The 144,179-nt window shown below is 38.2% G+C and overlaps 1 protein-coding gene across 4 annotated transcripts; it reads right to left on the bottom strand.

The window, feature by feature from the left end:
- Positions 1–37,515: 37,515 nt before the first annotated feature.
- Positions 37,516–113,283, bottom strand: LOC110591933 (cytohesin 1 interacting protein). 4 transcript variants are annotated; one of them, XM_021702917.1, is made up of 8 exons: positions 113,157–113,283; positions 61,528–61,577; positions 61,262–61,316; positions 56,964–57,066; positions 56,652–56,745; positions 53,502–53,571; positions 43,315–43,381; positions 37,516–40,718 (listed from the first exon to the last, which is right to left on the bottom strand). In XM_021702917.1, exons 1-8 carry the CDS (start codon positions 113,157–113,159, stop codon positions 40,261–40,263), a joined length of 900 nt encoding a protein of 299 aa, XP_021558592.1. In that variant the 5' UTR covers positions 113,160–113,283; the 3' UTR covers positions 37,516–40,260. The 4 variants fall into 4 exon arrangements, with proteins under 4 accessions (XP_021558592.1, XP_021558593.1, XP_021558591.1 ...); XM_021702918.1 differs by lacking the exon at positions 113,157–113,283 and adding an exon at positions 103,962–104,002; XM_021702916.1 differs by lacking the exon at positions 113,157–113,283 and adding an exon at positions 68,528–68,742.
- Between the last annotated feature and the right edge of the window lie 30,896 nt (positions 113,284–144,179).

The following is a 144,179-nucleotide window of genomic DNA, read 5'->3' on the forward strand; positions in this document are numbered from 1 at the left end:
TGCTCTAAAGTGGGGGTCATTGCAGAGTCTAGTACACTTTCTATGCTGCCACCCACACCAAATATCTTCTTTCTCCATACATCTATTGCACTCTATACAAATGCAGATGAATAAAAAATTTACTTCCAATCTAGATCCCTCTTGAAATAAATCACTAGCAGAGGCTGACTACCTCTATCCTAATAAAATGCCTATCATCAAGATATTGAAATAAGGAAGCTCAGTTTCTTGTTTCTTGATAAAAAAAAAATTTGCTAATTTCTATTGTTACTTATTTGAGATATTTAATAATAAAAGAGCTCAGTGAAATAAGTCAGAGAAAGGCAAATACTGTATTATATCCCTTATACATGGGATCTTTAAAAAGCTGAACTCATAGAAACAGAGAGCAAAATGATGGTTACCAGGGGCTGTGGGGTGGGAAAAATGGGGTGATATTGGTGAAAAAGTTCAAACTTCCAGTTATAAGATGAATAAGTTCTGGAGAACTAATGTATAGCATGGTGATTATAGTTAATAATACTGTATTATATACTTGAAAGTTGCTAAGAGAATAAATCTTAAATGTTCCCACCACACACACAAAAAAGGTAATTATGTGACATGATGAAGGTGTTAGGTAATGCTAATGGTGGTAATCATTTTTCAATATATAAGTGTATCAAATCAACAGATTGTATACCTTAAGCTTGCACAATGTTATAAGTCAGTTATAGCTCAATAAAGCTGGGGGGGGGAAGAGCTGGAAATAATAGTTGTATAATATATAACATAATGAGATAATACAATGATCTTATAATGAAAAGGGCTTTGCTTTTCAAAAATCTGGGCTTGTCTGTTGTCTACCACTAAACAAAGAAGGGGTCTTTTAACCTTTTTGTGCCTTTGCTTCCACAACTCTAAAATTGTGTTAATAAATAAATATTCTGTTAGTGCAAATCTCATAAGGTTCTTGTATGGTTAAATAAAATAGTGTACATGAACTTGACCTTGGAGCCTCAAGACAGTGAATTCCAAAGTGTGAGACCTGATGCTTTAGATGGCTGTTGGACATGAGCTAAATAATATTACTAAGTCACATAGTAAGAATATTATTTCAATTCTCTTTAATCTTTCTAATTATATAAAGAAGAAAATCTCTTTTTGGTGCTAGTATGTTTTCACAGCTTTCTAGAACTTGTTAATCTCCCTTTTAAACAGAGAGAGAGACTAGGTCACAGGCCTCCTTTCAGCTGGCAACAGAATTTATCTACAATTTAATTACATTATTTTGTTTTAATTGTATTTATTTATTTATTTTTTTTTTTTTTTTAAAGATTTTATTTATTTATTTGAGAGAGAGAATGAGATAGAGCATGAGACGGGGGAGGGTCAGAGGGAGAAGCAGACTCCCTGCTGAGCAGGGAGCCCGATGTGGGACTCGATCCTGGGACTCCAGGATCATGACCTGAGCTGAAGGCAGTCGCTTAAGCAACTGAGCCACCCAGGCGCCCTAATTGTATTTATTTTTAACATTACCTTTTATTTATGGCAAGCAATATTTGTTTTCAATTTCCCATGTTTTTTTCAAATAAACTAATTTAAACATTTTTTTCATTGATTTGTTTTAAATAACAAGTAAAACCTGGTACAGATGTGTTGAGCTTTGGCAAAAGTCATGAACTCAGTGTATAAAAGACTGAGGAGAGGTGGAGCAAGATGGCAGAGGTGTAGGAGACCTAAATTTCATCTGGTCCCAGGAATTCAGCTAGAAAGTTATCAAACCATTCTGAACATCTACAAACTCAACAGGAGATCAAAGAAAAGAATAGCAGCAACTCTCTGAACAGAAAAGTGTCCACTTTCTGGAAGGTAGGGCATGCGGAGAAGTGAATCCGAGGTGATATTCGGGAAGATAGACCACGGGGGGAGGGAGCCTCTATCAGCTGACTACTGGCAAGTTATAGAGCAGCAGGGCAAAAAATTGGAACTTTTAGAAGTCTGCTCCACTGAGGAACTGTCCCTCTCTGGGACAGTGTGGTCTCAGGACCCTCAGGGTCACAGAAAGACAGGGGAGCCTGAGTGTGACAGAGCTCCCAGGTATCGAAGCAGGGAAGCTGGTTACAAAAACAGAACCAAGGAGTGGGCTCTCAGCTCGGGGTCGCCATAAACCGTGATCCACGGCACAGTCGGGCCACTGCTCCTCCAGCAGGGACCCAACAAGCGGCAGATCCAGGGAGACTCCCCTTCCTCCGCCAGGAATCTGCTGGGTTTGGAGACTCCAAATGTGGTCATGTGCCAGAGATAGAAACACTCGGTCATAGGCCGGGTGAGCACGGAGTTCGGCTGGAGACCAGGGAGACAGCAGTGATTGACTGCTTTTCTCTGAAGGCTCACTGAGAAATGACCTCCTCTGGGGCCAGAGATTGGGGGGCCCCCATTTTCACTCTCATCCTCCAAAGCTGTAAGGAAAGCTTGCAGGGAACAAAAGCTACCAAGAGCAAACCCAAGCAGATTACTTAGCTTGGCCCCTGGCAAGGGCGGGGCAATTCTGCCCCTGGCAAAGATATTTGAGAACCACGGCAACAAGCCCCTGCCCCAGAAGATCAGCAAGAACATCCAGCCAAGACAAAGTTTACCAATCCATGAGAACGGCAAAACTCCAGCGCTAGGGGAACACAGCACATAGAATCCATGACTTTTTTCCCATGATTCTTTAGTCTTTCAAAGCTAATTTTTTTAATTACTTTATTTTTTCTTTTTCTATTTCTTTTTTTTAAATTTTTCTTCTTTCCTTTTTCAACCAACATCTTATCAATTCCTTTTTAAAAATCTTTTTTTAATTTTAATTTTTACAGTTACATTCTATCCCTTCATTGTATTTAACCTTATTTTTTGTATATATATATATATTTTTCTTTCTTTAAAATTTTAGAAGGCACTTTCTTCTAACAGACCAAAATACACCCAAAATCTCGTGTGTGGTTCTGTTCTATTCACCAGCCTGATCATATACTTTTTTTTTTCTTTCTTCCTTTTCCCCCTGGCTTTGGGTCTCTTCTGATTTGTTTAGTGTATATTTTTCTGAGGTCGTTGTTACCCTTTTAGCATTTTATTCTCTCATTCATCTATTCTTCTCTGGACAAAATGACAAGATGGAAAAACTCACCTCAAAAAAAGAACAAGAGGCAATAATAAGATGTCAAAACTAGAGTTCAGAATGACAATTATAAAGATACTAGCTGGGCTTGAAAATAGCATAGAATGTACTAGAGAATCCCTTTCTGGAGAAATAAAACAACTAAAATCTAACCAAGCTAAAATCAAAAAGGCTATTAATGAGGTGAAATCATAAATGGAGGCTCTAACTCCTAGGATAAATAAGACAGAAAAATTAGTGATTTAGAAGACCAAATGATGGAGAATAAAGAAGCTAAGAAAAAGAGAGATAAACAACTACTGCACCATGAGGGGAGATTTTGAGAGATAAGTGATACCATAAGATGAAACAATATTAGAATAAGTGGGATCCCAGAAGAAGAAGAAAGAAAGAGAGGGCAGAAGGTATATTGGAGTAAATTATAGTGGAGAACTTCCCTAATTTGGGGAAGGAAACAGGCATCAAAATCCAGGAGGCACAGAGAACTCCCATCAAAATCAATAAAAATAGGTCAACACCCCGACATCTAATAGTAAAATTTACAAGTCTCAGAGACAAAGAGAAAATCCTGAAAGCAGCTCGGGACAAGAGATCTGTAACCTACAATGGTAGAAACATTAGATTGGCAGCAGACCTATCCACAGAGACCTGGCAGGCCAGAAAAGACTGGCATGATATATTCAGAGCACTAAACAAGAAAAATATGCAGCCAAGAATACTATATCCAGCTAGGCTGTCATTGAAAATAGAAGGAGAGATCAAAAGCTTCCAGGACAAATAAAAGCTAAGAGAATTTGCGAACACCAAACCAGCCCTACAAGAAATATTGAAAGGGGTCCTCTAAGCAAAGACAGAGCCTAAAAGTAACATAGACCAGAAAGAAACAGGGACAATATACAGTAACAGTCACCTTACAGGCAATACAGTGGCACTAAATTCATATCTTTCAATAGTTGCCTGGAATGTAAATGGGCTAAATGCCCCAATCAAAAGACACAGGCTATCAGATTGGATAAAAAAACAAGACCCAACAATATGCTATCTGCAAGAGACTCATTTTAGACACAAAGACACCTCCAGATTTAAAGTGAAGGGTGGAAAACCATTTACCATGCTAATGTACACCAAAAGAAAGCTGGGGTGGCAATCCTTATATCAGACAAATTAGATTTTAAACCAAAGACTATAATAAGAGATGAGGAAGGGCACTACATCGTACTTAAATGGTCTATCCAACAAGAAGATCTAACAATTGTAAATATCTATGCCCCTAACATGGGAGCAGCCAATTATATAAGCCAATTAATAACAAAATCAAAGAAACACATTGACAATAATACAATAATTGTAGGAGACTTTAACACCCCCCTCACCGAAATGGACAGATCATCTAAGCAAAAGATCAACAAGGAAATAAAGACTTTAAATGACACACTGGACCAGATGAACTTCATAGATATATTCAGAACATTCCATCCCAAAACAACAGAATACATTCTTCTCTAGTGCCCATGGAACATTCTCCAGAAGAGATTATATCCTAGGTCACAAATCAGGTCTCAACCGGTACCAAAAGTTTGGGAACATTCCCTGCATATTTTCAGACCACAATGCTTTGAAACTAGAACTCAATCACAAGAAGAAAGTCAGAAAGAACTCAAATACATGGAGGTTAAAGAGCATCTTACTAAAGAATGAATGGGTCAACCAGGAAATTAAAGAAGAATTTAAAAAATTCATGGACACAAATGAAAATAAAAACACAACTGTATAAAATCTTTGCGATACAGCAAAGGCAGTCCTAAGAGGAAAGTATATAGCAATACAAGCCTTTCTCAAGAAATAAGAAAGGTCTCAAATACACAACCTAATCTTACAGCTAAAAGAGCTGGAGAAAGAACAGCAAATAAAGCCTAAACCCAGCAGGAGAAGAGAAATAATAAAGATCAGAGCAGAAATCAATGAAATAGAAACCAAAAGAACAGTAGAACAGATCAATGAAACTAGGAGCTCGTTCTTTGAAAGAATTAATAAGATTGATAAACCCCTGGCCAGACTTATCCAAAAGAAAAGAGAAAGGACCCAAATAAATAAAATCATGAATGAAAGAGGAGAGACCACAACCAACACCAAAGAAATATAAATAATCATAAGAACATATTACGAGCAACTATATGCCAGCAAAGTAGACAATCTGGAAGAAATGGATGCATTCCTAGAGGTGTATCAACTACCAAAACTGACCAGGAAGAAATAAAAAACCTGAACAGATCCATAACCAGTAAGGAAATTGAAGCAGTAATCAAAAATTTTCCAACAAACAAGAGCCCAGGTCCAGATGGCTTCCCAGGAGAATTCTACCAAACATTTAAAGAAGAATTAATACCTCTTCTTCTGAAACTGTTCCAAGAAATAGAAATGGAAGGAAAACTTCCAAACTCATTTTTGAGTTTGGTGAGGCCACCATTACCTTGATTCCAAAACCAGACAAAGACCCCATCAAAAAGGAGACTTACAGACCAGTATCCCTGCTGAACACGGATGCAAAAATTCTCACCAAAATATCAGCCAATGGGATCCAACAGTACATTAAAAAGATTATTCACCATGAGAAAGCGGGATTTATTCTTGGGCTGCAAAGCTGGTTCAACATCTGCAAATAAAGCAATGTGATACAATACCTTAATAAAAGAAAGGACAAGAACCATATGATCCTCTCAATAGATGCAGAAAAAGCATTTGACAAAGTACAGCATCCTTTCTTGATTAAAACTCTTCAGAGTGTAAGGATAGAGGGTACATACCTCAATATCATAAAAGCCATCTATGAAAAACCAACAGCAAATATCATTCTCAATGGGGAAAAACTGAGAGCTTTCCCCCTAAGGTCAGGAACGCGGCAGGGATGTCCACTATCACCACTGCTATTCAACATAGTATTAGAAGTCCTAGCCACAGCAATCAGACAACAAAAAGAAATAAAAGGCATCCAAATTGGCAAAGAAGTCAAACTCTCATTCTTTGCAGATGATATGATACTTTATGTGGAAAACCCAAAAGACTCCACCCCAAAATTTCTAGAACTCATACAGGAATTCAGTAAACTGGCAGGATATAAAATCAATGCACAGAAATCAGTGGCATTCTTATACACAAACAACAAGACAGAAGAAAGAGAAATTAAGGAGTTGATCCCATTTACAATTGCACCCCAAACCATAAGATACCTAGGAATAAATCTAACCAAAGAGGCAAAGAATCTGTACTCAGAAAACTATCGAATGCTCATGAAAGAAAGAAATTGAGGAAGACACAAAGAAATGGAAAACCTTTCCATGCTTATAGATTAGAAGAACAAATATTGTGAAGATGTCAATGCTACCTAGAGCAATCTACACATTTAATGCAATCCCTATCAAAATACCATCCACTTTTTTCAAAGAAATGGAACAAATAATCCCAAAATTTGTATGGAACCAGAAAAGACCCCGAACAGCCAGAGGAATGTTGAAAAAGAAAAGCAAAGCTGGTGACATCACAATTCCGGATTTCAAGCTCTATTACAAAGCTGTAATCATCAAGACAGTGTGGTACTGGCACAAAAACAGACACATAGATCAATGGAACAGAATAGAGAGCCCAGAAATGGACCCTCAACCCAATGGTCAACTAATCTTCGACAAAGCAAGAAAGAATGTCTGATGGAAAAAAGACAGTCTCTTCAACAAATGGTATTGGGAAAATTGGACAGCCACATGCAGAAGAATGAAACTGGACCATTTCCTTACCCCACACACAAAAATATACTTAAAATGGATGAAAGACCTCAGTGTGAAACAGGAACCCATCAAAATCCTTGAGGAGAACACAGGCAGCAACCTCTTCAACCTCAGCCACAGCAATTTCTTCCTAGAAACATCGCCAAAGGCAACAGAAGCAAGGGCAAAAATGAACTATTGGGACTTCATCAAGATAAAAAGCTTTTGCACAGCAAAGGAAAAGGTCAACAAAACCAAAGACAACTGATAGAACGGGAGAAGATATTTGCAAATGACATATCAAGATAAAGGGCTTATATCCAAAATCTATAAAGAACTTATCAAACTCAACACCTAAAGAACAAATGATCCAATCAAGAAATGGGCAGAAGACATGAACAGATATTTCTGCAAAGAAGACACCCAAATGGCCAACAGACACATGAAAAAGTGCTCAACATCACTCGGCATCAGGGAAATCCAAATCAAAACCTCAATGAGATACCTACCACCTCACACCAGTCAGAATGGCTAAAATTAATAAATCAGGAAACAATAGATGTTGGCGAGGATACAGAGAAAGGGGAACCCTCCTACACTGTTGGTGGGAATGCAAGCTGGTTCAGCCACTCTAGAAAATAGTATGGAGGTTCCTCAAAAAGTTGAAGATAGAGCTACCCTATTACCCAGCATTTGCACTACTGGGTATTTACCCCCAAAGATACAAATGTAGTGATTGGAAGGGGCACATGCACCCCAGTGTTTATAGCAGCAATGTCCACAATAGCCAAACTATGGAAAGAGCCAAGATGTCCATCAATAGATGAATGGATAAAGAAGATATATATATATATATATATATATATAATGGAATATTATGCAGCCATCAGAAAAAATGAAATCTTGCCATTTGCAATGATGTGGATGGAACTAGAGGGTATTATGCTAAGCGAAATAAGTCAATCAGAGAAAGATAATTATCATATGATCTCACTGATATGAGGAATTTGAGAAACAAGACAGAGGATCATAGGGGAAGGGAGGGAGAAATGAAACAAGACAAAACCAGAGAGGGAGACAAACCATGAGAGACTCTTAATGTCGGGAAACAAATTGAGGGTTGCTGAAGTGGAGGGGGTAGGAGGGATCGAGTTGCTGGGTGATGGACATGGGGAGGGTATGTGCTATGGTGAGCAATACGAATTGTGTAAGACTGATGAATCACAGACCTGTACCCCTGAAACAAATAATACATGATATGTTAATTTTAAAAAGAGTAAAAAAAAGTGAGGAAATATTCTATAATTCAATTTTTAAATGTATTATACTAGTCTTATCAATGAAATTATATTTTATTTTGAAGTTATTTCCTATTACTAAGGAAAAATAGTTCTTTAGTGCTTGGTACAGTTTCTTAGGCTGATTCTCAAAACTTCTTACACAGAATTTTAAAAGGATTAATCAATAAATAATAAAAATACAACTTGCATTGATATCTGATTTTATCTCCTTTAAGTTAGGGGTGATATCCTGCCTCCTTCGCATGTCCTACAGTAACCATCAGAGTCTGAGTGCACAACTGTTGCTAAGTAAATTTTCAAATGTTTGAATTGACATGTAGGCATATAGGGAAAGTTTATGTTTAAGATATCAGTGCCTCTCGGCTCTCCTCAAAGTGCCTCCAGATGTTAAAAAGCAGGACAATTTCCACACCTAACTTCCACTCTCAAATTTGAAATTATAGCTCAGATAAAGTGGAGACGAAAGAAACCAGTTGGGATCACAGAATCTTCAGCTATATGTTGCCTCCCTAAAGCGTGCCAGTGACCCTGCAGGCAGTCTGCGTGATGTCTAAGACTAGATCAAGGAAGGATACTTTTCTCCATAGTTCATATATATGCTAATCCTTTTTACCATGCTATACTGTCTTCTCTAATTCCTTCCCAATTCAGTCCCTGCTCCCCATCACCATGACAACACGTATCTTATAAAGAGGGCCTTTATCAACAGTCAGAAGGTGAGACCTTTGATGTTACTCTTCAGGGATCTCATCCACATCTATATTCTCTGTGGGCTGCTGACATTTTAATGTCTGAAATACCTGAATCCTATATAACCAATAGGAAGGAGAAAGTAACCCCCTCTGCATTCTAATCACAAGGAAAGTTGCTCAAAGTCCTAAGCCAAAAAGAAATGCAAAATGTTTCCAAAACCTCATCGTGGAAGATATTTAAATATTCATGAGAAGCATTATTTGTCATTAGAAAATCTGAAAGGAAATCCAAAAGCTGCAGAGGAAGGCCAGCCAGAGGTAGATTTAAAATCCTCTGCCCTTGAAGCCAGGTTAGTAGGGTTCACACCAATTCCATTTGATTAGCTTCTTCTTTAAGCCTATATAATCCTCTCAACTAGTACTATGTTTTTCCTTTATTTTTGACTCTTGGTCTTAAGGCCCTTAATAAAAAAGTGACATGGATGACTGCCAAAATAACATAGTTGGCTAGAATCCAAAATTCTGACATTTGTCTGGCATGCTAGGTTGTTCATTGGAACCTAGATTTCTGAATCCTCTGAACATTAGGCTGGCTGACTGCTTGCTGATAACAAGCTTTCCACCAGTCTTCCATCTGCCCTCAAGTAGGAATCTGGTTTAACAACTTTGTGAAAGACCAAGCTCCATTTTGCCCTTAAGCAATTTCTCCCATCATCTTCCCAACAACCCAGTGAGGTAGTGTTGCTGGCTGCTTTATATGGAGTAAGAAACCTGAGCTTAGAAATTTAAGTAAGTTACTCAAGGTTATGGAACTTGTGAAGGGCAGAGCAAGGTTAAAATCCAGGTCTGTCTGAATACAAAATCCCTTCTCTTTCTATCACACCAGCCAGCTCCATAATAGTGTTATTCATAATGTCAATCTTAAGAATGTCTTAGAATATTAAAAGGAGTATTTCAAATGACTTGCATCCAATATTAGCTTATCATTTGCCTTAAGAAGCAACTATTCTTCCTCATCTGTCCAACCAGAAATTCAACTCGCAAAAGATATTTAGTATCCTCTCTGGCAACTTTTGATGGTGAAACAGTTCCTCTGTTAAAATGCTATTATTGTTAGTTCATATATATGTGGTTAAAATCAAATATGGCTACTATGCTCTTGTCCCTTCTGCAGAAAACAGAAAATAAATGGACTTCCACATCTTACTAATGCTTATAATTGGTCTGTCATTCAGATTCCCAAGCTGCTTCTGTTCAAGTCCTATTTTTTTACTTACCTTCTGTGTGTGTGTGTGTGTGTGTTTACCATGAATAACTTTTGATTGTTTCTTTTTTGTCAAGTTCAAGAAAGCCATACCTCTGGAGCTCATTAACAGCATTTCTAACAGAACAATAGCACTTGGAAATGGAATACTGCAAATAATACTCCTCCCATGAATGTGTACCAAGCCTTGGGAAAAATTCTGTACTCCCTTCAGCTTTCTCAAAGAAGACAAGATTTCTGCTAGAGAAAAACAAAGCTTGGGACAATTGGCTGCCTTCTGAAAGCGTCCATATGTAAGTCTGTGACTCCCAAATTTTCTGACCAGGAATGCATGTTAGCACCTGTTTATTGCATATAGAAGCAACCTGTAGTATATGAATTTTATATTTACATATATTTCTTCATGTTCCTAAATAGTGTTTTCTTCCTTCACCATATCCTTAGGTCAAAACTCTATTTACTCTCCAAAACATACCCTCCTTTTACATTTGTGCCACCCTTCCCTGAAGTCTTCTAATAAACCAATTGTTAGAAAAAACCCCAACAGGATCTCTTACACCAAAAATATTTTTATGAAGTTCAAGAAGTCCTTGGACCACAGTTTTATGAAAGCCCACTATTAGCATCATTTATTGGAACAGCTTATTACCACCACTCTTCAGTTTCCAGTAAGAAAAGACTTCCACATCTCTCTGAAGAGAAAGCAGTGTGACCTAAGTCATAAGCAGCCCGCTATGTCCCCCACAGAGGTTTCTATTGTCCTGGTTAAACCTTGACTGATATAGTGATGTAATTTAATAAGAAGTGAGATTGAGAACTTAGGCTATCTGACTCTGAGCCCCATGCTCTTTCTACCAAGAAATAAATAGCATACTTAGGAAGTTAAGAAAATTTCCATCTCCTTGGTTACTAACTAAAGTTTAGCTTAGAACTGGATAGCACCTAAGAGTCATTCTAATCCAGTGCCCTCATCTTACAGATGAAAAAACTGAGGCCCAGATTTATTAAGAGACTTGCCAGAATCAGCCAGATAGAAAGTGGCACAGTGATAACATGAACAGAAATCTTATAAGTGACAGAAAAAGAAACATATTGATTACCCCATTAACTTCCATGTCACCACACAGGAAGAAAGAGTCCTATGATTGGATACAAGGGGGGGGGATAGGTTGGGGTCTTGCTAAGAAAGTGAGGACAAATCAGGATGAGCCTTCACTTTATAAAGGAAATGGGGAGTAGAAAGGAGTGTTAAAAATTAGTGCTCTCTTCTCCAAATTTTGCCCACATATTTCACACACACACACACACACACACACACACACACACACACCAGTTATGTGTACTTATGGGAATGAAAGTATGGTTCAAACAGTTTCCTTTTGTAGGACTGAGGAAGAAAGTCTGCCCTGAAACAGTAAAGGAAACTGTGAGGCATGAAAGCACTTTTTCATGTGTCTGCTGGCCATTTGGATGTCTTCTTTGCAGAAATATCTGTTCATGTCTTTGACCCATTTCTTGATTGGATTATTGTTCTTTGGGTGTTGAGTCTGATAAGTTCTTTATAGATTTTGGATACTAGCTAAAAATCTTAACAAAAGAGAATAAAACAACAGGAAACCTTGAGCTCTCTCTATGGGTCAAATACATCACTTTCTTTATATTCATTCTAGAAGATTAATAACATGCCTGAGGTCACAAAGATACTTGTGTTCCTGCAAATGTTGGTAAGTAGTCTACAAAATGAGTTCCATGGTAAATAATTTTTTTTTTTCCTTACTCATAAGTTTAAGGCATTAAATAATTTTTTTTTAAAAAAAGATCCCACCGTTTCTCTCTTCTAGAGATTAAGCTCTAAGAAGTCATGCAGAGATCAGTCTTTTTAACCTTTTTAATATCTCTTTAATGCAGGACTTCTCAAACTTATGATGGGAAATGTATTTGTGTGTGTGTGTGTGTGTCTTTGTGTGTCTGTGTTCTTACTACCTTTGTGAGCACATGAATGTTCCACTGGAAGCATTTTGGAAAAGGCAGCCAAAGGCTATAATAGAACTAAACCAATAAGACTAAATTTAATACAGATAAATTTAAATCAGATATTAGGTATTTTAAAAGTCCAATGACAAAAGAACAAAATTCAGGCCAACGGTGCATTTTAAAATGCCCGAGAGAAGGGCTATTGCAAGTCTAAAGATGATGACAAAGCTAAAAACCAATGAAATCGTAGGCTACATTAATAGGAGTATGCTGTCTATATCAAGGGAGATTAGGTATATGTCTGGCCCTAAATGATACCTTAAAATAGAATGTTGACAATTTTTTTTTTTAAAGATTTTATTTATTCATTTGACAGAGAGAGAGACAGCGAGAGAGGGAACACAAGCAGGGGGAGTGGGAGAGGGAGAAGCAGGCTTCCCGCTGAGCAGGGAGTCCGATGCGAGGCTCAATCCCAGGACCCTGGGATCATGATCTGAGCCGAAGGCAGACTCTTAATGACTGAGCCACCCAGGCGCCCCAGAATGTTGACAATTTAAAAGAAAATCGGATATGGACAGTGAAGTTTAAAGTTCTGGGAACTGTATCACATGAATTTATTGGGGAAGCTGGGAATATTTTAATTGATGTAAATATTTTACTGGAGTTATGAGGTTGCTAAGATGTGGTAGTTAACATTCTTCCCATAGTTAAGACTGTGATAAGAATAATGGTATAGACTTACTTGGTGTTTTCTTAGAGTCCTGAACTAGGAGTAACAATTTATAGTTATAAGGGATTATGTTTAGATGTCAGATAACAAAATGATTCAATAAGCTGTCTCAGAAGAAAATAGACTGATGAAGGATTAGGCTTGTTAGACAGTCTCTTGAAAGTCACCAAAGATCAGAAGTATTTTTCCAGTTGCCTCATTTAATAAGGATGAGCTCTGAAAATTCAGTAGTAGTGAAAAAGGAAGTCTCAGAAATGCCATAACCATGTTTAAAAGAGAAATAAAAGTTTATTTACTGGTGGACAGAACTGAATAGCCCCTTTGTTTATCAAAGAACTGTTTCTGTTGACCCCATGACAACTTTAGTAATTGACTATGCTTGAGACCGTGCTTCTCCTCTTTGCTGCTCTAACTGCATTGACCTGCCCCACAACCCAAAACGTCTTTCCCTCTCATGGCTTCCCACACCTCAAGGCAGGAGGAACTGCCTCATGGCTTCTCCTCACTAGTTTCTCTGTTATTTGGCTTCTGACATCTGTGCTTTCTGATGATTTTCTCTCTGACTTAACCTGAAAACCTCCTAGAAGATCATCTTATTGGATTGGCCTGTTAACATCCAGTAGAGTGCAGCACTGTTAGAATTCTCTTACTGCGGTCTTCCAGATGGCATGCTCCAGTCAGCTGCCTTTGAAACTGCCACCCAGCCACGATCTACTGAACGTGCCCAGAGTGATGTGATCACAGGATAGCAAACACTCAACCCATATGTGAGACATTCTTAGGAGGGGATATAAATGGCAGACACTTTAGACGGCCCATCTAATACCACCATCTCATAGGAATGTTCTAGAAGGTACTTCTGTTTTGTATGAGGGATTAAGTAATATCTCTTGTATAGTCCCTTCTAATACCAATATTCTATTATATTAGGGCATAACTCTAACCCATTATTTTTCTTCATATTGATAAACTAAATCTTAAGTCTTATAGAAATAATAGATTACTGGTACCATATTTAATACAAAACATAACTTAACATAATATTACTTCTTTCAATAAAAGTCTCTAATCTAGACCATTTATTAATGAGGGACAAAAGAGAAATGAGAATAAGATGTGAATATACATGGACACAATTATCTATTTTCCATGTCCCACCCTGGCTCTTACTTGCTGATTTTAAGCAGATCTCAATATCTCCAACATGTGGTTTCCTTATCTGAAAAATAGAGAGACTATGACCTGACTTTCAGGTGTGAGAATCATATTTTATAACATGAGTATGACAATTCTGCATAAGTTGCAAAAATTTCTGTAATGCCTTAACAATAATCCAGAAATGATTCACATCACGGGATTTTGTTTCCCTCAATAAATTCTTTCAGGCAATTGTAGAGTGCCTGCTTGGTGCGCAGAAGAAAATTGGGCATTTGAGATTTTCAAAGGAACAAAAAAAACTTGAGGCATCCTTCTAGGTGATGAACTCACTACGCCAGCAGCTCTGCCTTGATTCTTACCTTTCTTTTCCTCGTGGTCTACCATTTGCTTTCCCTCAATGATTCTTAAGTATAGAACCACCAATTATTTTATATTTCATATTAATCTCTGCAAACCAAATCGAGTTCCAATTTAGACAATAAATCCTAGAGGAAATACCCAAGAGACTGTCATAACACATTTCTTGTTCTCGGCATAAGCAGAGATAATAATTAAGAATCACATGACATATCACTAAAAATAGATTTCCTGTGCCGTTTTTGTCATACATGCATCTAAGCCTTTTTTTTAAATGTTTATTTTAATATGCTATATACATTTAGCCTCTGGGAATCATTTCACTGAGTAGCTGGGAAGCTGCAGTTAATTTCTGGTTACTAAAAAGACAAGTGCATGGATTATTTAAACATCTTTATGTCCATGACAATAGGTTTGTTTGAGACCAATCTTCTTGTTGTGGCTAACTCTTAAGGAAGTCACATCAGAGTAGGAGATGCTTTGCTTTTTTTTTTTTTTCCTCAATACATGATCATCTTTAGATATTCACTCATTCAACAAACATTTATTGAGCATCTACACTGGGTTAAGGCATTTCTTCCAGGGCTGAGGATACTGTAGTCGACAAGACAGATGAGTGTTCTGCTCCCATACACACAAATCTGTTTTAGGAAGGCAGATTGTAAACAAGGAAATAAATTAATAGATAATTCCAGATGGAATCAAGTGTTAGAAAGAAAAGAAAATGGATAACAGAATAAGGAGAAGCAACAGAGATGGGGATGAGGAAGAACATCTTTAGATGGGGTGATTATGGTGGGCCCTCAGAGGTGAGGAGCCGAGTGATGAGAAGCCTGCCACTTGAACATCAGAGGACAAAATTGTCAGAGCACAGGGAACTACAGTGGCATGACATGTTTGGGGAAGACAGGCCAGAGTTGCTGGAGCACAGAAATCAGAATGTTGTCAGCGTGACAGACAACAGCCAGATTCTACATGGGTGTGTGCATGGTGATGAGGAGTTTGTACTGAATCTAAATTCAATGGGAAGCAATTAGAGTCTTAGTAATGAAGCAATGAGATCTAATTTACATTTTTAAGAGTTTACTCTGGTTATTTGGGGGATAGGAATGGAATTGGGGAAATCACTTCAGCTTTTGAAACATTTAGTAGCACAGACCAAAAACAAGCTCAGGGTTTGGACTACTGTTGACAGGCAGGTGGGAAGAAATGGTGATGGTGAGGAGTGGTCAGCTTCGGGACACGTTATGGAGACAAAGCCAATGGATGTTTTAATTGATGTGACATGTGAAGGAAAAAATGAAGGATGGAGGCAGAAATTTCTGAATCTTGCCACTCAGTTTATTTTATACTGGTTTCTGCATTGCATAGCCTGGTTGTATGATCACTGTAGGAAGACCAGAGATTCTGAATTTTCTACTTCCTTCCTATGTAATAACAGATGAGTCTACTTTGTCTTTGCATTTTCCACAAGACTATACCTTTTGCACAATGTTACATTAAGCACAAAACCCTACTACTTAATTTCAGTAAAATTTGGTCAGCAAAGGTGAAGACAATGAAAAGAGAAAACAAAATAACCGTGAAAAAACTATGTAAAGGCAAAGAGGATGAAAGAAATAGAGGGGAGAAGCCTGAAACATGCCTGGGGAATACAAAGAAAGTTCATTTCTGATCATCAGCTCCTGTGTACTTTTGAACTGAGGAAGTTTTGAACTGAGCGAGTTCAAAAGGTGGCCAAGACAGATAAAATGTCTTTGTTAATGGAAAAATTTAAAACTGAATCTACTCAAGAGAAGCAGATCACAAAGTCCTCTAATGAATTTCTCAGTGGCAAAAAAAAAAAAAAAAAAAATATATATATATATATATATATATATATGAACCTAATCCTTTAAGTTCAGTATGTTAGTTTTCTTAGTGAAAGAGGAGTCTAGTGAACCAACTTTCATGAAAAGCTGAAAGGGAAATGTTGCAGAGAATTAGGGCTACAAACCATTGCATTTTACGCCTTTCCCCTCTTTTTTTTTTTTTTTTTAATCCTCTTTGTTGGCTCATCTAGAAACCTTGCGTCAGGCTGCCAGGCAATGCAAAGGTCTGAACTCTTTGTGACAGGATTTGGAAATAATCACATTATGTCTGTCAAGGCTTTGTAAATAAGGAAACAGTAAAGATCAAGAGAAAAAGTCAGCAATCTGTATGGGTATTACAAGGATAATGACCAGGACCCATTGCACTTAGTGGAAGAATAATGTGGGATCACAAGCTAAGTCCTTGAAGTACAAATATGATTGCACAAGGCTTCCCATAGAAAGCTGCTTCTTTGAACTTCATGGTCCTTGGTATTTTGGTAAACCTAGTTTCATAGCCTTATAAATGATGCAAGGGAATTTCAATATGAATGTCACGAAGGTAGACCTGGGTTGTAGAAAATTTTATAAAGCTTTACTTCTGTAAGTCTCAAGGTAATTGTAAACATCCAACTTTTATCAGTTCATTACATCTGGGAAATAAGTCAGGTGCGTTTAGCCATGGAATAAAGAGAGGGGAAATTTAAAGGTTCAGAGCTCTAAACTCTTTTAACTCATTTTTTTTAAACAGTTACAGAAGATATTTTGTCAATATGAATAAATAAAACCAAGTGGTACTGGAGTTAAAATGGAGGTATTGCTTCACAAAATAAGCATATAGAACTATTAACAATAAAATGGCCAAGGTAAATTGGATAATGGGGCTGGAGGTACAGACAAATTATTTCTGGTGATATAAAAGTAGAGAACAAGTTTTCCTTTTTTTTTTTTTTAGTACCAGCGTGTTCCTCTAGAAGCAATATTTTCCATCAACAGAGGAAAAAGAACTAGCATATTGGAATGGTAAAAGAAAAATCTGGGGGAAAAAATGTCAAAAACAAAATACTTAAGTAAGATTATAGCTTAATGCATATATTTGGGCTACTTTATAGGAAGACCATATGGTATTGCAAAAAAAAGCACAGAATATCTAGTAAGAAAGAAATGTTTGCATCCATACTCCAACATTTACCAGCCAGGTGATCTAGGGCTAGTTACTTCACCTTTCTGAGCCTCAGTGTCCTTAACTGTAAAATTAAAATTCAAAAATTAATCTCATAGACCTGTTGGAAGACATAAATGAGACATCACCTTAAAAGGGCCTGACCCTTGGTATATAATACCTAAAACATATTCACATCTGAATTCACAGTTGTCTTCGCTGGTATAGGTAGCAAAACTATATCAATTTGTATTTAAAGGAAATCTGCATTATTCAAGAAATAAGAAAACTAAAAGAATTCCATATTTTCATTTTCCTTTAAAATACTGCATCTTCCCTCTGTAATGATACTGAGGGATTTTATTAGTGGCAATGAATTAACCACCTCTTTACATAAGTACACTTCTTCCTGTTATCTTGGAGTCTTAAGATAACAGATAATGGGAAACTTGCCTTTTTTTACAGGCTTAGGGATCAAAGGAATAAGTTAAAGTAAGTGGCTAACAAGATAGGCAATTTCTTCTCTCTCAATGGTATTTTTAGAAAGGGGATCAGAGCTTCTAGAGAAGAACACCAAATGTGGAATTATTTAAGGTGAATTTTATTAGTTGGAAAGTAATGATCTGAGTTATGGGAACTCAAGTAGGATTATCCATAAATAAAGAGAAATTCTAGAAGCAATGAAAAAATTTATCAACTTTCACCTTTTTAAAAGAATTGGGAAGACAGATACCAAAGTGTGGCAGTTTTTTAACATAATTAACATTTACTGAATCTTTTTTGTGGACCAGGCACTGTACTGAGAGCTTCTATTAACAATCTCATTTAATCACCCAACAATGTTGTGAGGTACGTAATATTTTGCCATCCATTTTAAAATTAACAAAAGAAGCCAAGATCATACAATTTTTAGACAGAGGATACCAGCATCTGATTCCAAAGTCCTAGCTCTCAACTACTCCACTGCACCATTTGGTAACACTGGTAAATGTCATGAGCCTCTGCTCAAACATCTCCATTTATACAGCCTCCTGGTATTTAGCCATACTTTATGGGATTGAATTCTTCAAAAGGAGCAGTATGATATGGTGTACAGTCTGACAATTTGTCATTGTCATTTTCTTTAAGAGCCTGTGAAAGTCTCCATATTGGGCTTCCTATTTTTAGTGAATTTATAAACACAACAATCCATTTTCTTTTCCTCTTCAAATTATCACTAGGTATGAATCTCTGTAAACTCCGATTCTCAGATTGATATACAGGAATTCCCTCCTGTGATGTAACCTCTTGCTTTCAATGGAGATAGGAGTTATTTATTGTTTCTGTAGCTGGCATTTATTGAGAGCTCAGTATGCGTCAGACATTGTGTTAAGGTCTCTGTATAACTTATCTCATTTAATTTTCACAGCCCTCTCCAGTTAGATGCCGCTATTGTCTCCGTGGTATGGCTGAGGAAACAGGCCCAGAAGGGATAAGTTGCTACCTTGCCCAATATTACAAAGCTAGCAAAAAGTAGCGGCAGGATTTGATTCCAGAGCTGACTACAAACCCAAACTCTTAATCATTATAAAATTCAATTAAAATCACATTTTACTAGGTGTACATACCTTGGGCAAGACATATAACCTCAATGAGCCACAATGTCCTTCTGTGAAAAATAATATAACTGGCTCTTGGAGTAAGATGAGCAGAGATGACACAATGTACAGGTAAGAGTTTGCAGAGTGCTAGAGCATATAGTAAGCATTAAATAAATGCCAACTAAAATTTTAATTCTACCCAACAATGTTCTCTGAATAGAAATGCTAAACTCCATACAAATATCTTTGGGCATTTCTTGAGATCCATGAAGCACATAGTTGCAATAATAAGAGTGAAAATTCCTAGAAAGACCTTGGCCTGATCACATGCTGTTCAAATGCTACAGTTGGGTGGTGGTGGTTAATCTTATTAGGACTTGTCCTTTGCCTCCAACCCCACTCTCCACGTCAACTAGTATCCAATTCCTATGGAGAGAGGAGGCTGTAAGTGAAAGCTTCCATACTATTTCTGTGATCCAAAATATTTATAAGACTCTGGTGTAGAAACAGGAATGCAAGGTGCCACTTCACTATAATCAAAGTAACATGGAGGAAAGAGACTCTCCTAAAAATGTTTTTCTGGAAAGAAGTTAATAGTGTATGCACTCTTTCTCTTGCTTTGCTGTTCAGGTTGAGCACCTTAGATGGCATTTCATAGCACACCACATGAAATGGCTATCCTGCAGGCTTACATTGAGAAAGAAATAGGTCTTATATTTATTCCTATCCTTCTAAAATTGTTTGATTAGGAGTTTCAAGGAAATAATGCAGATTAATGACATTTATTCTGTATTTTTCCTTGGAATCTATTAAAAGTACCAAAAACTTTTTAAATTGGGAAGAACGTTACAAGTTCAGAAAACAGCTATAAAACAAACAAACATAGAAAAAAAATAATGGGAGCATACTCACACAAAATCTACCAATTTCTGTAAAATGTGGGCCAAAATGAAGGAGAAAGCTATAAACTTAATACATCTTAAAGTAAGCCAGAGGATTGCTAAGGACTTTCCCCAGTGGCATTTTATATAAAAGAAGAAAAAACAAGGGAATGGCAGTCCACAGAAGACTTGGGAAATATCCCTAAGAAAGTCAAAGTCAACACTATGCAAATAGCATAGGAGAAATTGACACTAAGGCTGGGATATTTGACCTCAAAAAACCATCTGGAGGTAACATGAGGAGGAGAAGAATAAAAAGAGAACAAAGATCAGATTTGTAGTTAAAGATGAATGTAACTGAGCAGAAATAAATCCAGAATGACCACTTCTAAAACCACAGTAAGCCACGAGGCTCTGCTGAAACCCAAGATGACCTTGGACCAGTTCACATGCTCACCATGAAAAGAATCATGCTACAAGGTCAGTAAACAATGTTGAGTTGATGCGGATTAGTGAGGCAACACTCCTGATCTGAAGCTGTCCCTGGCTCCAGCTCAGGTCATTGGTGCTTTTCCACACTGCTCTGAATCTAAGTGCCAGTAACATTAATTTTTTCATTCAAGAACAGTAATAAACATAAAGATTCCAACATGAAACCCTCAACCAGAAGCTACAAAAAATTTTTAAAATGAACAAAAGAACAAGGACAAATAAAATCATACACTAAGAAATAGAAGACAATTAAGCTATCATGTTCTATGCTCTTACAAAATCAAAGGGATTATGAATTTTGAAAAGGGAGTCAATGAAGAGCTACAGTGATCAAGAACACACTGTAAAGACAAGTAACGCTCAGTAAGAGTCACAAGAAGCAACATATTGTATCATTAAGGTCTTCAGATATTGGAGGTATCAGATACAGAATATAAAATAGTGGTGTACTAGTTATTTTTACAAATAAAAGACTGACTTCTCTTTTAATGTACAAGGAAAAAAGAGTAATGAAAATTTAGAGAATAGAAGCATTGAACTTAAATATTTAGTGGATGAATTAAATAGTAGATAAGCACAGCTGAAAGGACCATCTGAAGAAATTATCAAGAATTGGTAACTTTGAAGAAAGCAAGATGAAAACAAAATGAAACTAGGAAATGGAATATGCAAAAGAGACATGCAAACACAAAACACAGAATGGGATTCTCTAGCACACATCTAATTCAATATACGGAGGGGGAAAATAGAGAGACTGAAGGAGAGGTGATATTCAAGAGATATGGCTGAAAAATCCCTGATCTGATGAGAGATAAGAAGCCTTAGATATGGAAAGTGAAATAAATGCCATTCAGGATAAACAAAAGAAATGAACACGTAGGCACATTTCAAAAAATATGAAATAAAGATTTTTTTATATTAAAAAATGAGAGTTTGTTATTAGACTTTCACTAAAATTCAATATTGGGAAGAAAGAAAATGATGTCAGAAGGACTGCCTGAGATATAAGAAGAAAAGGTAAGGAATTAATAAAGATGAGAGTAATAAATGTTCACAAAATGAACAAATGTTCATAAAAGAGTCATTGTTATTATTTATTTTGTATGGGTAGAAGAAAGAATTGAAATGGCTGGGAAACAATAACATACAAGTCAAGAGAAGGGTAATCACAGTTAATGGGTAATATCCTTGCTTTCTTCAAAAGACGAGGTTAACTGTGTGTGTTAATTTCAGACCTTGCTAGGTTATTAAGTGCACACGGTACAAGTTCAAGTGTGTCCATTAAAAGAACAAACTAGAAATGTATACCCTCAAATCCAGCCTAATAGAGTGAAAAGCAAAAACAAAACCCGTTCATTTAAAAAAGAGAATTTTTATTTATTTTATTTATTTTTATGTATTTTTTTTAAAGATTTTATTTATTTATTTGAGAGAGAAAGAGCATGAGCAGGGAGAATGGCAGAGGGACAGGGAGAAGCAGACTCCCTGCTGAGCAGGAAGCTCCATGCAGGGCTTAATTCCCAGACCCTGGAATCATGACCTGAGCAGAAGGCAGACGCTTAACTGATTGAGCCACCCAGGCGCCCCTGAATTTATTTTTTTTAAAGGAGAATTTATAAAAGCATAGAGAAAGCAAATCAATAGTACAATATAAGGTAGTAGGACACATACTAATAAAATGAATAATCAAAACAAAATAAAACTAAGTATTCCAAATAAAAGATAGACTTTTTAAGGATGGACTTTTAAAAATCCAGCTATGTTCTGTTTACAAGAGACACATCAGAAAAATAAAGATCCACATATGTTGAAAGTGTGGGAAGGATGTGCCAAATAAATAACCACCATAAAAGAATTCCATAATAGCTATTCTATATTAGAAATATGGACTTTATTCCAAAAAGCATTAGAGAAAAAGACATCTCTACATAGTGATAGAAGTTTCCAGTAATCAGAAAATATAATAATTCTACACTTATAGGTCTACAAAATAACTTCAAAATATGTAAAGCAAATTTTTTAAACACAAGAAATTGACAAATCTAATCCAAAGTGATAAACTTCTAAGTATTTGCCTCCATTTAACAGCCAAGCATAAAAAATTAAATTATATATAATTCTGCATCCAAAAATTAGAGATTACACATCTGCTCAAATGCACATGGAGCAACAACAAAAAAGGCAACCATGTAACAAGCTAAAAACAAATCCCAGCTATTCCTAAACAGTAAGTATCATGCAAACTGTATTATCTGAATTGTAATTAATTAAAGGATTAAATAACACAAAAGTTAAATGAAGTATCCCATGCATTTGGAAATATAAAACACAATTCTGTATAGCTCATTTGCAAAATAACTAATCATAATGCAAATTTAAGATATTTAGAACCAAACAATAATAAGAATAATACATATCCAATATTTGTCAAAACCTATGGGATGCATCCAAACTAGGAATTAGAAAGACATCTGTAGCCTTAAATGATTACTTTAAAAAACACAAATCCATCCTAACAAATTAGAAATATAAGAGTAGACCAGAAGAAAGTAGCAGAAAGGAGAAAATTTTTAAAAAGCAAAAATCAAGGTGTGCTTGGGCGGCTCAGTCGGTTAAGCGTCTGCATTCAGCTCAGGTCATGATCCCGGGGTCCTGGGATCAAGTCCCACATTGGGCTCCTTGCTCAGCGGGGAGCCTGCTTCTCTCTCTCCCTCTGCCCCTCCCCCTACTTGTGCTTGTGCTCTCTCTCTCTGTCAAATAAATAAAAATAAAACCTTTTAAAAAAAGCAAAAATAATCAAATAAAAGACAAAATACAATAAGTACAACAAAGATAAAATGTATACTTTAAAGACTACTGAAGTAGGTAAGCCTTATCCAAGATTGAAAGGGGAAAATGTGAAGAGACAAACAAATATTAGGATTTTTAAAGATAACATAACTCAATATTTAACAGATTAAAAAGAAAATAAAGTGATACTATGAAAATTATTATACTAAAAGATTTGGAAATTTACATGACATGAGCAGAGTCCCAGAAGTATGTAAATTATTAAAAATCTCTCAAGATGAAACAGAATTCTTTTTTTAAGATTTTATTTTTTCAAGTAATCTCCCCCCAATTCAGGGTTCAAACCCACAACCCTGAGATCAAGGGTCACATGCTCTACCAACTGAGCCAGGCAGGTGGTCCAAGAAGAAACAGAATTCTTGAATAATCCTATAATTAGTGAAGAAAGTCAAATAAAAATTTAAAGGTGTTTCAGAGAAGTAAATAGCAGACCCAGATGACTTTATAGTTGAGTACTACCAAGCTTTCAAGGAACAGATCGAATATCTGCAGCATAGACAAGGAATAAGAAAATCAGGAATCATTAGCATGTGCGGGGATGATCACAGTGAACAAAGGACTTATTAAGGTTGAGTTAATGTACTAATTAGAAGAGAATTTTTAGAAAGGTAATTAGTAATTTCAAGGTGAAGTAATTCAATTTTAAAGGGTTCTAGAAATTAAGAACTTGATTTTGAGTTTTACAAAAATAAGTCGATGTACCAAAAGGGAAAATAGACCTTGATTTTGAAGGAACACCATCACGAATAAAGAAAAAAGAAGAAAAACAATGGCAATACAGAGGGAAAAAAAGAGAAAAGACTTGGAGAACAGAATATTTGGATTTTTAAACTATACAAAGTGGGAATTCGAGAAAATAAAGAGACTAAAGCCAATAGTCAAAGAACAAAAATAGGAGTAAACTATCAGTGAGATGAAAGAAAAAGATAATTTTTCAAGTCAAAAGATCAATCTAAACAAGTTTAATACACACACACACACACACACACACACACACACACACCACTCATACTCCTTAGTCTGATTTATAGGTAAAATATTTCCAAGAATGTTTTCCAAGAATAAGTATCCAAGAATCCAAGAATAAGTATTGCAGAATATACTTTGTAAAAGAAAAAAAAAACAGATTTTGGATTGTTTACATGCAAAATGAGAAGACAAAGATCAACAATATTACCATCTTGAGAAAGGGCTGCCATCCTAAAGCACTATCCCACTAGTAGAGCATTCACCTGAGAAAGCAAAGCAGAAATGTTTTGATATATCAAAGGTTCAAAAAATATGCATCTGATGAAGTTTAAAGATAAAGCTGTGGAACATTATAGATAGTAAAATTCAGTTCATGTAGATACATTTAAATGTTTTATGGTTTTTAGATATTAAAAACTACCATTTAATATATAAATTATAAATATTTTTAGGTACAATTTAACTTAAAAATGCCCAAAGGCCTGTAGGAAAACTCATGAGTTGGAGCTAACTGGAAACATTTTTAATTTGATTTAATAAAAGCATAAAAATTATTTTGTCACTGCTAAGCAACTATGCTCGTGGACATTCTCATTTGAGGATAGTCTGGTATTCCATGCTTGACTTCTGGTAAGTAATCCATGCTTGTTCCTTTTTCTGGCACCTCACAGGGGATTTTGCTCTTATAAACCTGACATTTTTGAATTCTTTTTTGTTTCCAAAATAAGCCCAAAGCGCACACGTTTCTATTGCTTTCTAAAATGACTGCCAAATTTTCATGTGTCCCGTACTTAGTGATGCATACACAACATTTTAAAATTTTTTTGCTTATAAGGCAAAAAATGTCAATAAATATCTTTTGGATATTTGGATATTATATTAAAATTTCCCTCTAAAATAGTAACAATCAAAACACTCCAATTACACAAAGGTAAAGCACATGGATTCTTTTATAATCCCTCAAAGTGTAAAATCAACATATATACTGCAAACATGATCAACCACACACTAAAATCCAAAGATTTTGCTAAAAGCAATGAACTCAGCATTGGTCTGGCAACATACCATTTCTAATTTCAGTGTATCTTTTTACCAGGGGCTGGTTTATCTGTCAATGACAGAGAAAGGGGAGACACTCATTTGTTATAACTGGCCTGCAAGTTCTGAGACAGATTCTAAGTTTCTTGAGTATTCAAATACAATCCATTCACAACCCTCTGATTAACAGTAGGTTTGAGCACCCATCTAAGGCCCAGATGAGCCTGCCAGTCAGCATTATATGATCCCAAGTAAGAAAGAGAAGAGTTTTGAAGCACAAGAAACCAAGCCAGTCTCAATACTTCCCATTTGCATAGACAATGCTAGGTACTATGAGAAACATGAAAATGAATAAGTAAACAAATTTACCTTTAAAGAAGGTAGCATTTTTAGGAGCATAAGAACATGAATCACTATATATTGTACACTGTTATATACAGTATAACAAAGAATATAATTAGTTATTAGGAAAAGGAAGCGTAAAGCCAAAGAAAGCTAAAGGATGGAGAGCTCACATCAAGGAGGACAAATCAAGGGGAAAATTGTGGGTGTATGTATGGGTGTGTGTGCATGTGTGTATTTGCACATCTGTGGGGTGATGGGAAGGGTGGCAACTGAATCAATTTGTAAACAATTCACTGAATTTGAGAAACTTAGAAATGAAGAGAGGGGGACCTATAGACTATGGGAACAGCATCAACAAGACAACAATATCAAGAAAGCTTGGGGTGAAAGGAGGGTGCAAAATACCAGATTTAACCTAAGATAATTTGACATCCATTTGATCAATCTACAAAGTTTGCTAAAGCAGGTGATCATAAAAACCTGAAGATTTCACCTAAAATATACAGGTGTAGATTCATTCACCCACATTTTGACCTAAAACCAAGTCCTCTCCTTTGAGTATGGACTCGCTAATTGGAATGCCAACAGTATCATTTCGTATAAAGCATTATCCAGAATATCCAGCCCTCATTTCTTTAAAGTGAGAGGAGAATTAAAAGACCCTCATGAAGCAATCTAAGTGCCGAATTTGGGGTTTTTACTGTTTTCTTCCATTTCATCAACAATTTTTGGGAACACAACGAAACCTTGGACAGCGTACACCACCTTAACAAGAGAATACAGAATTCACCGAGGGTGAATTAACACGGGCATGGAGAGCTTGTGTTGGTCTGATGAGGCACGTATGCAGAGGTATGTTTAAAAAGCCTCTACTTCACTCCAGAGGCATGAGATGCATGTATGGAAGCAGGGGAAAATAAAATCATGACTATGTTGAAGGGGGCATTTAGAGCTCTGCTAAGGTTTTGTGGTTAATTTGATGGACAGTGCAATATTTTACTTGGGAAATGACATGCTCTGCAGTTCACTTTAGCCTTGGAAAGATTAATCTAGCAATTGAGTAGGGCGAGCAGGAGTAGGCAGAGAGTGGAGGAAGAGTGTGGATTGTGTAAGAAGTTTCTTCAACAATCTAGATTTAGGTCAGAAATTGCAAACTGGTTTCCAGGAGGCTGAATATGGCTGACAAATGTATTTTCTTTGGCTTGCACTGCACTGTGTTTTCTAAAATTCAAAATTTAGTGGTCAGTGTTTAGAAACCGGGAGAACATGTATGGCTCAATTAAATACAGAAAACCTGGAAAACAGTTCACTGGAGCTGAGTACCAGCTGGCCATCTAGCCAGAAGCCCTGCGGTCCCCATCTCTTTCTGTTGTCCTGACACTGAGGCTGATTTGTCTTTTCCTTGCTCACATCACTCACTCATGTATTGTATGCTCCCTAATCTTTGTAGTAATAGAAAAGTTTGTCTATTTGATACAATTGAAAAGATCTTTACGGGAGACAGGGAGTGATGGGGTCAGATGGTTAGATTAGAAGCAAGGAATTTGGGGTGCCTGGGTGGCTCAGTCGGTTAAGCATCTGCCTTTGGCTCAGGTCATGATCCCAGGGTCCTGGGATCGAGCCCTGCATCAGGCTCCCTTCTCCACGGGAAGCCTGCTTCTCCCTCTCCCACTCCCCCTGTTTGTGTTCCCTCTCTCGCTGTGTCTCTCTCTGTCAAATAAATAAATAAAATCTTAAAAAACAAAAAATAGAAGCAAGGAGTTCTGGCCTGGGAAAATGGCTGAGGAACCCAAGTGATATTTCACAGGGAACCCCAGGGAAAAGAGCAGAGAGAGGGAAAAGCAGAGGATAAAACTCAAGGAATGACTCCATTTAGGTCTCTGAAAGAGGAATTAGAAAAGGAATAATCAAGAAGGCAGGTGTAGAGTATTTCATAATGGAGAGAGTCTGATTGCAGACAGCAAATGTTACAAAGAGTTTGAGAAAGACCTAGATTAATAAAAAGCCTTAACATTGTTCTTTAGAAGGTGATCAATGACAAGAATGAATGATGACATTAAGCTAGACAGAAACTAGATCACAGAGGATGAGCCTCTGTAATTGCGTTGGAAAGCTGTGAAGACAGTGAATGGGTGCTACACTTTTCTGAGAAGATGAGTTATGTTAAGAGAAGGAAGATACAGTAACAGATTCAAGGGGAAATCAGCCAAGAGGAGATTCATATATACAGATATATACATATACATGCATTTACGTTTCTGTGTATATACGTACAGCTCTAGATATACACACGTATTTAAAACATATAAAATTATGACAGAATTCCCTAAATCTAGGAGTGGAGACAAGTTATCTTGGAGTATGGTTTTGTTATTAAGGGAAGCCACTATAGTGGCTCTTTAGTTACTAAATGTAACCTACTGTCCTAGATGTAAAGAAATAATAGAAACTTTTATCAGCTAACAACAGCTGTCTCTGGTATGCAAAGTTGGATGCTGTTGCAGGTGAGTCAAGAAACCAGGAAAGAAATGCTGATCCCTCTCTTTAGACTCTAAAATTAGTGATTTAAGACCTCTGATGCATTGAGATTGTCCTTAATGAGATCCACTCACAGGAAAAGTATGCAAAGGAGATTTCACACAAGGGAAGGAGTAGTCTCAACAGATGGTCTTTGCTCAATACCAGAACCCTGCTAGACATGCAAAGAGGGTTGCTCTGGTGTGAAAATTAGACCATAACTCCTTCCAATTTAGCCAACCCAATATGAAAGGGGTCTTGAAGACAAAGACTAAGGATGCAAATTAAAGCTTAAAAGAACTGTCGGGCGCCTGGGTGGCTCAGTTGGTTGGGCAACTGCCTTCGGCTCCGGTCATGATCCTGGAGTCCCTGGATGGAGTCCCGCATCGGGCTCCCTGCTCTGCAGGGAGTCTGCTTCTCCCTCTGACCCTCCTCCCTCTCATGCTCTCTGTCTCTCATTCTCTCTCTCGCAAATAAATAAATAAAATCTTTAAAAAAAAAAAACTGTCATCTTGGGAGCTCACATTCTCCTGGCTGAATTAAACACCAGATGACCTAGACTGGCCTCTTTCAAAAAAATCCCAAGATATTGAAGCCTTGGGACCAGGAACAATATCAGTGCCTTGAACTCTGGAAGGCAGGATGTCAGAAATGACATTTTGTGACACCAACAGAAGCAACAGTAATGGAACCTGGGCTGCCTACTAACTTTTCACATTCTCCATTTCTCTTTTCAGGAAGTTTGGAAGCACAACCAACTAAGACCCCAACATTCTCATGGAATTTGGGAAGGAAGATGGAATAGGATCCATGAATGATAGTTTCCTCATGCTAAGTTGAGCAAATCAGAGGCTCACAAAATTAATTTCAATGTTGAAGACATATGACCTTCTTTTTATTCTATGCTGATAAAGCAGGCCCAAATGGTTAAATTCAAACAAAGAAAAATGGCAAACATTTATAGGCCTGATGGAAGGAATCTGTGGATAAGTAAAAAAGATGTGAGATGTGGGGAAAACATGGATTCACATCAGTCAGTATCTTTTTTCAGAAACAGGGGCAGAGGGAAAAGGAGACAGAAATCATTGGGGATAAAAGAATTGAGGGCATTCCTTTCAGATACCTTCCATTTCAGTGAAGTAGGAGTCAAAATCACTCCTTGTTGAAAATTGAGGGAGAAATTGAGGTTAGAAGGAGTAAAGATTTCACACAACCATGATGGGAAATCTAATAGGAAACTACTAGGGAGTAGCTTTCTTCTAAAGACACTTAATTTTTGACATTTTTCATAATTTTTCCTATACTTTTTTTTTCCTTTTTCACTCAGAGTCCAACCCTTTACCAATAACAGAGCTGGCAGAGAATAATGAGTTTCTAGAGCAGTGTTTCTCAAAGCATGGTTCCTTGGCCATCTGTGTAAGAATCTTTTAGGGAGCTTGTTTAAAAAGAAGATTCCTGGATGCCACCCAGGCCAATTCGATGGAATTTCTGGGATCGGATGCCTGGGAATCTGCATTTTACAAGTTTCCCAGGTGGTTCTTTTGCAATAAGCCAGCACTTGTCTGAAGACTGTTGTTTTAGAACCACTGTCTTAGCTCATGTCTAGTCCAACAAGTCTTATGCATGACTACTCACCCACATCCTGTTTTTAATCAGTGGCTCTGTCTATAGTTTTAAAACTAAAATAAAAGAGTCACACACTGTGGTGAGGAAATGACAACTGTGTCTTCAAGCTAGTTAGGAGCAGACTCCTACCCATTATCCTCTTCTGTGTTTTACCGATTTATTTAATAAAAACACTTTAAAAATTTGCCTAGACATCATTTATTGATGGTCAAGAATGATAGTTACCATAATTAAGCATAATTATGTAATTTTATAGTATTAAACTGCATTGTCTAGTCAATTAGTTTATCTTTCTGCACTCTTTAGTTGAGGTAGTGATGAGGTTGAAAGATACTGTTACTCGATTATGGACATTTGAGGAAAAAGCAATTAGAAAATTTCTACTCTCCAGTGTAAATACTGTTCCTCTCATTTCCTTGCTGGCACTATGGGTTCATTAGCATTTGGAGATCCAGGTTATAAACAGTTGTGGCAAGAATGGAAGACACTGTCTTCAAACATCTGTGGAGAAGGGAAGTGGGTACCAGGCGGTATTTTGTACATTCATCATTTTGAGCATGGACATCAGTAATGAATTTGTAATCTGCCCAGAATGCTCTCAGGTTATAATCACTAAATTGACACTATTGTAAAGTAAAGGGAAAGCTTACCTCAAATCCAGATTATTTGCTTGGATGAACAATTTTGTAATTTCCCTTATCATACATCTGACTTGATGTCGTAGCTTAAGTGAAGTTCTTTGCACTCCTTCCCTGAAGGGTTTATGTACAAAAATGATCACATTTCTAACTTCAAACTGAATTAGGTGGCCCTTGAATAGGCTCTTAAAATATATTAGGTATCTTCTTTATTTTAGAATTTATCATACTCTAATATGTGTCTTCTGACACAACTCTAAGTATTGAAGTGAGGGACTTTTATTTGTTTTGAGTTTCTAACACAGTTCCCACTAATTAAAATTGGGCAATTGTTCATTGACTTCTTGAGTGATTGAAGAAACAAATGAAAATTGAACATAAGCACTTTTTTTAATCAAAATTCTTGTCCCTTTAATAAATAGCTTCTTCAGCTAGTGGCTATAGAATTGTAAGAAGGAAAATTGCACATGTCACCAAAGGTAAATTAAGTTGTGTACCTACAAAAGGCTAGCAGCAGACAGTCTGACAAAAGATATCACAAAGTGGCATTCTTTATCATGGAGGATTCAGTTAGTGGTGGGTGTCCTCACTGGTGTGTATTTAGAAACTTGATTCTGCCAGCATCATTATTGTTCCTTGTAATCTATCTTTTCTCTTTAGTTGCTTTTAAGATTTTCTCATTGACTTAGGTGCTCAATGGTTCCACCATAATGTGTGAGTGTGGGTTAATTTTATTTACCCTGTTCATCATAATGTAGTCTTTCTCACTCTCATAATTCAAAGTTTGGGGTTTTTTTTATGGATTCTGTTAAATTCTCATTCATCAGCATTTCAAATATAGCATCTCTCTCATTTTCTGTTTCATTCGATGTATAATGGATGTTTTCATTATCTCCCCCCTATCTGTAACCTGTTTTTAAGGTTTGCTCTTTTTTTCTTTCTCTCTCTACATCAAGGTAATTTTCTAGATCTTTTAGTTCACAGATTCTCTGTATCCATGTTGGATGTGCTGCCCCTCCCATCTAGAGGACTTAATTTCAATGACAATGTTTTCAGAATAAAAATGTGTTTGTATTTATTTAAATCTTCCCAGTTAATCTTGATATTTTAAAAATTCCACTATGGTTTCTATTCCTTCTTTTTATTCTCTTTAATCAGTGTCCATGTACTTTTTTTTAAAGATTTATTTATTTATTTTAGAGAGAAAAGAGCAGGTGCATGCGGGTGAGCAGGGGGAGGGGCAGAGAGATCTTGAGCAGACTCCCCACTCAGCATCAAGCCTGAGGCAGGGCTCATTCCCACAACCCTGAGATCAAAGCCTGAGCTGAAACCAAAGAGTCAGAAGCTCAACTACTTGAGCCACCCAGGTGCCACCCCCCCCATGTACTTATTTTTAATAAACTTCATTTTTTGAACAACTTTTGATTTATAGAGAAATTCTGGAGATACTTCAGAGTTCCCATATACCTGCATCCAGTTTCCCCCATTACTGTCATCACCATACATTTGCTACAATTAATGAATCAATATGGATACATTCTTACTAACTACTCTATTCAGAATTTCTTTTTACTTAGTGTCCTTTTCTTGTTCCAGGGTGCCATCCAAGATACCACATTACATTTAGTCATCATGTCCTCTTTGGCTTCTCTTGGCTATGACAGCTTCTCAGACTTTAGTTGTTTTTAAGGACCTTGACCATATTGAGAAGTACCAGTTGGTATTTTGTAAAATGTCTCTTAACTAGGATTTGTCTGTTTTTCTCATTATAAGCTATGGGTTTGAGGAGGAAGACCACAAATATGTAGCCCTTCTCACTACATCATATAAGCATACATAAAATCAACATGACCTGACAGTATTGATATTGATCTTGATCACCTGACTGAATAGTGCTTGTCAGGGTATCCCTGCTATAGAGTTACTTTTTTTCTCCCCTTTCTATGCAGTACTCTTTGCAAGGAAGTAACCATGTTTAAGGCGTGAGATATTATGCTCCATCTCCTTGAGAGTGGAATATCTTACATAAGTTACTTGGAATTCTTCTGCACAGATTTGTCTCCTCACTCCATTTATTATTTATTTTATAATAAGTATTATAGAATAAACAAATATAATAAATATTCATCTTTTTATATCACTGTGGAACCATTCATGGTTATTTATTTTATATCTTTGGCTACAGTCTAATACTCTTTTACTTAATTTTTTGCTCAAACTTCCATATTTGGCCATTGATTGGAGTCTCATTCAATTGACTTCTGTCTCCCTTTGATATATCCCCTTATTGTGAGGTTTTGTTTTCTATTTTAAATACTTCTTTAAATTCTGGCGCTGCAAAATAACCCAGGTTCTTATACATTTCCTGCCATAGTCCTGGAATCAATCATTTACCCAAGGAATCTTGGTTTCTTTTACTGGAAATGGTATTAGAAACCAAGATTTTGGTATTAAGTTTGCTCATTCCTTCTATATCTTTTCTGCTGTCAACAAATTAATATGTGTATGTATATTAAGCCTTGTATATATCTATAAATATTTTTCTATGTAACCATCTGTATCTATATTAAGCTAGTATTGAGTGCATATTGATGTCTCTCTCTCTAACCCATTTCCACATGGATCATCCTAGCCTGTTCCCTTAATTACCTGTAAACTACCACTCCAACAGAAAAAAACCTTGTCTCCCATCATTAGTCAGTCATTTATTAATAGTTCAATTCCAGTATATATGTACAGCAGTATCAGAATGATTAACAGCTACCCCTGTGGGAAGCAATTTTCTCAAATGGACGACAATGTTTATGTATGGTTTCTTTTGCCTTTAAGTTACAGACTCTAATCATTTCCAAAGTCCTTCTATTTTTCTTAAGTAGGCTGTTTCATATATTAGTAATACATTGAGAATGTCTTGTCCCATTCTGCGTTCAATCCTGGCTTAAACAATAGTTTTCTAACAGTTCCGGATGATGATTCCAGATCCAGTCCAAGATTAAGGTTCCACAGGGTTTGGTTTCTGGAGAGAGTTCTCTTCCTGGCTTGCAGATGGCTGTTTTGTCCTTGAATGGCCATTCCGCCCCCACCCCCACCCCAGCTCTGCTGCTGAGCAGTCGGCCTCCAAAACTGTGAGAAAATAAATTTCTATTGTTTAAGCCACTCAGTCTGCAGTATTTTATATCAGTAGACCAACTAAACTTAGACAACTCTATAAAACTCACCAGGGCTCCATCTCTTCAACTTTCTCCAAACACACATCATTCCATCCTACCCCCAGACCCCCAGAAACCACTGGTTTATTTACTATTGCTATAGTATTGCCTCTTTCAGAATGTCATGTAAATGGAATCATATAATAATAACTCTTTCCAAATAGCTTTTTTAACTTAGCAACATGCATTTAAGATTCATCATGTCTTTTCCTGTCTTGATAGCTCATTTTTTTGGACCTGGATCATATTCCATTATAAGGATATACCACAGTTTATCCATTAACCTATTGAAGGACATGTCAGTTGCTTCCAATTTTTGGTGATTATGAATAAAGCTGCTACAAACATCTGTGTGGGGATTTTTGTGTGAACATATGTTTTCGGTCAGTTGGGTTAATACCTAGGAGCACAATTGCTGAACCGTATGGTAAAGCTATCTTTAACTTTGTAAAAAAAAAAGATGCCAAACTCTCTTCCAAAGTGGCTGTACTATTTTTCATTCCCACCAGCAATGCAAGAGCATTTCTGTTGCTCCACATCCTTGCTATGAATTGTCATTGTCAGTGTTTGGGATTTCAGTCATCCTAACAGCCATATAGTGGTATCTCGTTGTTTTAATTTGAAAATCCCAAATGATAAATGATACTGCATTCTTTCAATGCACTTATTTGCCATCTATGTATTATCTTTGGAGATGTGTCTGTTCAGATGTTTTGAACATCTTTTACTTACATTGCTTGTGTTCTTATTTTTGAATTTTGAAAGTTCTTTTTATATTTTGCACACAAGCCCTTTTTCAAATATGCTTTTTGCAAATATTTTCTCTCAATCTATGCCTTTTTATTTTCTTTACAGTATCTTTCCCAAAGCAGATTTTTTAAAAATTTTAATAAAGTACAATATATCAACCTTTTCTTTCATAAATCATCCTTTTATTGTACCTAAAAATTCATCACCAAACCCAATATTCAATAACCAAACTGATTTTGATTCCTCTTATGTTATCTTCCAGAAGTTTTATACTTTTATGTTTTATAGATAGGTCTATAATTTGTGAAATGTGTAAGGTCTTGCATATGGATGTCCCATTGTTCAAGAACCATTTGTTGAAAACTCTGTCCTTTCTCCATTTAACTTCCTTTACTCCTTTGTCAAAGGTCAGTGGCTGTATTTGTATGGGTTGATTTCTGGGCACTCTATTCTGTTCTGTTGATCTATATGCTGTATTTTGCCAATACCATGCTGTCTTAATGATTGTAGATTTATAGAAAGTCTAGAAATTGAATATTGTGATTCCTCCAACTTTCTCCTCCTCTTTTTCCTCCTCCTCCTCCTTCTCCTTCTTCTTCCTCACTTTAGCTATTCTAGGTCTTTTGCTTTTCCATATAAACTTTAGAATCAGTTTGTCAAGGTCTATGAAATAGTTTACTGGAATCTTGATTGGGATTCGCTAAATCTATAGATTAAGTTAAGAAGTCACACCTTAACACTCTTAAGTCCTCCAATCCATGAACACAGAATGTCTCTCGATTTATTTAGATTTTCTTGGACAAAGTTTTGGGGTTTTTCACATATAGATACTGTACATATTTTGTCAGGTTTATATTTAAGCATTTCATTTTGGGGGTACTATTATAAAGTTACTGTTTGTTTAATTTCAAATCCCAGTTGTTCATTGCTTGTATAGTAATTTATATTGTGACCTTGTTGGACTCACTTATTACTTTCAGGGTCTTTTTTGTTGTTGATTCTTCATGATTTTCCAGATGGATAATAGTGTCATCAGCAAACAAAAACAGTTTCATTTCTTCCTTCTCACTTTGTATAACTTTTGTTTCCTCTCCTTATCTTAGTACACTGGCTAAAACTTTCAGCACAATGGTAAATAAAAGTAGTGAGAGGATATCCTGGGTTTGTACTTGATCTTGGGGAGAAAGGAGCCTGTTTCTCACCATTATGATATTTGCATATGTTCTTTATTGGGTTGCACATGTTCTTTGCGTATGTTCTTTATTTATCCTCTATCCTAAGAAATACATATCTATATTCTTTCAAACTGCTTTATTTTCTCTGGTTCTGATAATTCTGATATTTGTGCTACCTCCTGATTTTTCCTCATGGTTGATCATTTCCTTTTGTGCACTGTAGTTTTGATTATGAGAATTTTATTTTGTTTTTCTGTGGAATTCCTGTCCTGTGCTCATAAAGATGTACCCATATAGAAGTGATAAATTTCATCATGCCAATAACTAATTCACTTAAATACACTCAAATTCCCTGAGAAGAATTTTAAGGCAAGTAACTAGCTCACACTTTAATATTCTTTTAAAATTTCCTATCATTTCATGCACTTGAGGGACAAAGTCAGGAGACCTGGATTCAGTTTCCTACTCCGCATTTTGGCTAGTTATACAATCTTGGCCAGGTTCTTTAATATCAGAGATCTTACTACTTCTCTATTAAAAATTATAACATCCATCATTTATATTTGTTCAAAGGAGTTTAGAAAAGACTCAATATATTATCAAGTTTGTGAACTCCTTGAATGATGTTGTGAACAGATCCTAAGGTACCTCCTTGATCCCTGCCTCTTCATGTTCATGAACTTACATAATCCCTGCTCCTTGAGTGTGGATGGATCTTATGATTTGTGTCTAACAAACGGAATATGGCATAGTTGGTAGGCTCTTACTTGTGTCATTATGCTCTGCTATGTGGCAAAGTTGAGAAGATGTCACTCTTGTGGTTACATTGCATTATTTTTTTTTGCTCTTTTCTTTTTCTTTTTATTATTATTTTTATTGTTATGTTAATCCCCATACATTACATCATTAGGTTTAGATGTAGTGTTCCATGATTCATTGTTTGTGCCTAACACCCAGTGCTCCATGCAGAACGTGCCCTCCTCAATACCCATCACCAGGCTAACCCATCCTCCCACCCCCCTCCCCTCTAGAACCCTCAGTTTGTTTTTCAGAGTCCATCATCTCTCATGGTTCGTCTACCCCTCCGATTTCCCCCTTCATCCTTCCCCTCCTGCTATCTTCTTCTTCTTTTTTTTTTTTTTCTTAACATATATTGCATTATTTGTTTCAGAGGTACAGATCTGAGATTCAACAGTCTTGCACAATTCACAGCGCTTACTAGAGCACACACCCACCCCAGTGTCTATCACCCAGTCACCCCATCCCTCCCACCCCACCCCCACTCCAGCAACCCTCAGTTTGTTTACATTGCATTATTTAAGACTGTCTTGCTTGCAGTCTCTCTCTCTCCATTACTGGCTTTTACTAAGCAAGCTGCCACGAATCCTATGGCACAAGGAAATGATTCTGATCACAACCTGAGGGAGCTTGGTAGCATATCGTTCCCCAGGCAAGCCTCCAGGGGAGAGTTCAACGCTGGGTGATGCCTTGACTGCAGCCTCATGAGTCCCTGAGCAGACCCAGCTAAGATTTGCCCAGACACCTCACCCACAGAAACTTTGAGGTAATAAATGTGTTTTAAACCTCTAAGTATGTAGTAATTTGTTAAGCATCAGAAAACTAATACAAGTGCAAACCCTCAATTAAATAGGCCATGCCTTTTTGACTAACATAATAAAATTAAATTAAATTTTAAAAATAAATAAATAAATAAAAACCTCAAAGAGGAGGTATCAAGATATCACCCCAGATTTTTAAAAAAATCTGCCTTGAAAATTATCATTTCATTTAAGGTAAGTAGGTAAAGAGATAGAGACTGAGAGAGAGATGGGGCAGAGGGAGAGAAAGGGAGAGAAGAGAGATCTGACACTGAAAAATAGCATTCTTTATTTCAGAAAGGTACCAACTTTTTTTATTGCCCATATTTCTGTAAAGAAATGGATATAAAGTACCAATGATCTTGTGATCTGAAGGGTTCAATATAGTTGTTACGTATTATTTACTATACTTAGATTATATACATCCATAAATACTTATATTATATGATCAGTACACACAAACTGTACCCAAGTTTGATTTTTTCAGTTCAAACTAGGATTTTTAATACTGTTCGTACATGCAACTAAGATATAAAAGTACTGCAAAGTAGAAAGTGACGAATAAAAGATCATTTCAAAAAGTAGAGCACCAACCTGTTGGACATGGTGGGTGGTGTTCCTTCAGCCACAGGACAGAGTAATTCTCAATACGCTTGATTCGAATTTGGTTTATCAATGCCATGCTACAAAAGTGCATTTTCATAGCCAATTGTCAATTAATGAAATCCACCAATATCACACATTTGACAATTTGGGCGTAAGCAAAACACTTCACTTTTCAATTCATTTCCCAGTAAGTTACATCAAAGTGAGTCATTGTGCCCCAGAAGATTAGAGAAATAAAATCTTCTCAACTCCCACTGAGGTCAGATAGTCTGAAAAGCTGTGCTGTGAGAAATTTACCCACATTTCCACTAAACAATAACTAGTTTTCTTACAACTTGTGAACACACAAAACATGACATACCCTTCCTTCCTGTACTTTGGTTAAAAACTGCTTTTCTTTTTTTCCAGAACATCTCAAACTCTTGACTCTAATGCTTCTTACCTCAGACTACAGTGAAACTTGCTCTGTCCCTTCCCTGCACCTTTTTGGGTTTGATATTTACTGTAAGGAGGAAGAATTACACTATATTTAACACTTCAAGCCATGAGAAAAGCAAATGACCTATAATCTGCTTTACCAGATGACTTGTGGAAGTTTTCGAAACCCTGATCATGTTGTAGAAGAATTTAAAGTCATCTTTCCTCAAATAAATGTGATTCTTTCTTTCCCCTGGATTTGGCAAGATGGGATTAACAAGATATGTTGCGTTCACGGAAGCAGATTTTTAACATGATAATTCTAGTCTAAGATGGGAAATAAGCAGTGTCAGTCCAATCACAACTTGGACTTGCAAGGCTTTGTTGAAAATAAATGTATTGTTAATCATGCAGTTATTAATGTGCCTATATTTGAAAACTTGCTTGTGGGGGCCAAGAGAAAGAGTCATTCTAAATGTCTGTTTGTTCCCTTATTAACCAAAGACATTTTTTATCCATGCAGTATCTACAATTGTGTGTTTTAAGTATTCCATGAGGGGTGGGGGGGTGGGGGGTGGGAGGAAGTCCTGTAGGGATGACCACACAGAACCCGCGAAAGAGTAAACAGTATCTAGAGAGACTGAGACTAGGCCAGAGTCGGAAAGAACTGGTTTCCAATTTCAGCCATGCCACTGGCCGTGGGAACTTCTCCAAACTCCTGCTCCTTACGTATGGCTAACACCCACCTAACAGGGTTGTTTCAGGATCAACGGGAAGCATCTTTAACCTGCTAGGTATTCAGTAAATGGTAGACAGAATTGTTATTGTTCCTTCAAAACACCTCACCCTGCTTTTCATATGAATGATGCCAAAGCTGAGCGCACTGGATAATTTGGAGTTGAAATAATTAAAAGAAAGCAGGTAGCAATTAGCAATCTTTTTATATTTTATTTTAATATTCATTTCTTACCCTACAAGCTTCCTTACTCTCCCCTTTTTTTTTCTCAAAATGACTCATTCTTTACTCAATTTATTTAAATGTGGTTACACTCAAAGTCACCTATCAAATGTCTGTATTTCTCCCAAACACACACACACACACACACAGCTTTAAATCAGTAAGGACTATTTATTACATTGTCTGCATTATCTACTCTAGAATATAGGTCATGAGCAGCTGTATCACCAGAACAGAGAAATCATGGGCTGGAATGGGTACTGAATAAAAATGTGATTGAAAGGCTAGAAGTAATGTGGTACCAACATAACCAACAGGCAAAAGAGTGCTGAGGCAATAACTGTTGGGAATATATAACATAAAGTGAGGAGTAATGTGAAAAAATCTACAGGAGGAAAATCCTTTCCCTGGCTCTAATTTTTCAAATTTCAGACATCTGCTCCAAAAAAAAATTTACAAAGCTGTATGCAGGATCTTGAGAATTCTAGACTTGCCATCAATGTTTAGGCAGAACAAAAATTGAATTGAGTAAGAATGACATTCTCACCCACTTTGTTTAGGCTGTCTATTAAAAAGCCCTTATCATAATCTTGCTCAGCACCCATCTTAGACAACATGTTCCCATGGATCCCAAACCCTCATATTGAATCTTATACTTCCTGCTTTATTGTATCTCATACTTCCTGCTTTATTGTTGCTGTGGATGTGAAAAATAGCTGATGATCCTCTTTGTTTATAATCCTTCACAGATGGAAACAGAAACATTCAAAATGACCTATTATTAAGCCTCCCTGGAGGCTACTGACCTTAAGCAAAGTTTTATGACCTACCAATGAACCTACGGAAGGTATCCCAAATAATTATATTCCATCACTCTTTTATTTAAACTTGACTGAAAAGTTCTCAATTTTCACACAATCTAGAAAATAAATATTACCCTGGTCTTCACAGGCAGCATTAGGATAAGCAGGGATGTGCTTAATTTGTCATCTTATCCAACTTATTACCTAGTTCCCCTACTTTCTGTTTATCACCTGCACTTTTCTGGTTACAAAAAATGACTTAAGAAGCAAACCTTATGATACAAAAATTTAAATAAAGGTCACTATCGTCATGGTATGGGGTTTCAGTTTTGCAATCCAACTGCAATTTCCCACCAGGCTGGGTGGAGTTAGTCTAAACAAGTTTAGAGATATTTACGAAATAAGAAAGGTCAGGACAACCCATCAAAAGCGACTCTCTTCCTCTTCCACTGCACGGTGAAGGCCAGGGATGAATTTTAAGAGCTGTTTCCGGACACTTCCCCTTCTGCTTTTCCGGGGCAGGGTCCCAAACATGTTTGAGAAGTTGCCCTCCCACAAGGGGGACATGGACCCACTGCTGGCCGTACTAACACTCCGGTTCCTCCTCGAAGAAGACCTCTTCAGGAAATCGTCCCCATCCTTGGGGACAAAGCACTCATCATCTGTGCTCGTCTGTCGACTGAAGCCTCCCCTGCTGGAGTCCTCAGACACACATGTGTGGTAGCCATCCTCGCTGTCCATCGTCATGGAGCTCAGACAGCTGCTCTCACTGGATAGGCGATTCCGGTCCAGGAGGGCTGGGCCTGGCCCCCGCAGAGTTCCAAACAAAACCGACTCATCTATGTCCATGTTTTCCAAACTTGGGCAGTTACCTATGTCACCTGGAAGGCAGAAAACAAAGTCCACTGTGGAATGGATATGAGCATCACTCCCTACAAGCAAACACACCAAAATTTCTCTTTAAACGGTGCAGGAAAGAAAGAGTAAAGGTGAAGAATATTTTTCACTGAGCTTCGCCCGTATGAATAAGTGACTCTTTATGAGGTCATTTGATAAAACCTTAGAGTGGTGTTTCCCAAACCATTGTTCATGGGCTGGCTTCCATGTAAAACTGTTCCACGGTCACAAATAGTCATGCTAAATCAAATAAATGTAAATAGATTCTTCACATAAGAACAGTCAACTCCTCTGAGAGTATGCCAGTGTGACTTGTCAATCTCCAAACGTATCATTTCTTAAACGGAAGTGACCCTGCAACCTTTTATTAATGTGCTCACAGAAATTGCATTCTAAACTACATACTTGGGAAAAAAAATAAAGAATATACTTGAGAAAATGCCGTCTTACTCCATTAAGTTCCTCTGATTTTCAGTTACTGTATTTTTTAAATAATTATAAAATTATTATAACATCACTCGAAGTGTATGGGAAACACAGTTATATAACTTGCACCCGTAGGCTGATTATAGAGAATTCAAAGGTGTTTAAAACAGAGAGGATATCTTCCAGCCTCAAAATTCCATGCTTCTTCCTAGAATACTTTAATACTCAAATGTTCTGGAATGGTACCATACCCAGAAAACAGCCCTATCCTCAAATAAATAACAATTCATTTGTGGAAGTTGAGTTTTATCTGCTTAGCTGAATTTTTTCATCAACCTTTCATAACCTATATCTGGGCTCCCCAAACTCAAATTTTAATCGCACACCAACATCCTGTCCCTACCCCACGTGCTTGTGTACTATCTGAGCTGGCTGGTATGCTACTAAAAGGAAGGGAATTATTTGTTATACCAGTCTGAGAACGACAGTTTAGAAGGTGACTCTGCTTCAGGAAAAGTAATAGAACATTGCACACTCAGAAATGGTTTTACTTTGTGCTGATTATTTCTCTACTGTTGCTCTCCTTTGTCCTTGAATAGCAATACAAAAAGAGACAGATTTTTCACTTAATCTGCAAGGTTAAATTCGGCCAGCTCTGCACTGACTAGTCAGAATGCTTTCCTTTTTACTAATAAAACCTACTTATTTCGTCTGGCAACGACTTGATGAATTCCTTTGATTGGAAAGCAATTAAGAATCTCATGCCCTGTATATTTATTCTGCGTCTAGGAAAAGTAAACTACAGAACTCCTTCAATCTCTCAAAAAAAATGGGTACAACAATGGCTTTAATGAAGAGTCATTCCCCTTAATCTTGAACTAAAGACCTTGTCTATACAAGCTATTCCTATAGAACCCCAGGACTGCCTATATATATTAGGCCAAACCCCATCTCCACTCCAGAATGTTCCAGAAATGGGGGAAAAGTTTTCCCAAACACCCTCAAGTCTACAGAAATCCAGGAGTGGCTGGATTTTATACCTTTGTCTGGCTAGGAAACTTCAGACCCCTCAAAAATCTACTAAGAATTTTTTAGCATATTAATTTAAAAATATACAAAAGAGAAGTAACTTATATAGAAGTTTCATTTAAAAAAAAACAGAATTTAAACACAAACCTCTAAGCCATACATTAGTGCTTAATTATGAATTAAATGTATCTTTTTTTCCTGTAAATAATTACTTGAAACAAACATTCTAGGTTATAAATAGAGACTTTAGCTCAGTGTTAAGAAGGTATAACCTACATTTCACACCCACATAGCTAGTGGTTTCAGTGAATTATTTGTACAAACAAGTTCATTCCTCAGGCTACACCAGACACCTAGCAAATGTCAGATCAACAAATTTTTTTTTTTAAGCAGGCTCTGTACCCAGCATGGAGCTTGACATGGGGCTCGAACTCATGACGTGAGACCTGAGATCAAGACCTGAGCCAAGATCAAGAGTTGGACACTCAACTGACTGATCGACCCAGGTGACCCCAAATCAACAAATTTTAAACTCAACCATTCCCTTCAGAATTCACACAACAGCAAGAGCCATGCATTTACTGTTAGAATGATCATTGGTATTTCTGTCTTAGGTTTGCAGGCCATGAAGAGGCATTTCTCTGCATTCATGTAACTTGTATAATATGAACAAATGATAGGATCTCTACCCAAGAAACATGCTCCCATTCCAGCCTCAATAATTTCTGAGAACTACACAACCCTTGAGCCACAAACGTTCTCAGAAATTGAATTCATCTACTGTAGTGGTAGGAAAATCAAGCTATCTATCATTCTTACTGTTCTCCTAAAATCTCCAGGTGCCTCTTGTAAGTGTGTGCACACATACGAGTGTGTGCACACATGGGAGTGTGTGCATGTTTTCATGTGTATATGTGGTATATATATGGAGGGGATATGACTTGACCTACTCACCCTCCGAAAACAAAGGTCACTCCAAAGGTCATGCCAAAAACACAGACTAGTATTCTTGATCCATGCTAGACAATTTTTTTTTATAATGATGATAATCTTACAACAACTTAGAGGCAGAAATACCAAAAAGATGAATGTTACTGCAGTTTCTGAACAGGAAATCACATTTACCATGAAGCAGACGCTGTTCCTGTAACTGCAGCGATCTGAACTCCACCCATTTTTTCTTCAAGGTTTGCTGATAAAAAAGAAAAAAAAAAGTGTTGATAATTGGGAATCCCCAGTGAAGATAGCAATTTACTTCTAGGTGATGAGATTTGTCATTAATTTCTTTTTTTCCTTTCTTTCTAGCAGTAGCAACCCCTCCCATTCATTGGAAAGATGATTTTTTACACAAAAGGGAGATACTGGGAATACTACTTTCTCAAGAAATAATCTAGTAGCGCCAAAAAGTTGAAACAATGACTTCGTTTCAATAGAAACAACAGACAATAGAAACCATGACATTTATTTATTTATTTATTTATTAAAATAGTAGAGAACCCAATTGTTCGGGTTTGTGTCCATTTACTAGCTGTTGAGGGAAGGAGTTACACTCCAGGCTTCTCCCCCCTACCCCACCCATGTGTAAGATGAAGGCAATAACAGAATCGAAACCCTGGGATTTTCCTCAGAATTAGGAGAGTTAGTAGATGTAAAATGTTCAGAACAGTGACTAGAGCTTAGTCAATGTTCAGCAAATAGCATCATTCTGTAAGCCTGGGGCATTAAAGCTGTGTTTATTGCTGTACACCTATGTATTTTTCACAGCAAAAAGGGGAAGCCAGACTGTCTGAAAGGCTTCCTTGGAGGGCTAAACTTAGAACACTGCTAAGCACCCTGACTTCTTAACTGCTTCCTTCCTCTGCTGCGCAGCACATGCAAGCAGTGGCCCAGGGTGGCAACGAAGTGGTTGCTGTCACGGTCAAGACTGCTCATGAGGCCTGACCCAACCCTTCAAAGGGGCTGAGGTGATGAGAAACAAAGCAACCAGGCTGAGGCCATCTGTCAAGGACAGGTAGAGGCTCACTCTCCCTCCTGCCCTCTGGCCTTTGCCCTGCCCCTTTCCCTGCCCACTCAGATCCCCATGGCGGCCCAGCAGGCAGGCACGGCTCAGCTTTGCCTATGGACACTTAATCCCAAGGAAAGGCAGCCTCGTTGGAAACAAGCACTCCTTTGCAAGAAGCAGTCTGGGAAAGGTAGATGCAGGCTAAAAAGGAAAAGGGGGAAAAAGTACATTTGGAAGGAGAAGGCTTAAGGAAAAGAAAATCATAAAATTACAAGAACGTCATCAACTGCTTAAGGGAAGAATGGTTAGTTCCTCATTTCGGGGGCTGAACAATCACTGGGCGGGATTTTCCAAGCCTTGATCACAGTAACATTTAGCATCAACCCTTACGGTTACCTATATAATATGCAAGCACTAAATCAAAGCCATAAGATGCCTGGCTCAGTTAATTTCTCGTTCCTTCTGCACTATAGGATAGTCAGTATGGCTGCAAGATTGCTTGGCTATCTGGGCCACAGCTCCTTTCATCTGTGTCAACTGTGGTCCTATGAAGGTCAGAGTTAAGGACCCACAGAGCACAGAACTAACAAGGATCTAACCCCTTCCTTCTCTCTGAAAGGGGTCTATCTCCTGCAAGAGAATAGAATCCAGGAGAGGAGCGTAAGTATAGGTTGACAGTCAAAATTAAATACAGAGAGAAGAGGAGATTATATTGTTGCACTCACTATACAGAAATACAAAGTCATGCTGTGCCAGATAGCTAATTTTTGTGAAAATAAAGGTTTTAAAATATCTAATCTGTTGACTTGGCCCAGTCATTTAAGTACGTCATCACTTAAACCAAGAAAACACCAGTGTAAAGAGCAGATGTGCCAAAGTGACTAAGAGTTTTTAGTCTCTATCTCAGCTTCCCCATTTTCCTCACAATCTGTTTCTGTCTGTTATTAACAATACACTTGTATATTTAGACAAATGAGATGTCTCCCCATTAGAAGAAAATTAAAACATGTGGGAGATCTAACCATACCGGACCCTATCACCTAATTGTACCTAGCTCAGAGCCTGGTACATAGCAGCTGCTCAGTAAATATTGGTTGAATGAATATATCAAAGAATGGCTTCCTGAAATAAAACTCAACTACACAGATGGATATTTTGAGTTGGATATATTTCCAATGTTTTCAATATACACGAGACATATAGCTACACATTTCCATCTTTAATACTTTTACAGTGCTTTCATGGATAACATGCTGTTTAATTTTCCTAACATTCCTACAAAGTTCCAGATTAGAAAATAAAGGTGAAATGTAGCAAAATACTTCCCAAGGACTACCAACCCAGTAAAAAGCAGAGCTAGATTGAAAAGTAGCTCCTCCAGCTAGCACAGTGGATGAGCTGTTTTCATGTTAAACATCTGAATCATAGGTTATGAGAAAGGAAATCCTTGAAAACATGACTCAGAAAAGACCACCATTTCTAAAGAAGAGCTTGTGGCCTCATGGAGTCTTTGAAATATGAATGCATAATTACATAGGACACACAAACTAAATGTCATTATGTGAAGGGGGAGCCAACTTGACCCTGGTTATAGGTCAGATCCAGACATTTCTGGTTCAAGAGGTGAACTGGAAATCACATAATTTCAAGATTAGAAAAGGAAAAGAAATGCAAGAAGATAAGCAAGAATGAACCCAAAGATCTGTCGGACCTGGAGAAGCAGAAACAGGTAGCTAGGAATTTGGATCCTGTGGCAATATATAGTTCAAATGCACTTATTTATCTGAGACAGAGGTCAGAGACAAGTTTCTTGCTTGAACCTTGGCTAAGCTCTACTACCATGAAAAGCAGGGTGAGAAAAGCTGCTGCTGATATCTATGGCTCATGTGGGGCTCATGCCTGGAGAGTCAGGAGTACATAAATACAGCCTATGACCTGAGCCAAACAGCACACGAATCCTCGAGGAAGGACCTGGCTCTGGTTTGGGATCGAGCCCTACATCGGGCTCCCTGCTCTGCGGGAGGCCTGCTTCTCCCTCTCCCATTCCCCCTGCTTGTGTTCCCTCTCTTGCTGTGTCTCTCTCTGTCAAATAAATAAATAAAATCTTTTAAAAAGAAAAAAAAATGCAGGGTGGAGGCAACCCAAGTACAATACTGAGTGGAAGGGAAAGACCACCATGCATGGGAAGTGAGCAATATAAACTCAAAAAAGGTATGAAAGACAACAAAATTGATGGTCAGTACATGGATTCTCTCAAAAAAAAAAAAAATGAAAACAGAACAGTGTCCAAAGAAGACTTTAAAACAAAAATATTTATAATCTTCAGAGGAAGAAATGAGATCAATGTCGATCAGAACAAGAAATCTGAAACAAAGAAATAAGACAAGAACAGATAGACATGAAAAAGAATGATCTGAATTCACTCTTTTTTTTTTAATTTATTTATTTATTTTTTAAGATTTTATTTATTTGCGAGAGAGACAATGAGAGACAGAGAGCATGAGAGGGAGGAGGGTCAGAGGGAGAAGCAGACTCCCTGCCGAGCAGGGAGCCCGATGCGGGACTCGATCCCGGGACTCCAGGATCATGACCTGAGCCGAAGGCAGTCGCTTAACCAACTGAGCCACCCAGGCGCCCAATCTGAATTCACTCTTAAAACTCAATGGAAACAACTCATTCTATACAGAATAAAGACATTACTGAAGAACTCAACAGGAACATAACAAAAAAGATAAAGTGATACAAAATATGAAAGAATGGTTAGGAAGCAAGGAAAATAAATCAAAAGACTCTAAAAATATGTCTAACAGGAATTCCAGAAGATAATTCAAGGAATGGTGAAGAAGGTATATTCAAAGAGCTCAAGCTGTTAGTTTTCCAAAACTGAAGAAATTCACAAGTCCTTGGATTGAAAAGGTACTGCAATTTCTAAGCAGTATAAGTTTAGAAGTGAATCTAGACCTAATCACATTTCAGTGTAGCTTTAGATCAGTAAGACAAAAGAACATCTTAAAAGTAACCAGAAACAGAAAAAATATTGCCACAAATTGAAATACTGGTTTTTGAAAAGACTCAAAAATAGAAAATCCTCTAGATAGAATTACCAAGAAAAAGAGAGAGAGAGAGAAGGCATAAAAAGTAATACAAATAAAAATGGGGACATAATCTTTGTGAAGAAAAGAAAAATATGGGAACAGAATTTTCATTATCAACACATACAATAAATTTGAAAATCTTAAAAATTTATTAACAAAAACATTAATTCAATAAAACTGGCTGAAGCAAAACAAACAAAACAGAAAGCCTGAGATATCTTATAATTAATAAAGAAACTGAAACAGAGTTTAGAAGTATTCCCACCAAAAAGAACCCTAAGCCCAGATGATTCAGATAGCTACAAAAATTCTACCAGAGAAGAAAAAGGGGAAGATTCTCCCCAGATCATGCTAAGAGTCCAGTAAACATGATACCAAAAACTAAAGAAAGATAGTTTGAGAAAAGAAAATTGCAGGCCATTCTACCTATAAAATGAAGTTACTTTCAAATATCCTACAGAAAATTTTAGCAAATCAAATCTATATTTATATAAAAATGATTATAAATTATGACCAGGTTGGATTATTCTAGAAATGCAAGGGTGGTTCTACATTAGAAAATCTTTAAATGTCATTCACCATATTGACAGATATTTTTAAAATAAAAAAGTGAGAATAGCGCATACAGAAAAAAGTGATAAAATTTAATACACAAGCACTATAAAAACTACTAGAAAATTTAGTATGGAAGGGAGTATTCCAAATCTGAAAAGTATATTCATAGAGAGAGTTCATTCCTGATGGGAAAAAGTGGAAATTCCCTTTAAAATCAAGAGCAAAACAAGGATACTTATTATTATAGTTTCTATTCATCACTGTATAGTAAGCCCTACCCAGTGTAGTGAAGAAAGAGAACTTTATGTCATCTTCACAGAAAACCCAAAATAATCTACAGATAACTTGTTAGAAATTATATAGTTTAGAAATAGTTTGAATTATATAGTTTGAAGGACAGCATAAAATTGGTTTTACAAATCTATCCATCAACCTCAATCAAAACACTGTTTTCATAAAGAAACTATAATATGAACAAAAATCGTAAGTAGAAAGGAATACATCTAGTGAAAAATGTATAGGATCTATCTGCATAAAAGTATAACACTTTATTGAAAGACATAAAAAACAATTAAAAATGGTTAAGATTATGAAAACTTTTCCTCTAAGATCAGGAAGAAGACAAGGATGTCCACTTTCACCACTTTTACTCCGCATAGTACTAGACGTCCTAGCCACAGCAGTCAACCAAGAAAAAGAAATAAAAGGAATCCAGATAGGTTAAGGAAAAAGTAAAACTGTCGATTTTTGTAGATGATGTGATACTATGCATAGAAAACCCTAAAGAGTCCACCAAAAAACTATTAGAACGAATAAATAAACTTAATAAATTTGCAGGATACAAAATTAAGATACAGAAATCTATTGCATTTCTACACACTAATAATGAAGTAGCAGAAAGAGAAATTAAGAAGACAATCACATTTATAATTGCATCAAAAAATATAAAATATCTAGGAATAACTTTACCCAAGGAGGTGAAAGACCTATACTCGGAGAAATAGAAGACACTGATGAAAGAAACTGAAGACAACACAAACAAATGGAAAGATATACCCATGTCCATGGTTTGGAAGGATTAATATCATTAAAAAGTCCATACTACCCAAAGCAATCTACAGAGTCAATGTAATCTCTATCAAAATCCAAATAGTACTTTTTACAGAACTAGAACAAATAATCTTAAAATTTGTATGAAACCACAAAAGACCCCAAATGGCCAAAACAATCTTGAGAAAGAACAACAAAACTGGAAGTATCACAATCTCAGATTTCAAGATCTACTCAAAGCCAAAGTAATCAAAAGAGTATGGTACTGGCACAAAAATAGATACATAGATCAATGAATAGGATAGAGAGCTCAGAAACAAACCCACACTTACATGGATCATCAATCTATGACAAAGGAGTTAATAACATACAATGAGGGAAAAACAGTCTTTTCATTCATTGGGAATACTGGACAGCTACATGCAAAAGTATGAAACTGGACTACTTTCCTACACCATACACAAAAATAAATTCAAAATGGATTAAAGACCTAAGTGTGAGACATGAAACCATAAAACTCCTAAAAGAAAACATAGGCAGCAATCTCTTAGACACTGGACGTATTTTTGGATATGTCTCCTCAGGCAAGGGAAACAAATGCAAAAATAAACTATGGGACTACAACAAAATTAAAAGCTTTTGCACATCCCTGAAGCAAAAAGGAACCTATTGAACGGGAGGAGATACCCAATAAAGGGTTAATATCCAAAATATATAAAGAACTTACACCACTCAACATCAAAACACCCCACATAATCTCATTAAAAATGGGCAGAGGACCTAAATAGGCGTTTTTCAAAGAAGACATCCAGATGGCCAACAGACACATGAAAAGACATTCATTATCACTAATCATCGGGGAAATGTAAAGCACAACCACAATGAGATATCACCTTATACCTGTCAGAATGGCTAATATCAAAAACAAGAAATAACAAGTGTTGGCAAGAATGTGGAGAAAAAGAACCCTCATGCACTGTTGGTGGGAATGCAAATTGAAGCAGCACTGTGGAAAACAGTATGGAGTTTCCTCAAAAAATTAAAAGTAGAAACACCATATGATCTAGTAATTCCACTACTGAGTATTTATCCAAAGAAAACAGAAACACTAACTTAAAAAGATATATGCACTCCTAGTTTATTGTAGCATTTAAAAAAATAGCCAAGATATATAAGCAACCTAAGTGTCCATCAATAGAGGAAGGGATAAAGATGTGGTATACATACACAATGGAATATTATTCAACCATAAAAAGGAATAAAATCTTGCCATTTGTGACCACAGGAATGGGCCTAGACGGTATTATGCTAAATGAAATAAGTCAGAGAGAAAGACAAATACCATATGATTTCACTTATATGTGGAATGCAAAAACACCCACAATCAAACAAACAAAAAAGCAGAAACAGATTCATAAATAGAAGGAACTGGTGGTTGCAGGAGGGGAAGGGAGTGGGGGAATGGGCAAAAAAAAAAAAAGATGGTGAGATCATCTATCACTAAGAAAACTCAAAACTATGGAGATGTTAAGTCTTTTCAAATTGAGCTATCTACATAAAATTTAACACCAATCAAAAGTCCAAAGTTTATTTATAGAACTTGATAATCTGATTCTAAAATTTATATAGATGATGAGAAGAACCAAGAATAACCTGGAAGGTTTGTTCAACCAGATATCAATATTTATTACAAAGGTATAATAACTGAGTTTGAGAGAAACAATGGATCAGAACACGGAGCCTATAACAAAATCCAGGCATATATGAAACTTGCTTAAAAATAAAGGCTTCACTGCAGGTCATTTCAGGGGGGGGAAAGAAGGACTAAAAGAAATGGTACTGGGAGAACGGGGTATTCATATGGAAATTAAAGAAAATTAGAATCCTATCTCATACCACATATACAAATTAATTCTGGGTGAATTCAGACTTAAGTGTAAAAAGGAAAAACTTTAAAACTTTTGGAAGAAAATATAGAAAATGCAGATTACCGACAAAGGATAAACAATAAGAGCTCTTACATAAGCAAAAATATCAAAGACACAATACATTTAAACTACTAAGGAGACAAAACATCAACTGAGAATAATTTAATCACCTAACAAAACTCTCCTTCAACATTAGCAGTGAAAGATTTGTTTGGACAATGAAAGCCCTACTTACCCTTGCTAAAGGAAGTACTACAGCAAGAAAGAAAGTAAACCCAGAGGGAAGGAAGAGAAAACAGCAAGCACATCAATTCAACACATTAGCCTATGTGTTACCTCAGAACAACAATTTTTATTCCAAAAATTGATAGAATTCTCCAAAGTAAAGCAATAATAAGAAAGATGGTTCCTTGAGATGAACATTTAAATATGTTAAGGTCCTCATGGTGTTCTAGGAGAGGATGGGTATATTGAAAAATGTATACTTCATTTGAAAAAAGTGGTAGGTGTGAATATTAAAACTTCAAGAGAAAACACTGAAGGAGCAGAAATTGCTTAGAAACATGAAACGTGCTTTTTGCTGGAGAAGGCTTTATTCCATGAAATATAGACCTATTTGTTCGGTTATGTTTTAATTAACACCACCAGTTTATTTTGTACATTTTTTTCCTTTTTCTACAAAAAGATAAAAAAGCCATGTTTACTTTAAAAAATGATCCTCACTAATACTCTCTTTTTTATAAAAACAAATTAAGTTTTGACAGTTTTAAAACCTAACTGTACTATGAATCACTGTTTATTCCATACAAGAACTTAATGATAAAATGTTAGAGGTATTCCCTTTAAAAGATTATCACTATTTACAAGAGTCCTAGCCAATGTTGTAAAAGAAGAAAAATAAATTATGTAGTTGACCCTTGAATAATACAGGGGTTGGGGTGCTGACCCCTGCACAGTCAAAAATCCACATATAACTTTGCCTCCCTAAAAACTCAACTACTAATACAGCCTAGGGTTGACTGGAAGCCTTAACATCAATAGTTGACTAACACAGATTTTGTGTATTATACACTGTATTCCTACAATAAAGTAAGCTAGAGAAAGGAAAATGTTTTTAAGCAAATCACAAGGAAGAGAAAATACATTTACAATATTGTATCTTACTTATAAAAAAACAAAAAACAAAAAACCCTGCATGTAAGTGGATCCATGCAGTTCAAACCTGCATTGTTCAAGGTTATTCAACTGTAGTTGAATAACCAGGACAAAGGGGCAAAACTTTCAGTATCTGCAGATGATATTATGCCTATATAAAAAATCTACAAACGTTGGAATAAAGAGAGTTCAGCAAGACTATCGGAGTTGAAAATTTACACAAAAATCAATAGCAACAAATTAAAAGATCTTTTAAAATTAAAAAATCATGTTTATTATAACAAGAAAACTTAGAAGGCACCTAAGAATAAATATAATAAAAGCTATATAAAAGTGTATGAAGAAATGAGAAAATGTTTTTGAAGTACATAAAAGACCTGAATTAAAAGGTCAAGAGCCTGTGTTTGAAGTAGGAAAGGTGAAAACCATAAAGATGTCAATTGATATTTATTCTATAAATGTCAATTCCTATCATAATCTGAACAGAGGAATTTTTCAGGGAATTTTACAAATTAATTCAAAATATCATAACGACAAGTAAAATGACAAGAGTATAAAACCAGTGTGAACACAGAAGGAAACAGGGTTCATTGATGAATTAGATATGGGGGGGAGAGAATACAAGATAAAAGATAAACATAGTAACTCCTCTACAGTCATGGGCTCAGTAATTAAGAAGTACATACTTCATAAACAAAATTCATAAAAGCCAGCTATTGCCAAACACAGTGCAAGTGAGCAACCTGCCTGTAAGCCATGTGGTCTCTGCTCAGACCCGCCACCTCACTGCCACGCAGGGGAGATCTCTGAGAGAAAGAGGTCAGTGCGGTCTGCAGGACCATGACTCAAATGCACACGGATGAGGGTCTGCACTTCATGGCCTGGCAGAGCCTCACCAGTCTAGCAAACTGAGATTTTCAAGACCCTCAAAGAGCCATCCCAGGGAATTTTCTCTGAACTCTGCATTGTGTACTATCTCCTGGAAACTTTTATTTTTTTTTTCCCACTTAAAAGCTGATTGTGTGTTTGCCAATGAAAGTAGATTCAAGGACAGCCACAGGAGCAGAGGGAGATGATTTTTGTAGGAAGAATGAAGCAGAACAGAAGGACACAGAAGAGGACAATGGAAAAGCAAAGCTTCCAGGCCCTCCTGCACACATGCAGCACTTGGAAAAATGAGGAAAAGACCAGCAACTCCTCCTTTGTTTCCCCCATCCCCTGAACAAAATGTAAATCAAGAGAGATCACAGGTGCATTAGTGAAAAGTTCTTCAAGTGATGTGCCTTCCTGTTGCCTTCCTGAGCCTCATAGAAACACAGAAGGAGGAAGGAAGAAAGTGATTTGCACTGGTTTGTGGAGTTTAATATTCCTGTAAAGGTAATTGTGTGGCTCTTGATAATTCAGCAGTTTAGACTCATCACGACATTTCATCTTCAAGGGCTATTTCAATCCCTCAAATAGATTTTTATTCTACCACTCACACATTCAAGGATGAAAAATGTGCCTCACTGTATTAAATTAAATTACCTTTAAAACTTGCAGCTTTGCTTCAAGCTCTGCTCTTTTGAGAATCATTGTTCCATTAAGAGTCTCTATCCTGTTTTAAGAAAGAAAGGGAGGGGGGAGGAGAACAGCATGAGTGATCCTTTCAAACAAGTACCATCCTTATGGAGTACTACACTTTGAGCACAGACTATACTTAAAAAAGCAATATAAATGTTATTATGATTCTCATGGCACTTCAAGTATCTGGACCTAGGCTGAATCTTCTGACACTATTCAGGGAAAGGAAGTGGGAAAAAAAAACAAAAACAAGAACAAAAATCCCCTCGAGAGGGTGGTTGAAAGAAAAGATATTGGTTCACTTGTAAGCTGTAGCTTATTTTATAGACACCACTATATGACAATGACTATCGTTCTCTACTGGAATTCATTCTTATGGGCTCTGGCTGAATCACCTATTTTATTTGGTCAATGCTTATTGGGCATTTACCACGTGCCAGACTTTAGACACCATGCTAAGCATGAGGGGTCCAGCAATAAAACATGCAATAGGGATCTTCAAACAGTGGAATAGACATGCCATTTCTTGGAAAAGGGAAAAGTCCTTTCTTTCCCAGGATTCTAGGAAACTGTACCTCTGTAAATTGCCTTAATTTTTCAGCTAGAAAAAACAGAGCCAGAACCACTATGAGATAATAGCCTTCATATGACTCTCACATCTCAGAACCTTTTAAGTTTATAAACTTCAGTCCTAGAATTATCAGTTTAATGGTGTTCCATTTCTCCCTATACCAAATGCCTTTCTAAAAATAAAAAGACTTGTTCTATCCTGACTCATTTGATTTGTTTTGTGGGCTCATGTTGACACCTGTATTTTGACTACTAAGTCAGCAATCTGAATAAGATAACAAATTTCATGTGTGAGTCACACACCTAAGTATTTAAAATATTGGTTCAAATTCCTTCTGATAAGTAAGCTGTAACTATTGTATTCAGATGCAGAAATTTTTCAAGTCATAGTAAAACAATAGCATTAAATATGAAGACCTATTTTTCTCTATTTCTAATAGCATCATTCCCAAGATAATGAGATGGTAATGCAAGCCAGGATGTTGTCTGCTTTCTCATTAGGATGGCCTCGTCTCTGGGCATTAGTGAGGATCCTATGAATCTGTTTCAACAGAACTCTTAATGCCCATCTGACCTGCCCAAGCAATAGGTGTCTATGTGCAAAACCACAGGCATACATTGGTTGTTCTCTTCAGTGTTTAGACAGATGTCTCTCATTTTCCTGATTTCTGGATCTCCATTTGTCTCCACCCATTACTTCTTTTTTTTTTTTTTTAAGATTTTATTTATTTATTTGAGACAGAGAGAATGAGAGAGACAGAGAGCACATGAGAGGGGGGAGGGTCAGAAGGAGAAGCAGGCTCCCTGCCGAGCAGGGAGCCCGATGCGGGACTCGATCCCGGGACTTCAGGATCATGACCTGAGCCGAAGGCAGTCGCTTAACCAACTGAGCCACCCAGGCGCCCCCACCCATTACTTCTTAATTATATCCCTGCATTCTGCCCACTTCACCCATTCGGAACGTAGCTTTCTGATTCTCACTGCCACCTTTCCCCCTTGGATTCTATATGGCTCCAACCTTATAGATTCAAGTTTCTCTGGAGTAAAGAGCACCCTGATCCTCTACCCTGAACTCACAAGATCCACAGAGTTGGACTAAGTCCTCTACCATCGGGAGTCGTCTTTTAAAACTACTCTCGCACACATCCAGAACATCTTTGAAGTTTTAGACTAGAATCACTGAAGAGCATCCCGTGGATTTTCTACTGGCAACTTGCAATGAGCAGCTGTGGGGTAGCTGAAAAGAATGGATCCTGGCATCCAGAGCAGATGGTCAAATCCTAGCCCAGTCACTTACTAGATCATTGATCTTCACTCCACCTAATTTAAGCTTCAGTCACTTTATCTATAAATAGAAATAAAACTAACCTCACAAGGTAGCTGTGAAGAATGAAGGAGGTAATGTAAGACCCAACTTGGTCGGAATAAATCCTAAACTACTTAGCCTGATAAGACCCATGCTCTGCCCCCTGGCAAACTCCCTGCCTTTACTTCTTATACTCTCCCTAATCTACCAACCACCCATCACACTGGTTGTCTCTCTATCTCTTGGACATGCCAAGTCCATTTTGAGAATTCAGACACCTCTCTCTTTGCATGAAATGCTTTCACCAGGAGTTCATATGACCATCCCTTCTCTTTCTTTAAGTCTCAGCTCAGATTTCCCCTCCTCAGAGATCTCTTTCAACACCTAAGCTACAGAGCAGTCCTCTTACTCAGTATTCTATCCCATTCCTTATTTTATTTTCTTAACAGCAGTTATCAATAATTGAAATATCAAAATTACTTCTTTTGGAGGCTCTCCTTGTCCATCTCCTCCCACAATCAATAAAGCACTATAAGAGTCTTTGTCTATGTCTCTCCTAAGCCTATTGCAAAGCTGGAAACATATTTGCTCAATAAATATCATTTAAATGACTGAGCAAATTCCATCTTTCAACTAATTACTGAAGTCTTACTAGGTTCTAAGGATGGTATGGTGGAAAGGTCAGTCAAATCTCTGGTTGAGGAGGCCACTCTCCCATTAGTAAGTCTGGAATATTAGTAAGTGTGAGTGTGTGTGTTGCAGGGCAGAGAGGATTGAACAGACTTTTTTCTTCCTTCCAAATAGGACACTAGAAAAGAAAAACAATTGGCTTGTGGTATAAGAGAAAAACTTCAGCCCTTCTGACCTTTCATTTGTTCTAACCACAAGATTATATCAACCATGGAAATGGGACCAGTTCCTCTCTGACCAAAGAGAATATGTGCCAGTTTCATTGAATTTGACATAAAAAAAATAAATTTTCTAAATGCTATCCCTCCCACACAGACATTTGAGTTATTGATGTCCTCTGACTTCAGATGTTGACAGTATGTTCAAATTTGAGGAAACCTTGAGAAACAAAAGGAACTGATAAACAATGTCTGTACCCAATCCCAAAGCTATGGTGCACTGCCTTCCTTCTTGTGATCCTGAACAAAAAGCCTATTCATTCACTCAACAGGCATTATGAAAGACGGTAACATTTTTGAAGCCCCTACGGGAAGCAGATGGATAGTTACGTTAACAGGTTTCCTGAAGATCTGATCAGGTCAACAACTTGTTTGTGGGTAAAGCCTTCCGTGTTCACGCCATTGATATTTGCAAGGACATCACCTGGGAGATGCCAAGAAAAGTGAGTTGTTAAGATAGTTGCTTAAATAATCCCTCCTGACATGCAAAAAAAAAAAAAAAAAAAAACAAGCCCCAAACCTTAGCAACATAAAGGAGCTAAGAAAATTCACAGCAGCAATCATATCTCAACCTTTGACATCATAAAGTTTTCTTTTCTTGCTATTTAAGTAATTCCTAACACAAGCAAAGTTACAAATTACCAGTTTGCAGGCCAGCATAGTGTGCTGGGCTGTCCTCCTGGATTTTGCAAATCAGAGTGCACATCTCTGAGGAGCACAGGTTCTGGTTCTGCAGCCTGTAAGTCTGTAAAAATTAAAGTGATACATAATTACTATTCAAAAGCCTCAAAATCCATGTGTCAAAGAATAAAATGGTGTTGATTACCTTAAGCAGTATAGTAGGTAAGTACAAAGAACAATTTGGAAAGGCTTTCTTGAATATGAACTGAATCAAAGATACCAGTCGGGAAATTCTATGATGCAATCTGTAGCCAACCCCAACCATTAAAAAAGAGGGGGGCGGGAGGGTGCACCGGAGTGGTTCAGTCGGTTAAGCATCTGCCTTCGGCTTTGGTCCTGATCCCAGAGTCCTGGGATCCAACCTCGTGGGTTCCCTGCTCAGCAGGGAGCCTGCTTCTCCCTCTCCCTCTGCCTGCAGCTCCCTCCGCCCCCACTCGTGCTCTCTCCCTCTCTCTCTCTCAAATAAGTAAGTAAAATCTTTAAAATAAAAAAAAAATCCCAGCTTGAGGGAGAAAGTAGGAATAAGACTGCTTTAAGATTTTGTATGTTCAAGCCTAAGAGACCACCTGATGCTCTCATTATTACATATCTATTAAGAAAAATCAGGTCTCTTATTTCCCAATGGGATAAAACAATAGTAGCCAAAAGCAAAGAGAAAAATCTCTGTGTAGTTCTCCCAAGCTAAAGCACTCATTACAGCAGCATACGGAACAGTACACATCCAGGAAGGGAGATATGCCAACAATAATTATTTTAAATCAGAGCTCTGCAAATAATGACAATCTGCCCTGCATTTTTTCAAAAGTACTATAATCGACGCGATCACCTTCTTGTCTAAGTGCTCTCTGCTGTGCCTGCCCTGAATACGCATCGGTTCATTAGTCACCCAACCAAATTAGAAAAACTTATGCTTCATCTCTCGCCTCAGTTTGGCAAAAGCAGCTTGGTTTTGTTTTTGTTTTTATTTTTGTGTCAAATTGTACCAAGAATACTGCATAAATATTGCTAGAGAGAGTGGCCCAATGACCTATAACAAACAGATTTGTATTTTTCACACATCTAAGTTATGAAGCCTAGTTCCATTTAGAATCAAAATCAGCACCTGAGTTAAGTAATCTGATTCCTAAAATTAAACCACATTATAGCATGGCTTCCTTGTGGAGAAGTTAATGTCTGATGTTCATTCTTTCTTACTTTACGGACACACAGGCTCCAGAACCCAGAAGTCAGTCACATGCAAGCAACTCCTAGAAACTTGACTTTGTTAATATCTAAGGAATTTCTACTCTCTCTGTGAGGCATTTGGAATCCCCGTATGGTAAATAATGACAATTAATGTAAATGTAGAAGGGACATTTTAAAGATCATTTAACATCCTTCCCATCTATGGCAGAGACCTCTTTAACAACTTTTCTGCCGGGAAGTCTTCTTGCTAGAGCCTGGACCCTTCCAGGAATGGAAAGGTGATCCGGTTCATGTGGTACATGGGCCAAAGCTCTAACAGTCATTCCTCTGGGAAACCACTGTTATAACAATTTTTATTATCAGTGAGCATCTACTCTCCAGGTACAGTGACCAAAGTGAGTCCAGTGAGGGGGAAATGTGTTGATTTACACAGCCGGGATATATGTTTGCAACCAGTGTAAAACATGTGGGTTGGGGATAGAGAAGAAAAGGCAGAGGCCCCAACATTATGGATGGAAATAGTCAAATATTTCTCTCTCTCACCCGGTCTTCCAGGTCCCATTTTTAGAAGCCAATGACAAAATAATCCCCTGCATTTCTGAGAGATACAAAAGTCACACTATGCTCTCTCAGGCCCAGTGACTTTAATGCTAACGCCTTCCATTGGCTGATCTACTGATACCGGGCACGTTACTAAGTACTTTATAAGATGTGTTATTTCATTTGAAACTCCTAAAAACCCCACAAGGCAGCACTGAGAGAGCATGACCTTAGTATGTATGAATCTAACATTTGTCTTGCTCCCATACAGCATGATTCTCACTAGCAGTATAAAATTAGCACCCGTGGAAATCCAAAAAGGAGGTGGACTTGTTTCTTTTCCAACATGCCCTTCACTCGGGAGACCAGGCCCCAAATACACGTTAACAATGGGCACACAGTAGGGGGACCTGAGGCTCTATCTGGTCTTCAAAAAGTTCCCAAGGCATTTCCCCTATTTGGTGACTACTGCTAAAGGATAGATTAGGGGGTGGAGGTGGCAATGGAAAGCATACACTAAATGGGAATCGGCAGAAGAATGGGTTCCTACTTCCCTGGAACAGGCTGCAGTTCAGAAGGGAAATCCTTGGCTTGTGTTGATCTACAAAGGTTCAAGGTGCTATAGCCTGCTGTCCAGTACTGATAGTTTTGACCCTTGCTTCACGTAGAGTTGGCATTCATGGTATGGGGGAGAAACACGGGGGAAACAGTGACCTATATCATAGAAGAGCCAGAAAAAAGATCCCCATTTGTTGCACTAAATAGGGTAAGTGAGTAGTCATTGATCCTGTTTCCAGTAGCAACTGCTACACCTCCTGTGGGTAATTCTCATTTAAAAAGAAGCAGTCACAAAAAGCACCATGTCTCCACAACAGAAAGGGAGTGTTTCGTGTGAATGGGGAAGAAGTGAGAGTACTATGCTTCTAAAGCCTGATAGAAAAATTATAGATTTCACCAAATTTAAAAGTAGAATAATTCAGAAAGTAGAAAGAATCTTTCTTCCTCCTATAGCCTTCTCCCTAGTCATTATAGCTAGAGTTCCATTTTGTTTTGTTTCTTTATTCAGAAAGCATGTTTTACTTGGCAGTTTCCTGTTCCTCATCTTCAAATACACACTGACTTTCCACTATGGGGGTTGATATTCGGTCACCAAACTTTTCTAAAAGCAGCACCAAAGCTAAGACCTAAAAGCTGATGTGCAGTGTAAAAGTATGATTATGCAAAGACATAAAAAAGAAATGCAAAAGTGTGATGGAAGAAAAAAAAAACAATAATACTTAAGCTATTACTGTTGGACTTAATTGGATTAGACTTCATTTGGCCTAACTCACCATCTTTACAAATATGGCCATGGAAGAGCAGACAGCAAATGAGAAATGAAATTCTTAGGTTATTAGAAATAGAAACCTATGGGAGGGGGGGAGTCGGAGGGGGAGAAGAACCATGAGAGACGATGGACTCTAAAAAACAAACTGAGGATTCTAGAGCGGAGGGGGGTGGGAGGTTGGGTTAGACTGGTGATGGGTATTAAAGAGGGCACGTTCTGCATGGAGCACTGGGTGTCATACACAAACAATGACTCATGGAACACTACATCAAAAACTAATGATGTAATGTATGGTGATTAACATAACAATAAAAAATTTTAAAAAAAGAAAGAAATAGAAACCTATAAAGACTCTTAGAAATTTCCTAGAGCATGAGATAATATGCAAGTAGATCCAACTTTTCTAAAATGTTTCAAATAATAATTATAAGATGTTGTCATTAAGAAAAAAGTCCAGGGGCGCCTGGGGAGCTCAGTCCATTAAGCCTCTGACTCTTGGTTTCAGCTCAGGTCATGATCTTAGGGTTGTGAGATCGAGCTCCACGTGGGGCTCCATGCTCAGGATGGTCTGCTTGGGATTCTCTCTCCCTCTCCCTCTGCCCTTTCCCCTGCTCATGCACACACATGCTCTCTGTCTATCTCTCAAAATAAATAAACCTTAAAAAAAAGATAAAAGTCCTAATTTCTTCTTTATATCTGAGATGAAATCTTTAGTATTTCAAAATGTAACAGGAGTTATATATGAATACATGCAGTCCCATACACACAAATCTACATGTTTTCAAGTATTTCTTGAATACCAAAGTATAGATTTAAAATCTGATATACAGTATAAAAATGATTATGCAAAACACATCTGAAATGCAAATATATAAAAATGCACATCTGTAAAGAGTATTTCACTTTCTTATTTGAGACCTGGCTGATATCAAGTATTTCTGGTCAGTCTCAGACTTACAGGAAAACTAAAGCAACTAAGAGCAAGTTGCTGAGCATGTCTCAGGGGTTTTATTTTAACTGCTTCAATGTTTTCTTTCCTTGATGGTACCTAGCCTACTGAAACACTACCCCAAACAAACCACTGCACATTGAATAAAAGTCACAGTGTTCATCACTCTCTAATCCTGACTTCACCCTTGCCTTGCAAATATCACACTACCAGCACCACTTTCTTCATTAAAAGTCTGGAAAATTGAAAACTGCCCACCTGAATTTCAAATCCAAACATTCCATTATCTTGCTTTTCCACGGTAATGAGCTTTCTGTAATAAAACATTAAAAATATGCATGAAGATCAAAGCATCACATTTGGCACATTCTTATCATGAAATAACTATCACAATTACAGATGACTGACATTCAGGTAAACTGTAATTTGTAAGACTGTGTGTTTGTGTGTGTGTGTGCACGTGTGTGTGTGTGTGTGTTAGTGCATGCTGCTAGGAGACCAAAAAAATTCATGAATCTCTTTACCTTTGAGACCAGGAAAAGTCACCTAAAGAACTTGATCTTGTCAAAGCAAGCTGAAAAATATAACAAGCACACAGTTATCAAAAGGTCCTAAGACACATTTATAAAATGTTCTAAATCACAAAGGACTTTGTTCTTTATCACCTTCATTGGCCCAGCTCTGGGAAATCGTTACGTAAAGGTGGTAATTTCCATTCTCTATTGGTAGCAAAGGAGAGCCCGGAAAGGGAACATTCGAGCATTAAAAAGCTAAAAAGAGGCTCAGATAATAATACACCGTGGCAAAAGAGTTCGTGTAATGTGGCAAAACTCCAAAGCTTCCAAAAAGAATGTCATATCTAATCTGTATTGAAAAGAGCCCCTGAAAGATTAACCAGAGCAATTTATAATCACACGGAAATCCAAAGAAAACAACACCCATAGAATGGCATATAAAATACTTGATAGTTTTTTGAGATACTGATGAAAGGACTGTATTTACTATAATAGTTCAATGTGTTGCTGTTTTTAGGAGGATATAATAATCTGTAAAGAACCAACACATACACAGAAATACAACTGAGGTGAAACCAGGGACTCAAAACCTCAATTCTGTTTTATGATTTATCTTTGCAATAGTTTTGGAAAAGTGCAATGAGATTTCCAGCCAAGAAAGGAAAGGAACCTCAAAATGGTATAAACCGTATGAATACTATCACCTTCACTCTCCTGCATGCTTTGGAAAAAGATCATATAGACATAAACTCCCAGGATATATTCTACCCCTGTAAGTAGGAAAAATAAGCAAAAGGAAGCATCTTGTTTTTCAGGTGATTGCTGTGAGTGTGTGTGTTTTTATTTTATTCCTTTAGGAATTAACACAAGTTAATTAACCCTTTCTCAAGTCTTGGTCCAGGGACCCAAAATGTCAGCTTACAGTACTAGCTAAACCATGGTGTTTCACTGTCACTCCGATATGCTTGTCATCGATCAGTGAGTACATTAAAAAATGTCAGGAGATGAACACATAGTCCAAACACATACAAATATATACTCTCAATACATAGTCCAAACAAATACAAATAAGACAAATAGAGCATGAAAAACAGGATAAAAACGCATAAAAGAAATTACTGCACACAAAAAAATCCTTATTAAGGCATTTGTTTGGAGAGAAGCCTATATCACTGTTAATGAATTTGAGTTACCAAGTAGCAAATGCCAGCATTCTCACAAACTTTCTGGAATGGCTCAGAGTTCAGAATTCGCCTATTGATCAATAAAGCTACTGTAAAGAGGAGCTGATCTTCTCTCATTGATTTGATGTAAATTAATTACATTTTGTAATTCCTTGTCTTTTCAGTTCTGGACCTCAGACCATTTATATCATCCTGAAGACTGCACTAGGAAGGCTCAGCCCCAAAAAGAGTCTCTAGTTTTGCTAAAAAGTATTATTTATTTTCAACTTGTAAGGACTAACTGTAGAAGGCCTCCAACAATTTGTATGGTTTGTTTCAGCCTGATTTGTCTTACCTACCACAGACATGGGTGGGGACCACTCAGCTATGCAATGGGGCCACCTTCGTATGGAGGAGAGTGAAAAACTTGACATTCCCAAGCATTCTCATCTCTCCAGTATACTGTACTCACATTGTCTTAATCTGTTTTCATTATTTGTATCTGCCTGGCTTTTACTCTTATTTCCAATTTTAAGGTACTTAGGTAGGTCATATCTACTTATGTTATCTGTTATCGTAACTAGGGTTTCTATTTAAAAAATACTACTCTTGACTTTCAATATTCATCATATCATTCAGATATTCATATATGAGGAGACATGTATGTGTGTTTATATACAGGGTATGCTGGATCAAATACCTCAGTTCTGAACATAATTATCCGTATCCTTTGGGCCTCTTGGGGAATGTACTTGTTATTCCCCTGTGCCTAGTGCAGGGCCTGGAATAGAGAGGAAACTTAAAAATAGCTAAATAGACAAACAGAAGTAAACTACTAAACACCAGTATAAGTAACTAAGTAGTGGTGAAAGATCAAATGCAGGAGGAATGTGTTAAAATACTTTTCAACTTTGTCCTTCAGCAAATTTTACATATTCACGGGAAAATCTCAAGGGTAATCATTAAAAATACAGAATTAAATTTAAAAAATCCAAAACATGTGGCAACATTAAAAATGAAAATCAAGTCAAAAAATAAGATCCAAAAAAAAAAAATCTCAATCCAAAAACAATAAGAACCATAGAGAAAGGACTAATAGAAAGCAAAGGAAGTTAGTAATGCTTTAATACATAACCACCAAATGAATAAATGGTAGCAAGGATTAATGAGTTATTAAAATTTCCAACCTTTCCTCAGCAATTTTAAATGCCCTTTTGCCAGGCAAATAATCACAATATTGATGGGAACCTCAGGATTCCATCTGGCCCACCTGCAATCTGCCTTCTAAATAACAATAATAAAAAAAAATTATATTTAAATTCAAATCTAAAATCTTTTAAGTCCACAAGACAAATCCAAGACCTCCACACAGAAGGAAACTGCCCCACCTTTCTCCTGCTAACCTTTCTATCTAGCTAATTGACTAGTTGAAAATATTTGCCTAGCACAACGCAAGATGCATGGCAGAGACTCAATTCCTGTGGACTGACTGATTTGGGTTATCAGTGACACACACAAAAATCAGACTAAGTCAAAGTATAAATTAGTTTCTACTCTGGATGAGCGATGAACCTCTCTTCGGCACCTAATATTTAAATAAAAAAGAATTTAAATAAATTAGGTACCATCAAATTCTCTGACACGTGCCACATCTTGACACAAAGCCTACTCGTCTTTGATCCGGGCTGTCAGACTCAGGCGAAGTGGAAAGGAAGGTTCTCAGGGTTCCACCTTGCTCACACACCAAACTATCTGCCGAAGTGGGAGGAAGTATGCCTAAGGCCTTATGGAAGGACTCACGCTTTGGAAAATGTATTGCCCACAGCCCTTCTCCTAGAGTGAGCTGTCCTGTTCTCAGATCCAACCAGTGGAGGCCGCGCTCCCGAGTGCCCTCCCAGCCAGAGCGTCTTCTCAGGGTGGCAGTGCGAGACGCACGAATGAAGGAGCTGGTGTGTGACGAACGGTATATGCTGGCAACAGCTGTCTTTTATCACACATTATCTAATATGAGAAATCTAGGTTTGGCGATTTGGCAGGCCTGCAAACTACACATTCAATTACCACCGCTGATTAAGACAAAGCTCCTTAACCCCTTGCTGCCACTAATAGAAAGATGCCTGGGGGTGAGCTTACGATTCCTCTTCTTTTTGTTTTTAGTCAGATGACTTAAAAGATCAGGCATTAATATTCAAAATGTAATTTTTGCTGCTATGCAGTGATTCACAGTGCCCCTCTTTAGTAGGATGCGAAGACCAAATATTTCAGCTGTCAGTTTGCAAAAGATATGGGTCATCTGTAGCTCAGAGAGCTAGCAGGCCGGGAGGAGCTCCAAGTTCAGTATTGTAGCCACTTCAGCTGCTAAGTAACAGATTGTTACTTCCTGGTCCCCACTCAGTGAACTCACTTCCTGAAAGTATCGGGGGTGCGGAGGGGATACTTACTAACAGGGAAGGTGTTTCTTTTGCTTTTATTGTGTCAAGCCTCCACAAATTATGTGCCCTGCTCACTTTCCAGTCCCTGCCTCCCTCTCCCTGATTCTTCCATGAATATGGCTTTTTTTGTCCCTGTTACCCTTTTAAGCCAGGAGCCTTGGGATAGCAGGGCTCTGCAGACTATTCTAAGATACTTGCTTAATGGAGCTGACTTCAGTTTCCTAACTTGTAAGTGCCCTTAAGGAACCCAAATAAAAGTCCCAGCTTCCCGAGAAAGTCTCATTGTGGACTCATGAGCTCCTTTTCCAAGAAAAACTGTGGGCTATTGATCCCAAGCATGTCACAATACAGATTAGAGGACACTTTTCGAATTCTTTAGTAGTGAAATTAATAGTTTTCTACCTGAAGTATTCATTAGATGATCCAAATACCTTGTTGTAGTTAGGAACACTTGGGAGCTTTGGTAACAGATGGGCGTGCGGCCAGAAATCAGGTGAAAGCCCCCGAAGGGCAGAATCCACCCCAGAAATACACGCTTTGCAAAATTCTGTATCTGAGCTTTTAAGTGGAATCGCCCTTTCAGGAGGTGCCTATTGAGCAATAATTCGATAACGGGAAGACTGTCAGGCAAAGGCAGCCTGTGCTACCACTGAGGCACAGTCCAGCTTCCTGCCTGGTCCGCAGGTCCCTGGCTCTCGTCGCAGCTTTTGGTGAACTCTGCCTTCCAAATGCAACTTACTACCCTCGGGGCTCATCAGGCACAAGCACTACTCCTTTGCCCTCACCACATTTATAAAGCCTCTCCTTATTTCCTCTGGTCTCCTTTCCACCGTGTTTTCCATTGCAGGGATTTTTTTTTCCCCTAAAATTATGTTCAGAGGTAGAAGCTGTACTGCAGTGTCTGTCACCTCCTGCAAATACAGGTATAGAGGTAATATGCACACACAGAAGTCTATTTTTAAGCAATTCTGAGTGTAAACACCCAAATGCTTCTGAAAATTAATCTGAAACTACAGGCTCGCCAGATACAGCTTTGCAGAAACCAAAGCCAGCAATAACGAGAAGTATGAATTGTTGACGTCAGCCCTGAAAGTGTTGAAAATAACAGTGGGCAGAGAGACACCTGCTCGTGGGATTGCCTCACAGGGATCTTGTTGCCTGCAATTCGGTCAGTGCAAAATGGGTGATTATTCTCTAAAAACCACTTAAAAGAAATGAACATCCATTTGGAAAATTCTGAAATGTTGGGATAAACTTACATCAAGTCTCACTGATGAGAATTGTACAGAACCCTAAGTATCATGTAGAAGAGGTTTTGTTTTTGGTTTGTTTTTTTTTTTTTTTTCCTTACAGTAATTCTCACAACAGGAAGAAAAAGCTCTTCGAATAGGAGTTTACTATGGGAAAGAACATGAGAAAAGGGAGAAGAGAGGACCTAAAAAGAGAACATCAGATAAATTCATTGGTGTGGGAATGTGTGCATGTGCATGTTCACGAGTATATGTTATCTACATATGCACGATGAGTGTGTTCCATCTCCCTCCATCCCTCTCACAGTCTCCTTCCAATAACCTCCTACTGACTGCCTTCTCTTAGTCCACGCTGTCTTAACCCATGCTTAAAACCAGATGTGACTCCTCCATCTTCACTGCCTTTCACAAGTCTCTGGGTCTCCTCTCCATTCCGTCCATTTCCTCTTTCTCCAACTACTGCAAAAGTTGCTCCCTCGTCACTCATCCCTACCCACTTACCGACACACCACATTTCTAGAGTGAGGTTCCTAAAACCCTCTCCTGCTCAAACACACCCTGTGGATTCCTGTGCTGGTCAAATGACTGCATCCTCGGGGGAAGTGCTCAAGTGTTTCATAAAGCAGCCCAGCTCCAAGGTCTCCCCTCCCCTCCCACAGACACTTACTGGGTCCTCTGGACACAATAATGTGCTGTTATCTCAACGTGCCCCAAAGGTCCCCAAATCTGTGCCTCAGCATTAATTATTGCCTTGCTCTAGAATACCCCTCAATCACTGGAATATCTGTCCTTCAAGGTTATATTAAAAGGCATGTCCCTGGATTAGAGCATTTATGTTGTATAATGCCTATTCATTTGTTCTGCCTACTGAATTGTTAACCCTACAAGGCCAGGAAACGTGTTCTTCTCATGTCTGTACCTCCTGCACTGCTCTATATCTGAAACCTGAATAAAGATCTTGGTGCTTCCCACAGCTGCTTTATTTTCAGGCAAGTAGTAAATTGATAGAAGTGTTCATCATTTGATTAAGCTTAATGTCATAAAAGCATTTGGGATTAAAAAGATCAAAAATCCGAACCATGGCAAATTATGCCCTTATCTTCATTGTGAAAAATAATGAGGAATCAGCTATATACATCACTGAGAAAAGATCACGACTCTCCCTCTATGCTTTAACTCTCTAATCCTGAAGTTAGAAGGTTTAAGAGGAGCCCGTGATGTGCAGTAGGATTTAAGGGCAAAACCTCATGCTTTAAAGCAATTCTAATTCTAAATTCAGATATGTACTTGGAGCATGATAGCAAGTTATATAACCAAAACCTGAAGAGGTTAAAAAATTGTTTTAAACATTGGAAATCATAGAATGAAAGAAACTAACTCAACTGGACATGGATTTTTCTAAATAAGTTTTCATCTCTAGGGAAATACCTTGCAGTACAAATAAAAATGATAACATAATTTTTGAGCACGTACTACATGTCAGTCATTGTGTTAAGCACTGCCCACTTCTTCACTTAAGCCACAGAAGAGTTCCTTAGGGTGGGTCTGTTGTTATCTCCATTATAGAAAAAAGAAAACTAAATCTTAGAGGGGCAAATGAATTGTCCAAGGTCCCACAGCTAAGAAGTGACTGCGCTGGTATTCCATCAGCCATTCACTTATCTAATAAAAGCCTTAATTCCTAATAGCATTAGGAATGTGCCTGTACCCCAGCCCTGAAAATAATTTAGTCAACAAAATCTGTCCTGAAGAAAAAGTGCTCTCCTTGGATTGGAAATGACTATCAAGGAGTGAAGCCAGGAGGAAGGAATCAATGAGACACGTGGGGGTGGGGGGGGAAGAATCAATAATTCTCAAACTGGCCATGTCTATATGAACTAAGTTCGATGCACTTAATGATTTTCATTTTACTTCAACACCTCTTCAAATGAGAAAAACAATCTTCTTTTAAGTTTTGCCTTGAAATTTTTTTTTTTATTATGGTCTTAAATCTTTTGGACTAGTCCACAAGCTCTCTGGGCTCCCTGTCTCCTTCCTCACCCATACTCTTAGTGACTAATTCCAAAGCCTCTAAAATACAATTTCGGTGTGAAGTCAGACAAACACATCAACTCTGCTCTCAAGAGAACATGAACACTCTGAAAGTACAAAACAGTAATCATACCTGCTTTCTTCCCCGAGGCAAAGTAGCCACAGTGTCTGCCAGCATTTGAATCCTTCTATTATCATCCATTCGGAAGCTTCCCGTGATTGGGGAGTAAGAGTTATATGCTGGACCAGCACAGTAGTCCACCAAATTGCCATTGCAGCTCTGTTGCATGAGTCTTTGTAAAGACATTGTGAATAAAGATTACTCCAGCTCACACATGGTTGAGTGGCCTTGCAGGATGGGGGAAGCTAAAAACTCTCTGACGAGTAATCAAGAGTAGCAAAGCAGAAAAAGCCCATGTGACTTCTGTGGTTTTAGGTACTTGTTACACAAACCCTATCTTGCAGTTCACTCCCATTTCTCAATGCTTTTTTCTTTAAGCCCCTGGAAGAAACTAGTTTTACCATTTAAAAAAAAAAAAAATCAACTCATTTTTTTTCTCTTTCAAACAGCCAGAACTCTCATGCTTTTATGTTCTTCAGCAAGTTTTGTTCAAAACACCATCTGCCTTTTTTTTTTTTAAAGGAAGAAAGAAAAATTTCCCCAAGTTCTGCCATGTGTTACCCACCCATTCTCCTACTCACCATGGGCAGTGCAATGTCAAAGTCAGGATATGCAGACATTGAGTTCTTGTGGATATAAGCAAGAATTACAGGGTCCAGTCATGTCTCACAAAGTCCTTTTAATGTACTTTCCCTGAAGTATACCCTAGCTCATTAATGTTCATCAAAAAGACATTGTATCTGCCACTTGGTCTGTAACCATTCAGCATTCTTCTGCTTGCCCTTCTACTACTCTGTCCTGACTAAAATGATCCATCATCTTTACAAGGAACAACGGGAAGAGAAGACCAGCACACTCAGAGCTCAAAGTTGGCCCTATCTTAGACTGCACCTTATTGCAGCATCAGCGTGTGGTCCTGGGGGAGGAATGGAAAGGACAGGAAGGTATCAGGCAAACCAAGGTGGCATAAGAATGTTACCTGTTGGTCCCTGCATGCTCAGATGGGCCAAGGGCACCATCATGAAGTACACAAGATCACATACACTTTTTTTAGTGGGGGATTGGCACATGTAGTTTCAAGAGAACTGGTTTCAGAGGAGGATCAGGGGATGTAAGTAGAGGAAAGATTCAAAACAAAAATCAAAAAGAGAAGTTTTACATACTACAAAAAGCCAACTGTGACTTTCAAAATAATTTTGAAGGTCAAGAGTAGAATATAAAGGAGTAGAAAGTTGTGAACTAAAATGGAAGTCAGGGTGAATTCAGCTCAAGCAGAACCTGACAAATATAAATGGTAAAATCTTCTGAGTTAACAGTGCTTCAAGAGATAGAACTACTTCAGGAATTTTTAAAACCTGATCACAGCATAATTCACTACAACTGGAATTGGATTATGACATGAACAAAATGATGTCTCTAAAAACATTAAAATAGGGGAGTCTGCCTTCAGCTCAGCTCATGATCCCAGAGTGCTGGGATCGAGCCCCGCATCAGGCTCCCTGCCCAGCAGGAAGCCTGCCTCTCCCTCTCCCCCTGCTTGTGTTCCCTCTCTCGCTGTGTCTCTCTCTGTCAAGTAAATAAATAAAATCTTTAACAAAAAATAAAAATAAAAACATAAAAATATCTAAATCAGGGATTATAAATGCATTTGCCTTCAGGGGCCAGGTGGGTAAAATAATATAACATAAATGTGTAAGACAAAAGAGAGGGGTAGAGACTTTGGCAACTAAATAATATGTCAATTATGAAAATATTTATGTAGTGTGTGTGTGTGTGTGTGTGTGTGTGTGTGAGATACATTTTAAAACATCTCTAGGCTGTGAGGTACATGATTTAAATCAACACTATTAATTGAGGACAGCAGTCCACCTGTCCCCTAGGAATTTTATGAGTTAGGTAATTATTTTTATATTTCAAAATGCCAAGTGGAAATTACACATTTGCCTGATATAAGGCCATATAGGCCAGGTGACAACCAAGTGTTACAGACGAATGCTAAAGTTGTATCAGTTTTGTATGTTATACTGATATTAAACTAATATAAATTACAGAAGTCTGTTATTAAATTAAGAAATCGGAAAATAAATTTTTTTACTTAATTTATGAAATGTGTTTAAGGAGTAGAATCTTTCAAATCATGAGATCCCTGGCTGTACCACCAGAGACAAAGGCAGATCTGACATTCAGCCAGTTCATAACAGTATGGTCACATCTGTTAATTATATATTTAGGACCTGGTCTATTTTGATTGGCCAGTTCCCTGTTCTGATTGTTAAAGTCTTATGTCATACTGGTTATTAAATATTTTGAATAACATCCCTGATCAAACATCCTTTGTGATAAAAATGTGGGAAAACACTAATCTTTTCATACAAATATGACTTCAAGCCTCAAACCCTTGATTCACAAAGGTGTTCTACTATTTACAACTTCTTTTTTTTTTATAGAATTTACCTCAGGGCAATTACACTATTCTGAACTCTCTTCCTCTTCATCCTCCCCTTTATTTTATTAAGGAGATTCTAAAAGTGAGTCAGATCAAGCTATCTACCTACTCAAAAGATTTCAGAAATGCCTCATTGTTCATAAAATAAAATAAAATAAAACTTCTAAAAATTGCAGTTCTTAGCTAACTTTATTCTCTGAAATGTCATATCATCTTTTTTTCTCAGATATTTCTTTTGACATTTAACATATTATACTTAAATTATACCTAGAAAGCAAGGGCCATTTTGTATCTTTAAATTTACATTCATGTTCTATGTGTAGACAGTGTTCGAGAAATGTTTGGGTTTTTGTGTTGTTGTTGTTGTTCTTAAAGATTTTATTTATTTATTTGAGAGAGAAAGTGAGAGAGAGAAAGAGAGCGAGGAGGGACAGAGGAAGAGGGAAAAGCAGACTCCCCTGCTGAGAAGGGAGCCCGATGCAGGGCTAGAAATATTTGTTAATAAAAAGAAAAGGGCAGGGAAGTAGATATTTAACAAAATGAATTAAACAATATTCTTCTAAAGCATCAAAGCATATTTCTAAACTAGTAGAAAATGTTTGTATTACGCACCCATATGCCAAAGTACAACAGTCTTCTGTAAGGAGTAATCTGAGAGATGAGGAAAGAATCTCTTTTAAAATATGTCTGTTATGTATTCAGAAAGCTAACATCCCATTATTGGGGGGGGGTTATTCTTATATGAGGCATTTTGTTCATAAATATGCAAATACTCTTGGAATGAATCAACCTTTAGTACAAATTAGATGAATCCTGAGGAGCTGGAATGTGGGGATGATGTGCTGGAGCAGGTGAGAAGGGTATGACAAAAGTACAGAACACAGAAAGGCCGAAGGGTCTAGAAGACAAGCTTGGCCAACTCTGGGACCTCCATGAGACTCATAGACAGCTATAGGAAGCTACAGGGGCTTCAGTGCCTAACTCCTCAAATCCTGGCTCTACTGTTCAACAGTACTGTGACCTTGTAAAAGTCACTTAATCTTTCTGCTTTGGCCTGAGTTGTGTCCCTCTACACTCGTATGTTGAAGCTCCAAACCCCAAGGTGACTGTATTTGGACACAGGACCTGTAATTAAGGAAGTAATTAAAATTAAATAAAGTCATAGGGTGGACTCATGATCCCAAAGGATTAATGTCTTTCTAGAAGAGACATCAGAGAGCTAGTGCTTGCTAGCCTGCTCTCTGTTTCTCTGCCACGTGAGGACATAGAGAGGGGGTAGCTGTCTGTAAGCCAGAAAGAGAGCTCTCACAAGGAACCCAATTACTGGCACCTTGATCTTTGACTTCCCAGCTGTAATAAACTATAGTAACTATAATAAATTTCTGTTGTTTAAGCCACCCAGTCTGTGGCATCAGTCCAAGCTGACTAATATGCTCTCTAAACCTCAGTTTTTACATATCTAAACTAAAAATTTTAGGGAGAAACAGATCAAATAGTCCAAGCATAGCACTTGGTACAAAGTAAAGTATTACAATTGAGTTTTAAGTAATAAGAATTCAAAGGAAAAACTTCAAAGGACATTACTTGAATTCTCTACGAACTGCCTTATTTACTACCAAACGCTCATATATGTAGCCAGAATGGCCTCATCCATCCAAGAGCAGTCTAGAGGCTAGACTACATGTGAAGATCCTCACTGTCGTATACCAGGCAGGTTATGCCTCTGAAGCATTGGCAGAGCCAATGTCTGAAATTTCTGGATTACCATTAGCCCAACTACTCTATTCATTAGTGTGGATATGGGAGAGGAGTAAGTGGTTCTTAAAAAAAAAAAAAAAAAGAATTCCTCTGTGTCCTTCAGATTTTAAGACAGCTGTTGAGTTTTTTGCTTTATTTTGGCCCTTTGCCTTTATTTGCACAGGAAGCCTTTATTTGCTTCCTGGAACCATAGGGTTTTGTTTTGTTTGGGTTTTTCATTTTGCTTATTTGTTTTATTTCAGCATTTTGTCTTTATCTGTACAGGGAGCCCATATTTGGCTACATGGACTGACATAAGAGACAGGATAAAGTCATCCAGACAATATTTGATTCTTTTATGTTTGAATTTATATAAAGTAGATTTAGTTTGGTAAGGTTACTCTCATATCTGAGAGCCAACCAACAGTGACAACTGTTTTGTCCTATTTCTCACCTTATTTGAGTGACTGAACTGGGTGGATGGGTGTCTCTATCTTCCCCAAACACTCAGTGTGGGTCACTGGGATTCTGAGAGCATTCCCAAAAGAGGAGGAGCCTTTTTCAGAAAAGGGTAAATTACAGTCAGGCCTGGTTCTGAAAAATAGCAAGCTCAGAAAAGGGAAATAAGAGAAAAAGAGGTCATGAAGTCCCTATATTGAAAATCTTAATGTGGGTACAAACCAAATATTAGCTTAGAGTTGTGACGTATGTATTTAAAACCACACATACACATGCACACAACATTAAATCTAATATAAATAATAGCTAACTATAGAGCATATCCATTATGCTTTACTAGAAGTTCAAGGAAACAATTTGCTGACCTATTAAAGCTTAATCCAATCAAATCATGAAGCTATGGGTAGATTATAGTATCAGCCAAGAGATTTAGCCACTGAATTCCTCTGGGGCCTTAACCAGGTTATCTAGATCAGTGTTTCATGAATCCACTAAGTAAGATAATTTCCAGCCTTCTTTTAAATGTAAAAGTACATGATCTTGATGCATTCATTTTGTGTATTTATCACAGAAAAATCATTAACTGCATTTTTTTTTCATTTTTTTTTTTAATCCTCTTCAGGTTTAGGGAGAGTCCTCTGAGCATGGTGAAACATGCCAAAGATGTATCTCTGGGAGGGTCCATGTTAAAGATATAAAGTTATATGTGGGCCACTTAGAGATGATAGGTATGTGTGTAGGGTTTTTACGGGATCTTTGTGGACGTGTCAATGTTATCTATACAAAATGCTCTGTAGATACAGAAGAGTTAAGTCTTCAGGAGACAGTCTCTATGATCATTTTAAGGCTGTACTCCTCCAAATGTAAGCAGATCCTTTGCGTTACCTGGAGAAGAAAGTAAAGGTGACAGCTTCTGAGATTTCCAGCCCTGACTTTAACCACAGTAGTTCTGCTGTTACTTGCTTTAGACAGTGTTCCTCCTTATACCACATGGTTTCCTTGGGTTAAAAGATAAAAATTGAGTGAAAACAACAGGCTTATAGAAGAGAGAAAAGAATCAACACATACTGTGCAAAGAACAGTAGCCTTTGAAGTACACTCGATAAGAAAGTGTCAGTCCACAAATGAGTTTCCCAAAATCCAAGACATGGCTCCCTTTTGGAGGGAAAAGCCCTAATTGTGAGACAGGGTCCATATGAATGAGCTCCAGATGAAAAACATTGGGCACCTAGGCGCTTTCTGTTGTCTGCTGTTGTTTAACTGCTTCTGTTACAGAACAGAACAAGGACGTGGCCGGGAGGCAGCCTCATATGCAAGCCAGACTTAAAAACAGAGGACCCTGGCTCCAAAAAGCACCAATGAGCTTCCTGGGTCTCCTGCCAATATTGACCAATCAGGACAAGGCTCTTCCAACCAATCAGAACTAGGTCCTTTCAACCAATCAGGACGAGGCTCTTCCAGCTGGTTAGGAAGAAGGCATTTTCTCCACCTAAGCCGGGCCAGCTCTGGGTTTGGGGATCCCTGCCTAGCAACTGCGGGTGGGTGCTGTTGCTGCTGTAACAATAGTAAAAACTCTCTTTAAGCATAAACACAATGAAGGGGGGTAATCGGAGGGGGAGCCGAACCATGAGAGACTATGGACTCTGAGAAACAAACTGAGGGTTCTAGAGGGGAGGGGGTGGGGGGATGGGTTAGCCCGGTGATGGGTATTAAGGAGGGCACATATTGCATGGAGCACTGGGTGTTACACGCAAACAATGAATCATGGAACACTACATCAAAAACTAATGATGTTCTGTATGGTGACTAACATAACGTAATAAAATTTTTAAAAAAGCATAAACACAAAGTAACAGCATAATCAGTAGTCAAAAGATTCCTACTTTTTTTGGTTGAAAACAGTTTTTAAACAATTTTTCTTCATGAATTAAGACAACGGTGGAGAAGGTTTAACCAAACTGAGGTACGTTTGCATCCCCCAAAAAATCATTCTACGAAATGAAGATGACTTTCTGAGAAATATTAAGTCTCTAAGAGAAATAGAGTGGCCACCTATTATAAGAGTGTTTTCTTTGCTTGAGGGCTATTATCTTACCCAAAACAAAAACAAGCAAAAACAGGTTGCTATTTTTCTTTTAAAGTTACTTGGTAACTCGTAAAGTAGGCATACAGCCAACCAAGTTTAAAGATCAAGATATAGATATCTTCATACATACATATGTATGTATATATCACGAAATATATATAATTGCTCTAATAACCATGAAATAAATGAATAATATCAGCTACACCTAGCAAAAAATTACATCAATAAAGTGGGTGGTTTCCATTTGAATATAGGAGTAATTCATTGAAATGAGTTTATTCAAATCCATTTCAGTCAAAGAGCAGGACCTTAAGCATTTGGGCAAGAAGATAAAATATTTATAAATAGATAATATATACATATGTGTATATACATATACATATGTGTGTGTGTGTGTGTGTGTGAAGGAGAGGAAGAGAGAGAGATGAAGTAGAAATCATAAATAGACCAAAAATCATAGAGAAATTGGAAAAGTAGTCAGAGGTCTGTCCTTTAAAAAATATTGAGATCCAGGTGATTATCAGTACGATGCAAAATTTTCAAGATAAGGATAATTTTTTTTTTATTTTATTTCATTATGTTAGTCACCATACATTGCATCATTAGTTTTTGATGTAGTGTTCCATGATTCATTGTTTGCATATAACACCCGGTGCTAAATTCAATACATGCCCTCCTTAATACCCATCACTGTGCTAACCCATCCCCCCACCCCCTCCCCTCTAAAACCCTCAGTTTGTTTCTCAGAGTCCATAGTCTCTCATGGTTCATCTCCCCCTCCGATTCCGCCCCCCCCTTCATTTTTCCCTTCCTACTATCTTGTTTCAGAGGTACAGGTCTGTGATTCAACAGTCTTACACAATTCACAGCACTCACCATACCATATACCCTCCCCAGTGTCCATCACCCAGCCTCCCCATTCCTCCCACCCCCCACCCTCCAGCAACCCTCAGTTTGTTCCCTGAGATTAAGAATTCCTCATATCAGTGAGATCATATGATACTTGTCTTTCTCTGATTGACTTATTTTGCTTAGCATAATACCCTCTAGTTCCATCCACGTCATTGCAAATGGCAAGATTTCGTGTTTTTTTAGGGCTGCATAATATTCCATTGTGTATGTGTACCACCTCTTCTTTATCCATTCATCTGTTGATGGACATTTTGGCTCATTCCATAGTTTGGCTATTGTGCACATTGCTGCTATAAACATTGCGGTGCACATACCCCTTCCGATCACTACATTTGTATCTTTGGGGTAAATTCCCAGTAGTGCAATTGCTGGGTCATAAGGTAGCTCTATTTTCAACTTTTTGAGGAACCTCCATACTGTTTTCCAGAGTGGATGCACCAGCTTGCATTCCCACCCACAGTGGAGGAGGGTTCCCCTTTCTCTGCATCCTCGCCAATACCTGTCATTTCCTGACTTGTTAATTTTAGCCTTTCTGACTGGTGTGAGGTGGTATCTCATTGAGGTTTTGATTTGGATTTCCCTGATGCCGAGTGATGTTGAGCACTTTTTCATGTGTCTGTTGGCTATTTGTGTGTCTTCTTTACAGAAATATCTGTTCATGTCTTCTGCCCATTTCTTGACTGGATTAGTTGTTCTTTGGGTGTTGAGTTTGATAAGTTCTTTATAGGTTTTGGATACTAGCCCTTTATCTGATAGGTCATTTGCAAATATCTTCTCCCACTTTGTCAGTTGTTTTTGGTTTTGTTGACTATTTCCTTTGCCCTGCAAAAGTTTTTTATCTTGATGAAGTCCCAATAGTTCATTTTTGCCCTTGCTTCCCTTGTCTTTGGCAATGTTTCTAGGAAGAAGTTCCTGCAGCTGAGGTCAAAGAGGTTGCTGTCTGTTTTCTCCTCTAGGATTTTGATGGATTCCTGGCTCACATTTAGGTCTTTCATCCATTTTAAGTCTATTTTTGTGTGTGATGTGAGGAAATGGTCCAGTTTCATTCTTCTGCATGTAGCTGTCCAATTTTCCCAATGCCATTTGTTGAAGAGACTGTCTTTTTTCCATTGGACATTCTTTCCTGCTTTGTCAAAGATTAGTTGACCACAGAGTTGAGGGTCCATTTCTGGGCTCTCTATTCTGTTCCACTGATCTATGTGTCTGTTTTTGTGCCAGTACCATATTGTCTTGATGATGACAGCTTTGTAATAGAGCTTGAAATCTGGAATTGTGATGCCACCAGCTTTGCTTTTCTTTTTCAACATCCCTCTGGCTATTCAGGGTCTTTTCTGGTTCCATACAAATTTTAGGATTATTTGTTCCATTTCTTTGAAAAAAGTGGATGGTATTTTGATAGGGATTGCATTAAATGTGTAGATTGCTCTAGATAGCATTGACATCTTCACAATATTTGTTCTTCCAATCTATAAACATGGAAAGTTTTTCCATTTCTTTGTGTTTTCCTCAATTTCTTTCATGAGTATTCTATAGTTTTCTGAGTGCAGATTCTTTGCCTCTTTGGTTAGATTTATTCCTATGTATCTTATGGTTTGGGGTGCAATTGTAAATGGGATTGACTCCTTAATTTCTCTTTCTTCTATCTTGTTGTTGGTGTATAAAAATGCAACTCATTTCTGTGCATTGATTTTATATCCTGCCACTTTACTGAATTCCTGTATGAGTTCTAGCAGTTTTGGGGTGGAGTCTTTTGGGTTTTCCACATAAAGTATCATATCATCTGCAAAGAGTGAGAGTTTGACTTCTTCTTTGCTGATTTAGATGCCTTTTATTTCTTTTTGTTGTCTGATTGCTGTGGCTAGGATTTCTAGTATATGTTGAATAGCAGTGGTGATAGTGGACATCCTGCCATGTTCCTGACCTTAGGGGAAAAGCTCTCAGTTTTTCCCCATTGAGAATGATATTTGCTGTGGGTTTCTCATAGATGGCTTTTATGATATTGAGATATGTACCCTCTATCTCTACACTGTAAAGAGTTTTAATCAAGAACTGATGCTGTACTTTGTCAGATGCTTTTTCTGCATCTATTGAGAGGATCATATGGTTCTTGTCCTTTCTTTTATTAAGGTATTGTATCACATTGATTGATTTGCAGATGTTGAACCGACTTTGCCACCCAGTGATAAATCCCACTTGGTCGTGGTGAATAATCCTTTTAATGTACTGTTGGGTCCTATTGGCTAGTATTTTGGTGAGAATTTTTGTATCCATGTTCATCAGGGATATTGGTCTGTAAGTCTCCTTTTTGATGGGGTCTTTGTCTGGTTTTGGGATGAAGGTAATGATGGCCTCATAAAATGAGTTTGGAAATTTTCCTTCCATTTCTATTTCTTGGAACAGTTTCAGAAGAAGAGGTATTAATTCTTCTTGAAATGTTTGATAAAATTCCCCTGGGAAGCCATCTGGCCCTGGGCTCTTGTTTGTTGGGAGAGTTTTGATTACTGCTTAAATTTCCTTACTGGTTATGTGTCTGTTCAGGATTTTTATTTCTTTCTGGTTCAGTTTTGGTTGTTTATAGATCTCTAGAAATGCATCCATTTCTTCCAGATTATCTAATTTGCTGGCATAGAGTTGCTCATAATACGTTGGTTGTGATCCCTCCTCTTTCATTCATGATTTTATTTATTGGGTCCTTTCTCTTTTCTTTTGGATAAGTCTGGCCAGGGGTTTATCAATCTTATTAATTCTTTCAAAGAAACAGCTCCTAGTTTTGTTGATCTGTTCTACTGTTCTTTTGGTTTCTATTTCATTGATTTCTGCTCTGATCTTTATTATTTCTCTTCTCCTACTGGGTCTAGGCTTTATTTGCTGTTCTTTCTCCAGCTCCTTTAGGTGTAGGGTTGGGTTGGGTTGTGTATTTGAGACCTTTCTTGTTTCTTGAGAAAGACTTGTATTGCTATATACTTTCTTCTTAGGACTACCTTTGCTGTATCCCAAAGATTTTGAACAGTTGTGTTTTCATTTTCATTGGTTTCCATGAATTTTTTTAATTCTTCTTTAATTTCCTGGTTGACCCATTCATTCTTTAGTAGGATGCTCTTCAACCTCCATTTATTTGAGTTCTTTCCGACTTTCTTCCTGTGATTGAGTTCTAGTTTCAAAGCATTGTGGTCCAAAAGATGCAGGGAATGATCCCAATCTTTTGGTACCAGTTGAGACCTGATTTGTGACCTAGGATGTGATCTATTCTGGAGAATGTTCCATGGGCACTAGTGTATCTTTTGCTTTGGGATGGAATGTTCTGAATATAACTGTGAAGTCCATACGGTCCAGTCTGTCACTTAAAGCCTTTATTTCCTTGTTGATCTTTTGCTTAGATGATCTGTCCATATCAGTGAGGGGGGTGTTAAAGTCCCCTAATATTATAGTATCGTTGTCGATGTGTTTCTTTGATTTTGTTATTAATTGGCTTATATAACTGGCTGCTCCCATGTTAGGGGCATAGATATTCAAAATTGTTAGATCTAACAATATCTATGCCCCTAACATGGGAGCAGCCAATTATATAAGCCAATTAATAACATAATGGGAGAAGCCAATTAATAACATAGACCCTTTAAACATAGCCAATTAATAACATAAACCCTTTAAACATAGACCCTTCAAATATGATATAGTGTCCTTCCTCAACTCTTATTATAGTCTTTGGTTTAAAATCTAATTTGTCTGACATAAGGATTGCCACCCCAGCTTTCTTTTGATGTCCGTTAGCATGGTAAATTGTTTTCTACCCTCTCACTTTCAATCTGGAGGTGTCTTTGGGCCTAAAATGAGTCTCTTGCAGGCAGCATATCGATGAATCTTGGTTTTTTTAATCCAATCTGATACCCTGTGTCATTTGATTGGAGCATTTAACCCATTTACATTCAGGTTAACTATTGAAAGATACAAATTTAGTGCCATTGTATTGCCTGCAGGGTGACTGTTACTGTATATTGTCTCTATTCCTTTCTGGTCTATGCTACTTTTAGGCTCTCTCTTTGCTTAGAGGACCCCTTTCAATATTTCTTGAAGGGCTGGTTTGGTGTTTGCAAATTCTTTTAGTTTTTGTTTGTCCTGGAAGCTTTTGATCTCTCCTTCTGTTTTCAATGACAGTCTAGCTGGATATAGTAGTCTTGGCTGCATAGTTTTCTCATTTAGTGCTCTGAATATATCATGCCAGTCCTTTCTGGCCTGCCAGGTCTCTGTGAATAGGTCCTCTGCCAATTTAATGTTTCTACCATTGTAGGTTACCGATCTCTTACCAAGATAAGGATAAGCTTTATTTTAATTGTCACAGAGCATAAAAGAAGATGCTATAGAATGCATCTAAACTAGATATAGTTTAAACTAGATATAGAGGGTGAAAAGTAAGGAAGAATGGAAGGAGGAAAGGACAGACAAGAGGGAAAGAAGGGGAAAAAACAGAAGGGATGAAGGGGAGGGAGGAAATTAAGTCAAATTGAGTCCACTAGTGAATGAAAAATAATGCCTCTCAACCAAGTGGGCTGTATCCCAGGAAAACGAGGATTGTTCAACCTTAGGACATAAAATTTTAACAGAAATCACTAAGTTTCTGGATGAAAGAAGATTTCAATGTAATAGATGCCAAAGCTATCAAGATTAATCTTTGCTTTGAAAAATCCCAAGTAGGGATTTGAAAAATCCAAGTAGGAATAGGAGGAAAACTTTTTTTTAACATAATGAAGAGTATCTGCCAGAAACAGCCACCAAATATCATCCTCAATGTTGACCTGTATTTTCACTGGAGTGAGAAAGAAGACAGTGATGACAATAGCCTTCATGCCTGTCCCTGTTGTGCCCTCCTTCACAGATAGGAGGTAGAAAATGTTTAAAAAGACATAACTGTAAGCTTTATTGATGATATGGTTGCATAACTAGAATATCCAAGACAATCCACAATCCATTGAAGAACAGACTTAGGAAGTGATTTTCTTAAGTGTAGGTTTCAAAGGACAACATATAAAGAGAAATGAATTTATCATACTGCAGCAATGGATGAAAAGAACTGTATTAATGGGGGAAAGAAACATAATCAAAATAGCCAAAAGCCATAAAATAGGAATGAACCTAACATGTTTAAGATTTGATGAAGAGCATTATAAACTCCAAACTAAGGAAAAGAAATACCATATTCCTATATGAGAAGAGTCCTTCTTGTAAAGCTATTATCCCCAAATTTCCTAAGGTATCCAATGTACTGCAAATCAAAATCCCCACAGGTTTGGTTAGCTTCTTTATCACATTTGACTTACATTCTTACACTCATCTGAACAAGAAAGTGCACAAGACTAGCCAAGAAGAATTTGAAAATAATAGTGGTGGGTGAGTATGGGCATTGAGAAAACTGCCCTACTTGGGTATCAAAAGATATTATAAGAGTTAAAACTGTCGAATAGAAAAGGTCAATAAAAAGAATATTAACAAATACAATATTGTCAAATGAATAGAGATTCCCAAAACTTATCCATGTATATTCAGAAATGTATCATATCATCCAGGTAATTTATTTCATTAGGAAAAAATAGACCTTTCAATAAATGGGGATGGTACCCACCTGGAAAAAATTAAGTCATAGTCTTTTATTACAATACAATAATAAATTCCAGATGTCTTAAACAGTTAAGTGTAAAAGTAATTTTACATAGATGAAATAATAGCAGAAAATATAGAATATTTTAGTAAGATTAGGTTGGGAATGGTTTTTCTAACAATACAAAAGTCCAGACAGCATTAGCAACATAAAGATTAAAAATTTGTGTTCAATGAAAGCTATAATGTACATAAGTTAAAGCTAAGTGGCAGATAACAAGAAATTTCTTGTGATGTATAATTGATTAAGGCCATAATATATAAAGAGTGCTTACAGTTACACTTTACAAAAAAGTACTTTTAAATGAGCAAAGGCTGTGAACAGATAATTTGTAAAAGAAATACAAAGCATCGACACATTTATTAAAGGGTATTCAAACATATTAGCAAGCAGGAAAGTAAAACTTGAAATAAGAGATACAAATTTTTGCCCACCAGATGAACAAAAAATAAAAATGGGTCACAGGTAAAGTTACAATTAAGTGGGCTTTTCACACTTTGTAGGAATATAAATCAATAAAGCTTTATTAGTAATTTGACAGTTTTGAAATTAAAATATACATACTAGGAATTCTACTTCTAAGAATTCACCCTACAGAAGTACTCTTACACGTGCAGAAAACAGTGCAAGAATGGTTCTTGTGGCATTGTTTGTAATTGTGAAAAACTGGAGTTTTAAATGTATTATCAATTGAGAAGTGTCTAAGTAACTGATGGTAATTCGATGGAATATTCTGCACCCGTTAGAAAATATGAAAGAGACATCTATATGCATAAAGATCTTTAAGGCAAATAAAGCAAGAGAAAGAACAATGTGCATAATAGAATCCCATGCTTTTTCCTTAAAGAAAGATCATGTATGTATATGTACTCTAACATGTATAAACCTAAAAAACTGCACAGATATATATCAACCTGTGAGTAGTAGTTACCTCTGGAGAAGGAGTAGTGGGGACAGGTGGGGAGGGGTGCGAAGCAGGACTGACAAAATTTAGTCTATGTATGGTATGAACCTTTTATAATAAGTATGTATTCATATATTAGTCAGTCAGCTTTAAAAATACCAATAATTCACAGAGAATTTTAAGAAGCCAATCACATTTTGTTGATAATAATATCTTTGCATTTTCTAGGTCCTTGTACTTGTTTATGCTTATCAATGAGAATTATTGGATGTTTGCTGTTTGTTCATAGGCTAACATTTAAAAGAAGCTAACATTTTGCTTAATGGGTTTTTTTTTTACCCAGTTAGGAAATTCTTTCATATTTCTTTATCATTTTGTTTCAACCAAGTAGACTTCCCCCTCAGAAAGGACTGCCAAAGTCCCCACAACAGTGTGGCAAAGGAGAGGAACACAATCACAGGCCACTAATTGTTATGCAGGTAAAGGGCGTTGGTTTGTCCTTTGGAAACGCATGCTGAAGCTGCAGTTCTCAGCTGCCTAGTTCAGTTCTCATTAGTCATTTATGACCCCTCCCCTCCCCCCCCCACACAAGCAGAGTTCCATTTCAAAATCCAAATCTTTCATCAAAATTCAAGGTAAACAAGTGACAGTGTTCCTTCCTCTTTCCTTAGCTAACACCCTGCGTCACCCTCGGTGCTCAGCTTCTTTTCTTGCCCAGGGCCTGCGGGCAGTGCCACCCCCGCAGAGTTGGGAGGGGTTGGGGGGTTTTAGAAAGGAGCTTCTTAGGAAACCAGAAACCTGTTTGGGACTGGAATTTTGTGTACTACTTAGAACAATAAAATACCTACCTGACAGGTAGGTAATTTCCTCCTGGCCTTTGAATAAAATCCAAACTCCTTAGCCTGTCCTTTGAGGTCGTGTACGTTCTAGTAGGTCCTATGACCTCATATCATACCACATCCTGGTTACAGGGGCCTTTCCTCTGACCCTCTAACAGAAAGCAGTTTCTCCTCAGGGCTTTTTGCACTCACTCTTCCCTCTGCCTGAAACAGTGCTCTCCCCACCAAACTTCAAGTGTCTTGTCCTTCTCTCTCTCTCTCTCTCTCTCTCTCTCTCTCTCTCTCTCTCTCTCCAAATGTCAGCTCAAATATCACCTACTGGAGAGGGCCCAACTATTCCCAACCGAATGGATAAAGGAGTTAAATAAGTCACATCCAAATGGAATAACTCTGGGGACAGTGTTCACCTTGGAGTTCCCTAAGTAGACACCTCTCCAATCTACTGAACACCCAGAGCCATCTGGATTCACCCTGCCACCTGTAAGGGACTTGCCTTTGACAAGAGGAAGAGAGTCAGCAGAGAAAAGCTAGAAGGAAGCAACTTAACAGAATGTTCCTCACCTTCTCCATTTTTGTCTTTAGAACCTTGAGAGGTGGGGTGTACGTGTGTGTATGTGAGCAGAAGAAGGAACCACAGAAGAGAGATAAGGTAGCCTCTTGGAATATCAGAACCCTCTATCTTACTTCTATCCCTGTCTACTTACAATAAGAGGAAAAGACATGAAATCTTAATTTCTCTGAGATTCAAATGTGATATAGGGAAGAACAATATATTAGTCATTTCTTTCTATGTGCCCATAATCTAGCACAAAGCCTAACAATGGGCACTGATACATTTTTCCTAGCTTTATTTAATTAAAACAATAAAGTCAAATAGATACTACAAGGTAGTGAGCATAGGAGACAAACCAATAACAATGCATCTCTCTTTGGTGAATCCATAGTATTTGTTAGAATCTTCAATATACAATCAACTAAATACAGAAGTGAAAAATACATACCCTTGAAGTCATAGGAAGAACCTCAGAGCCATCTCATCTAACTCCCTCAGTTTTCAGGTAAAAAAACAAAAACAATCAACCAACAAAACAAACAAAACCCCATGAAGGCCTAGAACATATGTGTAAGCCTCACTGAAGAGACAGAGTAATTTCCATAGAAGAACTATGACTAGACTACTTGCTCTCCTTCAATTCTTCAAGCATTTACTGAGTATATAATCATAGTAACAGCTAAGTGATGTCCTAAAGTAGTCACTCTCATAAAACCATAAGAATAGTATTATATTTGTCATCCTCTTTCAGATGAAGATATTGAAGCTAACATACTTGTGTAATGTTACTCAGTTAATACCTAGGACAGCCAGGATTAAAATCCACATCATGCATTTCCAATGACAACAGTGTTAACCACTGTGCAGTATTGCTTCTGCAAAATTGCTCTAACACTGTGAGGACATAAAGATGAGCTAGATATGACCTCTGCCCTCGTGGAGATCAGAATCCAGGTAGCTAAGAGAAAAAAGTCTCAGTATAATAGAAATTAAGACAATAATTCTAAAAAATACTATGGATTTACCAAAGAGGGGCCAAGTATTTCCTCTACTATAGCTCAGCTCATTCCCCCAAGAAATTTACAATCAGATAAAATGATATGACTTGTATATATTAACCATAATAAAAGGAAGAGTGCCGATTGTTGGTTATGGGTTGAATTGTGTCTCCCAAAAAGATATGTTGAAGTCCTAACCTTTGGTACCTGTGACCTTATTTAAAAATAGGGTCTTTGCACCTCACTGATATGAGGAATTCTTAATCTCAGGAAACAAACTGAGGGTTGCTGGAGTGGGGGGTGGGGTGGGAGGGATGGGGTGACTGGGTGATAGACACTGGGGAGGGTATGTGCTCTGGTAAGTGCTGTGAATTATGCAAGACTGTTGAATCTCAGATCTGTACCTGTGAAACAAATAATACAATATACGTTAAGAAAAAAAAAAAGAAGAAGATAGCAGGAGGGGAAGAATGAAGGGGGGGAAATCAGAGGGGTAGACGAACCATGAGAGACGATGGACTCTGAAAAACAAACTGAGGGTTCTAGAGGGGAGGGGGGTGGGAGGATGGGTTAGCCTGGTGGTGGGTATTAAAGAGGGCACGTTCTGCATGGAGCACTGGGTGTTATGCACAAACAATGAATCATGGAACACTACATCTAAACCTAATGATGTAATGTATGGGGATTAACATAACAATTAAAAATTTTTTTAAAAATAGGGTCTTTGCAGATATAATCAAGATAAGATAAGGATTTAGGGTGGTGCCTAATCCCATGTTATGACTGGTGTCCTTATAGGAAGAAAACATCATGTTGAAGGGAGACACACAGGAATCAAACAATGTGACAAAGGCAGATTTCAGACGGTAAGCTTTGTAGTTGCAAGTCAATGAATACAGGGATGAATGGCCACAGCAGAAGCTGGGAAGAGGCAAGGAAGGATTCTACCCAGAGTCTCAGAGGGTGCATGGCCCTGATGACACCTTGACTTCAGACTTCTAGTTTCTAGAAATACGAAAGAAAAAAAATTCTGAGCTAAGCCACTAAGTTTGTGGTAATTTGTCATGGCAGCCCTAGGAAATTCCTACACATCCATTCTTCCTTATATTTAGAGATCGTATAACAATATCAAAGGTGAAATTGCTGTCAATCTCAAGAAAAGGTGATCATTCAGCACCTCTTTGGTCTGGATATTGACTCAGAACACAGTGAAAGGTCTTTGAAGTCACAAGTATTGAAATTTTATACACAAATTCATGACAAAGAATTATGCAGAACTTGGAAACAATGATACTTACTCTTTAGCCAAGCACTGAACATTCTTTTTTACTAATGACCTGGGTGGGGCCAGCAGGAAGGTTGTGGAAATGAATGATTTAACCTAAGATAGGTAGACAGCTGGCCTAGTTCCCAAAACAAAAGCCTTGGGAAATTGCCATGAAGTCTGGACACTAAGTCTCCTGAGGCATCCAGCTAGGGCTTTTCCCTCCTCACCAGTGGAAAAATACAGAAGCTCCTGCTTCTCTGGACGAGCACATGATCATGTGGTCATGCTAGTGGCAGCCAAAAAGGGGCCCACTTCTCTTGTTGGGCAAGGATACAATCTACTTAAAACAGTACTGATTTCCAGTGTTGAGCAAGCCCATCAATTACTATATGTATGCCCATTTGCATCTCTGATTGTAAAGAGGAATTGTTAAGATAAAAGTAAGCAAGGACTGAGTAAGGACAATAGCAATGATCTAGGCTCCAGAAGATCTTGTTTCCTTCCCCAGCTCTACCACTTACCAGTTTTAGGGCTTTGGCAAAGCCAGTGCCAATTTGGGGTATGTTTCTCCATGGACCCAACGCAGGGAGAAAGGCCACATCATTATGAGGTTTGAAATAAATGACATAGGAAATGGAAAAGATCTGTGAGATTATAGTCTTGTAAAAATTTAAGAATCTTAAAGTTCCCTGGAGGGTGCTGGCTTTTGACACACATCCTACACTCTTCTGGTACCATATTTCTAAAAACCATTTTGGTCCAATCCCATCACACACACCATTGCAGTGGAGATGTTGTATGAATTCCATCACATCAGCCACAGAGTAAACTTCAGAGTCCTTCACGTAGTTTGTAGCACCTTCCTTGGCCTGTGTCCAGCACCCTTTCCCAGCTGTGTATCCCTGTGTGTGACCCTACAGGTATACTGCTATGAAAGGAGTAAGGCCAGCCTGTTCAGCTTGAGCTCTTGGCCCCTAGGCAAGTTACTGAACTGATCTGTGCTTTATTGTCCTCATCCATAAAACAGGACCAAGTATACCACATATCACCAAGTAAAACATAAGAGTACCCAGCACATAGTATTGCCCAATAAATGCTTCTTGCAATCGTTATTATTGTTACTCATATTTGCCCTCCAGCAACCCTGTGCTGCTGTGTTCCTTTTATACAAATAGTTTTTTTCCACCTTCTTACCTTTGTTCACAACGCATTGTTCACCTGAATTTATCTATTCTAGCTCTATCTGGAGGATAGACTCCTACCCATTTTCCCAGGTCTGACTTAAATGCCATATCCTTTATGAAGCCTTGCCTGATAGCCCCAAGCATATATGAGCATCACCTCCCTAGGGCATCCAAAACACAACTTGGGGATCTCTCTTATGATGAATCACATTTTCTCTTCTCCCTTAGTAAGTTGTGAGCTCACCTCCCCACCCGCAACCCCAAGACAGAGTTCTTTCCTCATTCATCTTTGTAACCTCCTAGCACTTGGAAGAGTGACTTTCTCATAAGAGCTTCTCAGTAAGCATTTGATGAATACATTCATAACCTGCCCAAAGCTCTGGCAGTTGATTTATTCTCCTGGTGATTCTTTACTTTGGGCAATGTAGGTATTTGATGAATAATATTTACTGTGTTTTTATTATTCAAATGTAATTTAGGTTTTCTGAATTGTTTGGCTTAATTGTAATGAGTATGAAATAATTCGGTAGTTTGAAGGGGAAACTTAATACAGCAATAATATACATATTATACCTTATTTCTATGATGATAAGGTGCCATCAACCACAGTATGTACCATTGATTTACTATACTTTTCAAGGAAAACTTCCACCTTAAATGTACCCATAGATGGTAAGCAGCATCCTAATATCAGAATTGTAAACTATGGAAAAGATATGCATTAGAACTGAAGAAGTGCAGCTAGGGCTCTTTTCTCCCAACATAGCCCCCTCAGTGCTCCATGCTGGACACATGTTAAACTAGACTCACCTAGCCTAGAGGCTGCAGAACAGAACCTCTCATTTCATTTGTCTCGGACTTCTCTTTTTCTACTTGCTTAAACCTTGTATTTTGTCATTTCTGCCTCTAGAATGTCTAACATCTGACTCCCTATCTGCCTCTTCCAAGCCAGGCCCTGGGTTCAACCCTCAACACAACAAAAGGCAGGCAACTGGTCTCCCTATATACAGTCTTCCCAACCTAACCATTCCTATCCAATTGTGTCATAGCACAGTCCTACTGAACTTGAGTTTAGACTTCTTAGTCTTGCATTAAAATCACTCACAATCTAATTCTTACCTAATTTTCCAGTCTTAACTTTTAATCTAAATAAATTTAGAGGCCCCAAGACATAAAAGCCTTCCTCCTGAGAATACACCTAGCACTGTCATACCTCTGCATCTTTGTTCAAAGTGTCCTCTCTTCCTAAACCCAATCCCCATTTCTATTCATTGAAATTTCCCCCACTGCCACGTCCTCTGTGACATATTCCCTGATAAGGGCAGCCAGCATACCTCACTGCTACTACTGAACTCCTCGAAAATTTAGTGTCTGCCCCATTCGCACAGCCCTTGACACATCACCATATATTCTAGGTGTTTATTTGAGTAGTCATCCTCCTATTAGGATGAGAACCCCGTTTTATATATGTCACCTTCATAGGCTTAAACAACATGTTAGTTTAGTAAAAATTGAATGAATACATGTCAAATGAGATAATAAGATTTTTAGAACAGATAATTCAGTTGATTGGATGTCACATGGAGGTTTCTGAGGTGACATGGAGGGAGTCAGAGCAGATAAAAATGACTCAAAATAAGAATTTTATTTCAAGCTATCTCATATGTGTTCATTTGGTGGGGCACTCAGAAGTGTGGTTGAAGAAGAGTTGACATGCTTAAGGATGCACTACATGGTAAAATAGCCATAGTTCCTGACCAATTTCTTTTGTTCAGACTAAGTTGAAAAAATGTAAAGTAGAAGAGATAAAATATTAAAAATTCTTGGATCATGGAGGGGGAACACTAAAGTGTATGTAATCACCAAAATACCTGCTTTAGTTTAGCCATGTCAGAAAAAAGATGTCACTATTTTACAGAAAAGAGAAAAGGAAGAAAAAATATGCCATTTAATGGGAAAAGCAAAGGAAGCATTTTTCTGTCTTCCCTGCTAGTGGTTCAACTTCAGCCGACAAGCTCTATAACATGGAGAATTTCAGCACCACCCTCCTCTGTAACACTGGAGAAGAATAAAAATGAAGTTTGTATTTGAGATGCATCTGGAGAGAGACAGTAATTACTGGCCAGGACTGATTAAAATTCTCACTAGGACCTCAGAGAAGCACTGATCATGGCTCAGCAAAGAAAGGAAAGAAAGCATCGCTACTGCTTCCCAGAGCACGTGTGGAGTGAGGAACAAAGACAGCAAAATATATCACTGGCTTCTAGCCACAAGCTAAGAAAGTGAATGAAGGAAGAGCCAGATTGTATCGATCTGTCGCTCCTATCTCTGATACGATATTCAACTCCATAATCAGTGTGTAGGACAGCACTTTCCCTGCCTGTAAGTAGATTGTTAATATTCCCTAGGTCTTTCTCATGCTGCTGCATTTCATCTTCCTAAATAATAGCAATCACAGGGGTAAACTTGGTTTGCGTTACATATTTGTCTCATTCATACACCTGGCAAAAAAATTCTGTACATATTCCACAGTGATACGTAGTCAAAAATGGAATGTTTTCCTTCCCTCTTCACTCTAGAAAACAGACTCAAGGTTTTACTCCCAGAACCAGGGATTACAAGGTGGGTTTTTTTGGCCAGGCTGTTCACTCCCACCTTCCCCTGGCCTAGAGAGTTGGTTTACTAGTTGACTTCTCTAAGAGATTTTTTAGAATAAATGCTTTTGAAATATTCTTTCCAAAATGAAGGGATCACATGAGCAATGGTATTCACTCCAATTAACTTTGATTTGTTTTCCAGTAATTGCTAACTGATGACTTTATTAAACATATGTCTCTGAATTTTTCTAAGGGTAAAAATTCCCTTCAGGAGTAAATGATTCACTTGGGGCGCCTGGGCGGCTCAGTCGTTAAGCATCTGCCTTCGGCTCAGGTCATGATCCCAGGGTCCTGGGATCAAGCCCCACAGCTCCCTGCTCAGCAGGAAGCCTGCTTCTCCTTCTCCCACTCCCCCTGCTTGTGTTCCTGTTCTCGCTATATCTCTCTCTGTCAAATAAATAAATAAAATCTTAAAAAAAAAAAAAAGAGTAAATGGTTCACAAGTGCACACCATTATAGATTTGTCACTCTCTACTGTATCCCTTGTTTGCTGTTTGCTCTCCTTTGCTTAATGGTTTAGCTTTCGGAACATGGTTCACTCTCCCAAGGAACAAATGGAAAATCAAACTGCCTAAATCGGTGAACTGCCCAGGAAAAACAATGTACTTGAAAATTCTGGGAGTGTTTGGGGACATACTGGGAGGTAATATGGCTTTAGTCCTTTTCAAGTGAACCACCTGGCTTAGTGTAAATTTCCCTTTTCCACCACTTTTGAAATGTGATTTCCCTGTGGGCAAGAATCATGTCGTGGAAACTATGAACTAAATGGGATTTTGAAGATCATCTAGTCCTTGCTTACCAAACTCTGAGGTCCTCTTTGTCAGTCCCCAAATAAGCAGAAGTTAATTATTTACTCAATTGCATGGGCGCCTGACAGATTTAGGTACAGAGAGGAATGTAATTCTGTGTTATTTTGCTTTTAAGTACTGGTAGTCTGCTAGTTTTATTTAATTTTGTAATTGTCTGTCTTTTCCTTTTGCCTCCACTTTTTTGCAAAAACTCTAACAAGGTTTACAAAGAAACACAAAATTGGCATGCAAACAAGTTTTGAGAAAAAGTAGGGCAGGCTGAGAGGAAACCAGTGGACTCCCCAGAAGAAATTGTACTTGGCATTAATTTTTCTATTTACATTCTTTTTTTATCTTTTTTTTTTTTACAGCTGGTATTTGAAAACTGCTAAGAATAAGCAAGACACAATGGGCTTTGCAAAGGGAAGGAAAAGAAGATAAGCATTGCACCCAAATGCTGACATCATAGATTGAATAAAATTTTCCCCAATTTTATGACTATTTCATCCCTAGCTTTAAAAATGTTGTACATTTTTTGTTACCAAGGCTAACTTCATACACTCTGCACATTTCTTCTGTATTCCTGGTAGATGAAAAGCCATTAGAAAATTTGAGCTGGGGGTACCTTCAAAGTAACTCAGTAAAATGCCCTCGTTTTACTGCTATGGACAATTTGACCAAAGAGTTGAAGCCACTTGCCTAGAGACACGTGGACCCCTGGGAGTAGCTACAGAGTAAGGCACAGGCCTTCCACTTCTCAGACCAGTGTTCTTTCTGCCAAACTGCACCACCTTTTACTGGAAGATCATCATTAGAACCTACTTTACCTTCTTCTCTTCTTTCCCCATAAGTCTAGCATTCTAAACCTTCCACCATTTTTGTGGTCTTTCAACTAATCTCTAAGACTCTGACATGGCATAAGATAGCAGGTAACTTTTCAATAAACTATAAAACAATCAGCTCATTTGCTCATAATGGTATCTAATGTTCCAGCTCTCTAACCTTACTATTTTTCTGTTCCTCTTAATAAAAATAGTTCTTCACTGCTATTTTCTGACTTTAAACTCTCATATGTATTTCTGTTTTTGCTCTTTTCCTACTCCTTCTCATGTGCTACCGATCAGACTGCTACGATTTCTGAAGCCTGACACAAGAGTCGTTCAGTACTCAATCCTGCTGCCTACGGCCTGTCAGCCGTCCATCAATTCAAAAATGAATATGTAGGAATGTATTTCACAGTCTTGGCAGGACAAATTTTTTAAAGACTCTGACTGATTTACAACATTTAACCAAATTGTTAGAAATATACTCTGACAAAAAATAACCCTCAATACTAAAACATAATTATAGGAAAGCAAAAAAAAAAAATAAAAATTCACTCCTCTGGTACCTGGAAAAAGTCTGAGATAAGACAACACTAAATAAAATGTTGATTTTCTTTTTGCCTGTTCTTTTAAGTTAAATAAACTAAAATACTTTTTGTACTTGATTATTTGACGTGGGGTAGGAAAAGAGAATATAGATTCAACCACGGTAACTGGAATTTCATTAGAAAATAAGATGAACATATTAAAGCAATAAAAATCCATTGAACTAAATGTGCACACTGAATTAGCATGCCGTATCTTCATGAGAAGGAAAAAGGCCATGCCTACGGAAGGCATCTCGTGCTCTAATAAATATTCTCTCTCCAAAGCCTTTCTTGTCTCAGGTGGAAAACTAGGGAAATGCAAACTCAATTTAATATACTAGTAGTAAAGTGTAAAACTACACATGGACACTGCCACAATCTTTTTGTTCAACATGAGTCTACACAAGAATAAGAACTTGGGGTGGTCATTCCCAAAACGTTCCAAGTGTGCTGCTTAGAAAATTATGCCTTTTTACCTCTGGAAGAATAAAATGAAAAGAAAGAAAGAGAAAGTAGAACATAATGGGAAAGAGAAGGAAAATAGGAAACAAAGAAGAATAAGAAAGAAAGCAGCAGGAAGAGGAGAAGTCACAGACTCTTCCTGAGTTATGGGAAGACTCTCGCAGAGGGAGGGAGATGGTTCTGCCTGACATCCAAATCTTTTTTAACTTTAGAATTCTTCTCTTTCTATCCCGCCATCCTTTCCTATCACCTTTTTATCCACACTAAACTTCACCTAAAGTCACAAAATTTAAAAAATGTTATTAGAGCAAAAATGTCCTCAGGACATCCCCTTCCTCTGCTACATTTTACAGACAAGGAAATTTGTCTGTAAAAGAGATGAGGAAAATAAAGGCATAAGATATGTATATATACCAAAATATTTAAGGACTGCCCATGTCAGCATATCCGGTATTAGATTTGCCCAAGAACACAGAATATTATTCTCAATAAATTAGAAGAAACAAATTAATTCCAAAACAAAATTACTCAGGGTAAGAGAGTGGTGGCACTGGGCTTTAAAATCAGTTTAACAGTAATTTACAGCTGAATATTTAGAAAAGATATATGGCCTGCCCTCAAGTGTTTAATCCCATGCATATGAAAACACTTAAATTGTAGGACTAAGGATGTCCTTTATTAAAACTTGTCACAGGAGTAATTCTTCTTGGGCCTTGAGTTCCTTATCCAGAAGAGCCAGAGTTGAACTGGTTGGTGAAAAGCAAACTTCCCCCACTTGGTTTATTTCATAAAGAAGATACTTAAATATGGAGACTAACTTTAGAGTAAAGAAAGCCCCAGGTTTAGCCTGTCCTAAGTTGTGGATATTTGGAAGAAGAAGCAGAGAAGAAGTCAGGAAGAAGCGAAGACTTGAATGACACCGTTTGGATAAAGCACAAGAGCTGACCTGATATTAGCCTTTCAATTGACTAAAAGAGGACTAGACTTGACATCCTCAGATGTCCAGACAAGAGCAATCTGGTTATTATTACTCTTCAAGTGACTACTTGAGGTGACATTTTCCAGAAAGGAAAGAGCACTCAACATTAGCATGTACCGTCAAGGAATCTGTGAAGTCTCTTTTTCTGAAGCTTTACAAAATTAGGCAAGACATCTAAGGAAGGCGGTTGGATGAAATACAGTGATTACACATAAGAACTGAGTATCATCAAGTACCTTTCTTGCCCTAACAAGTCAAGCAAAGGATCAAGAATGCAAAATAAAGAAAATATATTCTATTCTCTTCAAAAAAAAATTTTTTTAAGTGGTAAAAAAGGAAATTGCCTTAGTCTGTCTCTTTGCAGAAGAGAGCACATTATTTGCATCTATAAGGACTGGAGGATACTGTCAAAAATTATCAGTTTGTGGCATGACAGTTCCTGCTAGAGTAACCTAATTGTCTTTGACTCACTTTTAATCTGGGTGGGTGTGGTGAGAATGGCTGATGCTGCTTAACAGCATTTAGTGTTGGTGTTAAATATAGAAAATTCACAAAAAGATTCTTATCTACAGAGGAGTGGAAAACATTGTTACACATGATGAAAGAGTCAGAGAGAGAGAGGAAGGTGGGAAATGTCCCCCTTCCTGCCACATATTTCATCTGTGAACAAAGTTCCCACTGGCTTCAAAAAAAAGATCTGTGCCCAAGAGAAATAGTTAAATGTGTGGTGGGGACTGAAAAAGCAAGTCCATTATGAATAACATTACCCCCAAGAAAGTATACATTACCTGGAGGTAGTGATGGAAAAATGATGCACTATTCAAAACTGAAAAGAGGATAACTAAATATTATTACAAGGTGCAAAGAGAATCAGTTCTGAAAGTGATCATTTTTTTAATGCAAGGGAAGAAAGATTCGGAACAACAAATCACAAAAACAGCTTTTCTTTAAAAATAGCAGTTTTATGCAATTTTACTATGCAATTTTCTGTGACCCTAATTCTCAGGCTAGCTCACACATCAGTTGGATCTTGATAGTGTAGTTGAAGATGGAAAGACACATTGGTGGTCTCATGTCTCATAAGCACACCACACAATAGAATCGCCTCTAAAAAGAGATGAGGAAAATAAAGGCATAAGATATGCATATATACCAAGATATTTAAGGACTTCCCATATCAGCATGTCCGGTGAGCAACTATTGGTATTACTATATATTGGGAGTTTGTATCTACAAGAGTTGATCAATTCTAACACGCAAGTGCAGTCACTGTACATCCAGGGTTTGAGGAAACAGTCCTATTGTCCTTCAACAATTATATCCCTTAAGCATTCTTTACTCAACCATATTTAAAATTTTTAACTTGGAACATATAATCATAGTAATAAGAAAACAAACCAATCGTACATTTTCATCACACTTGCTTTACACACTTTGTATAGAGAAAAACTTGAGTTGATAGTCTGGATTAAATTTAACTTTTATCCCCAGAGAGAATCTGTGAAAATTCAATTTAAAACAACAACCTTTAGGAAAGGCCTACTATATATCTGGCTCTAAGCTAAGGAAAAGTGATGCTGAAGTTCTTAAAGCATCATCTCTGCCCAGAATGAGCCTATAATCTAGTGAGAGATCAACATACTCACTTCCACAGAATAAAAGACAGAGAATGGCACAAAGAATTTCAAGAAGACAAAGCCAAGGGATTAATTTCTCCTTGGGATGGGGCAGGAGTTGTCTTTGAAGGAGGAAGACAAGTTTAGACATATTAGTATAATTTCAACAGTTAGATATGGTGGTCATGGGAGAATCAACATTCTGCTTATGGATGAGAGTACAAAGAGAGTCGTCAGGAGGAGAGAACACAGAGAATTGATCAGAGACTGGTAACAAGGCTGGTGTTTCAGAAGTGTGGGCTGCTGGGTAAGAGATAGCTACCAAACACCTTACCGAGACTGGATGGGTGAGGGCTCTATTAACTATGCTAAATACTTCGGACTTGACTCAATAATCAAAGGGGAATCACTAATTTTTTGAGTGGAGGCATACATCAACTAAATGGAAATTTTAGGAAAATTGACTTGATTATAAGATAATTGGAAGGGAGAAAGCTGAAGTCCAGTTTGACTATTGCCATAATCTTAGAAATAGGCAATAAAGTCTTGAACTAGAGCAGTGCCCATAGAGAAAAGGGGGAAAGAGTAGAAGCCAGAAGCACAGGAGAAGGATAGGAATAGGACTTACATAGTGACTCTTAGATGTAAGGCGCAATGGGAGTGAGAGTTGAATTCTGAGACATACTGGGTGATAGGAAGGATGATGATACCATGGACAGTGATGGTAGGAGCCTAATGATTTTGCTCCACTGTCTGACTCCAATTTCACTGCCACCGCTGCAGCCAAACTCCAGTAAACAGTAAATTCCAGCTCAAACTCTGAGGTCCAAAAATTAAATCACATTGGGAAATCTAATTCTCTCTTTATCCCACACTACAGAAGCCATTTCTGGAGGTCAACAAGTATTAAGATTCTGTAGTTTTCTAAAAACAATAGTTCTGAAAACTACCCTAAATATATGTCTTGAACTCCACTAGATAATTCTAGTTATTATCTAGTATAATAACTATACTAGATAATATATCTAGTATATAACTATACTAATAACTGACACCAAGAGATAGTATAATAACTATACTAGATAATAGTATATCCCTTCAGACTACTGTCCAACCAGAGAATCTGACCTGAGCATCCAAAGACTGTCATTGAATTTGTTTCAGTTGCTTCCTCTTTCTATGTGAGACAACTCCCAGTGCTTACCAAGAAGTCATACTCTACTAGTGAATCTTATCAGTAGAGGAAGAATGTGGACAGTGATTGGTAGGCAACTGAAGGTTGGCCTTTAATGACCTATTCAAAAGTAATGTTTTATTAAAGTAGTTTAAATGTTAAAAATAATAATAAACTAAAGGGGAAATGGAGTCAAACAATACAATGGGTACCCGTATGGATGGGAACTCAGCATAGGCAATATGACAGAAAGCTCCTACAGGTAGCCAGAAACATTTGGCCAAAGATATTGCCCTTGTCTCTCTGATAGATTTTTTCTAAATGCACTTAAATATGAGCACAAACTCTTTTAAAGTTATATCTCTGGGTCTAAGTTCTTGTAAGCACATCATCACAGAACCTTAATGATTCTATGCTCTCACTCTACCAAGTTCAAACTAGGAAGAAGAGCAGAACACTTGGAGCTTGAGTGCCCTAATTAGACCCCTATGAGAGAGACTACAAGTATGTGTATTGCAGGTGTACGTGTGAACATGGCGGGAGGTGGGAGAAAGATTAGTCCCCGGGGTCACGCTAGTCTCATTTGGGGGTTTTGGTTTGAGTGATGTGACACCAAGAGACAATAAACATGTCAATGTCTAGTGAGCAGATGAGGTAGAGAGCTGAATGAGGAAGCCATGTGTGAGAGGATGAAGGGCGGGACAGAGGAGAAGATAAAGAAACAAAAAAGACAAAATAAGACATAATAGGAATGGGTTTTGAAACAAATTATGTGAATAGGGACATCCCTCTTGTGTCCACACCTCTCTATGCATAGCTTACTCTGCTTTGCTTGGTCAAGAGATGTGTTCTCTGATGCCAGACCTCAGTGGGTGTTATAGACCTAGTGTTGGTACCAGAAGGCCAACAGAGATACCATCGTGTCCAGGCTTTTCTCTCATGGGCACCTATAATAACTCTTTTCACGGAGTCTAAGAGCCAGTAGGACATAGCCGGGACCTTGGGCCTCATCTTTTCTACCCAGACTTTCACTTTCATCCTCATTTAACCACTGCCAAACCATTGCTCAGGCTTTTGAGCAATTCAGGTGAGCTTCACTAGGAAGGGGCAGGGCTTTATGCACTGCCAGTAGTCCCTAGAGGATGCAGGTCCAGTGCACCTGCTCACATGAAACTCAGCACAACACTAGTCCCATTTTCTCCTGCACAGTCAAATGACACTTTTCACACGCCTTTTGGACAAAGAAGACAGCTCAAAGGCATCTGCCGGTTACCACAGGGGAGTCATTTTATAAACACTTTTTCAGCAACCCCTAACAATTGTGTCCAGTGAGATTTTGTACCTGAATCTTCCTTTTGAGGTAATGGGGAAGTATCTTTACGAGGACCAGCCACCACCTCTCCACCCTTGTTAGCCCAGCTCAGTGCAGAAAACTTCTTCCTCTTCCTCTTCCTAACTGGGATTCAACAATTCAATTTCATGGACATTAACTGAGCATCTACTATATACAAAGCTATGAGATAAATCAGGACAGTAGAGGGATGAGCAGAGCATGGAAAGCTACTTGAGGCAAGTTGTATTTTTTAAAGATGGCCTCATCGATACAGTCTATCCCACACGCTTCCTTACAATGTGATTTTTGAGAGGCAGGCTATACATTCTATCCCCTTGAGTCTGGGTAAGGCTGTGGCTACTGCAGAAATGAGGCTCTGTGACATCCAAGGGTACATTATAAAAAAATATATAGTTTCTGCCCTGTTCTCTTGGGATGTATGCAACCCAGCCACCATATTCTGAGGATGCCAAGCAGCTCCACGGAAAGACCATGTGTGGGTGTCCTGGCCACCATCTCACTTGAGGTCCCAGCTGGAAGCCAGCACAAACACCCACAAATGAGCAAGTGAGCCTTCACATTCCAGCCTTAGCCTCTGAGCCATCCCCACCGATGCTGAGTGGAGCAAAGATGATGCCCCCTCCCAGCCTTGCTCAAATTGCAGATCCATGAGCAAAAAGAAAAAAAAAAAAATGTTGTCATTAGTTTTAACCTCTAAGTCTTGGGATCACTTGTTACTTCATAATAGATAACCAGAACAGCAGGCATAGCATGACCTCAGAGCGCTCACAGTCAATTTAGGGAAATAAACATGTTCACAAATGACCATAATATGTCAAGGTATAGCACAAGGACCTTAAGAGAGCCACAAATGAAAATGAATGTGCACGCCTATGTGTGTACATCCTGGTTTATGCAGAGGCAATTTCTGAATACATTAAAATTAATAGTAGTTACCTCTGTGGAGTAGCCCTTAGGTGTAAGGGAGGGAAGACTCCTTTTTGTCTATCTCCGCGTATGCTTTACGCCTTGCCTTATTTATACACATACTTCTGTAACTTCAAAAACAGTTTAAGTGTCTAAAATAATGATAAAGTTGGGGGGGGGGAAGATAAATGAGTGCTACATGCACTTTATGGGGTCCGAATGCAATGAAGCAATGAAAGCTATCAGGAAGAACTTCATCTTCTCTCTCTTCCTCAGTGTTCACCTCTGTAGGACATAGTACCAGCCTTGTAGGATTCTGTGGATAGTCAAGCGCTGCACAAGTCCTTGCCACGAGGAAGCCCTAAACAAACATGAATACAAAGATCCGAGCATTCCTGAGCTGCTGAGCGTTGCCGTGGCGTGTGGACAGAATAATCAGACTGTTGCTTTAGGAAGAGAGACCTTCTCTCTCGTATGAAGATTAAAGGGTAAAAAGGAACCAGCATTCTTAGGTACATTACAAGAGAGAGCATATGACAGCAGTGATTACAGTGTGACTTCTGCCAATGCCACACTGACTTACTCCTTTTCCAAAATGTGAAGAGACCACTAACTTAAAACCTCCCATCCCACTTCCCCATTTGGCTTCCCCTTCACGGTTTTCATCGGGTGTAACAAGTTGTCTGCGTCTTACAGATGACTGCCGTCCGCAGGAGGCCAAGATTAGTGTTTACAGCACTTTTGCATCTAACGTTCATTTTTAGCCTGTATTTTGAGAAGCTGGGCATCATCTCAGTTATGCCAGAGGAATACTGATCTTTCCATTTGTTCTGTGTAGTTTCCCCATTCGAGTTACACAGGATGAGGTAGGTCACCCCAAAGACAGAGAGGGTTAAGTTAACTCCTTCTTCCTCAGAGTGCCCCATGTTCTAAAACGTTTGTGAAAACACAGTCTAGTTCTCAAGGTATGAAGGGTTGGCGGACTCAAAAAGAAATGGAGAAGGCGAAGTTGCCCATGAGATGACATGATGCGAGAGTATCACCATAGTATTTTCATAATCGACAGTGAGTTATCTTAAGTGCTGTGTGTTTCAGGGCAATGGCATCATCATTATGCTTGCGGAGTCAAATGAGTAACGAGCAGTTCCTCTCTGACTCAGAAACTTCTGTTGTTTCCTGTTTGATTTAACTTCCCCCAGTATCTTAGAAACAGATGAACTATTATTTCAGCTCCTTAAAGGTGGCGGGGCTTGATGTCTTTTCTTATGAATCTGGTGTTTCGTCTCTTCCAAATTTCTGGCATTTCAGGCACAGTTTTAAAACTCCATTTTCCTTTCCTTACTTAGGGATGATACCAGCTTCTCAAATGCAGAGAACTCTCTATGCTCACAATGAATTAAGCAACAACAAAAATAGTAAAAGAAAAGAGAAATCACGCTAAATGTGGTCAAGAGCCAGCTTATTCAATTTTACTAAAATGTAGCCACTTTAAATCCCTTTTGGTATAAACAGGGATAAAATTAAATAAGCCAAGAGAATGACTATGTAACAAACAAATCTTGCTGATTCCATCACTGGGTAGCGAATATGAACAAATGTCCGCGTGAATTGTAATGAATATACAGACTGTACAAACTGCATACTCGGAATGCTCCCTAGCACATAGGGCGGGATTGGATAGGGACACGAAGCATCCCTAATTAGCTCTATCTGAAGTTCTTGAAGGGGAAAAGCATTACCTACAAAGATTTGGTGGCAACACTTAGCAGGGACTTCTGAAAGTTGGTTCAAGCTGCCAGCAAAAATAATAATAATAGTCATTGTACACAGGATTGGTGTGATACCCCAGTCATCCCCAGCCCTCCTCCAGACCATTTTCCCCTGCTTTTCATTGTCTCTGTCTATGGCAACATTCTGGAAAAGGAAGTGAAAGGAAGGTCATGTTCAGATAGCAATCAATAGTCAATGATTCTCTTTTTTATCTCCTAAGTACCCTTTTATCACAGGTCTTTAGCACAAAGGGTGCTTCAACAAGAAGGCTCTCTGTCTAAGATGAATAAGGTCTGAGGATCTCATATATAACATGGGACTCTAGTTGCTAACACTATATTATATAATTGAAATTTGCCAGGAGAATAGAACTTAAATGTTCTCCCACACCAAAGAAAGGGATAAAGAGGTGAGGTGATGGATGTGATAATTAACTCAAGGAGGGAAACCCTTTCACAATGTGTACATATGTCAAATCGTCGTGTTATACATTTTAAATATCTTACAATTTTGTCAATTTTACCTCAATAAATTTGGGGGGGGAAGATGTCTACTGAGGTTGACATTACTTCAAAACAACAAGAGAGAGAGCCCCACTAACTCATGGCCTGAGGCTGAACACACCTTCTATTCTTAGCCACACAGGCCATACCTCTTTCTCCATTACTAAAAGTGCCTCTTCAGTGGTCTGATTAAGACCAATCTGACACCTGCTCTATCTTCATGCCCTCTAGGTAAGGAATTTCTACATTCTCTGACCCATTTGTTAAAGTGCGCACGTGCACACAGCCCCTCAACTAGCATAGACAAAAACGTTGTGATTAGTTTATGTGTTCTTTATTTTATGTGTTCTTTATTTTATGTAGTCTTACAATAAGTAAGATTTTTTCCATAAAAAAAGTGGTTTTTAAAAAATAATAAAACTTGTAGAGTATGTCAGAGAGTCCATATATTTGCTGGGTTACACAGGAATTGCTGATGTTAACAATGTTGATCTGATAATCCAGGCACCTCTTTCCCTGTCCCCAAGAGGGGTGGTTTCAACTACAGTACCTCAGGGTATCTTTTTGGCCAAGAAATAACACCTCTAAGCCTATGACAACCAACACTCAGCAGACAGTACAAACAAAAACAAAAAGAAAACAAAACAGGAAAGGAACGCCTAGGGACACTCCCGGAGTGTCAGGATGGAGTATTCAGGGCTCCTCACTGACTGCTGATTCTGGAGTCCTCTGGACTGTGTTTCTCCTCTAATGAGGCCCACTTGCCCCCAAGAAGACCCTTTGTTTGCCTTGGATTATGAACTGTGTGTTTACATCCCCACCCCCGCCAAATTCATATATTGAAACCCTAATACGCAACGAGGTGCTAGTTGATGATGAAGTCTTTGGGAGGTAATTTCGTCATAAGGGTGGAGCCCTAGTGACGGGATTAGTGCCTTTGTAAGAAAAGACAAGTGGGGGCGCCTGGGTGGCTCAGTCATTAAGCGTCTGCCTTCGGCTCAGGCATGATCCCAGGGTCCTGGGATCGAGCCCCACATCGGGCTCCCTGCTCAGCGGGGACTCTGCTTCTCTCTCTGTCCTTGCTCCTCCCCTGCTCATGTTCACTCTCTCTCTCTCTGTTTCGAATGAATAAATTTTAAAAATCTTTAAAAAGTACAATAGCAATAGGAGGAGGAGAGGGAGAAGTAGAAGGCGTAGGAGTCTAAGCAGTAGCGGAAGAAGTGGCTATTGCTGTACGAGCTGTAGTCGTAGTAGTAGTAGTGCAAGTAGTAGTTTACTAGCAGTAGCAGCAGTGGGAGGAGTAGAAGTACAAATAGCAGTAGTAGTAAAAACCGTGGTGCTGGTGGTGCTTGTAGTTGTGCAAGTAATAGCAGTGGGGGGGCGCGGTTAGTCATAACATGAATAAGGATATCGGGACGCTGCAGGAAGAATGAGGAGGAGGGAGGAGTTAAGTGGAGACCCTGGACATCACAGGCAGATCAAGTTGAAGAGCAGTCGTGGCGAGCGTTAGGATACAAAGGTTCAAAGAGTCTGAGGAGAACAAAGAAAACTTTATAGAGGGCATCCTGGGGAACTGGCAGCGTCGCTTCAGCCTTGCCCGCACAGATCCTCTGGAATGGGTTATTCACGAGGTGGGTCCATTCTCAGAGCTCAGTCTGGGCCTCACGCTAACTTCCAGGAAAGTTAGATCTGCAGTCGGACACCAGAAGAACCCTGGGACCCAGCAAGACACATTCAAGATTTTTGTTCACAAAAAAGAAATCACCATTTATATATAGTTTTTGTATAACGTGTATTTAGTAACACTGAGAGAACGCCCCCAAATTTTAACAAACCAAGACATCCCCAGAACCAGAGATTAATGGTTGTTATTTTCCCAGAGCTTGGCCAAGTTTGGTTTGCATGATTTACTGCCCTCTCCCCCTAGTGCTTCTGGAATCCCTGTGTGTGCCTGGGTCACACGCATCATGAAGGTGCCTCCCGTGGAGGAGGGACCTGAAAGCATCAGACCCACACAGTTTTTGCCTCTCTCCTTCAGATTCTAGCCTGCCTCTCCAGGAAATTTTCCCTGACCAACCCTCTCCAAAGCCATTCTGAGCATCCCTCTTTTGAACTCATGGTCCTACAGCATGGGGGATTTTTCCTACCACACCATATTATTAACTGGCTCTTTCTTTTCCATATTTTCTAGTAGGTTGCCCCTCCCTCAGGGCAGGGTCTCAACTCTTTTTCACTTGTGTCTGTAACACCTACCAGAATGCCTGGCGATTGGCGCTCTCCTTAGATTTGCTAAACGAATTACTGAATGCTAGAGACAGACGCAGTGGCAGGGTTACCTGAGAGGTTAACAGCACCAGGATTTCTAAGAGGAAACAAAGGGGCTTATGCGACGTGGAGTACAATCCCAGGCTAAACAGGCTCCACACTTCTGAAGAGACTGAGTGACTCCACGGGCATTTCAACCTACCTATAGACATTCTGATTTTAAATTAGCATTTTACAATTCTGTTCCTGACTTCTATATTTACAAAACAGCAGCTAAAATCATAGCTATACTACCAGTAGGCATGTGCTCGCTGAAAGATGACCTGGCCCAAGTGACGAGATGTTCCTATAAATAGGCATTTGAAAATTTGGCACTTGGGGGACAGTGTTTGGTGACAGCCAAAACTGCCCTTAGAGAGAAAGGAGAGATGAGAGAGGAAAGAAAGAGAGCATGGCGGAGTGTGAATTCACATACATCATTTGCTTGGAGCCACAGAACAAAGCAGTGACACAATGAACATACCATGATGATTCAGGCTCTGGAATCGGTGACATCACCTTTTGAGATCCAACAGCCAGAATCTCCTATTGTGGGCTGATGGCGAAGCCCACGGGATGTTACTAAGAGAAGGGAGAAAAAATGTTCTTCTCTATATAAAACAGCTCAGTGATGACTCAATGGAAAATACAGCTTGAAATGCACCTAATTTCTGTTCAAGTTTATTAGAAATGATTACATTCATGTTTGAACCAAATACATTGATACCTCCCAAAAAGGAATGAGAAAACAATATTCTTTTTTACAATGCCGACATACATGGCCACTCACTTTGGACATCTGGGATTAGGTGGTGGTAGGCAGGCTAGTGCAAGGGAACATAGGAAGAGATCCCAGAGTAATTTGAGGAGACAGAAACTGAGAGCATAAACTTGAGTGTGGACCAGGGATCCGGTATGCTGAAGACAAGCATGTTAGGGCCCAATTCTGGAAGGGTTTGATTGGAACCAAGAGGTCAAGATGAGAACTAAAAATGCAGGGAAATAAATCCTCCTGGACAAGGAGCAGAGCCTACAAGAGATAGATATGTCCAACTTCCCGGGAGAGACAAGCGTTTGAAGAAAATAATCAGAGCTTCAACTTTCTCTAAGACATTTTAGAAAGTCCAGTTGAAATGACAGTGGGAAAAGTTGGACAATTCTGTGTGTATTTATAGAAAAATAAAAGCAACAGCTAATAGACCAATTACATATACCTTTGTTGCTGACCCCCTCCCCAATTTATAATAGAGTATGAATTGGAAAGTTCACAGACTTAAAGAGAAATGCTACCGACTGAATTCCAAGACTCATTCCTTTGAAAACATCTTAGCCAGACATTTTAGAGGTAACATTGACAATCTACGTGACATCTGTAAAAACATGAGTTTGGGCAGAGAACTGGTTTGTTTTAGAGAAAAACCGGCTTCTATCAACATATCCCAGGAGATGGATTGGCAGCTCTTCCCACAGTTAGCGAGAGAAGCAACTGTCCTTGCAGTTTTTCTATTGACTCTCTTGCTTTGAAGGGGTTGTCCAAGAGCGTTAATGGTTTCCTTATTTTTATTCATTCTAGAATTCCTCCCACTCTACCATCATCCCTGATTTAGGATCATATTTGTGTGTCTCTCACCGTTTTCAATGATCTGCCCTTTTTCCTTTGTCTCTGTATTGCCCCTATACTTTTTATTTTTTTATTGAAAATAAGCTTTTTTCCATTATTATCTGTTTTAGGCAGCTTATAAGAGATAGAAATCCCTACCACTACTTATAACCATGGTGAACATTTGTCATGATCTTTCAAGTCCTTTTTCATTGTTATTATTTTTAACTAGATACATAAATAATTATGTATCCCCTTTGGTTACACTTAAAGCACTATCTAGGGGCGCCTGGGTGGCTCAGTCGTTAACCGTCTGCCTTCGGCTCAGGTCGTGATCCCAGGGTCCTGGGATCGAGCCCCGCATCGGGCTCCCTGCTCGGCGGGGAGTCTACTTCTCCCTCTCCCACTCCCCCTGCTTCTCCCTCTCCCACTCCCCCTGCTTGTGTTCCCTCTCTCGCTGTGTCTCTCTGTGTCAAATAAATAAATAAAATCCTTAAAATAAATAAATAAATAAAGCGCTATCTAATAGCCATGTTCTCTTCTCACTAAGAACTATTCATGACATGATTTTAATTGTGGTGGGATAGTCCACCCTATAGCTATGCCATGTTTTCCAGTTATTACCAACTAATCCAATTTTATTAAATATTAAGTAGTTTCTAACAGCTCACTATTAGAAATGATGATGTGATGAAAACTTGAACATAAATATTTGTCCACATAACCATTTTCTTAGGATAAATCCTTATACAAAAATATTGATTTGAAAAACACGGCTGTTTTCAAACTTTCTGTGGCTATTGGTAAATTATTTTTAGAAAGGTTGTACATGCAACCATCCATCCACCCTGCAGAGCTCCTGACAACCTTGATTATTCCCAGTTAAAACTTGCTCTGTGAAAAATGCCACCTAATTTTTGCTGTAATTTGAATTTTTGAAAATTTGTCTTTCTTGTATTATTAGAGAGTATGTTTAATATTTCCTAGCCACTTCCATTCCTCCTTTGTGGTCTTCTTACAGGTATGTATGAAAAATAACAATTTCTTAAATACGTTCACTGTTTATCTTATTTTTCTTGTCTTATGATATACAGAAAATTTTTATTTTATCCATCAGTATTTTCCTCTGTGATTTTCTTAATTGCTTTTAAGTTTAGAAAATCTTTCTTCATCCAGAGATCAGATGATACCCATCTATATTTCTTCCAAGTTATTTTGGCTTAACTATTTAGATTTAACTTCTGAATTTATGTGGAATAAAATGGGTAATTATTTTTATGGAGGGGGTACACTAAACTGAATTTTTAAAGTCTAAATAACTACTTTCCCCAAATAGCACTGTAAAACTACCCACCTTCTGTTTCACTGATTTATGGTGCTTCATTTTTCCTATTAAGCTTTTCTATATTCTATTTCCAGTCTATTTATTTTTATTACATTAAGAGCTCTGATCTTTAGCTAATGCAATGTTGTTCTTACTATTTTGTTTTTTTGTAACCCAGCAGAGTGATAAAGCTAAGCTAAGCTAAGCGCTTGTTCTCAGATTTTAACTCTACCCCTGACTAGCTATCTAACAATGGGCTGGTTATGGCCTTTCTGTGATTCAGTTTCCTTCTCTGTAAAATGGGCCTACCAATGTTAGTTCCCTCATGAGGTTCTGAAGCTTACATTAGTTTGTAAAATAATGAGCTTGAACCAGTGCTGGCCACATACAGAGTGCCACAGAAGTGCAGCCTATTTGTTGTCCTTCTTCTATGTTAACAGGACAAGCCCATGTAACCCTCATCTTTCAACGCTTTCATAACTACTCTATTTTTCTTGGGAGTAATCCAAGTTTTCATATGGAAATAGATTTATTTTTTTCTGATGATAAACAATGCATACTCATTATAAGAACAACTTTCAGAAAGTGCATAAATGTAATTTAAAATCACTTATAGCCCCATCACCTACAGACACATGGAGGAAAAATGCCAAATATTAACTCTTCGTTAGTTGTGTGTGACATCTTATGTGGATAGCGGGTGTCTGAGAGACCAAGGCACAGAATGGATGTCCACACTAAACGTGAAATGATACTACAGTAGTCAAATGCCGGTTTTGCCCTCTGAGACTAAATGTCTCAGAGCTATACGATGTCTGACTTGACAGCTTCAGTTTTGTCTTTCTCTGCTTCTTCTACCAACTAAAGACCAACCAAAGTCGTGAACAGAGAAAAGAGTGTTCTAAGAAAACAGAATCCCAGCTGTCGTTTTTTTAGGTAATAATGACTCACTATAGAGTTACATCATGCCGAACCGTAACTGATGCAGAGTTCTCTGCAGACTTGAGGTGGCTGCACTATCTAGGAGAAGGCTTCCAGGAAGAGGTATCTGTACCCCTCCACCTGGGCTGCTGTCTAGTCATCTCAAGATCAGTAGTATCTCCTAGCATAAAATACAGACAGGAGGTAGAAGACGAAACTGCATCTATCATTTGCTAGGCATTCTCTGTCCAAGGGATGGACAAACATAGAACAGATTACTTGGTCCCACACAGATGTGAATAAATCTGTTATCCATTTGGAAAGCAGATTTCTCTATTTTGGCTACCTGTGACTCTTTATAAGAATAGTTTTAATAGGGCACCTCGGTGGCTCAGTCGGTTGAGCGTCTGCCTTCGGCTCAGGTCATGATCCCAGGGTCTTGGGATTGAGCCCTGCGTCGGGCTCCCTGCTCGGCAGGAAGTCTGCTTCTCCCTCTCCCTCTGCCTCTCTCCCCACTCCTGCTCTCTCATTCCCACACTCACTCTCTCTCAAATAAATAAATAAACAAAAATCTTTTTAAAAAGAATAGTTTTAATATAAATTAATTTTTAATAAACTTTACTTTTTAGAGCAGTTTTAGGTTTACAGCAAAGCGGAACAGGAGGTATAGAGTTCTCACATACCTCTTACCCCTGCACATGCGCAGTGTCTCCCACTATCAACATCCCACACCAGGGGCTTTGTTAGAATTATTGAACCTACACTGACACATCATTATCACTGAAAGTCCATAGTTTACATTAGGGTTCACGCTTGCTGTTGTATGTTCTGTGAGTTGGAAAAAATACATAATGACATGTATTCACCATTGTAATAAGTACGGATTAGTTTCATTGCCCTAAATATCCTCTGCACTCTACCTACTCACCCCTCCCTCTTCCTAAACCACTGATCTCTTTACGGTCCCCGTAGTTTTGCCTTTTTAAAATGTCATAGAGTTAGAATCATACAGTATGTAACCTCTCAGACTGGCTTCTTTCACTCAGTAATATGCATTTATAGTTCCTCCATTTCTTTTCATGATTTGATGGCTCATTTATTTTTAGTACTGAATAATACTCTATTGTGCGGACATACCACAGTTTATCTATTCACCCACTAAAGGACATCTTAGTTGTATCCAAGCTTTGAAAATTATGAATAAAACTGTTATAAACACCTTTATGCAGGTTTTTTTTATGGACATAAGTTTTTTTTTAACTCATTTAGGTAAATATCAAAGAGTGAAATCATTGTCTTTTAGGGTAAGAGTATTTTTAATTTTGTAAAAAACTGCCAAACTGTCTTCCAAAGTGGCTGTACCATTTTGCATTCCCACTAGCAATGAATGAGAGTTCCTGTTGTTCCGTATCCTGGCCAGCATTCAGTGTTGTCAATATTTGGGATTTCATTGTACTAATGGGTATGTAGCGGTATTTCATTGTTGTTTTAATTTGCAATTCCCTAATGACATATGATATTGGGCATCATACAAATGCTTATCCACCATCTGTATATCTTCCATGATCAGGAGTCTGTTCAAATCTTTTGCACACTTATTTCATCAGTTTGTTCATTTTCTTATTGTTGAGTTTTAAGTGTTCTCTGTACTTTAGGGATAACAATTTATCATTAGATATGTCTTTTGCCAGTATTTTCTACCATTCTGTGGCTTGCCTTTTCATTCTCTTGACAGTGCCTTCTACGAAGAAGAAGTTTTTCATTTTATATCAATTAATTTTTGCCCCCAGAAGTGCACAGATGTAACAAAGCTGTTAAGTGCAAGTTTTTCTGCCACCCCGCAATGAGCCATTGGGGGCCCCAATATTGGGATAAAGAAACTGGAGAACAAGTGTGGTGTCCATGTCCTTCCAGGCTCCCTGAGGGAAGAGTAAGTGGCTCTGCTGCTCTCAACTGCCACCCCAAACTGTGCTCCCCCCCCTTTCCCTGGGGAAGTCTAAAAGCACAACTGGAGCAGGGAAAGAGAAGCAGCAAGTCCTCAAAGCTGTGAGGCGCCCTTGACGAGGGTGGAAGAGAGTGACTCTGCTGGTTTTTCATCCACTCCCCAAGGACACACCTGTCACCACTGAGCCCAGTGCAGGGGCCACCCAGAGAAGCATTCTTCAAGCCAGGGCTAGGGGCTGTGGGAAGGGGGTTCCAGCATGTCCTGGCCAACTTTGACATCTGCATAGACAGTGGCCTTGCCAGTTCACTTACTGCATCTATTGGAACTGAGGGGGAAAAAAGAGCCGTGGAGAGAGGGCACAGCGCTGGGGCAACTTGCAAGCAAACTCAGGGGAAGAAGCCAGTTCGTGTTACCTTGTCATATTCCATGAGCAAGCTCAGGCTGCTGACTGAGCAGACCCAGCCCCAAGAGGCTGGGTGGTAGTGTTGGGGAAGGGCGGTGTTACATGGATAAGATCTTACTGGAGCTGGACCTCCCATCTCAATAATTTGGAGAGGCCCCCAAAGAGCACTCTGAAAACTGTCATGTGGATGCCTACCATACACAGACCTCAGCCCGCCACTCAACATTAACCAGAAAAAGAATCAAAATCTTGACTAGAGGAAGGATGAAAGCTTCACCATGAAATGTGAAAAACTTGTCCTTTTCTTCTCCTTCTTCCCTGCCCCAGATCTCCTCCAATTGTAGTAGCCTGGGAGAGGGAGAGAGAGATGGTATCCCAGGGACATACCACAGCCCATCCTTCCATTCCAAGACCTTATATGAATGGATGATGTCAAAGGAGATACTTTTAAATTGGATTGAGATTGAATTTTTATAACACAGAGTCAGTTGTGTTTTGTTTTCATTTTTTTATAGAAAAAACAAAGACCATGGTATCTGCCCAAGGAAAAAGGAAATTTGACCAAGCTTAAGTAACTGGAGAAGAAAAAACTGTTACTTTCATGTATATGCCCACAGGCAAGTTCAGACTAGTCAGTAAACTCACTGCTCAAAGTAAAAAAAAAAAAAAAAATACATATATATGTATATGTACATATATATATATCTCAGTATATGATATTGTTGTTAGGAAAAGTGCTCCCCTAAAGTGCTCACAAGTGAAAAGTAAAAGAATGCACTTAGAATAGCAGATTTATGGTATATTACAGGACTAGAAACATGGATTTTAGAGTTAGAAAGACCTGGATTCAAATCCCAACTCTACTATTTGCTACCTCTGTGACTTCTTAAAATCCTCATAGAAAATCACCACAATGATGCCTCCTAACAGAGTCAGTATAAGGATCAAAGAGGAAATATACCAAGCCTAATACCTAGGAGATCATTAAGTGCTCAAAAAACGGTAGCTACTGTTAGCATTTCTTTCTTCATCATTTATTTGTCCTTACCATGCATTATCATGGTTATTTACTGAGAAGATACTCAGTAGCATCCAGAGAAATAACAGCACTGGTCAAAATATATTTAAGTTGAAATTTGGGTTTATGGAAAATCACTGAAAAATTTCTATTTCAGAGTAAACAAAAATCTTCAAAATAGCTAGCGTTCGGCAATAACTTAGGTACCCTAGTTTAGGGACTACTTCTCAGGTGAAAATATGAAAGCATTGAGATTTGTCCCACCATCTATGCCTTATCACAGTGCATCAGGATCAGAAGGGCACTTAGGGAGGAAAGTAAGGTCCAAAGAGGCTAACTAATTTGCCTAGGGACAGTCTGGTCGCATCCCACCCCCACCGGTCCTTCATATCCCCCATCCATTAATTTGTTGGCTGTTTCAGTTACATCATACATTTAAGTGCCTCTAAATTTTATCTTTGTCTTTGAAGAAAGGCACCTAACTAAGGTATCAGCCTGCTTCCTCTACCCTTCCTGCTTCATCTTGGGAGAGTACCTGGCAACAGTCAGATGCAAGCGAGCCAGCCGGTTCAGTATGACCTGACATCGCACTGAATTACCAGAAAAGGATTTCATTTCATTACAGCCTTATGATTTGTGGTCCCTGTTCCTTTCCATTTTTCTCCTCATTCATTACTCCTTTCATGAGGAGTGGGTGGCAGATATGAACAAATCACTGAATTTGATGCATTTCTCTTTGTTCCCTTCTAGAAGTTCTTATAAAGGTTTTCCTGAGGAAAATCAATTAACTATTGACTTAAATACTATTTGGGGATCAATGACAATTCCAATTAACTGTGCCATCTGGGTTGCTTATTACCACTCTTGGGAAACATTTGTAAAGGTGAGAAAGTGTGTCTCCCACCCTCATGTTTATGCATTTTCCGGTCTACGATCTATCTTCAGACGTTGTCCCCCAAGATCCAAGAACTAGCCTCCTGGTTGGTCACACCTTAGCTCTGTCTGCCCCAGACCATTTTCCTGGCCACAGAGGGCTTAGCACTGACATTTCCCTTCTCTCCCCACCGCAAGTGGTAGTATTTACTAATTGCCTTATTTTGTGCCACTCTCCTAAGCGCCTTGTGTGCATTATTTCTGTAAATCCCAGAGGTAGACATATGGTTGTCCTCTTTTAGAAAGGAGAAACCTGAATTTCAGACAAGAAAAGCACTTTGTGCAAAGCTACAAGGGATTCAAACCCAGGTCTGTGTGACAAAGGCACTTCCTCTTCATCTCAGCTGCCGTGAGTCTCTCTCAGAACCAGGCTCCTGGTGGCCTCCAAACCAAGAGTCCTCTAATGAGATTAACAAACTAGAGAAACCCTACACATCTTTCTCAAAGGTAAGGTCCTTCAATACCTGCATCTTTTACCAGATGAACGTTCCCAGGGATATTCCCCCACCTCCCACCCTGACTTCCTGTCAGAATCACTACAGGTAAGACCCAGGAACCAGTACTCGAACACTTGTCATTCTTAAAAGTTTGGGATCCATTGCCCTGTACCTTTGACACCCAGTCCTGGCGACAATGCGCTGACCCCTGGTGGTCTAACCCAAAAGGGTGGCTGCCATCATGACGATTTGAGGGAACACTTGGTGATCTGCTCACAGCTCACCTTCTGGCTGCAATTTATTCAACTGAGCTTCAGCTGCCTCTGTCTGAGTTCTGCTTACCTTCCTCAGGCCCATCACACAAAAAGGACCTGAGAGCAACGAGTTTGCTGACCTTTTTTTTCTTGTCACAGCTACCAAAAGAGATAGCTTTTTTGTTCAATAAATATTTTGATTGTTTATTCTTTGCAGATGATACAGAGCTGAGGAGACACGCACACACACACACACACACACACACACGGTGAATTTCCATGAGCAGTCTTACACTGTTTTTATCACGGCGGTATCAGGCTTGAGCTCCAGTGCTTAGCCAACTTAAACTTGGCTCCTAACCAGCTCTTTCTTTTCTTTCCTCTTAATAAGAACTTTCAACGTTCTAGTCCATTCTTTTCTCTTTTCCCTTTTCCTTGCTGTAATGTCACACTCCCATACTTATTGGACCTTCCAGCTATGACCAAAAAGAGTCCAGTTCGTCACAAACTCAACATCTGCCTTTACAGAAGACATTCCCACCACCAAATCCACTGACCCCATTAGTACAGAAAAAGTAGAATTCTAGTAAGAAGAATAACAAAAACAAAAAAGAGAGACTGAGTAACAAAAAGAAGTCCAAGATATTTAGGAAAGAAACCAGAAAGAGCCAATCGGCTTACTCATTAAACACTTGAATGAGGAATTCCCAGCAATAATTCCCTCAATATTTTATTTACCTTAATATATAACACTTCATTAAAACTTGTTCACTTCCTCCCCTCCCAAACGCAAGAAAATAACACAAAATGAGAATCAACCCACACATTCCAAACTCAAACTTACCATAGAACTTTGGTTGGCAAATCTCAGACAGTGACTCCTCCTGGTCTCCGAGCCGGGGCACCCGAGTTTTCCTGCTGTCTTCTCTACATGAACTTACAGTCCCCTGCAATACCACAGGACACTAACGTTCTGAAAAAGAAATTTGATCTCTCCCTAATTCATACTGCCCTCCTCCTCTTTCCTGAAGGGGGATCCCATCTGTTTATTTTAGGACCTGGACAAACTGCCTAGTTTCAAATAACTTACAAATAAAGGGGGGGGACAATAAAAAGTCAATAACGCCTATGTGATTTTCAAGCCCCAAACAAATGGAAAACCAGGGTTCTTCATTTTATAATGAATCAAGTAGAGAAAGAAACCATTTCTTATCTGGAGTCACTCCCAAATAAATGTTTCACATGTGGCTTTTATGGGTACACTAAGCTCTCAGAGTTTCAAATGCTGCTTACTATAACTATAAAATATCCTCTGCTTGTGTTTGTTTTCAGATTAATGAGCCTAATTTAATTGGAGAGAACTTTGCTGCCATAATTTTTTTAAACAAAATGTAAGACTTTTGGTTAACTTCATGCTGTCAACTAAAACCAGACTTACCTGAGATTTTTCTCTGAAGCAAAACAGTCATTGTTTATGTGTTCTTTTTTAACAGGAAACCAGGTTAGTTTTTGTCCACATAACATTCATTTCCAGGCCCTAGGAACAATATATAGAGAGAACATATTTGCTACATTTACAGAAACAAGCATACAAATGTGTATCATGGAAAAAAATAAATATACATCGTGGAAAATTTTCCACACACAGAGGAAACTTCATGAGTTGGTTTGGAAAACAAGTCACTTCAACATTGTGGAAAACAGGACCTGTTCCTGCCTTTAAGGCAAAAGCTGCCGCTGATGGTCAGTTTGGTTATTCTGCCTGTAACCAGCTCTCCCTGCATTACTTTGAGATATTTGTTGTGTGTGATCAGCTGAAAGTCAATATATTGTAACCTGAAAAAAACACAAACCTCTTTCTCGAATTTGGTCATAAGGGACAGCCATTCTTAATAAAACAAAACAAAATGAAAACAAAAACTCTTGTTTCCCAAATCAACCTTGAACTGCTTAATTATTGAGTTTCTAAAAATAAAGGCAATTTTTGTAGTCATAAATACATTGGAAAACATTGAAGCCTGTATCTGTTGTGAAATAGAACCCTTCTATTTGCCACTATCGAATATTTAAAAATTATGGAGAAAGGAGTACTAATAGTTGAAAGTTTTACCCATGTAAAAGCAATCGGGCTTGTCTTAGGAGTTCCTTGTAATGAAACTGTATTTTCTGCCAGTTACTAGTCAAGGCTTTGTATTATATGTTTAAAAATTATATACACAAAAGGGCGCCTGGGTGGTGCAGTTGGTTAAGCATCTGCCTTCGGCTCAAGTCATGATCCCGGGATCCTGGGATCGAGCCCCGCATCGGGCTCCCTTGCTCTGCAGGGTGCCTGCTTCTCCCTCTCCTTCTGCCTGCCGCTTTCCCTGCTTGTGCTCTCTCTCTGTCAGATAAATAAAATCCTTGAAAAAAATGGATATCATTCCAACGTAAACAAAATTATATATACGGAAGAAACCACCTGTGCACACACTCCCAGTTGCCCATATGATGCCCTCTAGTTCTCCTTCAGAATCTAGGCCTCAGGGATCAGCCTGTCTAACCTAACAGCTCCTTCCATGGTGGGCCAAGAAGCTGCATCCCTCTCAATCCCAATTGCCCTAAGAATTATTAGGATCCACCCGAATTCCAGTTCCCCGGAGTCTCTTAGGAGGCCTGAGAGAAATCTTTCCAGTGTTTGCTCTGCCCCTACCTCTGCTGGAGGGCTGGAGGGCTGGAGGTGGCTGCAGGAGCAATGCAGCTGTCCTCCGCGAGATCCTGGCCTGGCATAGAGCTGGGGGAGGGCACCGAGCGAGCACCTGGAGGAAGAGAAGGAGGAGTAATTCATGTGCCACTGCAAACATGATACAGTGCCAACAAAAACACCATTCTTTTTCCCAAGAAGTTCAAAGTGCTTTGCAAACATTAACTCATGAGCCTCAGCAGTCATGGAGGGAGTATTACTTTATTGCGCCCTTAGGATAACCACAGCAAGCAAAGTCACGAGGAAAGTGAGTCTAGGCATTGTGTTCGTTATCCCTCAGATGTTTGTTGAGCACCTGCTGTGTGCCAGGTACTAGAGGAAGAAGAACAAACAAGACAGACATGATCTGTGCTCCTACAGCCGCGGTGGGGGCACTAAGCTCCAGGCTATACTACTTACATTTATTTGCACGTTATTTTTGTCCAAATTGTTTAATGGAATGTGCTCCATTCTTCAGAATGTCTATAACATGCTAAGTGCTGAGCAAATACACAAAAGAAAAATTTTTTAGGTTACCTGTAAATCTCATTATGAGGATAGGGACTGGGAATATCAATTCAAAGTGCTTTCTCCTAAGATGCCATAAACAAAGCTTTATTGGGAGCAATCCTGTCTCTTGCGATGTTTATGGGATTACTATAGTCAGACAAGGAGAGTTAAGATCAGTAATATCATGCCAAGCAGTTTATATAAATAATCCGGCTTTTTAAAAATGATTAGTCAGGTGAGCAAGCATGTTTGGTGGAGCAGAGAGCCTTTATCCACAGGTCTTTTCCTGACCTCTCTTTTATTTTATGTGGAAAAAAAAAAGGCAGGTCGGGTATAGGAAATGACACATGCCATTGTAAACCCTTTTCTTCAGGCGCTGGATTCCAGATATTTTAGAGTCTATGGTTATCTAAGACTAACTAGACATAACTACTTCTTAAAAATGCATGACTCTCTGATGCATCAGAAGGGATTTAAGCTGTTGTGTTCTAAAGATGCTAAGTAAGCATTCTAGTCTGTTCTGGGAGTCACTAACTCAACCCAGTTTGCACGGAACATAGAGGCTAGTGCAGTTCTCAGTCAGCAACTTACACATATGTTTAAAGACTAGGGAATTATAATACCACTTTAAACCCAACTTTCCTCCCTAGTAAACACTTCTCTGACTAACAGAATACTATAGAGCTATAATATTGATTTGCCACTCACGTGTATTCGTTAACACACATACCCAGTGAGATTCAAGCTCCGTATCTCAGCTCTTAAATAGGGTTTTCATTTGGCCCCAAACTACCTTTCTGGCCTCAGGCACACCCTCCCTGTTATTCTAGCAACAGCACAGATTTCCATAATACTATATCATACTTCTCTGGTACACTCTGCCTTGAAGGCTGCTCCTTGCCTACTACTCCAACCACACACACACACACACACACACGCACACACACATGCACACATGCACACACTTTGCCCACCCGGAAAATTTTTCATTCTTCAAGATTAGATGACTTTTTCTGGTTATTTCTTCCTCAATTCCCACATCACCACCTTATCACATATTTATTCATATAGGTATCTAAAGCCTGAATATCTCATGTATCAAGATCGTATCTTATTCCTTTGTATCTTCAGCAACTAGTATTACATTTTTCTTGAAGTTGAATTTTCTATAAAACATCAGTAGAGCACTTACTGAGGCTGGCAAGGAGATCAATTACACTTGGGTTTAGTCTTCAGCTGCAAGCACAAATGGGAGGTTTTAAAACCCTTTATTAAGCAGAGCTGCTGATGAATAGGATAAAATCAAAAAATTTTCAGTTGAAATCTTTTTTTTATTAAAAAGCTACTACAACATCACTGTCGTTCAACTTTTCACCCTATGGATGACCAATGACTTAAGAGCTGGGGCCATATTCTACTCCAATGGTAATAATAGCACCGAAGAGAAAAGGGTAGGTATGCTTATGGAATGGCTATAGGGGATAAGAAAAGGCTCAGCCTCACCAGCAATGACAATGCTAGTGGAAACAACTTATTTCTGGTTTCAAATCAAACAGGAGGAGAACAGGACAGAGAGGAATAGGGAAGGACCCAGAACAAAAGAAGGACGGAGGGAAAAGGGGGGTTGGATTCCTGTACAAGATTCTCCTTAGAATTCATTTTGGCCATTTTTCTGTTTATGAAAGTGAGAAATACTGGCATTCTTATGGGTTGTACAGAACATGACGATAGGCCCTCAAAGGTAAATACTACTTAGTAAAATATTGCTCTGTCTCCCGGCCCTCTTGCAAAAGTTATGTTAAGGGCATCCTGCTTTCTTTCAATATGTTTAAGAAGGCTGCTTTCATTCTCTAGATTTGAAATATTGGTCTGTTTTCTAGTTTTACCCAGAATCAATTTCAGGAAGTCAATAATCAAACAATGTTGCCTGGTACTTTTGTGTGAACCTCGTTTGTGTGTGTCTGTGTGTGTGTGTGCTTGTGTGCGTGCACGCGTGTGTCCTCTTATGCAAACCTGTGCAGAGTGCATACGTATAAAATACCACAGCATTAGTGGGCACAGTAAAGTCCCTTCACATATGTGATTAGCTCGCTCGATCCTCACGACAACCTTTCAAAGTGGGTTCGACGCCTGACACATGAAGAGACTCAGTCTCAGGGAGATTTAGTATCTTACAGAATTAAACCCAAGCAATCTGACGGTACTCCCAAAGTTCTTTCTATCACATCAGACCATATGCATATATTAAAAATTATTAGAGACGTGGCTTTGATTCTTCACAGTTCTTTAAAAATGTCTGCACTGCATATTTTACACCCCTGCTTACTGAGCAGGAAGTAGACGTTCAAAAATGATTTTGTCCTGGATACCTGGAAATCCCCTAAGAAACCATGTCATTTAAAGGATGTGCTCCCTGATTAATTAGACCTCATCAACATGCAAGCAAATATTTGCTTTCAGAGAAAATCAAAAACTTTCCATCTAATTAATTCCTTAGCAGGCAATGCAAATTCATTCTTCCTGCCAAATCCAGCAGAGGGCAGGATGCTCCCACCAACAGCCCGGGAGCCGGCGCCGCCCATCAAGCCTGCACAACTACCTAGCGGAGAGTGCTCAGCATTAGAGTCGCGGTCATTTTCTCATCTGGATCTGGAAAAGAGTTCGGGCTTGAGCCAAGGATAGGGGCTGCGGGATGAAGACTGGGGAATGTCGGGGAAAGTTTTGCTTTGGAGCCTGCCCACGTTTTGTTGGGATTTGATCTTTAAGGTACCTGGAAACTAGCCAGTTCCAATTACCTTCCTGGAATAACCTGCTGAAGAGGCCGCCGTAGGGAATTAATGTAAGACAGAGCGTGAGCATTTCTGTTTCTAGATTTAGGCCATCTTGGGTTGCAGTGGGCCATTACACTCATGGGCCTTGTCAGCGCCCCTCCCCCACTCCAGCCCATCCTGCACCTATGATGTCTCCCTGTGTCCTCCGAAACTCCTAATGGTTCCTCACTTAATGGCCTCCTCTGTCTGACATTACTGCACAGCCCCCACGGATAAAAGAAAGTGAGCTCTGGGGCGCCTGGATGGCTCAGTCGGTTAAGCAACTGCCTTCGGCTCAGGTCATGATCCCAGGGTCCTGGGATCGAGTCCCGCATCGGGCTCCCTGCTTCTCCCTCTCCCACTCCCCCTGCTTGTGTTCCCTCTCTCGCTGTGTCTCTCTCTGTCAAATAAATAAATAAAATCTTAAAAAAAAGAAAGAAAGAAAGAAAGTGAGCTCTGCCCACTAATTCAAATCCTCTCTCTGTCCCCAGGCCAGATTTTGGGGCCATCTCAGGAAAATTTCTGGAAATCCTGGTCTTGCGACCATCATCAAGAAACTTTCATCAAGTGAATCAAGAGGTAAAGGCTTTGTGCCAGGTCTTGGGTCTAAAAAGATACACACGTTCTTCCTAGTCCAGGTTGTAGCGTAGTAAATACAAAATGGAAGGGAGCAGGATGAGTGCCTGAGTTCACAGGAGACCCCAACCAGTGCTTCTAAAGATGGCAGAGAAACTGTAGCAATCTCCTATCCCAGAGTTTTCAAACTATGAACAAAATGTTTGTCACCCATACCTCAGAGGCTCTGAGAGTGGAGTGGTGGCTGGGAATGGGGTGGTCAGTTGGGAACGTTCTGCATTATTCCCCACTCCCCTCCCCTCCTCTCCCCCCCCTCCTCCAACCAGATGAAAGCAGTTCCATTTTTACCTGTATTACTTATGTATACCTCTGGGTATTATACAATGATTTTTTTTTTTAAAGGGGCCTGTAAACATAAACAATCTACTCATCAATAATTACAAAAGAACAAATTTTAAAAGCAGTCTGAAAATCACTGCTCAAAAATCATTGCTTACTGTTGAATAACTGAGCCTGGAAAGGGGGAAAGACCTGAGGTGGACTGTAGGCTGGAGTACGAAAGAACAGGCACCTGAATACTTATATCTAGTCTCCAAAGCCCAAGATGCTTCCCAATAAAAATGGGGCTTGCATTGAATCCGAAAGAAGGGGAGGCATTAAATAAAGGGATAGAGCCCTCACTCACCTATGAACAGAGCGTTCCAACCGCTGGAGGTACTCGGAGCAAAGGTGAGAGACGAATGTGCTTGCAGGGACCTGACCAGCAAAGGAAGATTAAGGGTATGTTTTTCTGCACATTTATTGAATAATGGATTCAGCCCCAGGACAGAGTGGTGAATGAGATAGATGGGCACCTATCTGTTCATGGAGCTTATATTCTTATAGGGGAAACAGGCATGTGATTATAGTTTGATAAATGCTACACTGGAAAAGTACAGGGTGACACAAGACCATTCTTAAACTCTATGACTCGTACCACATCCTGGATTGTGCATTTGGCCCTATCTCTTCCATTACTCAAGCAATCACCTATTCCAAAAGCACCGAGTCCTGCCTGGCTCTCCAGAGAGCCTCCCCAACCCCCAAACAAGACATAATTGAGGATCCCACATTGCATTTGGCCCTTACGTCTTCTCAGTCTCCTCCCGTCTGGGACAGGCCCTCAGTCTCTTTTCCTTTGTCTTTCATGACCTTGACACTTTTGAAGAGTACTGGTCAGTTGTTTTGTAAAATGTTCTTCAGTTTGGATTTGTCTGATGTCTCTTCATGATTAAATGAAAGTTATGTATTTTTGACAAGAAATCACAGAAATGGTGTCATGCCCTTCCCAGGCCATCCTATTAGGAAGTCCAGGATGTCAATGTGTCACCCTGTTGGTGACGTTCATTTTGATTACTTGGTGAAGTTAGTGTCTGCCAAGTTTCTCCACTGTAAGGATACTACTTTTTTCTTTGTAATTAGTATCTTGTGGTGAGATATTCTGAGATTATGCAAATATCTTGTTTCTAATTATATGTTTGCCCAATAATTTTAGCATCCATTGAGGCTTCCCTAAAACAATTATTACAGTGGCATTTGCCAAATGGTGATTTTATATTTCCACTGTTCCTTTTACATTTACTCATTGGAATTCCACTGTAAGGAAAAACAGCCCTTTCTTTTATATGTATTTAGTTATTTGTTCAATTACCTGATTTATCAGTACAGACTTGGCTATTTATTTTATCCTATGAATTATAATCCAATATTCCCAGCTTTGGCAATTGGGAACTACTTCAGGTTGGTATCTGACCTTTTCAATATGCTTCCATCATTTTCTGAACATTCACTTTCTGGCACCAAAAGGTGATCCAGGCTTACCTGGCACTCAGCCCTGGACTCAGCTATTTCATTGAAAAATAGTACTTAGAAACCAAGTTTTGGGCATTAGGTGTACTCATTGCTGCTGGGTTTCATTGTTTCTAGGTCCTCTAATTGAACAGAGCCAGGAAATATATACAAGTATACACCAATACATGCACATCTATATATCTCTGTATCTCCCTCACTATAGACATACTGAACACCACTAGTTAAAACTCATCCCTATGCTCCTGATCCACAGAGTTCATTCTAGCTTTCCCTCTTTCTTCATTTGTAACTCCTTTCTCTGACAGTAATAAATTGGCTCTCACTACCCACAATTTACTTATTTATTCAATTTTCGAATATATGTAGTTTCAGAATTACTAATACAAACCTCTGTGAAAAACAAATTTACTAAAAAGAGTGCCATATTTGTGTGTCTTTGGCTTCGTAGGCCAAATATTTCTAGTACTAGGCCTATTATTTTCTTCTTTATCGCATTTGTTGTGGCTATGGTATTCATTTTTAGCGGTTGGATTCATTGGTTACCATGTGTATTCTGTTGGGGTTCCCCACACATCCTAGTTAACACTAATTACCTATTTTTTTTTAATATGTGCAACACTACTTGGTCCTAATAGTCAGAACTATACAAGAAGGTGGGCTTAGAGATGTGCCCCAACTCATGCCTTCCACCCATTCCCACTCCCACATTCTTTCCACTCCATTCCCACTCACCTCTTACATAATGCAACACTTTAGTGTCTAATTTATTCTTTCTATATTCCTTTTTGCCCAAATGAGCAGATGTATGTATATGTTCTTACAGTTCCTTCATATGTACTTAAAGGGTACCCTACCCTCCTATTGATATATTTTGGAACTTTGCTATCTTTCACATCAAAGTTTATCCTGGATACCACTGTATGTTGGTTTGGAAAGGTCTTCTTCATTTTTTTTTTTATAGCTGCATAATGCTCTGTATTGGTGTGGATGCACCATAGTTTATTTGACTATTCTCTTGTGTATGGGCATTTAGATGGTTTTTCATATTTTGCATTTTCAAACAGTGCTCCAGTGAATAACATTGTGCATGTTATTTGTATTGCTGTCTTCAGAATAATTTTCTGGAAACAGGATTGAGTCAAAAGGTAAATGCATATGGACCTTTGTTAGATATTGTTAAATTTTCCTGGGGAGATTTTAATACCTAACGATATCCAAGCCCTACCCCCAGAGGTTCTGATATAATTGGCTAAAGAATGGGACCAAGCATTGGTATCATTTTTTATACTTTTTTATCACTTTATTGAGGTATAATTTATACCATAAATTCACACACCGTAAGTGTACAGTTCAGTAATTTTTCAAGTACACTCATAGAGTTGTTCAAACATCACCCGTACTGGTATGTTTTCAAAGCTGATGAAAATCAAGTTTGAGACCACTAACGGGTACACTTTTGTCGGTACCACATGGTACCACAGGGTGTCGCTATTAAAGGCCCATTCTGCTACTTGGAGGCACTGGGCTTTTCCTTTACTGCAGCGCCCCTACTGGCTTAGATCTAGCGGAACCTGTTTCACTTGGAACAAAAGCATGAAGCTCAAAATCAGTCCTTATTCTTCAACGTGGAATTAGAATCACTGGGCTATAAAAATGGCATTGGAGGGAGCTTCCAGCAAAAGTTACACACTTGTCCAAACCAGTTCTCCTCCACGAGACTCGTGCTGTGAAACTATGTCATTAAACCAGACTTCATTTGTGACTTCCTTAAAGGTGTTCTCTTACTCGTGTCTGTTAGTCTTTACTGTCCCAGCAACCAGCTGAGCATAACCCTAAACAAAGGAGAAGCCAACATAAATTTTAAATATTTCCCATATGAGATAGCCCCTTGGATGTCGTTCATAAGAAGCACTCATACAGTTCCATATATAGAGGGTCTCGCCAGCATAGACCCAGTCTGGGAAATGTTGGGAATGTTTTGGTTTTGTTTTTTTTTTTTTTCTTAGGCAGGTGATATTTGAACAGAGCTTCAGCTGATGACTCCTAATTAACCTGGTGAAACATGGGGAGGTAAAGGAGTGCACATCCCATGCAAAGCAAGCAGAATCTACAAAGAGCCAGTTGGAGAACAGAACAGGAGAGTTGCTGTGACTGATGCACTGAGAGGTGATAGAGAATATGTCACCAGATAAGACTAGATGGGTAGACCTGAGGCCAGATCATTCAGACCCTTTAGACCTGAAGGACTGTGCCCCTAATCTTAAAATCAGCAGAGACCCACTGAAAAAATTTAAGTGCTAGATTAGAGGAAGATAAGGGGGAACTGCATGATCATATTTACTGAGAAAATTTCACTGTGATAGCAGCAAAGAAAACAAACTGACAAGAGTATGTACTGGAAGACCAATTAGAAAACAAATGTTATGAAACAGGGAGAAATGATTTAAAAAAAAAAATCTGACTGGTGACTAGAGTAGTGCAATATTGAGAAAAGCATTAGATCGACAGGACTTAATGATTGGTTAACTCTGGGGCTGAGAAAGAGAAGGTATCAAGGATGACTCAGGTTAACAGACTATACCACCCACTTCTTCTCCTGATTGTAGTCATCTCTGGTTCTGCTCTCATTACCCCTCATCATTCTTTTGAAACTTTTAGCTCCTCACTCTCTTTCGCTCTCACCATCCTGTGATAATTCTTGATGATTTCAAGATATATGCAAACAATTCTCCCATTACCCTGATTGTTTGGTTCCTTGACTTCTTCTTCAATCATTTTGTATTCTAGGCTACCTTAGCCACTGATTCCCATGGACATATACTTGACATTTTGCTACTATTAATTGAAATCCCTCCGTAGTTTTATTTGCAAAAACTCCTTCTAGTACACCAACTCCAATAATCCTTTGACCCTACTGGGACTTATATTCCATTGATACTACCAGGATCACACTGTTCATCATACCATCATGTGTTTATATCCATTACATTACTAAACAACTTAAATTGCAGAACCAATCATTCCGATTACTCTTTTATTATTATTATGTTATGTTAATCACCATACATTACATCATTAGTTTTTGATCACTCTTTCTTATACCAACTGACTTACCACCCCCCGCCACCCAATCTGTAGAATCTCTTGGCCAAGCCACCATTATGACAATTAAATGATGCCCTTTGAAGTTGAGTAAAAATAAAGTGAATGCCGATATCTTCTGTTTTCATCTTAAGATCCAATCTCCTTCCTTCTCCTCTCTACTCTATAGCTGACCTATAGGGACTACATATTACAGAACAGCCATGCCCTGTTGGCTTTCAAATGGTTCAAGCAATGGAAAAGCCTGGCAGGAAATGAAAAGGATAGAGGATAATCAAGTTGTACCTGGTTCCATCCTTGCAAATTCACCAAAGGTTGTCTGTGCCCCTAAGTGAAGTCAGTTCACTGGCTTGTTGTAAGGAACTCACTCTCCTGAATTTTGGAAATCTCTGCTCCCACCCAGGCCTTCCCATCCAGAGATGTTAGTAGCTCTACTTTTGGTAAACCTGGGCTCCTGCATAACTCTGTAGTTCCAGTGCACCCTGCCTACATCTTTTGTATTACATTTATTATTGAGGTATAATTGACACAGTAAAATGCACATGAGCCAATCAACTTTGAAAAACATACACACCTGAAATCCCACATTCCAATCAAGATATAGAACATTTCCATCTCATCAGAAATTTTCTCGTGACCCTTTCCAGTCAGTGTACTGTCTGCCAAGGTAAGAACTATTCTGATTTCTATCACTATAGGTTACATTTGCCTGTTTTGAACTTGTATAAATTGAATCATATGGTTTTTATTCTTTTGTGTCTTGCATTTTGCTCTCAATATCACATCTATGAGATTGATCATATAGTTGACTCCTGTCTCTTTCACTGTCTTATTCCACTGTATGAGTAGGACGACAATTGATCTCTTCTCCTAATCATGGACATTCAAGTGGTTTCTAGTTATTGGATTTTATACCTGAAGATGTTATCTGTATACTTGTACAATCTTTTTGTGAGCATATGTTTTCATTTTTCAGTTAAAGAGGAGTGAAATTGATGATTCACAGGGAAAATCTATTGTTTATCTTTTTGAGAAATTGCCAAGCAGTTTTTCAAAGTGACTGAATGATTTTATATTTCATAAGCAATGCATGATAGCTCCAATCACTTCATAGTTTTGCAACATCTGGGGTTGTTATATTATCTTCATGTTTTTAGACATTTTACCGAGTGTATAGTAGTCTCACTGTGGTTTTAACTCGCATTTCTAATACTGACTGCCTCTTCATGCACTTATTAACCATTTGTCAATATTCTTCTGTGAGGGGGCACCTGGGTGGCTCCGTCGTTAAGCGTCTGCCTTCTGCTCAGGTCATGATCCCAGAGTCCTGGGATCGAGCCCCGCATCGGGCTCCCTGCTCAGTGGGAAGCCTGCTTCTCCCTCTCCCACTCCCCCTGCTTGTGTTCCCTCTCTCGCTCTGTCTCTGTCAAATAATTAAAAAGTCTTTAAAAAAAAAATATTCTTCTATGAGGTGTTCCAGCCTTTGGCCCAGTGGGAAGGGGAGCATTTATCTTCTTATAGTTGAATTATAACAGTTCTTTTAATAGCCTCAATACAAGGTCCTTGCACATGTATATTCTGCCCATATTTTCTTCTATTTAATGTCTTGCCTTTTCATTTTCTGCTGATTAGAGGATAGCATTTTATCAATGGTAATTTCCTATTTTTATCACTGTACATAGTTATCTAGGAGAATGCCCTTGTGTTTAGGAGATACATAATTGAATAGGTAGAGATAAAGAAGCATCATGTCTGCCATATATATGAAAGAGAGAGAGAGAATGATATAACAAATGTGGTAAATGTTAACATGAGGAATCTGAGTAAAGGGTAATCAGGAATTATTTATACTAGCAACTTTTCTGTAAGCCTGAAGTTTTTTCAACATAAAGTTTTAAAAAAATAATTTATGTTATCAAAAAACTCATGTGAAGAAAGTCTTTTAATAGGAAGGATAGTATTGTGGACTGAATGATTGTGTCCTCCCCAAATGCATATATTGAAGCTTTAACATCAGTGTGATGATATTAGAAGGCAGGGCCTTTAGGAGGTAATTCAGTTTAAATTAAGTCATGAGGGTGGAGGCCCCTTGCTGGGATTAATGGGGAAACCAGAGCTTCCAGCAAGAAGACAGCTATCTGCAAACCAGGAAAGGGGTCCTCATCAGACACTGAATCTACTAGCACCTTAATGTTGGGCTTCCCAGCATCCAGAACTGTGAAAAATAAAGTCTTGTTTTTAAGCTACTCTCTCTACGGTATTTTGTCATAGCAACCCAAATTAAGACAGAAAGATTCATCGAACTTATGTGCTAGTGAGAACTCAAGTCAGTTAAAAACTGATGTACAGGGGTGCCTGGGTGGCTGAGTCATTAAGCGTCAGCCTTCAGCTCAGGTCATGATCCCAGGGTCCTGGGATGGAGCCCTGCATTGGGCTCCCTGCTCCGCGGGAAGCCTGCTTCTCTCTCTCCCACTCCCCCTGCTTGTGTTCCCTCTCTCACTGTGTCTCTCTCTGTCAAATAAATAAGTAAAATCTTAAAAAAAAAAAAACAAAAACTGATGTACATTGGAAAGGTGTGTAGAAGACAAGTGGTAGAATCTTTAAATTTCAGACTAAAGGTAGTTGTATTCCTGAGAGCAACTGGAATAAATTAACAGTTGTTGAACATAGGAACAACATGTGTGATATACTCTTTTAGGAATATTAATCCAGCAAAAGCATTCTTGGGAAGACAGGAGACTAGGTGGAGACACCATTTAATGGATAATTGCCAACCCAGCAAGTGAAAATTTGGATTAGGTAGTAACGAGAATAGAAAGGAAGGGACAGATATGAAAAGAATTATGGTGCACTAGCTTTGGATGGGTCTTAGAAATCCGTAATTTTCAAATCTCTCCAGAAAATTCTGAAACACAGTCATCCATGGGAACTAGAATACATATTGGCCCCCTAAAGTGACATTAATTGAGACATGAGCCCTGGATGGGGAAATTAGTGGTCAAAGGGGACCAGATTGAGGCTAGAGAAAATGAAAAGTTACCATAATAAAATTGTGCGTTTAATTATTTTAAGACAGAGCACTTAAACAAAATAAAAATTCAAAGTATTAAATCCAAAGGAAATGCAATGAAATTAATGACTTTATATTGACTGGAAATGGAGCTAGAGATTTGGATGGGACTGTTGAATATTGTTTAGGCCAAAATATTGCCGTATCTTGATTACATCATTATGCCTTTTTAGTTTTTGGGGGGGTTTTGTTTTTTGTATTTTGGGGACACTATCAGTGAATAAAAATATGTGTGATATGATACAAGCTCTATCTACTCCTATTCCCTTTCTTCATTTCCCTCATTATCTTGAGCTGTAAAAACCTCTCTTGCATATTTCCTAAGGAGTAAACAAAATGCCTGTTCAAAAGACCTTCCAGTTACACACTTCAGTTTCTGTAATTTCTACCTCATGAGCCTCTACAGCTCAGCATAGAGAAATGCTTTTGTCAAACAAAATGGAGTAAAGTCACCCTGCCATAGTCAAAGGAAAAACATAATTACCCTTTTCTTTCTCTTTTTTCCTTCTTTCTTTCTTTTTCTTTCTTTCTTTCTTTCTTTCTTTCTTTTCTTTGAGTGTCTCATAGGATTCAAATAATTACTAATAGTGAATATATTTCTAAGAATATAAAGTTTGGCTAATCCAGTAAGTAAATACACAAGCAGACAATGGCATTAAATGAGAGCTACATAATAAAGCACTTGCTATGTCAAGGCGATCAATAAATAGTAGCCTCCTCCCTTACCCAACTCCATCCACTATTTGTGGAGGATAAGAAGTAGAAAAAAAATTGTCACAATTTAAAAATAAAGTCATTTGTGCTTTGCTGCCAATCTCAGTTCTCTCCCCAGGCAACAATTCATTTTTTGGGGGCCTGTTGGGATATGGAGTGTTTTCCAAAAGGGGTGCAGAGAGGTTACAAAGCAGCTTTCAGGAGTATTCTTTGCTTATTGTGGGTGGAAAGAGAGAGTAGGCAAAGAACTCTGGGAACAAAATTGTCTCTCCCACTACTTCTAACAATTAAAGATTCATAGTAGTTAATGAGCTGTTCTTTTAAAGTGCAAAGTTCTCATGGGGTTAAGCCTCATTTGCACCTGAATGTCATTAAACAAATAATCGATTTTAGCTAAAATTCAAGGCAGAAATTTTGTGATAAGGGAAGGAGATATGAAGAACATTTTTGAGGAGTAGGGGAAGTGGCAGACTCCTGATAACTAGAGGCTCTGAGGGCAGTGAGTATCTGAAATTAGAGGAAGAGATGGCAGGTGGCAGCAGGATTCCAAAAGAAAAAGAGGTAATAGCCAAGTTCAATGTTGATATTTTGATCGGAAGTCAGAGAGCAATGGATGTGTGCCACCCATATTCCAGCATGATTTTCAGATGACTACATTCAGACATCTAGACTTGTAATAATAGCTTCTCTTATTTCCTTACAAAAATTGTAATCCCTACAACAATTTTGCAAGACAGATATATAACATCATTTCTCAACTCAGGAAACTTGCACACAGAGAAGTTATATAGCTTTCTTGAGTCACACCAAAGCTCGTAAATACAAGGGCAGAATTTGACAATAAATTTTCCTGACTGCAAAGTGTGCCTTGTTTTCAAGGAAGGCCTGTACACTTAGCAAATCTCATCTTCTTTCTACTGGGCTCAATCTTCTCAGGCTAGAGTTTAATGGACTTTTTAGTTCAGCTCAATGTCTTTCTGGTCAATCTCTGCCTTCTCACAGGAATGGGTCAAAGAGTGGAAAAAACTCAAACTGTGGATTCAGGCACCCTAGAATCCACAGCTCAGCTCTCCCACTTACATGCTATGTGGCTGTTAGTGTATCTCTTCATCTGTAGAATAGTTGATCATATCCAGCTTACAGTACTCTTAGTGTTCATTTGAGTTATCTATTGCTATATAACAATCACCTCATAATCTAGTGGCTTAAAATTTTGATATTTACTTGGCCCATAATTCAGTAAGCTGATCGAAGTCTGATAGGGATAACTCATCTCTGCTTCACTCAGTGTCAGCTAAGACAGCTTGAAGGCTAGGAGCAGAATCATGTAAAGGCTCAGTTACTCACATGTCTGGCAATTGATTCTGGATGCTGTCTGATACCTTAGCTGGTGCTATCAGCCAGAACATCTACACACAGCCTCTCCCTGTGACTTGGCCTTCCTCATAGCATGGGATTCCAAAGGTCAGCATTCCAAGAGAAAGACGTTAGATGGAAGCTCTATTTCTTCTCATGCTCTGGCCTCAGGAGCCACACAGCATCACTTCTGCAGCATTTTACTCTCTGATGTAGTCACCGAGGTCTACTCAAGTTTCAGGGGATAGGACATGCATTCCATTAATGGGTGAACAGCAACATCCTGGAAGAGCATTTGGGACCTGAAATATTGTGGAGGCAGTTTTTGGAAACTAAAATCTGCCACAATCCACTTTTGGCCACACCAATAAGCTCACTTTCTTTGCCATAATCCCTCTCAAGTTCATCAGGCTTGGGCTTGAGATCCAGGATCTTGTATCTAAATGAGATGAAGTTCTTTGGGTGTGGTTCCTTGGGTTTAGCCTTGAGTGCCATTCCTCTTAATCTACAGATGTGTGAACTAAAAAGATAGTTCCTCTATTCCACACACACTTGACATCCAATAATGATGTGATAGATGGAAGAAAACCATTAAATGTATGCACATCTAAAATAGGGAAAATAGCTGGAACACGGCTGTCACTGGTTCATTCCAAAATATAACCAGAAATGGTTACCAGTTCCTTGACCAGAGCTCAGTCTTACCACCTAAGAGGTCTCCACAGCTCTTTGCTCTGTCTTTGGGCTCTTTCAACCCACCACCTTATCTTTTCTATTCCATAAAATGTAAATCATCTTTGCAGTTGAGTGATTTTCTTAATCTGCCTCCTGCCCACATATTTTTGGGGATACAAACACCTCTTAATTTTGTACTATCATTTTTAGTACAAGAAGACAAAATTCCTTTAAACAATTTGTGGGTTTCTTATGAATCACTTTATAACCCACCCCATTATACAAAAGTAATATGTCCAAATCTAATTGAGATAAGCCTTTTTTTCTAACTTGGGCTCCCTTTAAAGATATCTACCTGAAGATTCTTAGAAACCCGATTGTTTTATGGAAGGAGTCTATAAGGCACCCCTTAAGATCCTTAGAGGTACTTTTGTCTATTTGAAGTGGTCTATAAGGCACTATCTTAAAATTTTATGAGGCTTTAACAAATGGTTTTATATTTAGACCATGTTTTCCTGACAGCACCCTGGATTTGATCTCTGCTCAGAAGCCACATCTTAATTTTAGTATCATTTGCCATCTGGAGAGGCTGGGAATGAGAAACAGTTTTCTTTTCCAACCCAGCAAGTCCTGGAGACTTTATATATAACAGTTCTTTCTTTAGCTCACTCTCTTCCTTACATTTTACTACAGGCAGTTAGAAACAGACAGGTGGCAAAGCATTCTCAACCCTCTTTCTGCAAATCTTCTTAGCTAGAAAATAGGTATGTTTCTTATTTTCCACCTTACTGCAGGGGACATTGTTGCTAAACTTTCTATCACTATATAAAAAGAGTCCCCTTTTCTCCAGCTTCCAATGCCACTTTCCTCTCTTTCTTTTAAGTCCTTACCAACAGCCTTTCCAGGTCCATGAAGCTTCTTCTACTGGTCTCCTTGACCCCTTTAGGATTTTAACACTTTTAAAGATGCTTCCCATTTCTGCCTGCCTCCTAGTCCTAAAGCTGCTACTACATATATTAAGTTTAATTTTCGTCCCACTTTACTGCCCCAAATTAAGATGTATTCCAACTATCTACTGCTGCCTATAAAAGCACCGTAAAACTTAATGGCCTAAAAGACTGATATTTATTTTGCTCAAAAATCTGCAATTTGAGGAAGACTCTGTAGGTTGTTCATCTCTGCTCAACTCAGCCTTAGTAGGTGCATCTCAAAGACTGAGGACTGAATTAACATTTCACCTCTGCTCCATGATGAGTAGCTTACGGATGACTCTCAGACTGGATTCTAGAATCATCTGTGGGCTTCTTACTTCACATGTCTGGTGGTTGATACTAGCTGTTAGCTGCTTTCCTGGGGCTGTTGGCCAGAACACCTACGCATGATCTTTCCATGTGTCCTAAGCTTCCACCATGTGGCTGAATTCCAAGAGTGAACATTTTGAGAAAAATAGTGAGCCAGAAAGAATATGTGTTGCCTTTCATAACTTAGCCTCAAATGTCAGGTATGTCACTTCTGCTGCTGTCTTTTCATTGAGATAGTTACATAGACCCTAAGTTCAAGTGGCAGAAAAATAGATTCCATAGATGGGACAATGACAAGTTTCTGGAAGGGCATGTGAGACCAAAAAATATCCCACTAGTTTTGGAAAATACAGTCTGCCTCAAAAGAGTCAAAATAATTTACATTAAAAAATAGATGTTCAACTCATGTCAGTTCCCTGTCTCAAGCAAAATACACTTTTCTATCTTCACTCAAAATATGGCCTTAACATGGGATATATTCATGATTTTTAAAGATAACTTGGATTGAATGTAAAATCTGTTTAGTATGCATCTGTGTACATATATCTTTTAATATGGAGAGAACCCATTAGAGTCTTAAAATATCAATGACCAGGAAAAATGTGAATAAAAACATTGCTATGGTCTGCATCATAGAGTACACTATTTTAATAAAATATTTTTGGAAAAGGAACCTATCTCCTGTAGTGCTGAAGGCCAATTCTACAGATGTTTCCTATGGAGAAATTAGCAGAAGGAGAAAGGAGCATTGATAAAACAAAAATTAAATTTTATATCATTTTATAATCCAATCAATTTGCATTGTATATTCTTAAGAAAACACATACAGTCTCTTTGTTCCATCTTGCCCCTAAATAAGCTCTCACAACTGAAAACAAAATCAATTTGCAGTAATTCAGCATTCCTATTTCATTAGAGCGGCCACGAAAGAAGGTATATTATGATAGTTCCAAAAGTCACTGGAAACTGGGTCAACCTGCTCCTAGAGTTATTTTTTTCTCAGATTTCAATAAACAACCTGTGGTTTCAGGAATCTAGCCTCAAAAGACTCTAAATTTATGTGGATCATGATTCACAGGTGACCAAGCCATGCAAAAGAAAAACTAATGAATCAAAACTCTTTTCCTCCTCTATACCAATTCCCACCACTGTAATTCCCAATATTTACTCCTTCTTGAGTAACAAAGAGTAGAAAATGAAAGAATACACACAACCAGAAATAAGAAGAGAAAAAGTGGAAGTAATAAAGGGGAGCCTAAGCGTCACATTAAGAACCATGTCAGGCACGTGCCACTCCAACCCCCACCATTACAGTTACAAATGATAACTGTCAGAAATAAGGTAGAAGTCTCAAAAGTATATATAATTACCTACATTCATTTAGGATAATAATTAATGGTTTTGTTCTAGAGTTTTGTAAAAATTGCAAATTTGTAGAGAACTAACACTACAGATCCAAGTAATATAGGTACCACACAAAATATTATGTTCAAGCTATGTCTGTGATGAAATTGAACATTGCAGGTACAATTCTGGACATGTTTGCACTGCATACAAGTATCCCATCCCTCTAAAGTTAATATCATTCACTATCTCCCATCATCTGTTTACACCAACACCTCAGTATGAACAAATGATCATGAAGCTCTTGTGATCTTTCTCTCATTCCTTGTCCCCCAGTCACTCTTCATATCACAAACATATTTGAATGAATTGAACATATCCAAAATCTTACATTACATTACAGTGAACTTGACCTAATTTAGTTTTAAATAAACCGAGTCTGTAGAATAGATAAGCTTTTGGATAAATAATTGGAAAAACAAATATAATACATTAAAATCTTTAAAAATAAGGGCTCCTGGGTGGCTCGGTCATTAAGCATCTGCCTTCGGCTCAGGTCATGATCCCAGGGTCCTGGGATCGAGCCCCGCATCGGGCTCCATGCTCCGCGGGAAGCCTGGTTCTCCCTCTCCCACTCCTGCTGCTTGTGTTCCCTCTTTCGCTATGCCTCTCTCTGTCAAATAAATAAATAAAAATCCTAAAAAAAAATCTTTAAAAATAAAGAGATGTCTGCTTCCATCCATAACAGACTATCTTGTACTGTAATTGTCCTCCTGCCATAAACAGTTAAAAATCTCAAATAGAGGGAGGAGTTAAGATGGCAGAGTAGTAGAGGGACCCTGGGCTGGCCTCATCCCTCAAACACAGCTATATCAACACCAAATCATTTTGAACAGTGAGGAAGTCGATCAGAGGATTAAGAAAACAATCTGCACAACTGGAGGGAGAGAATGTGACAGATGCGAGGTTCAGAGCTGTGAATTGGGGGAGAGAAAAGCCACAGAGCCATAGAGGGGAGCGAGCCCATTTTACAGACAGAGGCCAGAGAGAAAGGGAGAGAGCAGGAGAGAGAGTGGAGTGGTGACGGGATCCCCTGGGTCCCACCGGGAGAGATCTCTCCCCCTCCTGGAGTACATTTGGAAGAGGGTATTTTGCCTCTCCAAGGACAAAGGACTCACTGGGAGCCATTGAGCCCCAGTTCAGAAGCAGGGGACAGAGGTGCCCACAGAGGGCAGGTGACCTGGTTGCAGCTTCTGGCTGTGAGTCACAATAGACTCCAGCCACCACGCACCCAACCATGTGACTGCTTTTCTGGGACGGAACAGTGCCACACTATGAGGCTCTCCTCTGGGGGAGGGGAGTGGGTCCGTGCCTTACCGGCCCTTGAAGATTTGGAGTTTCGAATCCTCGCCACCCGCCAGAGATAAAACACAGGAGAACTATAGCACTGGCATGCCAACAATCTACACACAGATATGTTGAGGGCAGGAATCTGACAAAAGCCTGGGACACAGGAGGGGAGATTTTTCACTTTTCTGTGAGGGCCTCCTGAGCAGCAGCAGCTGTGTGTTCTCCTCCCTGGGGATGAGAGGGCAGCGTGAGGCCATATTCCACCCTCCCCGCCCAGCAACATGGTTAGAATTCAGAGAGCCTCCAGTGGAGGCTGGAGTCGCTTATACCAAACCCAACGCCCCTCTGCTCTGCAAGAGAATCTTTACTAGGCCAGTCCAGCCAGCTTCTCCCTCAGAAGACCTACACAGCGCCCCCACAACATGTACCAGGTCTGCTAATGATACAGTGCTCCATAGCGTCAGCTTCAGTTCTGGTGGAAATAGGACCAGGCTTGCTTGCTTACTTGCTTGCTTGCTTGCTTGCTTGCTTGCTTGCTTGCTTTTTTTAATTTTTATTTTCTTTTCATTTCTTCTTTTTTTTCTTTCTTTTTTTCCCTTGGTATCAGATTTATAGTTTCATAGGGTTTTTTTGTTCATTTGTTGGCTTGTTTCCTTTTCTCCTCTTTTGGATCAGATTTTTTTTTCCTTCTTTTTCTTTTCTTTTTTTCTTCTTTCTTTCTTAGTCTTTGGAAACAGGCTTAGATTTTTGTTTGTCTGCTTATTTGCTTTTTGTTCCTTTTCCTTTTCTCTTTTCTTGGATCAGGCCATGTTTTGTTTTGTTTTGTTTTGTTTTGTTTTGTTTTGTTTTGTTTTGTTTTTAATCAGGCTTACCAAACAAATCAAAGCACACCTAGTTAAGGTCCAAACACTCTGCAGGGACTGACCTGTGGGAAAAAGCAGCCAAAGCACAACAGCAGAGGGCGCACAGCATACAGCAGAAACACTTCCTGAAGCACAAGGCCCTGGACAGTGTAGGACCCCTTGTTAATATAACATTACTCTCAGAAGCAGGAAACATAACATGTTTTCTTGATATGCAAAAGACAAAAACCTAGAGAAAATGACAAGATAGAGGAATTCTTCCCAAAAGAAAAATCAAGAAGAAATCACAGCCAGGGATTTGTTCAAAACAGATATAAGCAACATATCTGAACAAGAATTTAAAACAACAGACATAAGTATACTAGCTGGGCTTGAAAGAACCATAGAAGACACCAGAAAAACCCCGGCTGCAGAGATAAAAGACCTAAAAACTAATCAGACAAAATGAAAAATGTTATGACTGAGATGCAAAACTGACTGGATGTAATCACGATGAGGATGGAGGAAGCAGAGGATTGAATAGGTGATATAGAAGATAAAATTATGGAAAATAATGAAACTGAAAAGAAGAGGGGGGAAAAGCTATTAAATCAGGAATATAGACTTAGGGAACTCAGTGATTCCACAAAGTGCAATAATATCTGTATAATAGGAGTCCCAGAAGAAGAAGAGTGGGAAAAGGGGGCAGAAGGTTTATTTGAACAAATTATAGCTGAGAAGTTACCTAATCTGGGGAAGGAAGCAGGCATTTAAGTCCAAGAGGCACAGAGAACTCCCCTCAAAATCAACAAAACAGGTCAACACCAAGACATATCATAGTGACATTTGCAGAATACAAAGATAAAGAGAGAATTCTGACAGCGGGTAAGGACAAAAGGTCCTTAACCTACAGGGCAGACACATAAGGTTAGAAGCAGACCTGTCCACAAAAACTTGGCAGACCAGAAAGCAGTGACATGATATACTCAACATGCTAAATGAGAAAAATATGCAGCCAAGAATACTTTATCCAACAAGGTTGTCATTCAGAATAGAAGGAAAGATAAAGAGTTTCCAAGACAAGGAAAAACTAAAGGAGTTCATGAACACTAAACCCCAGCCCTGCAAGAAATACTAAAGGAGACCCTTTGAGTGGGAAAGAGAGACCAAAAGCAACAAAGACTAGAAAGGAACAGAAACAATCTACAAGACTAGTGACTTTCCAGGTAACACACTGGCACTAAGCTCATATCTATCAATAATTACTCTGAATGTAAATGGACTCAATACTCCAATCAAAAGACATAGATCAGAATGGATGAAAAAAAAAACAAACCAAGACTCAATATGCTGCTTACAAGAGACTCATTTTAGACCCAAAGACATCGCTAGATTGGAAGTGAGGAGGTGGAAAACCATCTATTATGCTAATGGACAACAAAAGAAAGATAGAGTAGCCATATTTATATCAGACAAATGAGATTTTAAACCAAAGACTGTAATAAGAGATGGAGGAGAGCACTATATCATAATAAAGGGGTCTGTCCAACAAGAAGATGTAACAATTGTAAATACTTATGCCCCTAACTTGGGAGGACCCAAATATATAAATCATTTGATAACAAACTTAAAGAAACTCATTGATAATAATGCAATAATAGTAAGGGACCTTAACACCCCACTCACAGCAATGGATAGATCATCTAAGCGGAAGATCAACAAGGAAACAATGGCTTTGAATGACAAACAGGTCCAGATGGACTTAACAGATATATTCAGAGCATTTCATCCTAAAACAGCAGAATACACATTCTTTTCAGGTGCACATGGAATGTTCTCCAGAATAGATCACATATTGGGTAACAAATCAGACCTCAACCAGTACAGAAAGATGGAGATCATACCATGCATATTTTCACACAACAGTGTTATGAAACTTGAAGTCAAGCACAAGAAAAAAATTGAAAAGACCACAAATACATGGAAGCTAAAGAACATCTTACTAAAAAATGAATGGGTTAACTAGGAAATTAAAGAAGAAATTAAGGGCACCTGGGTGGCTCAGTTGGTTAAGCGACTTCCTTCGGCTCAGGTCATGATCCTGGAGTCCTGGGATGGAGTCCCACATCAGGCTTCCAGCTCAGCAGGGAGCCTGCTTCTCCCTCTGACCCTCTCCCTTCTCTCTCTCTCTCTCTCTCTCAAATAAATAAATAAATAAATAAATAAAAATAAATAAATAAGAAAGAAATAAAAAAACACATAGAAACAAATGAAAATGAAAACACAATGGTCCATAAATTTTGGGATGCAGCAAAGGTGATCCTAATAGGAAAGTACATAACAATACAGGGCCTTCCTCAAGAAGCAAGAAAAGTGTCAAATATACAACCTAACCTTACACTTAAAGGAGCTGGAAAAAGAACAGCAAATAAAGCTTAAAACCAGCAGAAGAAGAGAAATAATAAAGATTAGAGCAGAAATCAATGATATAGAAATAATAATAATAAAAAAAACCACAGTAGAACAGAGCAATGAAACTAGGATCTGGTTCTTTGAAAGAATTAACAAAATTGATAAACCCCTAGCCAGACTTATCAAAAAGAAAAGAGAAAGATCCCAAATAAGTAAAATCACGAATGAAAGAGGAGAGAGCACAACCAACACCACAGAAATACAATTATAAGAGACTATTATGAACAATTATATGCCAACAAACTTGGGAATCTGGAAGAAAGAGATAAGTTCCTAGAAACATATAAACTACCAAAACTGAAACAGGAAGAAATAGAAAATCTGAAAAGACCCATCACCAGCAAAGAAATTGAATCAGTATTCAAAAATCTCCCAACAAACAAAAGTCCAGGGCTGGATGGCTTCCCAGAGAATTTCTACCAAACATTTAAAGAAGAATTAATACCTATTTTTCTGAAACTGCTCCAAAAAATAGAAATGGAAGAAAAACTTCCAAACTCATTCTATGATGGCTGCATTACCTTGATCCCCAAACCAGACAAAAATCCCACTAAAAAGGAAGATTACAGGCCAATATCCTTGATGAACATGGATGCAAAAATTCTGAACAAGATACTAGCTAATCAAATTTAACAGTACATTGAAAGGATTATTCACTATGATCAAGTGGGATTTATTCCTGGGCTTCAGGGGTGGTTTGATATCCACAAATCAATCAACGTGATACACCACATAAATAAAAGAAAGGGTAAGAACCATATGATCCTCTCAATAGATGCAGAAAAAGCATTTGACAAAATACAGCATCTTTCCTTGATAAAAGCCCTCAAGAAAGTAGGGATAGAAGGAACATACCTCAACATCATAAAAGCCATATACAAAAGACCCACAGCTAATATCATCCTCAATGGGGAAAAACTGAGAGCTTTTCCCCTAAGGTCAAGAACACAACAGGGATGTCCACTCTCACCACTGTTGTTCAACATATTACTGGAAATCCTAGTCTCAACAATCAGACAACAAAAAGAAATAAAAGGCATCCAAATCCGCAAGGAAGAAGTCAAACTTTCATTATTTGTAGATGACATGATACTCTATGTAGAAAACTTGAAAGACCACCAAAAATTGCTAGAACTGATACATGAATTCAGCAAAGTCACAGGATATGAAATCAATATACAGAATTCTGTTCCATTTCTATACACCAATAATTAAGCAGCAGAAAGAAAAATCAAGGAATTGATCCCATTTACAATTGCTCCAAAAACCATAAGATACCTAGGAATAAACCTAACCAAAGAGATAAAAGATCTATATGCTTAAAACTATAGAACACTTATAAATGAAATTGAAAAAGACACAAAGAAATGCAAAATCATTCCATGCTCATGAATTGGAAGAAGAAACATTGTTAAAAAGTCTATACTACCCAGAGCAACCTACACATCCAGTGTAATCCTGATCAAAATAACACAGCATTTGTTGCAGAACTAGAACAAACAATCCTCACTAGCCCTAGGATTAGGCTACTCTAGACCTAACCCTAACAAATGTTAAAACAACAAGACTAGAAAGAATAAAACTATTCTAAATCAAACTTCAAATCTCCAGGGAAAAAATGACAATAAAATCCAGACATTCAATAATGCAACTATACGATGTCCAGCATCTAATAAAAAAATACTAGACATGCAAGTAAGGAAAATATGATCCAAAACAAGAGAAAAGGCAATTCATAAAAACAGGCCTAGAGGAAGACAAAGACTTTATAACAGTATTATAGGACTTAAGGACTAAAAGTACACATGAAAATAATGAGAAGAGATAGGATATAAAAAAGATCTAAATGATACTTCTAGAGGTGAAAAATATAATATTTGAAATGAAAATTTCACCAGGAGGGTGTACCTGGAGATTGAAAAATGCAAAGGAAAGGAGTAATGAACTTGAAGTCACAAACAATCCAAAATCAAGTTGAAGCACAGAGAGAAAGAAAGCAGCAGGAAAAAAAACAAATAGAAACTCGGTTACCAACAGAGCAATGCCAAGATATCTAGTATACATGTATTGGAAGCTCTCTGTAAAAGAAAAGACAGTTCATGGGGTAGAAAACTTCTGAAGAAATTGTGGGAATCAGAAATTTTCCAGATTCAATGAAAATTGTACACATGTAGATCCAAGAAATTCACTGAAACAAAAGTGGAATAAAAATAAAGAACTACATCAAGGCCCATCATAATCTGATTGCCAAAGACATGTGAAAAGAGAAAATCTTAGGACAGCAGAAAAAGGCCACAACACAGAGAGGAAGACAAGAATTAGTGGTGACCTTCTTATCAGAAACAATGCAAACAGGGAGATAACAAAACAATGACTTTAAAGCATTGACAAAAAAGACTCACAAATAAAAAAAAAAAACTTAATTTAGAATTCTACGTCCAGTGAAAATATTCTTCAACAATAAAATGTATTTGCAGATTAACAAAAGCTGCGGAAATTTGGTGCTGTATAAGAAATGTTAAAGGAAAATCTTCTGACTGAAGAACATAATATCAGGTTAAAACTCAAATCTGGGGGCACCTGGGTGGCTCAGTCGGTTAAGCAGCTGACTCTTGGTTTCTGCTCAGGTCATGACCTCAGGATGGTGAGATCAAGCCCCGTGTCCAGTTTTGTGCTCAGTAGGGAGTCTGCTTGTCCCTCTCCCTCCTCTGGGCCCCTCCACCCCCTCAAAATAAATACGTAAAATCTTAAAAAACAAAAATTAGATTTTTAAATTTAATTTATTTAAAATATAACTCAGTTTATAGAAAAAATTAATTCAATATATAGTGAAATTACAGCGTATAAAAGTAAATTGCACAACAACAAAAACACAAAGGACAAGAGGGAGAAAATGAAAAAGTGTTTTGTAAAATTCTTACATTATACATAACATGATATGACAATATTAAAGGTAGATTATGGTAAATTAATGATGCCCTAAGCTACATAATGTCATTTGTGAGCATAGAGAAGGCAGATAGAAGAGTAATGAGAGCAAAAGTTTCACTGCGGTGGATGGAGGAAGTGAATGGGCAGAAAGGAGATGGGGACAGAAAATGGTTCCCTATGTCTACAAAAGTTTGTTTCAGGAGAGAAAGAAGAAATAAAGAAATAGCAAAGTCTGTGTCTCTGGATGTCATCTTCCTACCTGACTGTAAATTGGGGGTATTTACTAAGTACTTTGTAGCAAATGGATTCTCAGTAAGAAGTTCATGATATCACCCATGTATTTCTGAGAAAGGAAAAGCTGACTTAGAGAAAAGTGCATTTCATGAACTAGTTTCCGTATTATATAAAAGCAAAGATCTTGATTGCAGTATAGAATTGAAATGTGTTTTGCAGTCTTGCTTTCGCTCTGTGCAGAAAACTCGGCTCGATTTCCCTGTTCTGGTTCACTTATATCTCTGTGTCACCTTGTGTTTTACTATTTAAAAAAAATAAAAAAAGGCAAACTCAGCAGTTCCTTTTTCTTAAACTGCTTCAGTAACCAGCAGTTGCCACATTAAAAGCTATAGCTGGAAGATTATAATGCTTCCTAGCAGGTAACTACTTTTGAACCAATTCTCCTTTCAGGAATGTAGTGAGGTCAAATCAAACCGCCAAGGAAGGACAGGCTATGAGAGAGAAGAAAGCTGGTTGACATTCAAAGGGCAGAAGTGCATTATGTTTGGAATGTTTTGTGTAAATGTTAAACAGTGCCCACATTTAACCACCTGCCTCTTGTTTAGAAGAGTTCAAACGAACAATTTCAAGCACAATTGAGTAACACTCAAAAGAAAATCAAGCATAATTTCCTAAGTTGCTGAAGCAAGGTTTCTTCTATGAAATCACCATTAGTATTTCTAAAGCCAACTTGATTATATTTGAAATGGACTGCACACAGTTCAGTGGCACCTGGAAATTTTTCATGCGGAGATGGAATTACGAGGAAGATCTTTTTAAATGACCTGTTTCTGTGTGTGTTTGTGTGTGTGTTATAAAATTCATATTTGCAATAAAATTAAATTCGTAAGGATGAAATCTTTCATAATCTTTCATTTCTTTTTTATCTTCCTTGTGAATATAGTCTACTTTTAAGACACACGAAAGAGTAGAAAAAAGCTCCATATAAAGACACCTACATCACCCCAACTGTACAGCTCATCTTAAGATTCTTCACCTGTCTGCTATCTCTAAATATCCTCCAATTAGGGAGGAAGGGTAATGGAGGAATCTTCAGGTCTCTTTGCTATATCTCCTAAGAAGGTAACGTTTTAAATCCCTTTATTAAATACAGGCACACCTTTGTTTTATTGTGCTTCACTTTATTGCACTTCACAGATATTGTGCTTTTTACAAATTGAAGGTTTGATGGCAACTCTGTGTTAAGTGAGTCTATCGGTGCCAGTTTCCTGACAGCATTTGCTCATTTTGTGCTTCTGTGATGCATTTTGATAATTCTTGCAATATTTGAGAGTTTTTCATTATTATTATATGTGTTATGGTGATCTGCGGTCATAAACTAGGACTTGCTGAAAGCTCAGATGATGGTTAGCATTTTTTAGCAACAAAGTATTTTTAAATTAAGGGATTTACATTGTTTTTTTTAGACATAATACTATTGCACACTCCAGAGACTCCAGTATAGTGTAAACATAACTTTTATATGTACTAGGAAACCAAAAAATTCCTTTGACTCACTTTATTATGGGATCTGCTCTATTGCAGGGTCTGAAATCGAACCCAACGTCCCATTATCATTGCTGCTTTAAAATCTTCAGTCTCCCTCAAAGGCAGAATCAAGTTTAAATGCTGTATTCTAAACCTTATAAAAACCCTCCATTCTACTCCTGTAGGTTATTCAGTGCCTTGAGCATTCCTGCCTTTGTTTCAGACATTTTTTCCTACCAGGGACTTCTCTGTCTGTTCCACTTAACAAAAATCTTTCCCATCCTACAGCATCAACTCCTTAATTTTCTTGAATATTCCAACTTAACTCATACCTCATTTCTTTGTCTTTGCTATCATTTAATGTCTGTACCCACACTCAGCCTTAATAACTTTCTTCCTTATGACATCTCTTCTGTTACTAGTTTCTAAGGTAAGATAGGCTATTTGTGTGCATGCCTTGTGTTCCTTAAATTATCTTCTGAAATGCAGGAGCGTGTTGTTTTCTTAGTAGCACCTACAATAACTGCAATGATACCATGCACTTTGCAGCAACGTTTGATAAAGATTTGTCCACTAACACTTGAGAGGGAAAGAATTTGAACCTATTTTAACTATAGGAGTGATTGATGCTAATTACAATTTTGTTACACATAGCATTAACAAAAACAAAAAAAAAAACTTCTCTACAGAAGAGTTTTTCTCATTAAATAGATTTTAAAGAAACTATTCAAAGTTCAAATACTCTCTTTAACCACAACATATGATCAAAGTTATAGAGCATTTCCTTAAAATCGCACCTGCAGAACACCCCATAAAACAGCCTGGATTTAGTTATCCGCCAATCTCAAGGAATCTATCCTAAGGGAATAAAAGTTGACTATCCACTTTTAAGTTCACTCATTAAGTAAATTATTTCATCATTGTGGATGTTCATCAACTTTTGCGCACATTAGTGTTAAAAAATAAAAATACTGAGAGGTTATTACAAAGTTACAACTGAAAAAACCCACTACTACCAGGCCTGCTGAATCAAAAGTATTTGTCTTATTTCAGGCATGGGTTTCACAATCCAGATTGACAGAAGATAAGTATTTTGCTTTTCTCTACAACTCCAAGAAGAAGGTAATCATGAAGCCAAATGAGAACCTGACTTAATGATTGTTGGGGAAGAATATTTGAGTGTGAACCTGGTTAGTATCTACTTAATGCAATGAGGACACATGAATACAATTGCCCTCAACATGAAAAAAAATGAAGTAAAGAAAATGAAGAATCCATACCAAAAATAAAACCAATGCAGTATTTTGCCTCTCTACACTAAGGCCCAGAAAACACCCAGCTTTGTAGGGTTGAAAGTATAATCCACACAACCTAATTTTCTCATCATGTCATTCTACAACAGCCACTATGAATCTGGATAAACTATTTTTGATTGGGTTTATTACAGACATGGGGGAAGGAATGGGTGGGTAATGAGTGCCAGAGTACTTCTCACAGTGCACAATATATAATTCTTTGTGTTTTAAAATTACATCTTCAAACTTCAGTGCAAAGATCCCTAATATTAGTGCTCAAGGTATATGATATAATATAATGCCAGTTAATGTAAAGTACTATAAAGAAAAATAAAACAGGCTAAGCGGACAGTGAATGATAAAGGGTGCTACTCTAGAAAGCGTGGCAAAAAAGGCTCATTTTGTGTGATGGTATTCTGACAGAGACCTACACCATACCACTATCTGCAGGAAGGATAGTCCTGGCAGAGGGAATAGAACAAATCCCCTAGGACAAGCAGCTGTATTGCAAGTTCAAGGAATAGCAAGGAGCAGAAGACTAGAGAGCAGTTGGGGCTGGAGGTGGGGGGATACCAGAAATCAAGGCAAAGAAGTTGTCAGTCCCATATCCTCAAGGTGCTTAGAGACCACATGCATGTTCAGGATTTTATCTAAATGTGAAGGAAGGTATGTTTGGCTTGAGAGCAAGCCTACTCAAAAGTCTTTTAATAAATGTTTAAATAAGTACAAGGCATGGTTACTCCACAGGAAAAATAGGGCAAAGACTATTGTGCTAAGTTTCACACAGAGAAATGGCTATTGAAGAAGCAAGTGCTTCTTCCAGAAAGGAAGGAAGAAAAAGTCCAGTACCCATTGGAGGCAACATTTGAATTTCCATAACCCCTCCATTTACTACATTCAAATATAAAGACAATTTTAAAGTAATAGAACAAAGAAACCAAAATACGACACATTTTCTTTTTATTTAAAATAGAGCTCTATATGCTTCACAAAAACAAGTGCAAGGAGTGACTGATTTATTAACTTTGCCACTTTACAAAACAATACATTTTCAGAAATGCATACATAAAAATATAACATTTAGGCAGATAAGTATTTACATTGGAGGCAGCTGAAAGTTATGCAATAATACTTAAAAAGCTTTAAAATAAATACTTTTATGACTTGCTGTTGGTAGTTAAACATTTT

This window comes from Neomonachus schauinslandi, chromosome 3, assembly GCF_002201575.2.
Source record: "Neomonachus schauinslandi chromosome 3, ASM220157v2, whole genome shotgun sequence".
Taxonomy (NCBI): Eukaryota; Metazoa; Chordata; class Mammalia; order Carnivora; family Phocidae; genus Neomonachus; species Neomonachus schauinslandi.

Excerpts from the sequence above, each read along its gene's own strand:
- LOC110591933 (XM_021702916.1), bottom strand. The coding sequence starts at position 68,701 with ATGTCTTTACAAAGACTCATGCAACAGAGCTGCAATGGCAATTTGGTG. Across the intron at positions 61,317-61,527 it reads GACTTTTCCTGGTCTCAAAG|AAAGCTCATTACCGTGGAAA; the intron begins GTAAAGAGATTC and ends GTTTTATTACAG. Across the intron at positions 56,746-56,963 it reads CTATGCTGGCCTGCAAACTG|GTGATGTCCTTGCAAATATC; the intron begins GTAATTTGTAAC and ends GGCATCTCCCAG.